Source organism: Canis lupus, chromosome 1 (assembly GCF_003254725.2).
Source record: "Canis lupus dingo isolate Sandy chromosome 1, ASM325472v2, whole genome shotgun sequence".
Taxonomy (NCBI): domain Eukaryota; kingdom Metazoa; phylum Chordata; class Mammalia; order Carnivora; family Canidae; genus Canis; species Canis lupus.
This window is the reverse complement of record NC_064243.1, coordinates 107,486,893-107,610,735: the sequence shown is the minus strand read 5'-3', so window position 1 is coordinate 107,610,735 and position 123,843 is coordinate 107,486,893. Positions and strand designations below refer to the sequence as shown.

The following is a 123,843-nucleotide window of genomic DNA, read 5'->3' as shown; positions in this document are numbered from 1 at the left end:
AATTGCATTGCTGGATGGTAACTTCGTTTTTCATACTTTGAGGAGCTGCCTGTCATGGTTAATTGTATGGGTCAACTTGATTGAGCTAAAGAATACTCAGAGAGGTAGTAAACATTACGTCTCGATGTATCTATGATGGTATTTCTGGAAGAGATTAGCATTTGATTCAGGAAACTAAGATATCCACCCTCATCAAAATGAGCAGATGTCATAGAAAGCTGTATAGATACACATACATCCCTAATCAGATATATGATTTGCAAATATTTTCTCTCATCCCATAGGTTGAGCTGTCAACTGTGATGCACAAAAGTTTTTCATTTGAATTCAGTCCCATTTTTTCTTTTTAAATTTATTTTATTATTTTTTTTAAAGATTTTATTTATTTATTCATGAGAGACACACAGAGAGGCAGAGACACAGGCAGAGGGAGAAGCAGGCTCCATGCAGGGAGCCCGTTGTGGGACTTGATCCTGGGACTCCAGGATCACAACCTGAGCCAGAAGGCAGATGCTTAACTGCTGAGCCACCCAGGCATCCCTCAGTCCCATTTTTTTTCTATTTTTACTCTTGTTGCCTGCGTTTTTGCTGTAATATCCGAGAAATCATTGCCAAAGCCAACATCACAACGTGTCCTCTCCACCCCCCAGCCAACATACACGTGTTTTCTTCTATGAACTTTTTGGTTTTGGTCTTTACGTTTAAGTAGCTGATTTAATCTGAGTTAATTTTAGCATATGGCATTAGGTAAGGGTCCAACTTCATTCTTTGGCATGTGGATATCCAGTTTCCCTGGCATCATTTGTTGAGAACTGTGGTGAGATCTTTTCATGTCAGAAAAGCTTTTATGGGGATCCCTGGGTGGCGCAGCGGTTTGGCGCCTGCCTTTGGCTCAGGGCGTGATCCTGGAGACCCGGGATCGAATCCCACATCGGGCTCCTGGTGCATGAAGCCTGCTTCTCCCTCTGCCTGTGTCTCTGCCTCTTTTTCTCTCTCTGTGACTGTCATAAATAAATAAAAATTTAAAAAAAAAAAAGGGTCAAGAAAAGCTTTTATGGATGGACACAAATATTCACAACTATTTGTTCTTTGGTAATGATTAATAAATTTTTAAGCAATCCACTTTCCTCTAAACATTAACTGACTACTTTCACAGCTAAAAATAGCAAGCTATGCATTTCACAATTTTAGATTTTTCCAAACATTTGAACATTGCAAACATAAATCAGTGAACTTCACAAGCCTGGTATTTCAGATTCCCTTAAATGAGTGAAGTGCCTTGAAGAGGAGACAAACAATAACACAACCTTTTTTTTTTTTAAATCTCATAACCTCGGGATCCCTGGGTGGCGCAGCGGTTTGGCGCCTGCCTTTGGCCCAGGGCGCGATCCTGGAGACCCGGGATCGAATCCCACATCGGGCTCCCGGTGCATGGAGCCTGCTTCTCCCTCTGCCTGTGTCTCTGCCTCTCTCTCTCTCTGTGACTATCATGAATAAATAAATAAAATCTTAAAAAAAAAAAATCTCATAACCTCTTTTTTTTTTAATTTTATTTATTTATTCATGAGAGACACAGAGAGAGAGAGGGGCAGAGACACAGGCAGAGGGAGAAGCAGGCTCCATGCAGGGAGCCAGATGTGGGACTCGATCCCTGGACTCCAGGATCACGCCCTGAGCCAAAGGCAGCCGCTAAACCACTGAGTCATCCAGGCGTCCCCAATAACACAATCTTGATCATATTTTTTGCAAGTCAAATATACCAGATTCTTCCAAATGCCTTAAATATCTCAAGGACAGACAGATAGGAGTGTAGTGATTAGCAAAGCAGTCAGTTTCTTTACATTAAACTGGTTACAAAAGTGCCCATGTTATGGATATTCTATTCTGATCAAGATTTTGATTTTGCAGTCTTTTTTTTTTTAAATATTTTTTTTAATTTTTATTTATTTATGATAGTCACAGAGAGAGAAAGAGAGGCAGAGACACAGGCAGAGAGAAGCAGGCTCCATGTACCAGGAGCCCGACGTGGGAATCGATCCTGGGTCTCCAGGATCGTGCCCTAGGCCAAAGGCAGACTCCAAACCGCTGCGCCACCCAGGGATCCCTGATTTTGCAGTCTTGATACTTCCTCTTACTTGTGATTTTTGTTACCTTATAGGTAGGCTTCACTCATCCATAAGCTGAGGTTAACAGTTTGAAGGTTGAAGATTCAGTCCTAGGACATGAGCACCGCTATCTTCCAAATTAATTCCCACCAAGCCCAAATTCCATGACAGTTAGACTTTGTCACAATCACACGGATGAAAAAATCGATTTTGGGGGCGCCTGGGTGACTCAGTCATTTAAGTGGCTAACTCTTGATTTCAGCTCAGGTTGTGATCTCAGGATGATGAGATAGAGTCCCAAGTTGAGTTCCACCTTAGCCAGAGTTGGCTTGGGATTCTCTCTCCCCCTCTGTCCCTCTTTCTCTCTTTCCCTAAAATAAATAAATCTTAAAAAAAAAAAAAAAAAAAGAGAGAGAGAGAAGGAGGGGGCACCAGGTGGCTCAGTCAGTTAAGCATCTGCCGTGGGCTCAGGTCATGATCTCGGGGTCCTGGGATCCAGCCCCTCATCAGGCTCCCTACTCCGTGGGGGAGTCTGCTTCTCCCTCTCCCCTTGCTTGTCTTCTCTCTCTCTCTTTCAAACAAATAAATAAAATCTTTAAAAAAATAAAAATAAAAAAAGACCAAGCAGGTTTGAAAAGAACCAAACAGAACTTCTAGCGAGAATGAAACACACACAAAAATGAAATAGTCATTGAAACAAAACTCTCACAGGAAGAGTCAAACAGCAGATTAGAAAGAGCAAAAGGGGAGAAACTGGAAGGTGAAAGTCAGTATGTTACTGAGAGAGAGAAATGGATGGAAAATTGAAGAAGAGACATGGAAGGTAGAATAAAAAGTTCCAATGGGCTTCTGGAAGAACATACAGTGATGAAGGGGGGAGGTGAAGATCAAGAAGAAAACAGCTGAGCACTTCCAGAATTGATGAAAGACATGGATTCATGGATGCAGGAAACACATGTCCTGGGCAGGGTGAGAAGTGATGCATACCTAGACATAGTCGAGTGAGTCCGCAGAATACTGAAAGCAAAGAGAAGACAGCTTCTAAAAATATTTTTAAAGATTTTCTTTTTTATTTGAGAGAGAGAGAAAGGGAAAGAGAGAGAGCACAAGCCAGGAGAGGCAGAGGGAGAGGGAGAAGCAGACTCCCACCAGCAGAGAGCCCAATGCTGAGCTTGATCCCAGGACCCTGAGATCATGACCTGAGCTGAAGGCAGATGCTTAACTGATTGAGCCACCCAGGCGCCCCTCTTTCTATTTTTTTTAAAAGATTTTATTTATTTATTCATAGAGACACACAGAGAGAGAGAGAGAGAGAGAGAGAGTGGCAGAGACATAGGCAGAGGGAGAAGCAGGCTCCATGCAGGGAGCCCAACGTGGGACTTGATCCTGGGTCTCCAGGATCACACCTCAGGCTGCAGGCGGCGCTAAACCGCTGCGCCAGGGGGGCTGCCCTCTATTTTGTTTTTAATTAAGTAAGCACTATACCCAATGTGGGGCTTGAACTCATGACCCTGGGATCATGAGTCACATGCTCCACCGACTGAGCCAGCCAGGCACCCCAAAAGTTTTTTTCTAAATAGTTACTGACGATAACATGTAAGACAGGTGGCAGATGATCAGAGTTAAAATGTTCCGGAATCTTTTTAGTGTTCAGAAGTATGATGGAGATATTAATTATATTTAGATTTTATTACCTTAAAGGTGTATGTTTAACTTTGAAGGGTTGACCCCTAAGAGAATTTCCACCAGTAGAGGAAAGGGAATAAAGAATACTCAACCAATCCAATAGAAAGAAAAAAAGTAGAAAGATTAAAAAAAAAAAGAAAAAAAAAAAAAAGCACAGGGCGCCTGAGTGGCTAAGCCGCTAAGCATCTGCCTTCAGCTCAGGTCATGATCCCAGGATCCTGGGATTGAGTCCCACATGGTTCTCCTGCTTCTCCCTCTGCCTCGCTCTCTTTCTCATGAATAAATAAATAAAATCTTAAAAAAAAAAAAATAAATAAAATCTTAAAAAGAAAAAAAAAACATAAATAAAACAGGACAGAGATTACAAAAGGAAATGGTAGGGGTGCCTTACTGACTTAGTAGTAGAGCAGGCGCCTCTTGATCTTGGGGTCATAAGTTCAAACCCCATGTTGTGTGTAGAGATTACTTAAAAAGGAAAAAGAAGGGATGCCTGGGTAACTCAGCAGTTAAGCATCCGCCTTCAGCCCAGGGTGTAATCCTGGAGACCGGGGATCCAGTCCCGCACTGGGTTCCCTGCATGGAGCCTGCTTCTCCCTCTGCCTGTGTCTCTGCCTCTCTTTGTGTGTCTCTCATGAAAAAATAAATAAAATATTTTTTAAAAAACTTAAAAAAAAAATAAAGAAAAAGGTGTAAATCAATACAGCTTTTCAGGTAACGAAAGATTTCAATCTCCAGATGAAAAGGGTATACTCTAAGGGGAGTCTGCTGACACCAACTCTTTTAGGGTTGATATTCCCAATTCCAGTGAAATGGGGGACCCCACACACACACACAAAAATCAAGCAATTCTTGGACATCAGCAGGGTGTCCAACTCAATTCTGACAGCTACCTACCCAGAGGCAGCATCAGATTCCACAGGTTCGGGAAGGCCCTCCACCCTCCATAAGCCTCAGGCTATGCTTCTGACCCTCCTGCAAACCCACTACAGGTTGGATGTTCAGGCAACCTCTTCTGCGATGCTTTTAATTTCCTAGAGTGGCTCAGGGAAACACTTACATTAATCAGTTTATTAAAGGATATAAAGGATATGGAGCAACAGCCAGATGAAGAGATACTTAGGGTGAGGTCTGGGGGAAAAGTGTGGAGCTTCCATGCCTGCTTCCAGGTGTGCCACTCTCTCCCAGACCTCTATTGTACTCACCAGCCCAGAACTCTCCAGACCCAGTCCTTTTGGTTCCTCTGGAGGTTTGACTGCAAAGTCATGATTGACTAAGTCATTGGCCATTGCCTGACTCAACCGCCTTTCCCCAACCACTGGGGGAGCAGGGTGAGAATGAGAGTTCTATTCCTTCATTCACATGTTTTGTTTTTTAATTTATTCATTTATTTATGAGAGATGCAGAGAGAGAGAGAGAGAGAGAGAGGCAGAGACACAGGCAGAGGGAGAAGCAGGCTCCATGCATGGAGCCCGATGTGGGACTCGATCCCAAGTCTCCAGGATAACATCCTGGGGCGAAGGCAGGCGCTAAACCTCTGAGCCACCCAGGGATCCCCAACTTATCTCCATTTGGTGGCTACTTGAGCTGTTTCCAATCTCTTGCCACATCAAAGCATGTTACAATGAATGACCTTGCAAATACTTCACTTGGTATGTATATAGATCACTTATAAGCTAAATCCCCCAAAATAAAGGGCTGGACCAAAGCATACATTTGCAACCTTATATCTACTTTTTGGCCAGTCGCCCTCTATAAATGTAGCACAGTTTCTGTTCTCACCTATAATCTCTGTATTCCTTTTTCTTACAGTGTTATCAGGCTTCAGGATTTCTGTCAATCTGCTATAGGGAAAGAAATAGTATAGAGGCGTGGCCTTAATTCACAATTCTCCTTTTGTCAATGGAGCTTACCATCTTTTCATAGATTTACAAGCCATTTGAAATTACTCCTCACGGAAATATATGTATCTGTATAAATATTGTGAGTCAAGAAAGGAAAACCTCACCAGGATGGAATCGATAGGTCAGCAGGGGGGAGTGCTCAGGCCTTACCACTTGTCCTCCATTGCAGACCCAAATGGAACAGATGCACCTTGCAAGTCCACACTACTTTTTTTTTTTTTTAAGATTTTATTTATTTATTTATTTATTTATTTATTTATTTATTTATTAAGATTTTATTTATTTATTCATGAGAGACACAAAGAGAGAGAGGCAGAGACAGGCATAGGGAGAAGCAGGCTCCATGCAGGAAGCCTGACATCGGGACTCGATCCTGGGTCTCCAGGATCACACCCTGGGCCGAAGGCAGCATTAAACCGCTGAGCTACCCAGGCTGCCCAAGTCCACACTACTTTAGCTACTACTTTACTACCCAGGGGGAGGAAGATTTTCTCCTCCCACCAACTCCCACTCCCCCACTCCACCCCCAATCCCCACCATAGACTAGCCAATGAGCAACAGTCACAACTCAGCCAACAAGATGCCAGTATACTTCAGACTTTAAATTTACTCTAATGGGGACCCCTGGGTGGCTCAGAGCCTGATTCCAGGGTCCTGGGATGGAGTCCCTCTGCCTCTCTCTCTGTGTCTCTCATGAATAAATAAATAAAATCTTTAAAAACAAACAATTCTTAGGTACCCTCAAATAAACCCATTTCTGGTGCTAAAATAATTGGCAATTTTATTTTTAAGGTTATATAGGTATCATATATATTTATATATTACATATATGACTTTTACACATTCTATATAATAATATATGTCTGTTATATATTTTATATATATTATATATATGACTTCCATAGTTTTTTCTGTATTAGAAATTAAGCCAAAAAAAAAAAGAAATTAAGCCTATGATTATGAGTTGCAAATATTTCTACCTATTTGTCATTAATCTTTTGAGTTTGCTTAAGATGTTTTGCTTGCCATGCAAAATCTGTTCTTTTTTTTTAAGTATTTTTTTAAAATTTTTATTTATTTATGATAGTCACAGAGAGAGAGAGGCAGAGACACAGGCAGAGGGAGAAGCAGGCTCCATGCAGGGAGCCCGATGTGGGACTCAATGCGGGACTCCATCCCGGGTCTCCAGGATCGTGCCCTGGGTCAAAGGCAGGCGCTAAATCGCTGCGCCACCCAGGGATCCCCAAAATCTGTTCTTTAAAGAATAATACTTTTTCTTGCGACACCTGGCTGGCTCAGTTGGAAGATCATGCGACTCTTGATCTCAGGACTGTGGGTTTGAGCCCCACGTTGGGTGTAGATACTACTTAAAAATGAAATCTTAAAAAATTTTTTTTCTTAACTTTGAAACAATCACAAACATATAGAAATTGTGGAAGCTCAGTACAAGCAACATTTATTTTCTAGAACTATCTGAGTGTACCCCCTTGAAACTCTGCGAACACACTTAGAACATGTTTGAGCATGTATTTCCTACAGAGTCATTCTCCCACAGGACCACAGCACAGCCATCATGGTATTTCTGGGTGCCTGGGTGGCTCACCAGTTGAGTGTCTGGCTTTGGCTCAGGTCGTGACCATGATCCTGGGGTCCTGGGATCAAGTCTTGCATCGGGTTCCCCACAGGGAGCCTGCTTCTCCCTTTGCCTATGTCTCTGCCTCTCTCTGGGTCTCTCATGAATAAAGAAATAAAATTTTTAAAAGAATAACACAGTTCTTCTAGAAGCTTCATTCAAGCATTGCCAGTTGTTGCAACAATACCTTTACAACAGAAACTGTGAAGTTGAGGATCTGCATTGCTTCAGCTGTCAGGTTTCCCAGGGAAGATTAGTTCCTCAATCTCCCCTGATTTACATGACCTTGACGGTTTTTGGAGACTACAGGCCAATTACTTTGTAATCTGATCTTCAGTGTGTTTCCTGTTTTCTCACGGTCAGATTCTTCAGAACCAAAACTATTGATGTGATGTCTTTTTTCTCATCGTGTTTCATGGGGCTTCCATTTCTCAGTGACTCATAATATTCATTTGGTCACATGATTAAGGTGGCATTGGCCAGTCTTATCCATTGTAAAATTTTTCTTCCTCTGTAATTTTTCTTTTTTATTTATTTAAAAAAATTATTTATTCATGAGAAACAGAGAGAGAGAGGCAGAGACACAGGCAGAGGGAGAAGCAGGCTCCATGCTGGGAGCCGGATGCAGGACTCGATACTGGGTCTCCAGGATCATGCCCTGGGCTGAAAGCAGCACTAAAACGCTGAGTCACCCAGGATGCCCTGTAATTTTTTTTTTTTTTTAAATAATCCCTATGCCCAACAACAGGGCTCAAACTCAAGACCCCGAGATCAGGAGTTGCACACTCCACCATCTGAGCCAGCTAGGTGCCCCTCTTCCTCTGTAATTAATGAGTATCTTAATTAGTGAGATACCTTGGAACTATACAAATATCCCATTCCTTATCAAACTTTCAAGTGCTCAGGGGGCTGTCAGCTTCTCCCTCTCCCTCTGACCTTCCTCTCGGATTGTGTTTTCCCTCTCTCAAATAGATAAAATCTTTAAAAGTATGGGATCCCTGAGTGGCTCAGTGGGTTTAGTGCCTGCCTTCTGCCCCGGGGCATGATCCTGGGGTCCCAGGATTGAGTCCCATGTCGGGCTCCCTGAATGGAGCCTGCTTCTGCCTGTGCCTCTGCCTCTCTTGCTCTCTCTCTGTGTCTCTCGTGAATAAATAAATAAAATCTTTAAAAAAAAAAATCTTTAAAAGTAAATAAACAGATAAATAAATAAATAAATAAATAAATAAATAAGACTTCCAAGTTATTAATTAATTTCTATCTGTGGTTTGCTATTTTTTTTACCATGATTTATAATCAGGAATAAAATTACTATTGTTCTTTATTTCTGGTGGTGGTCATGATCATCTTCCCCCCCAATATTTTATTTATTTATTCGAGAGAGAGAGCGAGCACAGGAGCAGGGGGAGGGACAGAACTGAGAGGGAGATGGTGATTCCACCCTGAGCAGGGAGCCTGATGTTGGGCTTGATCCCAGAACCCTGGGATCATGACCTGAGCTGAAGGCAGACACCCACTGAGCCACCCAGGTGTCCCCCTATAACTCAGCTTTAGAATGAGCCATTACTCCAAGGGACTCTTGGTCCTTTTCTTTTTCTTTTTAAAAATATTTTATTTATTCATGAGAGACACACAGAGAGGCAGAGACACAGGTGGAGGGAGGAGCAGGCTCCATGCAGGGATCCTGATGTGGGACTCGATCCCAGACCCCAGGATTATGACCTGAGCTGAAGGCAGACGCTCAACCACTGTGCTACCCAGAAGCCCCTATTTTTCTTTTTTTAATTTTATTTATTTATTTGAGAGAGAGAGGACGTAGCAGGGGGAGGAGTAGAGGGAGAGGGAGAGGAAGTGGGCAAAGACCTCAAGCGGACTCCACGCTGGGTACAGACATTGCTTGAAAAAAGTAAAACCTTAAAAAAAGAAATAGACTTCTTTGATCAGTTTCCCCATATGTTACCCATCCCCTTCTCTGCCCTCACCCAAACCCTCAGCACCTACCTTGGAGCTCTGCTTCCGAATCACCTGGCCCCCTCTCCCAGCAAAAACCCTTTGGGTGCCCCCCAGTGTTCTGAGCCCTCCCCACCCCACCAAGGTCATGACACCCCATTCTGGGCCACTGTTGTCCCCAAGCTGGCCTGGACTGCTCCACCCAAGGGCCTTGGGACATTTGTTCTAAAAGAAACAAAAAAGAAAGAAGAATGTTTGATCCCGTTCCCCGCATTTAAATGCATCGGTGTTTTCTTTTATGGCTCCTGGATTATGAGTCACAGCTTAAATGCTTTCTCCACACCCAGGTTAGAAAGGAAACTTTCCGATGTTTACTTCTCATTCTTTCATGTTTTCATATTTTACATTGAAATCTTTGAGCCATTTGGAGGCTATTCAGTGTATTATTATTTTTTTCCATTCCTTTCTTCTATTGAGTTGATGGGGTTTTCTTTTATCCCTGGTTTAAAATTATTAATTAATTAATTTATTTTTAAAGACATATTTATTTATTTTAGAGATGAGGGAGGGGGGTGAGGGTTCAGAGGGACAGGGAGACAGAGAATTTTGAGCAGACTGCCCCCTGAGCCTGGATAAATAAAATCGTAAAATAAATAAACAAATAAATAAAAATTTAAAAAAATATATTGAAAATAAACTTCCACACCCTGTCCCATTGGGAATTAATCCCTGTTGAAGCAGTGTTGCCACTGAGGCAGATAAACCCCAAAATATCCATGGATCAAACAGCTGACTTTTATTTCTCATTTAGGGGAAGTGAAATATGCAGACACAGAATGGCTGAGGATTGACCTGGGGCTTGAACCCACAACCCCAAAATCAAGTGTCTCAGGCTGCACCCACTGAGGCAGCCAGGCGTCCTTCTCAGGTGTGAACTAATAGAACCAGTGTAGAATGGCTTACCAGTATATGCTAAAGCTGGACGTATTCACCAGCTTTTTTCATAAAAGCCCCAAATTGGTCTTTCTTTAAAAAAATATTTTTTCATGAGAGACACAGAGAAAGACAGAGATACAGGCAGAGGGAGAAGCAGCCTCCCTGTGGGGGGCCCGATGCAGGACTCAATCCCAGGACCCTGGGATTATGACCTGATCTGAAGGCAGGTGCCAAACCGCTGAGCCACCCAGGCATCCCAATGCTTTGCTTTTCGATGATATTTGCATTTATTGCATTTATATGGTGACTTTTGGAAAGGGCCTAAGGGTGGGGGCTGGTTGCCAAGGGAATCAAACCTGTGGTTAGAGGGTTAAAACTTTCAATCCCACCTCCTGACAGCAGGGAAGGGAAGAGCAAGTGGAGGTTGAATTCATCACCAATGGCCAGTGATTTAATCCGTCGTGCTGTGTAATGAAGCTGCCATAAAACCCCAAAGGATGGGGTTCAGAGAGCTCCCCGGTAGAAGAGCTGCTGGAAATTTCGGGGAAGTGGCTGGAGAGAACATAGGAGCTGCGTGCCCTTTCCCATCCTCATCTGGCTGTTCCTCAACTATAGCCTTTTGTTATAAACCAGTAATCTAGTTAGTAACACATTTCTCTGGGTTCTGTGAGCCACTCTAGCAAGTCAATCCAACCCAGGGAAGGCATTGTGGGAACCTCTGATCTGTAGCTTGTAGGAGCACAGGTGACAACCTGGAATTGAAACTGGTATCTGAAGTGGGGGCGGAGGGGGGTTGTGCAGAGAGCAGGCCTGTAGGGCGCCGGAACCCCTAAACTGCAGGATCTGGGGTTCTCTTCAGATCAGTAGTGTTGGAAATTGAGTTGAACTCTAGGACACCCAGGTGGTGTCCGAGCATTGCTTGGTGGTGTTGCAAAACACATGGGGATTAGTGTCAGAATCACGGACCCAGATGTTCATTATCAGTGGATTGGTACTAAATTGAGGTACATTCGATGGGCAAACTCTAACCCCACCAAGCAGCATGAAAAAAATTTCACAAAGCAGCTTTACGGTAAAGAAGTCCTGTTTCGTTTCTCTTTCTCCTCTCATACTTGGCTGGTAGGGGTGTGATTTCATACAACCTGTCGGACCCGTTGGGTCTGACCTTCAAAATGCACCAGAATCCCATCACTCTTTGCTCCTCTCACAGTTAGCACCCCGCTCCTGCAGCCCCCACCCTCACCCCTCCCTGGACAGCTCAGGAGTCCTCCCAGCTGAAAGCTCCCTGCTGCCCTCCTCTCCTCCGTGTTCCCCACGCGGCCGCCAGGGGGCGCCCGCTCCCCTTTACGGAAGGTCGCCTTCCTTTTCTGCGAGGAACTAACTTCGCTGGCTCCAGGCTCGTTCCTAGAAAGCCTCAGTGCCCACGAGGCTCTTGAGTATCGGTCCCTTCCCCGTGTGTCCTTACACCCCACTTTCTCCCCTTGTCTCGCCCACTCCGTTCCGGCCACACCTGCCTTACAGTTCCTGGAACACTAGGGCACCCTCTAGCCTCAGGTCCGTTGTCCTGGCTGTTCCCTCTGCTAGGAATGCTGTTCTCCCAGACACCCACGTGGCCCATCTCGCACCTGCTTCCCGTGACCAGTTGCCCCCGGGGAATTATTTTTAATTTTAAAAGATTTTATTTACTTATTCATGGGAGACACACAGAGAGAAACATAGGCAGAGGGAGAAGCAGGTTCTCTGTGGGGAGACGGATGTGGGACTCCATCCCGGGACTCCAGGATCACGACCTGAGCCAAAGGCAGATGCTCAACCACTGAGCCACCCAGGTGCCCCTGGAAATCAGGTTTAATGGCTGGAGGACCCAAGGTCTGTGTGTTTGGACTTCAGTGTGTGGGGCAATGACACACCTGGGCGTGAAGTGACTGCAACCTCTCCAAACACTTCCAGATACACACACTTCCAGATAATCACAGCCAAAGGGAGGGAAGAAAAGAAGAGGCTGTCTTTCGGGATTTCTTTTATAAAGGGAAGGAAGCTTTCCCAGAGGCCTCCAGGCAAATTTCCCCATTGTGTCCATGATCTCCTCTTGAGCAATCATTGGCAAAAGGGAATGAGAGGCTATGGCAATGGTTATCAACAAATCAGAATTTTGTCCCAAAGCTGATAACTGCTGGACAGGCCACAGACTGTGTCCTTAATCCACATGGGTTTCCCTCTAGTAATGGAGTCAGAGATAAAGTGACAAGCCCAAGCTTGACACACCGAGCAGGTAACGAGCAGGTAACGGAAGCACATTCGTATCTAGATCTCCAACCAAACAGATATGCCGGCGATGTGGGAAGCAAAGGTAAAAGAAAAATTAAACTTCCTTACTACTTACAGCCCACTGACAAGTCCTTGAAACAGGTAGAGTGATCTTCCTCTAAGAACTGATGCTCAGGGACACCTGGGTGGCTCAGTGGTTGAGCCTCTGCCTTTGGCTCAGGGCATGATCCCAGAGTCCCCCATCGGGCTCCCTGCTTCTCCCTCTGCCTGCTTCCATCGAGCCTGCTTCTCCCTCTGCCTGTGTCTCTGCCTCTCTCTGTCTCTCATGAATAAATAAAAAAAAGTCTTAAAAAAAAAAAAAACACTGATATTCATACTTTGCTAAGGGCAAAAGGCAATCTTAGCTCAACTCCCAGGATCCTGTAAGTCTACTTTTTTTTTTTAATGATTTTTACTTATTTATTCATGAGAGACACACAGAGAGAGACAGAGACACAGGTAGAGGGAGAAGCAGCCTCCATGCAAGGAGCCTGACGTGGGACTTGATCCTGGGTCTCCAGGATCATGCCCTAGACCAAATGCAGCGCTAAACCACTGAACTACCCGGGCTGCCCTGTAAGTCTACTCTAATGTATAAAAATTCCCTCAGAGGGATGCCTGGGTGACTCAGCAGTTGGGTGGCTGCCTTTGGCTCAGAGCATAATCCTGAGATCTGGGATCGAGTCCTGCACCAGGCTCCTGCGAAAAGCCTGCTTCTCCCTCTGCCTATGTCTCTGCCTCTCTGTGTGTGTGTCTCTCATGAATAAATAAATCTTAAAAAAAAAAATCCTTCAGAAGCTTCAAGACACCTGTTGGTGATCATCCCCCAAGCAAATGACCCACCAATGTACATCTGACGGGTCTCATGACTCAGTTTTATTAGACAGTATAAATGACCCTTTCCCAACAATAGCTAGCCCCCAGGAAGTGGTCCTCGAAACCTTGCTTCCAAAATACCTGGGAGGCTATGCTGTCCCTAACCTCCTCCCAGCTTGACAGTATTAATGGGCCACTGCTCATGACCCCAGGGCAGCTCTTTCTGTCCACGGGTCTTGTCCCCATGGTGTAATAAAACATTTCCCCAACATTTTCCTACATCAGGCTGGTCCTAATGTCTGGCTCTCTACACCTACACATAATTATTAAAGTGCATGTGCGAAAGAGCCAAGATTGGGATACAAAAGCATGACATAGTATATGGGGACTATACTTTATAGATTTCTGAGGTTCACCCTCCCAAGGATAGAGTATCCTACCTCAGTCCACACCCGCCAGGGCCTGCTATCTGCACTATTGGCTGTGGGTGCTAGGAAGCCCTTAGAAGACAGTGAGCACAGGCAGCTCTGTGTATACAAGACCCTTTGAGAGCCAAACTGGATGCAGAGAGCGGGTTAGGTGGGGCGGGGATCCAGGTAGGAGAAGACAAGAACTGAGCTGATGGAGGGCCAGAGGATACAGCGGAGGAGACAGCCAGGGCTGGAGACTGGGGCTGTCCCAAGGATGGGGAAGTAGAGGAGGCATGGGTTAGTCACCGCAAGAGGCTAAACTCAGCGTATGATGAGGTGGAAAAAAATCTCCCATGTCAGAGATCGCCAGGTCTCTGGGAGCTTGGATTGCTGGGTCTTAGAAAATGAAAAGAGCCCAGGACAGGGATTCCCTGTTAAGACCCTAGAGTCCCTAAGTTGAATCACTGGAGATCACAGCTCATGGCTTGTTCTTTGGCATTTATTTCAAAATTGCAGCAGGAGAAAAAAAAAAAAATCAAAGCAGCACCGGGAGATCCGGCCTGAGAACGGAGAGATGTGGAGTCGGGGGGGCCAAAGGGCATCCTTGGCCCCCAGACACGGAGCAGCGGGGAGCCCAGATCCCCCACCAAGGTCTGAGAGGCGGGGCGAGGGGCCTAGATGCTCTGGGTCCGGCCCTTATGGCTTTGGGAGTGTAGAGGCCATGTGGGGGCGCCAGAGACCCAGGCGTCCCGGCAGCCCCCGGCCTTTTATATTTCATATTGCACTTCAGGTGAGTCATCGGTAGGGAGGGGAGGGTCCGGCGAGGGCTGGATGCTACGGGAGGGTGGGTCCGAGGAGAGGTAGGGCAGGGCGCTGTCATACCGGGAGCATCCAGTCGTGGGCTCTTGTTCCGTACTGCGGGACAAGGGAGGCGAGGCATGAGAGGAAAGCCAACTGCAAGTCCCAGAAAGCCCTGGGGCGTCTCCGGCGAAATGGTGGCGGAGTTGCGCCCCGGGGCCTCATGGGAAATGTAGTCCACTTCCCGGAAGCTGGCCGAAGCCGGAGGGAGGAGGAACCGTAGCCCGGTTGGCTCAGAGGTTTAAAGGAGACTTGGCGCAGAAGCTTAAGAGAGACGTAGTTCTGCAAAGAGTTACTGTAAAGCCTGGAAGGCTCTGGGGCTAAAAAATAATCCGTTTGCAGCTAAGTCCCAAGTAGTGAGGGGTGGTGGTGTTCAGGGTCCCGATGCACAGGACTTGACAGAAGCACACAGGAAAGGCAGTTCTAGGTTGAGTGCCAAGGAAGGAGCCCAGAGGCTCTCAGCAAAGCCATCTCTGCCGAGATGAATGCAAACCCATCTAGGGGCTTATAAGAGTAAATACCGCTGGGCAGTCTTGTAAACAGCCAAAGCAAAAGCCAGGTGCTCCAGGGGCTCTGTGCCGGGTTTCTGCAGCCAGAACACGGGCCCGAAGCCCCAGGGGTCCCTGGGAAGGGGTCCCCACTGCAAGGGCACACAGGAGCCACAGAGAGGGAGGGAAGGGGAATCCTCAAGTCAGTGTTTTAGACGCTCCCAGGAATGGGTCATGTAGCCCCAAGGAGTATTGAAGGCCACAGAGGCTCATACAAGGGCCCTTATTGCCATTACTGGCTCCTGGGTCTGCAGGGGAGGAGGGCTCCCAGTCCAGAGGCTCATGGGACGTGAACTTCCCTGGGGAACAAACATCCAACCCACTTCTCCGCCAGTGCACCTCACCTGGATCTCCTTCAGCTCCTTCAGGAAGCGGAGGATAAGCTCGGGCCCATTTTCCATGGTGGGAATGCGCAAATGCTGGAAAAGACAGTGCCATGACGACCAGAACCCCCTTCTTCTCCCCCGTCACCAATGGCAGCCCCATCTCACCTTGCCTTGGTACAGGATCTGGTGCACAGGGCAGACCTGGCAAGCTGTGCCTGAGCCAAAGACTTCCCGAACCCGTCCCTCTTCCAGCGCCCGCAACAACTCCTTCATTGTGACCTTACGCTCAACGACTCGGAACTCACCCTGAGGGAGCAATACACATGACCCAGAGGCACCCCTTGCCGCAGAGTCCTGCCTCTCCCTCCCTGAGAACAGTGACAAGGAGACCTGAGGAGACAGATCCCCCAGAGAGAAGGGGCAGAGATCTGCTAGTATGCCACAGCCCCCTCTGGGAGCCTTGAAATGCAGGCCTCCAACACAGCAGCACCCCATCATCCCAGCCACCCAAAGACACAGCGCCCTCACCCAGGTCCTTGCCAGGTCCAGTAGACTCTGTCTGACTACTCCGGGCAGAATGACACCATCCAGTGAGGGGGTCACCAGTTCCAGCACTGGGTCAAGTATGAGGCATTAGTGGCATGACCTCACGCCCTCAGGCGCACCTTCCCATCTCAGGAGCCACCCAAACCCACCCCAACCCCCGAGAGTTCTGATATACCCACTCCCACCAGGGCCCGGGTGAGGGTCATGGGAGGGCTCACCCCCATCCTCATGGGTCCAGTAGATGAAGATGTTCATGGTGCCCACCTCGGTGAGCTGGTGGTCCGGCCCGTACAGCCAGAGGACCTGTTCACAGCCCCTCTTCTTCGCCTCTTGCTGCACAAGTACTGTGGGCCCATAATTCCTGGTGGAGAGCAACACGGTTAACCAGGAAATGGTCTCCTTCCTTGGACTCAGTTGAGGGGGGCACTGCCCTGTCTGGGGAACTTTTACAGTGCCCCAGCATGTGCTGCTCCAGATCCTGGGGCTCCCACCAGTCTGGGAACCCCTGGAAGGCAGGGCCTGGACCCGAATCATCTGTGTCCCCAGCTTCACCCAGCATAGGGCCTGACCCTCAGGAGACCTTACAATATATGTGCATGGAAAGGACCTGAATCCTCACACCCCCTAACCCTTTCCCTGCCTGCTGCCTCGGTCACCTTGTGGGGGACCCACCCGGCCCTGGAGAGCTGAGGTCCCTGGCCACAGATGTACAGAAAAGTCCACATGTAGGATGATGATCACTGGAGGCCCAGGGGGTGATGAGAGCTGCACGTGGGGCTGGGGAGGTGGGGGCGCCTGATGTTTGGGGGAGGTTACCTGGACTAAGTGTAAACATCAATTCTAGTCTCTCCACCAACTTTCAACCAATCAAATTCTGAGCTGATTTGTCCACAGTGCTTAGCACAGACCCTCTCCCCTCAAGCGTTCCACCACAGTGTCAACAACATCCAATCCCAACGGACAAGCAGAGCTGTCCCCAATCGTGTGAGATGAGAGGGAAGGACAACTGATATCCAAAGCCACAAATGGACACCCAGTGTCTGGGACATGCAGTGTACTGGACCTGTAGGGTTGGGGGAGGGACTACTTACCCCCCCAGCTTGTAGTCACCGACCCCACCCACCCAGGCCCGGATAAACGCTGGGTCGGCCAGGAGGGACACGGGGTCCATGGCATCTCCGGGAAAGTATGCACCCACGGGGCAGAGAATGACAAACAGGAGAGCTTGCGTGGATTGGGTGACACCTAGGGAGGGCTGTGGTGGGCAGAGGGGGACATTAGGGACGCAGGAATCCAGGCCCCCAGCCCCTCTCTTCCTCTCCCCTGGAGTTCCCAGCCCTTTGGTTCAGGACCTCCCCTCTCAACCCCACCCTGGAGTCAGGCTCACCTCGTTCCCAATGAGCACAGGCCGCACGTAGAGGCTGGTATCCTTGCCCTCAGGAACCCAGTCTTTGTCCACTTCCACAAGCCGGCGGATACACTCAAGCAGCTCGACCTTGTCAAAACTCTGGGCAGGATTCTCATGAGTCAGGGTGCTGCCCCACCTGCCTGGCCCCCTCCTCCCGGGAGCCAGCCAGGGCACCTACCGGCAGGCAGAGGCGCAAGGCTGAGTGCAGCATCCGGTCCATGTTGAGCCAGGGTCGGAAGAGGCGCACCCGCTGGTCGCTGCCCTTGAACGCCTTCATGCCCTCGAAGAGCTGTGGGGACAGGTGGGAGGGTGACTGAGCTGAGACCACCTCAGGGAGACATGGGACACATAGAGATCCCAGCACGATGCCTGATACACAAGGGTTCAGACACAGATGCAGAGATGGATCCCAGGAGACACTAACCCACGGAGCTCAGAGAGGGAGAAAAGGGGAAGACACACAGGAAGGGAGACCAGAAGCAGCTGGAGACCCAGAGACAGGTGCCAAGAGAGCACCCTGCTCGAACCCCTTCCGTGTTACTGCTACGGTTTCTCAGGAACATCAATGGTGTGCAAGTTCTGTTTTGTAGAGAATCCTTGTGCTCTTGAGAAGCACTGAAACCCCTACAAGGTGCCTGCATGGCTCAGTAGTTGAGCGTCTGCTTTTGGCTCAGGTTGTGATCCCAGGGTTCTGGGATCGAGTCCTGCATTAGGATTCCTGCAAGGAACCTGCTTCTCTCTCTACCTACATCTCTGCCTCTGTGTCTCTCATGAATGAATAAATAAGATAGATTCATGAGAGACGCAGAGAGAAAGAGAGAGTTAGAGCCACAGGCAGAGGGGGAAGCAGGCTCCCCACAGGAGCCCTATGCGGGACTTGATCCTGGATCCGGGGATCAGGACCCAAGCCAAAGGCAACCGCCCAACCACTGAGCCACCCAGGCGTCCCAATAAATAAAATCTTAAAAAAGAAAAACAAACCACTATGGATGAAAGAATGCAAAGTCCCTGGGGCACCTGGGTAGCGCAACGGTTGAGCCTCTGACTTCAGCCCAGGGCATGATCCTAGAGACCCGGATCGAATCCCACATCGGGCTCCCTGCATGGAGCCTGCTTCCCTCTCTGCCTCTGCCTGTGTCTCTCATGAATAAATAAATGAAATCTTTACAAAAAAAAAAGAAAAGAAAAGAATGCAAAGTCCCTGATTTGCTTCAAAATCTTGCAGAAAGGGGCATGATGATGGGAGTCCAGACCAAACAAAAGGGTGACAGGTGCTAGCTGATGAAGCAGGGTGGTAAGGGAGCTTATATATCATTCTTTTTTTATGTTTGAAATTTCCCATCTTAAGGACGCCTCCTGGGCGGCTCAGCAGTTGAGCATCTGCCTTTGTTTGGCTCAGGGCATGATCCCGTGGTCCCCAGATCAAGTCCTACATGGGGCTCCCTGCAGGGAGCCTGCTTCTCCCTCTGTCTGTCTCTGCCTCTCTGTGTCTCTCAGGAATAAATAAATAAATTTTAAAAAAAAATTAAATTTCCCATCTTAGGGGCACCTGGGTGGCTCAGTCGGTTAAACGTCTGCCATTGGCTCAGATCATGAGCCTGGGTCCTGGGACTGAGCCTCATGTCAGGTTCCCTGCTCCACAGGGAGCCTGCTTCTCCCTCTCCCTCTGCCTGCTGCTCCCCTGCTTGTGCTCTTTCTCTCTCTGTCAAATAAATAAATAAAATCTTAAAAAAATATATTTCCCATCATAAAAACTTAAAAAAAATTCTTTTAAGTTATCTCTACACCCCAGATGGGGCTCCAACTCATGACCCCGAGATCAATGACTGAGCCAGGCAGGTGCCCCAAAACATTTTTTAAAGTACAAAACAACTACAGCAGCAACAACAACAATGTTGATCCACATCCCCAGCCTGTTGTTGACCTTGGCCTTCCAGGCCTCACAAGATCTGGCACCTCTTATCTCAGCCTCCTGAGCTGACTTCACAAACTGGCTACTAGGGCTGAAATATGTTCATCCAAATTCTTGTCACCACTAAAGCTTCCTCAGGAAGACTCTGCTTTCAGCCATCGCTTTAAGCCATAAACTGAATGTCTCCTGGATATCTTCCTTAAAGGCAGATAAAGGCACCTTCCTTAAAGGCACCAAGTCCTGCAAAGCCGATCTTCTTCTGCGTCCCCATAGGGGACAGCCCAGTGACCTACCTGATCACCTGGCCAAACCTCTGGGCGCCATGCTCAGCCTTCCCTTCCCAGCTCCTGTCTACCCTGCTAGTCCTTCCTGTCCCTGAATCTCTTGGGTCCTTCTGCCTCCCCCCACTACGCCGGGCCTGGTTCCAACTCAGGTCTCCACCCACCCAAAGGGGTCTTCCTACACTCGGATCGCATCTAGGAAGGGGTCTTCCTACACTCGGATCACATCTGGGAAGGGGTCTTCCTACACTTGGATCACATCTGGCTATAACCAAAACACAGGGTTTTCGAGTGGAAGAACTGGGTCTGCTCTTCACTGGGGACCCTGGCATCACCCAGCACAGGGCCTGGGACGCGAGAGACCTCAGAAAACACAGGCTGAGCAAGAAGAAACACACAGAGAGCAAACCCAGGGTGGTGGACCTGGCACAAGACACGGCAAGAGGGAAGAGATGCAGAGGGACGGGGAGAGAGGTTGGTCACCATGCCTGCATCGAGTAGTGGAGGCCGGAGCAGGCTGGGTGCAGTGTGAGATTCTGGAAAGGCTGGATTCGGGGCTGACCCCAGCCCGTCTCCTCCTTCCACTCCACCACCAGCATGTGGTCGGTGAATGTCTTCCCAAACACCAGGGGCTTGCTGGGGTCAGGCTTCTGATGAGGTTCCTTCGTCATTTCCAGCTGCAGGTCTGCAGCCTGAGGAAAGACAGGGGTCCCAGGTATCCTGAAATTTGGTCTCAATCTCAAACTGAAAAAACTACAACTCCCATGAACCTCTGGGGCAAAGACCTATGGAGAAGACAGACCTGTAGCCCCAGAGGCTTCTGGGATATGCAGTACCAAATCTCTCCCACAGACTTCTGGCTAATAGGACCCCACTGCCAACCGCCATAACCTTTGGACTCTGGCCCCTTTTGGAGATGCCCAAATCTGACTGCCAGCCTCTTCCTCACACCTAAGAGTCCTGGCCTCCAGCCCCCACCTCGAGATCCAAAAGTATATTCTTTTCCATTCACCTTGAAGTTTGATGAGGCATATCTTCTGGGGCCACACAGAAGCCAAGAGACAGGCAGGAGTTTTCGGGCCCAAATCTGGGGGTGGGGACAGAAGTAAGAAAGATGGTGAGAGCAGGGGACCCCGGTGCCTGCCTTGCCACCTCCTGCACTTGGGCTGCTCTGCCCGGGCCCAGTGTGTTCTAGAGAGAGCATGTAGCCCTGGACAAGTCAGCTCCCGTCTGGGTCAGTTCATGATGGGAGGGAATCCTGCAGGAGGCCACGGCTCCTCCCAGGCCTCGTAAGGGCAATCCCCAGAAAGAGCTGAATCAGCTCACATCCCCTCCATGCCAGGGCAAAGTCAAACACAGGCACCTCCCACACCTGGGAACTTTGGCCGAGACCCTGAGATTAGCTCAGACAGAAGATGGCGGGGGGAGAGCACACAGGTAAGTGAAGGCCTCTCTGGGGGCCCCAAATCCTGACAGGAGTTAGATAAGTGACGAACTTATAGGCCATCCTTCCCCAGAAACCAGAAGCTGGGCCCCTAGCCCCCCCTCTTCCCTCAGACCCAGGAGTCCAGGGGGCCCCAGCTCCTCCTCCCTCAGACCCAGGAGTCCAGACCCCCAGCCCCCTCTTCCCTCAGACCCAGAAGTCCAGCCCCCCAGCCCCCTTTTCCCTCAGACCCAGAAGTCCAGCCCCCCAGCCCCCTCCTCCCTCAGACCCAGAAGTCCAGACTCCCAGGCCCTCTTCCCTCAAACCCAGGAGGTCCGGGACCCCAGCCTCTTCTCCCTCAGATCCAGGAGTCCAGACCTCAAGCTCCTCCTCACCCAGGAGTCCAAGTCCTTATTCTTTCAGGATATTAGACCAGCTGGGCTCAGATTATCTAAGCCCTCAACCCTATACCTTGGACACCAGTGATTCCATTTCCCTTCAGATCCCAGGGCTGAGAGGGAGCCACATGGACCTGGGGGGCTGTCCTCGTCATGGACAGAGACACTGCTCAGATAAACATTTGTGGTCCTGCCTGAGACAAATGAGGGAGAGCAGATCTGTGTCCATCAGGGTGGCCTCTCCCCAGCATTCTCTGATCTCACAATGCCTTTTCCCAGCCTGGCAGGAAAGCAATTGGGTCATGAGGTTGGTGCAGACACAACAGCGTAGCGTGCTCCGTCCCTGTGAGCTGGGTGAGCGGACATGGATCGGTGAGAACGAAGGTGAATGGCAGTAGTCACTGGTCAGTAGGTGAGTCATGGGGAGATGGGGTCCGCCGGTCTCAAGGACTGAGGAGTGGTCCTGGCTAGTGTGGGGCCCAAGGGCTTCCGGGCTGATCAGGGTGTGGGTCTGCGGCATGGCCTCTAGGTGGCGCTGTGTAGCCCACACAAGTCGGTGACTATGCTTTGTCCCAGAGAGGAACAGGACAGCCACAGCATGGACAGGATAGACACCCAGGGGGGAGACAGCCAGTCTCTGGGCAGGAGAGAAGCCCTCAGAAGCAGTGAGAGTGGAAAAAAAGTAAAAATAAAAAATAAAATAAAATAAAATAAAATAGGTAAAAAGCAAGAAGGAGAAAAAAAAATAGACCTAGAAATAGAAAACAAAACTGAGGGGGTGCCCGGCTGGCTTAATTGGACAAGCAGGTGACTCTTGGTCTCAGGGTCCTGAGTTAGAGCCCTGCGTTTGGGGAAGAGATTACTTACAAGAAAAAAAAAAAAAAAAAAAGAAATAGAAACAAAACTGAGAACAGAAATCAAGAACACAAGTTGCCTAAATAGATATGATCATAAGGAGAGACAGGGAGACAAACTCACATGAAGTCAAGTCTGAAGAAATCCAGAACAATACCAAGGGTGAGATACAGAGAGGCCAAGGGAGGAAAAAATAAATAGACAAAGACCAGACTTCAGGTGACAGCACAAAGTGAAAGGAAACCTGGAGAAATGAGGAAAGATAAGAGACGCGAACACCTGGAGAGAAACTGTCTCCGTGATGCTTAGAGACAGAATATTTCCAGGAGATAGAGAAGGGAGAGGCAGAAAAACACATCCACAGGGCAGAGAGAAGGAGCCAGTTGCACATCTGCACTGGCCATCAAGACCCCATTGCCCGGAGAGAAGCTGCCTTCATCCTTCCAGGGCACTTCTGTAGGGGCCTACCTCAGCTCAGGGCGAGTGCTCCATCATCTGACACCCCAAGCCATGGGCAGTGGGCCCAAAGGATGGTAGATGGGCTTTTGGGACATAGAGTGTGAAAGACTGGGGCTGAATTAAGAAAGGAGGAAGGGCTAGAGGAGGGGGGGAGGAGCGGCACAGACTGGGGGTGGGGGAGGATGGAGCCTCCCTTCCCCCATGTCTCATTACAGCCTAGGACTGTCTCCAGACCAATCCAGGACTGTCCTCTCAGCACATCCCAGGAATGTCACCATCAAAGCCCAGGGCTGTGTGTCACAGCTCAGTACTGTCCTTCATGCTTCAGGGCTGCCCCATATCACAGCCCAGGAAGGGTCCTCCTCATAATGCAGTGCTTTGTCTCAGCCAGGGGCTGTCCCTATCACAGCCCCAAACTGTCCTGGTCATGGCCCAGGATCGATCCCATCGCATGCAGAGCTGTCCTGGGAGAGCCCATGGCTCTCCCATTACAGACCAAGACTTCCCTAGGGCAGCTGGAGAGGATCTCCACCATCACAACCTCAAGCTGTCCCTGCCCCAGTGCAGGGCTTTCACACCGCAGTCCAGAAGTGTCGCCATCAAAGCCCAGATCGTCCCAGTCAGAGCTCAGCCTCAGTCACCAAGACTCCGAAAAGAAGAAGAAGAAAAAAAATCTGCCCTGTTCTCCATCAGGCTGGGGTAGGTGTCCCAGGACAGGGTGAGGTGAAGAAGTGATTGGGGGAAAGACACTTTTCCCGGAGGTTATGTTGCAACTATCAGGGTTTGCAAAGATCCCTTCTCTGAGTGGTTACTGTTTCTTCTCTCAGGCAGAGACTGTTCCCTAAAATCATAGCCTCCCAAACTCTGCTGGTGGACCTCTTACGGGTAAGAACGGACCCTCCCAACACCTGCCGGGAGCACTTGCCACCTGGGACAGAGGGAAACTGGCTCAAATTGCTTCTCATTCTGATGCACAGCCTCAGATAAGAGGTTCCAGATAAGAGGCAGCATTACACGTATCTTGAGTTTTAGTTCGAAGAAAACTGGGGCCTTGGCTCCAATTCCCAGTCCGACCCTGCGATCTATGCCTTCGTCCCACCCCCGTGCGAGAGGCTCGGGGCGTCTGCTCCCTGCACTCCCACAGACTGGCGATTCCCTTCCCGGCCACCCCCTCCCCACCACCACCACCCAGCCCGGCGTCTGGCCCACGCTGCACCCTCCTCAGGGCTTCCCTCGTTCCTCCCGTAGGCGACCCCTCCCCACCTCCTCCTCCCTTCACCACCCTCGCCCTCGGAGCCTCGTGCTCCTCTCCAAGTGGTCCCTCCTGCTCGGCGCCCTGCAGCGGAACCCGAGCACCGGGGCGCGGCGCCGGACCGGGCCGGGAGCTAGTGGTCCGCCCGGAAGTGGGTCTGTCTCCGCAGCCTCCCCACCCCCTACCTCCCAGCCCCGGGCCGCGAACCCACCTGCCCCAGCGCGGCTGCGGCCATGGTCGGTGCGGCGGGTAACTGTGCCCGCCCGCGGCGCGGCTCGGAAAAAAGAAGTTCCGGCCCCGCCCCGCTCACGCCCCCTCCCGCGGGAGGGCCGCTTGCCTTACACCCCAAGGCGGGTCGGTTCCGTCCTCCCCCTCTTCCCCTCAGTTCTAGGGCGCCTGTCGGGGAGCTGGGCCCGGCTAGAGGGCGCATGCGCTGGAATCCGCGGGGCCAAGGGGAGTGCATGGACATGCACCCTCCTCCCCACCCCCCACCCAGATTCTGTTCCAGCCACACTAGTGCTGTGCCAGACATTGCATCAAGTTTTTTTAAAAATGAAAAAAAAAAAAAAGTTCAAAAATGCATTTTAATGGGTACTGTCACGGAACGCTAACCAGGTAAGAACTGAAAGGCCAGGAACAGGAACCTCCGCATGCCTTCATCCCTTTGGTGATGAGGCAAAGCACTCGCTGTAATGTCAGTGGGTGCACATGTCATGTACATGAAAAGGGAAAGGACTTTGGAAAAAGGCCCCTGAAGAGAGTACCAGCAGGTAGGGCTGGATGAAGGGGTTGCAGTCAATCCCTGTTTGAACACAGTTTTTCTTTCCAAGGAGAAAACGTAGGTATATTCTTTGTAACTTTTCTTAAAGATTTTATTTATTTATTCGTGAGAGAGAGGCAGAGACAGAGGCAGAAGCAGGCTCCATGCAGGGATCCCGATGTGGGTGGGACTCGATCCCCGGACCCCGGGATCACGCCCTGATCTGAAGGCAGATGCTCAACCATCGCTGAGCCACCCAGGCGCCCCATCTTTGTAACTTCTGAAGAGATAAAACACACATGGGGCAGCTGGGTGGTTCAGTCCCTTAGGCGTGGGACTCTTGGTTTCCACTCAGGTAATGATCTCAGGATCCTGACACCCAGCTCCGCACAAGCACGAAGTCAGTTTGGGATTCTCTGCCTCTCCCTCCCCTTCTGCTCCATTACCAGGCTCGCACACGCGCATGCGCTCTCTCTCATAAATAAATATCTAAAACAAATAGGGGCGCCTGGGTGGCTCAGTAGTTTAATTAATCCTCCGTCTCTCGATTTCAGCTCAGGTCGTGAGCTCAGGGTTCTGGGATCAGCCCCGCTGTTTCTGGCTCTGCGCTCAGCACGGAGTTTGCATGTCCCTCCCTCTTCCCCTGCCTGCACTCACTCTCTCTTAACTAAATAAAATCTTAAAAAAAAAATATATATATATATATATATATATATAAATTTTTAAGATACAACAACACGGTTCACCATGCCTCCTTCCAGCTCCATCAGTGAGGCCCGAAAAATTTTAATTCCCCAACCCATCAGTGAGCCTCTAAGAACAGCCCCTAGAACAGGGTTACCTGGTTATGCCCCGTCAGGTGTGTCTCTGCAACTACAGGACCCTGGAGGGGCAGCTAATTACAGTGCATCAAGATCCCTCTAATCCCTAGCAATTCAAACCTGCATCAGTGGCCCCTATGCTGAACTCCTCAGGCACTGTGGCCCCAAAACCTTCTCTGGCCAGAGCTCCCCCAACTCCTGCATCTGGATTACTGTGATACCAAAGTCTTGCTTCTGTTGAGTCCCCCCAACTCCGGTCCCTGGGCCACAGCGCCTCGGCAATTCTACACTGGGATAATTTGCCCCCGAATTCTGTCCCCCGGTTACTGTCCGCCAGCCCTCGCAGGCAGATCCCCAGCCCTCCCCCGCGGTGCCATCCTGTTTGGCTTCCCCGCGCCCCAGTCCTCTCCCACCACGTGGCCTAGGGCCCGAGGGGCGTGGCCGAAGGCCGCGCCCGCCCCGCCTCAGCCAATCAGCGATTGCCGCACACCCCCGCCGCAGCCAATCTGCAGCAGCCATGCAGCCCCACCACCCTCGCTGGGACGTCTCACCCGGGACTGGGCCCCCAGCGCCCCCGGAGGTATGCAGGGTAGGCTCTGCCCAAACTGGGGAGTCCACGCCCCCCTGTGTTTCCTCCTCCCCCAAACCCAGGAATCTGGACCCCAGGCCCTCCTCCCTCTGACTCAGGACTCAACTCCAGCTGCTTCTTCCCTCAGAACTTCTGGAGCGGGCCTGCCACTTTCCTGTCGCTCAGCCTGCGAAATCAAAACTCCTTTCCCTTAAGGACCGATAATAACGAGGAGGCTCTTTTGCTTCACCTCCATTATTATCTCCTAATAGAGTTTAATTTATTTTCCCCTGCGGGCCTTCGTATTAGCTGGGGTGAGCCCGACCGGTGACACTTTTCCCAGAAGCCTGCTGCAAGGCTTGCCGGGGGCTGTAGTCCCTCGGGTCGAGGCTACGCCTGGGAACGCGTGGGGCTGGGTGTGGGGACGCGGTCCCCCCGTGGCAGAACTCCAGGGCACAAAAAAAATGTGATGACCTCCTCCTTCTGGCTGCAAACTACTTTTATGGGAACTTGTGGGGTGGTTAGGCACATTGGTAAGTGGGCTTAATGTCTAGAGTTGGGGTCTGCACCTAAGAGGCAGGATGGGAGAAGCTGAAATCTGGGAGACTGAATTTGTGGGTGAGAATCTTAGGAAGGCCCAAGTGGAAATGTGGGAATCAGGAAGGGATGGTGGGGACCTCCACGAGGGTGCCCTTCATGGCCTTCTGCCCATACCCCAGCTCTGCACCCCCGGTCACAAGCAGCTCAATCCCGGTGCAGAAGGTGGCTTCAGAGGCCAGGAACACGGCAGCAGCCCCCACCTCAGCTGGCTGGCCCAGGCGGCCCAGGGGCTGGGGAGAGACAAGGGGGAGAGGAATGAAGTGAAACACCAGGCCTGACTGCCACACCCTAAGCCACTCCCATGCCACCTGGATCTGGCCCCTACGCCTACCTGGTTCATTGTGCCCTGTAAGACTGTGGCAGCGGGGTCAGGCGTTAAGGCTGCCAGCCCCTCCCACATTGGGGTCCAGATGTTTCCTGGGGAGATGCTGTGGGAAGGGAGGAGAGGGGATCAGAGAAGTGTGCCACAGACACGGCCTCTGAGGCTTACTCTCAGCCTTCCCACCCCACTTGGAGGTGCTCACCAGTTGACCCGGACGCCATATCGACTCTCATCCAGGGCCAAAGCTTTGGTCATGGCTGTTACTGCCCCCTGAGGAAGATGATGTGGAGGGAAAATTCAGTCCAGGGAAGACGAGGTCCTTCCTGTTCTCTCCTCCAACCCCGAGGTCAAGCTGGGACATCAGAATGGGGTAGTCATGCACTCCCTGCCAGCCCCGATGGGATACACCAGGCTCTGCTTCACTGGAGACACTTGGTACATAACATGTCCCAGGTTGTCATGTCTCAGGACTGAGGTCCCCAGAGGGCCTGGTAAGGAGTGAGGGAAGGGGCAGGGTACCTTGGTGGCCACATAGGGAACTGCCTGGACCTGGCCGATGGCCCCCACCAGACTGGAGATGTTGATAATATTCCCCTGGCTCTTCCGCAGGTGGGGGAGGGCAAACTGGGAAGACAGAGGCAAAGTCAGATCCCCCAGACACTGGATTCCCCCAGCCACACTGAAACACATCCTGATGTCTGGAGCAATGGCATTGCCCTGGTATGGTCACTAGTGGATCTTGCTGCCTTGTAGGAACAAGGTTCTACAACTCCAGGAAGCACCTTTACTGGTTTGCCCATGTCTCTAGGTTTAAGGAATCTCTTCATGTCTGGAAGGCATTTTTCTCTATGTCTCCTCTACTACCTCTCTCTCTTCCCCCTTCTGTGTCCTTGTCCCCCTCCCCCAATCCCTGTTCTCTCTCTAGGTCTCTGTCTCTCCGCTCTGGGTCTTAGTATGTTGCTCAAACTCCTGTCCATATCAAGATAGGAAAATGCAAGATGGCTGCATATTTTGCAGAAATGGGAAGAAGCTCTTTTATCCACGAGGGGGTGACAGTATCTCTGAGTTTCAGGGAGAACTTTGTGGTCAGAATGTGATTGATGTGAGAGCCCTTCATGAAATGCACTGCTTTTTACCAGCTTCTCTTCTGCAATTCCCTGGATCCCTGGAGGTCCCTAAACTAATTCTCTTTTCCTTTCTCTCTTCCCTTCCTCTCTGTCTCTCAGCTCTTTCACTACACACGACCTTGAATAAATTCAAATTCTATTCTTCCTCTTATTTTCCTTTGACTGCTGAGCTTGTTGGGCAAGACCTGTTCCTAACGATAAAGATTAATGAGTGCATGCAGCCTCCTCTAAGTGGTTCCCAGGGAATCTAAATTAGGTCCCTCTCGGGGTCACCCTACCAGCTCTTTCAAACCTTCTCCACTCCCTCTAAAACAGCCTCCACTTTTTCTAAGGACTGTATCCTCAAGCAAACCCTAAGTGTGCCAACCCTAGGGCCTTTGCACTTGCTGTTCCCTCAGTCTGGAATACTTTTCCTCTGATAGGCGTGGAACTCTCTACTAGGGTGACTAGCCATTCCAGTTTGCCCAGGACTGAAGCGTTTTTGAGGACATGGGACATTCAGTCCACTCTCAGGGTTAAACTGGGACAGTCCTGGGTAAACCTAATCCCTCAGCAGCTCCAAATCTTGTTCAAATGTCGCCTTCTGGGCAGCCCAGGTAGCTCAGTGGTTTAGCGCCGCCTTCAGCTCAGGGCCTGATCCTGGGAACCCAGGATGGAGTCCCATGTCAGGCTACCTGCATGGAGCCTGCTTCTCCCTCTGTCTGTGTCTCTGCCTCTCTCTCTTTCTGTGTCTCTCATGTATAAATAAAATCTTTTTTAAAAAAAGTCACCCTCACATCTTATTTATTTTTTATTTATTTTTATTTTTATATTTTTATATTTATTTATTTATTTATTTATTTATTTATTTATTTAAATATCTTATTTATTTGAGAGAGAGAGAGAGAGCATGTGCATAAGCAGGAGGAGGGGCAGCGGGAGGGAGGGAGAGGGAGAAAGAGAGAGAGAAGCAGATTCCCCACTGAACTCAGGGCTTCATCCCAGGACCTGACCATGACCTGAGCTGAAGGCAGATGCGTAACCAACTCAGCCACCCATGCACCCCTGAAATTTCTTACTTTGTTTCACCCCTGTATTAAGGTGTCTGTCACATAATAGTGCTCAATAAATATCTTTTGAATAAATAAATGAATTTATTGAATTTATCTATTATGTGCCTGGCCCTACTGTCAGTTCTTCACATGCATTAGCTCATTGAATCCTCAGAACAACCCTAGACAAAGGAACTGTCCACAGCTCCTTTTGCCAGGTGAGGAGACTGAGCAGGTAAGCGACGCTCCCAGGGTCATGTGACAACTGTCAAAGCCAATACTTGTGCCAAGCAGTGAACAGAGAGCAAAACCCATAAGCAAAAGAGAATTTCTGACAACTCTAAGTCTTAAGAACTTTAAGATAACATGGGCACGAGTACCATGATTATGTGGGCACTGGGGGCAGGGATTCTAATCCTCCAGTGGCTCCTCAGGGACCTGACCCCCACTCCCATTCCCCCCTCCATCCTTCCTCTCTCTCTCTCTCTCTCTCTCTCTCTCTCTCTCTCTCTCATTGGCCTTGAAACCCTTACTGCCTCCCTCAGCCCTGGGCTGGCCCAGCCCCCTACCCCGAGGCTCCACCCCTGCCCTTGCCTAATACTTTCAGAAACCTTTTCACTCTCTACCCAGCTGTTTGTTTGTTTTTTAAGATTTTATTTATTTATTCATAGACACAGAGAGAGAGAGGCAGAGACACAGGCAGAGGGAGATGCAGGCTCCATGCAGGGAGCCCGATGTGGGACTGGATTTCGGGTCTCCAGGATCACACCCCAGGCTGCAGGCGGCGCCAAACCGCTGCGCCACTGGGGCTGCCCCCATACCCAGCTGTTTGACTCCCTCCCCACCCCCACCCTGCAAACGTGAGGTCCCTAAGGGCTGCACACCATGAGTCATTCGCTCCCCTTGTCCTGGCACTGGGCACACAGTTAGCACTGAATAAATATTTGTCCCATACTCCTTATGGTCCCTATTCAACCCTCCCACACATTCCTTGGGCCATTTCCCAGTCCTGCCTTCAAGGTCACCTAGCACTTTTGTGCAGCCCACATCAAGATCCCGCTGGAATCTTATTGGCCTGACCTTCCCTCCCTTTGGACACATGACCAGGAGAGCCTGGCTCTCCTGGATGCCATGCAGCCTCCCTCCCACCTTTCATTTCTCCTGGATCTGCTTCTCTCCGAGCTGTGCCAGGGGAGGCCCCGCTTGGCTGTTTTCCCATCAACATATCCTAATTCTCCCCTGGAACCACCTTCCGGAGCTCCTCACCTGCCCTTTGCATCTTCTTTTTTTTTTTTAAAGATTTTATTTATTTATTCATGAGAGACACACGGAGAGAGGCAGAGACACAGGCAGAGGGAGAAGCAGGCTCCCCACAAGGAGTCAGATGTGGAACTCAACCCTGGGACCTGGGATCACACCCCAAGCCAAAGGCAGATGCCCAACCACTGAGCCACCTGTGCGTCCCTGGGCAGCTTCATTTCTATCTGTTCAGTGCAAAACTCACTCTACTGTCTCCTCCTAGAATCTGCCTTTCTCCTTGATTTTCAGCCTCAGGCATGGGGTCCACTTCCACCCAGCTTCTCAAGCCAGAGCTCTGAGAACCTTCTGGAGCTTCCCTCTACTTAAGTCCCTCATCTTTTTTTTAATTAATTAATTAATTAATTAATTATTTTTTTAACTCCCTCATCTGATTCATCACCAAGCCCTGGCCACTGTGCCTTCTAAGGACCTCTTGAATCTATACAATTCTTTCTACCTCATTTATTCATTCGATGAACATTAACGGAGCACCTAGGATGTGCCAGGTGCTGTGGTAAATGCCATAGATGCCACAGGAAACAAGACAGAAACTTCTGCCCTCACAGAGCCAAGTCCTGGAGGAGGCAGCAATAAAGAAATAAAAGTGCATAAAGGAATGTGCTAGAGTGTGAACAGGGATAGGCAACAAAAAGTAGAGCAAGAGGAGGGGAATGGGGGTGTTGGGGTAGGTGCAATTGCAAACAGGGTGTTGTGGTATGAATTGTGGAGATGTCTTGGAGAATCCTGGGCCTGGGCCAGGCAGGAGGAACAGCATTTGCAAAGGCCCTGAGGCAGGACAGAACTGGGGCATTTGGCACAAGACTACTGCAGTAGGAGGGGAAGGTCAGAGGAGGAACAGGGGCCAGACCATGTGAGGCCATGAAGGCTACCTCTTTTTACTTGCACAAATGCTACTGTCTCCTAATACTGGTTTTCCAATGCCCACACTTTGTCTTCTGACCTGTTTTGTATGCAAGAGCCAGAGCGCTTTTTAATTTTTATTTATTTATTGCTTTTAAGTAATCTCTACACCCAATGTGAGGCTCAAATTCACAACACTGAGATCAAGAGTTGGGTGCTCAAGTACAGCATCCTTTCTTGATTAAAACTCTCCACAGTGTAGGGATAGAGGCAACATACCTCCATATCATAACAGCCATACATGAAAAGCCCACAGAGAATATCATTCTCAATGAGGAAAAGTTGAGAGCTTTTCCCCTAAGGTCAGGAACACATCAGGGATGTTCACTCTCAGCACTGTTGTTCAACATAGTGCTGGAAGTCCTAGCCTCAGGAATCAGACAACAAAAAGAAATAAAAGGCAAAGAAGTGAAACTCCCACTCTTCGCAGATGACATGATACTCCATGTGAAAACTCAAAAGACTCCACCCCAAAATTGCTAGAATTTACAAGACTTTAGCAAAGTGGCAGGATATAAAATCAATGCACAGAAGTCAGCTGAATTTCTATACACTAACCATGAGACAGAAGAAAGAGAAATTAAGGAGTTGATCTCATTTACCATTGCACCAAAAACCATAAGATACCTAGGAACAGATCTAACCAAAGAGGCAAAGGATCTGTACTCAGAAAACTATAGAACACTCATGAAAAAAGCTGAGGGATGCCTGGGTGGCTCCAGTGGTTGAGCACCTGCCTTTGGCCCAGGGTGTGATCCTGGAGTCCTGGAATCGAATCCCACATTGGACTCCCTGCACGGAGCCTGCTTCTGTCTCTGCCTCTCTGTGTCTCTCATGAGTATATAAATAAAATCTCAAAAAAAAGAAAAATCGAGGAAGATGCAAAGAAATGGAAGCTATATTACAAAGCTGTGATCATCAAGACAGTATGGTACTGGCACAAAAACAGACACATAGATCAACGTAACAGAATAGAGAACCCAGAAATGGACCCTCAACTCTATGGTCAACTCATCTTCAACAAAGCAAGAAAGAATATCCAATGGAAAAAAGTCTCAAAAATGGTATTGGGAAAAATGGACAGCCACATGCAGAAGAATGAAACTGGGCCATTTCCTCACACCATACACAAAAATAGACTTGAAATGGATGAAAGACCTAAGTATGAAACAGGAATCTATCAAAATCCTAGAGGAAAACATAGGCAGCAATCTTTGTGACCTTGGCCGCAGCAACTTCTTGGTAGACACATCTCCACAGGCAAGGGAAACAAAGGCCAAAATGAACTACGGACTTCATCAAGATAAAAGCCTTTTTAAAAAAATATTTACTTATTCATGAGAGATGCAGAGAGAGAGAGGCAGAGACACAGGCAGAGGGAGAAGCAGGCTCCATGCAGGGAGCCCGACGTGGGACTCTCCAGGATCACACCCTGGGCTGAAGGGGCGCTAAACCGCTGAGCCACCCGGGCTGCCCAAGATAAAAAGCTTCTGCACACCAAAGGTAACAGTTGACAAAACCAAAAGACAACCAATAGAATGGGAGAAAATATTTGCAAGTGTCTTATAAGATAAAGGGCTAGTATCCAAAATCTATAAAGAACTTATCAAACTCAACACCCAAAGAACAAATAATCCAGTCAAGAAATGGGCAGAAGACATGAACAGACATTTCTTAAAAGACCTACAAATGGCCAACAGACACATGAACACATGCTCAACATCACTCAGCATCAGGGAAATACAAATCAAAACCACAGTGAGATACCACCTCACACCAGTCACAATGACTAAAATTAACAAGTCAGAAAACAACAGATGTTGGCAAGGATGTGGAGAAAGGGGATCCCTCATACATTGTTGGTGGGAATGCAAACTGGTGCAGCCACTCTGGAAAACAGTATGGAGACTCCTCAAAAAGTTGAAAATAGAGCTACTCTACAACCTAGCAATTGCACTACTAGGAATTTACCCCAAAGATACAGATGTAGTGATCCAAAGGGGCACTTGTAACCCAATGCTTATAGTGGCAATGTCCACAATAGTCAAACTGTGGAAAGAGCCCCGATGTCCATCAACAGATGAATGGATAAAGAAGATGTGGTCTATATATAAAATGGACTACTACTCAGCCATCAAAAAAAAAAATCTTGCCATTTGCAACAACATGGATGGAACTAGAGGATATTACACTAAGTGAAATAAGTCAATTAGAGAAAGATAATTATCATAGATCTCACTCAAATGTAGAATTTAAGAAACAAAACAGAGGATCATAGGGGAAGAGAGGAACAAAGAAAACAAGGCGAAATCATAGAGGGAGACAAACCCTAAGAGATTAAATCATAGGAAACAAACAGGGTTGCTGGAGGGGAGGGGGCAGGAGGGATGGGGGTCACTGGATGATGGGCACTAAGGAGGACACATTGTGTAATGAGCACTGGGTGTTATATAAGACTGATAATCACTGAACTCTACCTCTGAAACCAATAATACATTATATATTTTTTAAGGTTTTTAATTTATTTATTCATGAGAGACACAGAAAGAGAAGCAGAGACATAGGCAGAGGGAGAAGCAGGCTCCATGCAGAGAGCCCAGTGTGGGATTCCATCCTGAAACTCCAGGATTATGCCCTTAGCCGAAGGCCGATCCTTAACCACTGAACCACCCAGGTGTCCCAATACATTATATGTTAATTAATTGATTTTAAATTAAAAAAAGAGAGTCGGATGCTCTACAAACTGAGCCAGCCAGGCGCCCCTAGAGTGATCTCTTAACATCGAGGATTTTATTTATTTATTTGACAGAGAGAGAGAGAGAGAGAGAGAGAACAAGCAAGGGGAGTGGCAGGCAGAGAGAGAGGGAGAAGCAGATTCCCTGCTGAGCAGTGGGCTGGCTGAGAGACTTGATCTAGGACTCTGGGATCATGACCTGAACCAAAGGCAGACCCTTAACCGACTGAGCCACCCAGGTGCCCCTGATGATTGTTTTAATCATGGTGGTAAAGGCAGCAACTTACTCATGCTGACAGATTTCTTTGCAACGGGCAGAGTTTTGGGTACCGGGACAGAGGCGTGGACAAGCAGACAGTCTCTGCCCTCTGGAAAACCACATGCAATAGGCAGGTGGTGTCTGGAGCCAAGGCAAAGGAACTAATTGTAATAATACAATAGAGACCAACTGGGTGAATTGAAAGAGCTTGGATGGGGCGCCTGGCAGGCTCAGTCAGTGGAGCATCCAACTGTTGATCTCGGGGTTGTAGGTTTGAGCCCCACGTGGGGTGAAGAGATTATTTCAGAAGTAAAATCTTCAAAAATAGATAAATAGAGGGGTGCCTGGGTGGCTCAGTCTGTTAAGTGGCTGCCTTCAGCTCGGGGGTCCTGGGATGGAGCCTCTGCATCATCTTCGTTGAGCTCCCTGCTCAGTGGGGGACCTGCTTCTCCCTCTCCCTCTGCCCTCCCGCCCCCACCCTGGCTCATGACCATGCTGTCGCTCTCAAATAAATAAAGAAAATCTTAAAAAATAATAATAATTGCTAAGCGGAAGGTGGAGATGGAGATGGGTCTCTAGATCTTAAAACGCACATGGGTGGTTTCTACCCCAGTACCTTTGTACACCATTTTTTGGTAAATGAAACACCCTGTGCTCCACTTCCTTCCCTCCCACTCAGGGTTCCAGCATCCAACCTCACCTTTTCCCTTCTGCTTCTGCCAGGCTTCATTTGCCCAACGTATATTTCAGTGACCTCAACCTGAGTTAGGGAGATTGGCCGCAGGAAAAAGAATGGGGCAATGTTTGTGATAGGCAAATAAAAATGCACAGACCAGAAACCCTGTGCCAGGCATGCTCTAAGCTCTTCATGGGTATTTTACTCTCATTCAATTCTCAGGAACAACCCTGCGAATTAGGTACCATTTATTAAGCCTCATTTTTTTCACAGGAGAAACCAAAGTGCTGACAGGCTGAGTAAGTTGCCACATTGCAGGGAGGAAGTGGCAGAGAACTGAGGCAGGCAGGGATTGGATCTGGACCCTTTACTCCTATGTGAGGCTTCTGTTCCAGCCACTGACAGGTAAGAGAGTCAGATAGCCCCACAGGGAGAGGTGGGGACTGGGGTATAATGGCGAGTCCTGCCATATTTAGCAGACTGTCACTCTGCCCTGTGGGTCCACTTTGCCAATCTTTCTTTCCTTTTTTTTTTTTTTTAAAGATTTTATTTATTTATTAATGAGAGACACACAGAGAGAGGCAGAGACATAGTCAGAGGGAGAAGCAGGCTCCCTGCGCAAAGCCCGATGTGGGACTCGATCCCAGAACTCTGGGAACCCGCCCTGAGCCAAAGGCAGATGCTCAACCACTGAGCCACACAGGAGTCCCCACTTTGCCAATCTTTCAAGGAAAACCAGAAATGGGATCCCTGGGTGGCGCAGCGGTTTGGCACCTGCCTTTGGCCCAGGGCGCAATCCTGGAGACCTGGGATCGAATCCCACGTTGGGCTCCCGGTGCATGGAGCCTGCTTCTCCCTCTTCCTATGTCTCTGCCTCTCTCTCTCTCTCTCTCTCTCTCTCTGTGACTATCATAAATAAATTTTAAAAAATTAAAAAAAAAAGAAAAACCAGAAATAGGGCTGTTTAGGAGAAATCTCTCTCTTTTTAAATGCTGGGCACTGAGAGAGATATGTAAAATTACATATATATTATATAATTACATATATACTCCCTTTATGGGATACAGTGGGTATATCTTATTGTATGGAGATGCCAATCTTAGGGGTGACACAAGTTGGGGACAGAGGCAAGAGTTCAGGGGTGCCTGGGTGGCTCAGTTGGTGAAGCGTCTGCTTGGGTCATGATCCCGGGGTCCTAGTATGGAGCCCTGCATTGGGCTCCCTGCCCAACGAGCAGCCAGCTCCTCCCTCTCCCTCTGTCTGCTGCTCTCCCTGCTTGTGCTCTTCTTTCAAATGAATGAACAAAATCTTAAAAAAAAAAAAAAAAAAAAAAAAAAAGGAGCAAGGGTTCACAGGTTGAACAAGGCCACCCAACTGCCCAGAAACATTTCACCTGAATCTCAAGTGAGACACCAAAGAGAGTTTGTGAGTTTCCTCACCAGTGACCACACCCCCACCCCACCCTCCTGGGCCTCCTCCCCTCTTGTGTCTGCACTGGCTTTTATGATCTACTCCAGCTTCAAGCTGGTTGGTGAGCTCCCAGCTGATGACTCCAGGCCTCTCCCCTCACCCCAGATCCAAGAATCCCACGTAAACCTGTGCTGGGCAGCTCCTCTCCCTCTCCACCACACCGCGCCCCTTTCCCCTGCCAGGCCCTGCTAACTCAAAAGGTCTCTGACCCCACCTGCTCCTCCCCAGGCTTCCTCATAGCAATGCATGGCAACTCAGTCCCACTAGTTGCTAGCGGCAGTGGTGGTGGTGTGTGTGTGTGGGGGGAACATAAGCCAAAACCCCCACTCCTTTCTTTCTCAAATCCACCCCCACATCTAGTCTACAAGGAAACCCTGACAATACTACCTTCAAAATGGGTCCAGAATCAGAATACTTCCCACCAAATCCACAGCCACCCAATGGCCTCGTGGGATTCAAATCACCTCCTGCCTGGACCATCCAGTCAGTGCCCTCCCTGGGCACACTGCCAAAGCCCTTGCCCCCTGCCTGTTCCCCATGTGGCCGCTGGTTGCCATTTACAGCAGCTCACTTCCTTGGCTCCAGGCTCAAGTACCAAAGCAAAATCCTCTCCATGGTTGACAAGGCCAGATACGATCTAGGTTCTTTTGTCCCCTTTATACTCTCACCTCCTGTTATTCCTCCTACACTCGGAGCAGTTCCCACCCCAGGGCCTTTGCACAGGCTGTTCTCTGCTGGACCACTCTGCCTCACACACATCCTTGAGGTCTGACTCAAATGTCACCTCTCAGAGAAGCCTTCTGACTACCTCCACCCTGTCTAAAAGAGCAGCACATAAATACTCTTAAACAAACAAACAAAAAAACCTCATCTGGTAAAGACACATACTAAATGACACACATGTAAAATATGTCTGAGATTTGCTTTAAAAAGCTCCAGCAAGGGATTCCTGGGTGGCTCAGTGATTGAGCATCTGCCTTTGGCTCAGGGTGTGATCCCGATCTGGGGATCAAGTCCTGCGTTGGGCTCCCTGTGAGGAGCCTGCTTCTCTCTCTGCCTGTGTCTCTGTCTCTCTGTGTCTCTCATGAATAAATAAATAAAATCTTTAAAAAAAATAAAATAAATAAAAATAAAAAGCTCCAGCAAAAGAGGCACTTGGGTAGCTCAGTTGGTTGAACATCAGACTGTTGATTTTGGCTCAGATCATGATCTCAGGGTCCTGAGATAGAGCCCCACATGAGGCTCTGTGCTCAGTGGGGAGTCTGCTTCTCTCCCTCTCTCTTTGCCCTTCCCCTCCCTAAAACAAATAAACAGATCTTAAAAGAAAAGAAAGAAAAAAATGAAGAGTCCACAGGAGGAATGACAGAATGTTGATAATGCTGGGTGACGGGTGTGAGGAATTCAGTACATCTCTCCACTTTTGTGTATGCTTGCAAAATGTCAAAATAAAAAGTTTCATATGGGCACCCAGGTGGCTCAGTTAGTTCAGCATCTGACTATTGATCTCAACTCAGGTCTCAATCTCAGGGTCATGAGTTCAAGCCCCACATTGGGCTCCACGCTGGGCATGGAGCCTGCTTAAAAAAAAAGTTTTGGGACACCTGGGTGGCTCAGTTGTTGAGCGTCTGCCCTTGGCTCAGGGCATGATCCCGGGGTCCTGGGATTGAGTCCAGCATCAGATTCCCTGCAGGGAGCCTACTTCTCCCTCTGCCTGTGTTTCTGCCTCTCTCTCTGAGTCTCCCATGAATAAATACATAAAATTTTTAAAAAATTTTTATTAAAAAACAGGGATCCCTGGGTGGCTCAGCGGTTTCGCGCCTGCCTTTGGCCCAGGGTGCGATCTTGGAGTGCCGGGATCGAGTCCCGCATCAGGCTCCTGGCATGGGGCCTGCTTCTCCCTCTGCCTGTGTCTCTGCCTCTCTCTCTCTCTCTCTATCATAAATTTTAAAAAACATTTTATAAAAAAACAGCATTTGCACCTGTCCATCACTCTCATGCATGGCACTTATCACTCGCTGACATTAAGATCTATTTACTTGCTCACCTACTGTCTCCCCCGTTAGCATGTCAGCTCCCCAGGGGCAAGGATGTTTGTCTTGTGCTGGATGCACAATGCTCAGCACATGGCTGGTACTAAACAAATATTTGCTGAATGAATTAAAGTGTGCTATGATGAAAATAAATAAGCTGTTGCAGAGAATAAATATGTATGTGTGAGTGCCACAGAAGCATGAACGGTTGGGAAGGAGAGGCCATTCTGAAGAGCTGGCATTTCAACTACAATGGTAAGTAGGAGGCTTTTATGGGAAGATTCAGAGGGTAGGGTGGTAAGGGGAAAAACTCATTGTTCCCCATGGCTATTTGCTGGGTGGCAAAGCTGTAACTGCCTCTCATTGACTCCTCGCCTCAATCCCTCCTCCTGCCCCTCCATCCCACCCTTATTCCTATTACTCCCCAACTCTATATCAGCACACCACTTTAGAAGGTTCTAGAAGGTCCCTAAGAAGACTGGGCCAGGTCACCACACAGCTAGCTTCTGCTGGATGTAGGGATTAGCACCCATATATTGGCTATAAAGTTAGAGTCCTTTTGGAATAAGCAACGCAGCAGAAACATTCTGCTCCAAGAAGAAGTGGGTCTGACAATCTCCCGGTCAGGAGGCCACCTGGCCTGACAGCTTGGGCCATAGTTCTCACCTTGGTCACGGTGTATGTCCCCAGCAGGTTCAGCTCCAACAGCTGCCTGAAGCCCTCGGCAGAGGTCTCCTCGGGCCACTGCGGAGGTGGATCTAAGGGAGGGGGTGGGAGACACAGAAGCAGAAGGAATGAGGGAGTGACACAGGGAAGAAATGAAGATATGGTCCGGTCGGGGGTGGCTGACAAGAGGGGCAGGGATCACAGGGAAGAAAGGAGGTGAATTAAAAAGCGGTCTCAGGCCAGAAGTCCCAGCTTCCAATATGAGCCTCTGCCACTTCTGGCTGTGTGACTTTTTAGTAAGTCACTTTGCCTCTCTGTGTCTCAGTCTCCTTATCTACAGAAGGACAACACTTGGCTCTCGGGCTGAGAAAGTTCCACCCAAAGCTGGGAGCGCCTGAGTGGCTCAGTGGGTAGAGCATCCAACACATGATCTCAGGTCTTGATTTCAGGGTTGTGAGTTCAAGCCCTTTGTTGGGTGTGGACCTTAGTTTAAAAAAAAACAAAACAAGGAAATTTCCCAAGTCAGAGTGTCTGGCTGTCTGGGTCAGAGTTGTAAATTTGAGATTGGATGCAGAGATTACTTGAAAATAAAATCTTTAAAGGGCACCTGGGTAGCTCAGTGGTTGAGCATCTATCTGCCTTTGGCTCAGATCCAGGGATGGAGTCCCATATCGGGCTCCCCACAGGGAGTCTGCTCTTCCCTCTGCCTCTCTTTGTGTCTCTCATGAATAAATAAATAAAAATTAATTAATTAATTAATCTATTTTTTAAAAATAGTAAAAATAAAAATTAAATTAAATCTTTATAAAAGGGCAGCCCAGGGCAGCCCCGGTGGCATAGCGGTTTGGCGCCGCCTGCAGCCTGGGGTGTGATCCTGGAGACCTGGGATTGAGTCCCGCATCAGGCTTCCTGCATGGAGCCTGCTTCTCCCTCTGTCTGTGTCTCTGCCCCTCTATGAATAAAGAAACAAAATTTAAAAAAAGGCGGGGGGGCAGCCTGGGTGGCTCAGCGGTTTGGTGCTGCCTTCTTCTGCCCAGGGTGTGATCCTGGAGACCCAGGATCGAGTCCCCATCGGGCTCCCTGCATGGAGCCTGCTTCTCCCTCTGCCTGTGTTTCTGCCTCTCTTTTTCTCATGAATTTAAAAAAAAAAATCTTAAAAAAGTTTTTCTCTCAGGAGTCAATATTTGGGCCTAATACTTAGCCCCATAACATATTTGTAAAATAAATAGGAGGAATTGGTGGGAGGGGAGGGGGTGTGGGTGGAGGGACAGAAAAATCAATGTTCAGAGGAAAAGGAGGTGGAAAGATAGGGGAATAAGAATTAGGAGAAAACACAGGCAGTGGGGAGAGGCCACCTTGAAGGCTCCAAGGCTTTAGGAGGCCAGGGGAGGAAGGCACAATGAAGGGGGAAAACAAGATGGCAGGCAGGAAGCTGAGGGAATCTTGGATTGTTCCTCCCCAAGGACCCAGGGCTTGTGGCTTGGCTTCCTTCAAGGATCTATTCAAATATCTTCAGGGAACCGACCCTGGATCCTGTTTAAAACAGCCCCTTGGGACACCTGGGTGGCTCAGCGGTTGAGCGCTTGCTGTTCTCTCTCTGTGTCTCTCATGAATAAATAAATTAAATCTTTAAAACAAACAAAAAAAACCCAGCCTCTGGAAAAAAAACCAAACAAACAAAAAGCTCCTGCCATTCTCTAGACCCTAAACAGCTTGTTTTGTTTTAAGTAAGCTCTATGCCTAATGTGGGGCTTAAATTCACGACCCCGAGACCAAGAGTTGCAGCCTCCACCAACTGAGCCAGCCGGGTGCCCCAATTTTATTTCTCTTTATAGCCTTTATCACCACCAAACATGCTAGTATATATAGTCTATTCTCATTATTCAAGGCAGTTATAGTCTATAAAGTTCCAGTGAATACTGAATTAGGGAATATTCACCACTGTTCCTCTGGGAAAGAGGTACATATTATATAATAGTATGTAATATTACAGACTAAATGCGTTTCCCCACCCCCCGAGATTCATATGTTGAAATCCTAACCTTCCATGCAATGGCACTTGGAGGTGAAACCTATGGGAGGAGATTTTATTTTATTATTATTATTATTATTTTAAATATTCTTATTTTATTATTTTTAAAATATTTTATTTATTTATTCATGAGAGACACAGAGAGAGACACAGGCAGAGAGAGAAGCAGGCTCCCATCAGGGACCCTGATGTGGGACTTGATCCCAGGATCCCGGGATCACGACCTGAGCCGAAGGCAGATGCTCCACCACTGAGCCACCCAGGTGTCCCAGAAGGGGATTTTAAGTGGAGAGGATGGACCTCTCATGAATGGGATTAGTGCACTTAGACCCAGCAAGAAGCAGGCCCTCACCAGACACGAATATGCTGGCACTTGGATCTTGGGATTTCCTAGCCTCCAAATCTGTGAGAAGTAAATGTTTGTTGTCTGAGCCCTCCCCTTAGGTGGTATTTCTGTTCCAGGAGCCCAAACTGGCTGACACTATATATATGTATGCACATAGACATGTGTATACACACAGGCATATAGATATTTGCATATCTAACAGATTATAGTCTTAAATCCTAAAAACTCCTAATTCTAAAAAACAATAATCCTAGAACATAGTCTTAAATCCTAAAAACAACTCCTAATCCTAAAAACAATAAAATAGACTCCATTTTATTTATTTTGCAAACAAAGAAACAAGGCTCAGAGATGTTAAGAGATTGGCTAGAAGCCGGCAGTGTTGGAATTTTAACCCATCCAGTGGGCCCCAGGGCAGCTCCTTGCACTTCCATAGTCTCCATCCTCTGAAATCAGAGGGCACAGCTACACCTAGTTTGACCTTAACTGAGAACATGTGCTTCAGGCAAAGGGAATTTTTGTTGCTACTCCATACTTGTCCACAAATACATGGAAAGCATAGTGAGTACTGATGCTGAGATTACAAAAAAAATTTTTTTGCAAGTTGGTGACTTCACAAACACAGGAATCCATGGATGAGGCAGATTAACTATCATTTCTGGCCTATTTTTCTTACTCAAGAACGTGAATCCCAAGAAGACTAGAATGTTCTATCTATTGCGTTCACTGCCAGACACCTGGGTGGCTCAGTGGCTAAGCGTCTGCCTTTGGCTCAGGTCACTATCCCAGGGATCAAGTCCCACATTGGGTTCCCAAAGGGGAGCCTGCTTCTCTGCCTATGTCTCTGCCTCTCTCTGTGCATCTTTCATGAATAAATCTTAAAAAAATTTTTTTTTTCACTGCCAACTCCCCAGCCCCTAGGAAAGAACTTGGGACATGGTAGGCATTCAGTAAATATGTCTCAAATGTACAAAGGATACAGAGAGAAAGGATGAACTGGTATTCGCCATCTCTTTGATCTTTACAACAATATAAGGAGGAAAATGCAGCCCAGAGAGGGTGAGCCACTTGCTTAAAGTTGCCCAGCCAATACGCAGCGGTGGAGGGGGTGGGAGGGTTGTGCAGCCTGGGTGGCTCAGCGGTTTAGTGCTGCCTTCAGCCCAGGGCGTGACCCGGGATGGAGTCCCCCCATCAGGCTCCCTGCATGGAGCCTGCTTCTCCCTCTGCCTGTGTCTCTGCCTCTCCCTCTCTGTGTCTCTCATGAATAAATAAATAAAATCTTAAAAAAAGCCAACAATAAGCAGCGGGGCACGTTGTGCAGCTGAAGAGGATGTCACTCTTATGACAGGCCTTGCTGTGTGACCTCAGTGCAATCAGTTCATCTCTCTGAGCCCTGGCTTACCAACATGAGAGATTCTTATGAAGGGTAAGTCGTTAAACTGACAGCATTTCCCCTTCAAAGGGGACCTTGAAGAGGACCTAAAAAACCACACTCATGAGGATACCTTCATAGTCATCAGCAAAGGGAAGGGTCATTGCCATCACTTCATAGATAAGCAAATTGAGACCACAAGATGGGAGCTGTTTCTTCAAGATATTTGTGATAATTATGAGGCCGAGTAGTTTATCTTATTCAATACCCACAACAACTCTGTTGTTCATGATCATCATTCCCATTCTAGAAACAGAAGAACTGAGGCCAGGATGGAACCAGCCATCCATGTGAGCCCCAGTGCAGGGCCTTCCAGGGCTGTACTGTCCCATCCAAGGAGACAGGGGGATGGGAAAGGGGATGGAGAAGACAGATGGGGAACTGAGGGGGAGGGAAAGGAAGGGATGGAAGCTGGGAGGTGGGTGGACACCAAGGGAGAATGGCCTGTGGGCCACACAACTCACGGTAGCCAGCGTTGTTGACTACACAATCCAGACGGCCAAAACGACGGACGGTCTCAGAAATGAGAGTCTGAGGACAAAGAGGTAAGTGAGCAGGGTTGGCACCCAGTCTTGAGGAGCCTGGACTCCCAAAAGCAAAGGGGAAAAAAAAAAAAAAAAGCAAAGGGGGAAAGAGGGGGAGGTGGATCACAGCCAAGGTGAAGGGAGCTACAGGAAGTGGGGGCTTCCCCTAAATCACCAGAGGGCTGGATATATTCACACTGCAGAGACCTGGTGTCCGGGTGGGGGGCAGAGGGTGGACATCAGAGAGACATTGACCGAAGTGAACGGATAGAATCCCAGAGGCGGGAGAGGAAGACTCTTCCAGAAGGAGATCCACTGTGAGGGATTTTTGTTGTTGTTGTTCCAGTCTATGTGACAGGTGTGACAAGAGCTCCATAGTGAGAGATAAAGGAGAAACTTTGCAGGAGACCCAGAACCTGGCCAGCAGAATCAGGGAAAGTCCGGAGCAGCAGTCTTTGGGGCCAGACAGGGTCAAGAATAGCTCACCTGCACATCTTTCTCCCGGGTCACATCACAGAGGATAAAGACAGTTCCAGTAAGCTCCTGCTCCAGGGCCCGGCCCCCAGACTCTGCAGGGAGAGAAGGGCTGGGGTCCAGACTCCTAGGTCTGAGGGAGGAGGGGCTGGGGTCCTGATTCTTGGGTCTGAGAGAGGAAAGGGCCTGGGGGCCCAGACTCCTGGGTGTGAGGGAGGAGGGGGCTGGGGTGAGGACCAAGGGACGCTCACTCACCATCTTTGTCACAGATAACCACTTGGGCCCCGTTTTGCACTGAGAATGGAAAAACAGGTTACTCCAGCACAGATCTTGGCAAAGGCCTCTGCTGCCCTCCTGTGGCCACCTGGAGTGGGGCCCATCTTTCCAAACGTTCCCCTCATGACCCCAAAGTCCCATGATGTTCCTCTAGAGCAAAGGGCAGAAGACTTGACCCATATTCTCCTTGGCCACTGTAGGTGCCTGCTGGGGTTCCTGAGCCCCCATCCCTGGGTTCCATAATAAACCCGAAACCTGCAAGCCACATTCCCCCAGCCACCCCCACTTTGTAGATAGAATAACTGAGACCCAGAAAAAGAGAGTAACCATTTTTGGAGAACTGCCAAAAGCTCAGGCCCCAGGCTTAGGCTGTCAACCCTTTCATTAACATTGCAAATTGGGTTTTTATAGGCTAAGAATCTTGACTCCAGTACTGAAGTTCCCACACCCACTAGTTCCCAGGGTCCCTCCGCTCCCAATCTCTAATATTCCCCAAGCAGCCAGACCCTGACTCGCCAGACCCCTCCTCACCGAAGGCTCTCGCGATCCCGGCTCCAATGCCGCGCCCGCCTCCTGTCACAACCACCACCTTCCCGGCATAGCGCGTCCCTGTTGCCATCCTGCTTCTGTCTGACTCTCCCTGTCACTCACTCTGCTTCTTTCCACCTCCACAGTCCAGTGAGGCCGTGGAGCAGAACCATAAATAGGGGCTGGATCCTGGAAGGCCGGCCCTGGGGGGGCGTTGCCAGGAAGGCCAGAAGCCTGGAAGTTTGCCCCCGCCCCCTCCTCCCTCAGACCCAGTTGTCTGGGGCCTCAGCTCCTCCTCCCTCAGACTCAGGAGCCCAGGCAACCAGCCCCTCCTCCGTCAGACCTAGGAGCCCAGGCCCCCAGCCCCTCTACTCTCAGACCCTCAGGCCCAGGAGTCCGGGTCCCCAGCCCCTCCACTCTCGGACCCAGGAGTCTGGGCCCCCAATCCCCTCCTTCTTCAAACTCAGGATTTACGGCATCCAACCCCCTCCTCCCTCAGACCCAGGAATCTAGGCCCTGCTTCTCCTCCTTTTCCAGACCTACAGGTTTCAGACCGTCAGGACGCAGGAGGCCACGGCTCCAGCTCCGCCCTGAAGAGACCCCAGTGTCACAACCCCAAACAGACAGAAATTTATTGACTAAAAGTTCAAAGTTTTAATCCGAATTTGGACAAGTGTTGGGAAAACCAAACTTTGGCCCTGGAAACGTCTCCCACCCTAGGCCACCGCGGGGACCAGATCACGCCCCCCGGCGCCGAGAGCGGCTCCCGTCTCGGGGCGGTACCCCCGGGTCACGCCCCTCCCGCTCCGATTGGCTGCGGCGCTGGGGCGGGTCAGAAGCTGGACTGCAGCAGCGTGACTCGCAGAGGCCACGCCCCCTCCTCCTGGGTCAGGGCCGGGGGGGCGGTCCCGGATTCCCACGTGGGCTCCCAGGAGGCGGGGCCTGCGCCGCGCTCCCCACCTCCGCGGGAGAACCCGGCTGAGTGGGAATTAGCCACTGGAGATCTCGGGGGCGAGGTCCCCTGGGGGGTGGGGTCTGACGGAGGCGGCGGCGCAGGGGGAAGAGGGTCTCCTCGGGAGTCCAAGTTTCCACCTAGACAGCACGAGTGGGAAGTGAGAATGGCAAACTTGGGGACCCCTTTCCTCTCAGACCGAGGAGTCGAGCCCCCAGTCCCATCCTCCCTCAGACCCACAGGTCTGGCCCCACTCCCTTCCCCCGCCCCCCTGACCCAGGAGTCTTGAACCCCTGTCCCCTCCTGCCTGGGATCTGGAACTCCCAAGCCCTCTACGGCACTCTTCTCATCCAGACATAGGATTCCCAGCAGCTCTCACACTCCTCCGACCAGCAAGGACTCCAGGCTCTGGCTCCCTCTTCCCTAAAACCCAGGAGTCCAAGGTCCCCCAGCCCCTCACCTGTCATCAATCTGTGCCACTGCGACGCCTCAGTAGCCAGAGCATGAGAGAGGCTGAGGACTCGCTCCCGGTGACCTTCGGCTGTCGGCAAATAAGGGGTGGTGTTCCTGGGGCTAGAAAAAAAGAGAGAGGGATCCCTGGGTGGCTCAGCGGTTTAGCGCCTGCCTTTGCCCCAGGGCGTGATCCTGGAGTCCCGGGATCGAGTCCTGCATCGGGCTCCCTGCGTGGAGCCTGCTTCTCCCTCTGCTTAAGTCTCTGCCCCTCTCTCCCTCTGCTTAAGTCTCTGCCCCTCTATCTCTGTCTATCAAGAATAAATAAATAAATAAAATCTTAAAAAAAGAGATTTGGGGTCTTCTACAGTTAGCTAGTACCGCAGTGCCACGCGCGTCTTTCTGGGAGTTGTAGTCCCAAGCATGTGTCCCTAGAGGACCTTAAACACGGCGTGGCCTTCATAAACGTCCGCGTGCATTGTGGGATTTGTAGTCTATTCCCGACTAAAGTCCACCTGCTTTCCTGACGCAGGAGCAGAGTTTGCTATACCCCCAGTTCTGCAGTTTGGGGAGCTGCAGTTATCATGCGGACCTAGGGCTTTCTGATGCCCCAGGAATTCAAGAATCTCTAAAAGGTTCTTCAGTCTGTACCCGAGTACTCAAAAGACAGCAGTAATACTTTCCCTTTGGCAAACTGATTTCCTGCTTCTCCCCCTCCCAGTCCCAGTTCTATACCTGCTCCAGGATCCAGAGCTTCTGAGCCATTTGGGAGCTCCTGAGTGTCCCTGGACAGGCTGCAAAGGAATTAGGGCATTAAAATGCCTCACCTGGAAATTCCCACATTCTCATTTGGAGGGTGAAATGAATAGGGCTCAGAAAGGGAATGAAATTGCCCCAGGGACAATGTTTAATTTTTCATGCAGTCCTGGAAAACAGCAAGGGTGAAGAATATCCCACCTCATCCCCCCAACACACATCCTTTTGCGTTCTGGGAAATGACTTAGTGCAGAGCCCCTCTTCTTCATATGACCTACACAGGACTTACAGATGTGAGGCTGTGGCTCTGGATTCAAGCAGGGTAGCTTGAATGATCCAGATCACCCTCATCTGCTCGTGACAAAGCCAGGAACAGGCCCTCCCAATTCACAATTTTTGCCTCATAAACAATTATCTGAACTGCTTGTTGCCCTAAAACTAACTAGACACAGAGATAAACATCTGGTGTCAGCTGACTGAGACACCACCTCCTGATTACAAAAATAATTCCAGCTGTTAAACCACCCTGCCGATGACTAGTTTAATTCCTCCCTAGAAGTCTTCGATGAAACCGTCGTGCCGAGAGACTCTTATCTTTGGATCTGGAATTCTCTCCCCATTGTGACAGTATGAGTATAACCATTTCCTTCCTTGCTCATTTATTTTTTCCCTTTGATAACATATAGTCACTAAGAAAGACAGGCTAGGCCCACAGATCTGTGACCCCCATCCTGAAAGAAGAACATTGGTGAAGAGGTCTCTGCCCCTACCCCTACCCCTACCCCACTAGGGGAGGCATCAGCACAGGTACATGTTGGGGTGAATCTGGAAACCCAGCTCTGGGCAAAGAGGTAGGGAAATCCCCTTACAGAGAAACGGATGCTCACACTAGGAACAGAAGATCCATTACCACCCTACTGCCCCACCTTGCACCCTCTGTCCCCCTCACCCTTTGTTCTGCATCAGGCTGGCGTCTGGCTGGGGACAGTGTTCTCCCCAGAGTGAGAAGCCGGGGGGAGGCTGGGCGAGGGAGAGGCCGTCCAAACTCCTGGTTTCTGCGTATTCTCTCCATCTGCTCCCGAGCACTCATGCGAGGCCGGGCGAGGGGGACCTGGGGGGATAAGAAACACCTAGAGGCTCCAACACTGGGCTCCCCCCACCTTTCTCTCTCCCCTGAACCTCTTGGCCTCTAGTCTTGCCCTTTCCAGTAAGTTCACCACTGACTCAGAGGGATCTGGGATCTTTCTGCAGCCAGAGCTGATGCAGTCCTCCCATGCCTCCAAGCACCATCAGGGCAAAGGTGTTTGAGGCCCTACCTGCCTGTCTGGCCTCATTTCCATCAGTTACCCTGCTTGAATCCAGAGCCACAGCCTCACAAACACCCACATGTCCTGGACACACCCAGCTTCTTTGTACTGGTAGTCAGGAGCTGGGTTGTTCACTCTGGATTCCTTGTGGTGAAAAACAACTCTGACTCAGCTTAGACACAGCAAAAGGAGGAATGAGATGTATTAACTAAATTGTCAAGAGAATGGAGCACCTAGGTGGCTCAGTGGTTGAGTGTCTGCCTTTGGCTCAAGTCATGATCCCGGGGTCCTGGGATTGAGTCCTGCATCAGGCTTCCCACAGGGAGCCTGCTTCTTCCTCTATGTCTCTGTCTCTCTCTGTGTGTCTCTCATTAATAAATAAGTAAAATCTTGAAAAAAAAACTGTCAAGAGGATCAGTTTGGGTTGGCCTTTGAAAGGGCTTTGTGAGCTCTCTCTCGTCCTCAAAACCAGATGGACGACACACATAGGGACAATGTCATGTGATAACTGGAGTGGGGCAGCCACGAGCCAAGGATCTGCTAGAAGCTGGGACAGAGGCCTGAAACAGAACCTTCCCTGGTTCCTTCAGAGGGAGCATGGCCCTGATGACACCTCGATCATGGACTTCTAGCCTTAAGAACTTAAAGTTCAGGAGGACAGAGTTAAATGAAGAAGAAGGAGAGAAAAGGGAAGGGAAGGGAAGGAAGGGAAGGGAAGGGAAGGGAAGGGAAGGGAAGGGAAGGGAAGGGAAAGAAGAAAAGAAAGAAAAGAAAAAAAGAAAAGAAAAGAAAAGAAAAGAAAAGAAAAGAAAAGAAAAGAAAAGAAAAGAAAAGAAAAGAAAAGAGCCCTCCATTAAAAAGAAACCAGAATTCTGGAGAGAATCCCAAGGGTGTGGCTGGACCACCGGTTTGCTAAGAGATCAGGCGTAGGACATGTGGATCCAGGAAATCAGCTCAGCAGAAATGCTGCCAGCTTGAATTGAAGGGGGGCAGAGGCGGCACGAAATGCAGGAAGGCTGTCATTCAGGCAGGAAACAGGGGGACAGATCTCTCGGGATAGAGACATGTGTTATCATCCAGGAAGCTGGGGCCATATGGACACAGACACACACAGCAAGAATGCCATGGGAACAGCTGGAGTTCTGCTCCCACTAGTCAAGGGAATATCAGATGCCTGGGAACAGACCCTTCCTTTGTGCCTTTGGAAGGAGCATGCCCTGCTGACACCTTGATTTCAGACTTCTAGCCTACGGCTCTAAGACAAGAAATTTGTTGTTTATTTATTTTTAAATATTTTACTTATTTATTTGACAGAGAGATAGTGAGAGAGTACAAGCAGGGGGAGGGGCAGAGGGAGAGGGAGAAGCAGGCTCCCCCATGAGCAGGGAGCCTGAAGCAGGGCTTGGTCCCAGGACCCTGAGATCATGACTTGAGCCGAAGGCAGACGCTTAAACGACTGAGCCACCCAGGTGCCCCTAAATTTGTTGTTTAAACAAGCAAAATCAGAGACAAGAGAAGTCTTAGCTGCAGCCTCTAGCTAGAAAATTCTAGGGTGCCACCTTGGATCTGCTGCATAGTGTAGGCCGAACACTAGTTTAGTCTGGTTTGCTCTGATATGGCCAATCCTGAGTCATATGTCCACCTGCTGTATAAATGATGGCCCCTGGATATTGACCTGTATTTTTTCTTCGCAGCAGGCCAGACCATTGGCCCAAAGCCTGCCATCACTGAATTCCAAGGTTCACACATCCACTTGTTTTAAACGAAGCCCAAGTAGGCAGATAATTGTAGACATTTACAGCCTGCCCGCTTCAAGCTCGCAGGAAACAGTGCCTCGCATCTGCTAGCTGCAGATAAGATAAACTAGCAGCTGTAAAAGACTCCAAGCGGCTGCTGCCCTTGGGAGCTCTCCGACCCAGAGACACAGGCCATCCAAGCTTTCTGGGCCAGTGACCTGTGGAGTGTCTCACACTGTGAGGGACTTCTCTCACTGGCCAAACTGCCCAGGTGTGGACCGAATAGAGCTCGTGTGTGCCACTACTACCACCTCCCGGTCATATCCTTCCTTGATGGGCTCTGAAATCCTTGGAACCCAGGACAGTCACCACCCCTGAGCTGTGAACAGAAAGAACCACATGGTTGGCTCAGTGCTGTTCAAAGCAGCCCTGAAGGCCCACATCCTGCCCGCACGCCTGGGAAAATCACAAAGTTCCTCTCCTTGGAAAGGACTAATTGATGGCTTTGTATTTATGATAATGATAATAAGTAAGCACCAGAAATGCTTTTAAATGTTTGATCAAAGGCACCTGGGAAAAAAAAAGAAAAAAAAAGGCACCTGGGTGGCTCAGTTGGTTAAGCATCTGCCTTCCGCTTGGGTCATGATCCCGGGGTGCTGGGATCGAGCTCTATGTTGGGCTCCCTGCTCATCAGAGAGTCTGCTTCTCCCTCTACCTCCTCCCCACCGCTCATGCACGTGCACATGCCCGCACTCTCAAATAACTAAATAATATCTTTATTTTTTTAAAAAGGGGTATGTTGATATGCGTGGGTGGCTCAGCGGTTGAGCGTCTGCCTTCGGCTCAGGGCGTGATCCCCGGATCCAGGATCGAGTCCCGCATCGGGCTCCTTGCAAGGAGCCTGCTTCTCCCTCTGCCTGTGTTTCTGCCTCCCTCTGTGTGTCTCTCATGAATAAAAATAAAATCTTAAAAAAAAAAAAAAAGGTGTATGTCCTTGAAAACAGGGACTAAAATGGGACTCAGCCTGGCATTCAAGAAGAGTCAGGAGATGTTTGTTGCTCTGAATTGAACAACCCTGCAGTTTTGGCAGATGGGGTTCTGGAGGCCTCAGTTCTGTGCTCCTGAGACACCTTGTGCAGATGTATGGGTTGTTCACTGTCCAAAGGCTGGGCACCTCCATTGACCAAGCCGTGCACCGCCTTCCCAGAGGAGGCCCCAGTCTCCAAATTCACAAAAAAGACATCCTTATAGGCTAGCAGAGATTTTCGCTTCCTAAGGCCAGGACATTTGCACCAGCTATTTCCCTGGTGAATTCCCCATTTGGCAAATTCTAACTCATTCTTCAAGGTCTCTCTGCCTCCAGGAAACCATCCCTCAACACATCCAGGCTGTCTGGGAGCTGCCCTCCGGAGTCACTTAGTGTCTTGTGCTTTCACCATGACAGCAAGCACACACCTCCCTCTGTTCTGATTGTGTTCATGCCCAGATCTCCTCAATGCCTGGGATGTAGCCTGATTCAGCTCAGCAACTGCAGTGCCCAGCAAAACAGTACACAGGAGGCCCAGGCCCTGGCCCTGATACTCCCTCTCAATAGTGCCAATGAGAATGAATAATCTCAAACAGGAAGTTTAGAATTAATCAGCATAGTCAAACCTGGATTCCTCACCTTCCCACCACCCTACACCTGCCTCATCTCCTGCAGGAGTGACCCGCACTCTCTCGGTTGGGGGGGCGGTGCGGCCAAGGACCTTGTCATTATTCCCGACTCCTCATACCCTACCTCTCCTGTGCCAGGAGATCTTGCTGGCTCCACCTTCAAAGTCAGTTTCCCAAATCTCCTATCTGCCATCCCCCACCAAAAAAAAAAAAAAAAAAAAAAACCCAAATCTAAAAACTGATGTGTTTTCCTAAACTTGGCATCAATATCCACCTGGTGTCATGACATACGACATCACTCTGAGTCAGTGGAACAGCCTCTGTCACCCAGACTCCTGCAGTCCACTGATACTTTCTTGCCTTTTGTTACTGGTGACTTCCGGTTTACTTGATCTCTGAAGATGGGCAAAGGAGCCAAAGACAGCCCCATGGGTTACAGTGAAAAGAAGCAACAGGAGGATTGTTCCCTTCCAAGAGCTCAAAGCAAATGCAACACAGGACTAAGGGCTCTGAGAATGTTTCAAATGACCCGGCAGCAGGGACACCCTGGACAGCTCAGTTGGAAGAGTGGGCAACACTTGATCTTGGGGTTGTTAATTTGAGCCCCACATTGGGTATGGAGATTACTGGGGGAAAAAAAAAACCTAAAAAAATAATAAAATAAAATGACCTCTTTGTCCCAAAGTCTTCAAGCAACCAGATTTAGGGTCAGGGGAGAAGATGATGCCGAACCTTGTTATTTCTGACCACAGTGGCCAGGTGCATGGAGAAGCCCCCACTGGACCCCAGCAGTGACTTGCCCATTGGGCATTCATTACTGTGACATTCAGAGATTCAAGAGAATTACCTAGATGACACTAAGACCATTAGGGGCACAGGGGATGACTCCCCACGGAAGAAAAGGTGAAATGAGTGATCCGTTATCAGGGAGCAAGAATGCCTGTCCCCTTCAAAGGCCCTTCTAGCTGGACCAAGAATCGAATTGACACAAGACAATATTAGGTGGAGAAATTCAGATTTAATGGCAGACGCACGGGGAATCCACACATACGTGGAAATTCCAAAGGCAGACAGGCAAAACAAGCTTTGTGTTTCAATCTGAACCACGAAGAAGGGGGCAGGGGTCTGGGACTTCAGAGGAAAGAAATGCATTTCACAGGGTGATTAGGAGGGCAGATGTTTAGGAATCAGATGTTTGCCCTGCCCTAGAGATGGGCCACTCAGATAAAATTTATCTCAGCTAATAACCCCTATTCTGGGAAAGACTCTCAATTTAGGTTCTTCTATATAGTTAAGGAAGGACAAAGGTTTTTCTTGAGCCCGTAGGGTCTCAGTTGCCTTCAGTTCAGAATAATTTTCATGCCAAAGTGGCCTATGGTGGGGAGGTCCTACCCTCAGCCCCTATACAGTTCATGGCTGATCATCAACACTGTGTGTTTATCAGTGACCAAGAAATTCCAACTGGCTTGCTCAATTAAAATGAGACCTCCAGGGTGGGTGGGTGGCTCAGTTAGAAAAGTGTTGGCTCAGGTCATGATCTCAGGGTTATGAGATCCAGCCCCAAACAAGGCTCTGCACTGCGTGTGGAACCTGCTTAGGATTCTCTCTCTCCTTCTCCCTCTGCCCCTCTCCTCCTCCCTCTCTAAAAAAAAAAAACCCAAACAATCCCTCCCCCTCAAAAAAACCCTGAGGCTTTCCAGACAAGATCCTTTGTTAAGGAGTAGGGGACAAAGCAAGAAACCCTACAAAGGCCAGTTGTCTCATCCCTAGGGAACCTCACTCCTAACCCTGCCTCAGATTTCCAACTACAACTGGATGATGGGGTTGATGGCTTGATCAATGACCCCTGTCTCCAGAGTCCTCACACCAGCAGATGTCATGAGCATTGACTGCATGCGAATACTCAGGTGCCTCGCCACATCTGTACTGGATGTGTGACATAATGTTTTACGAAACCTTCTCCCCAGAGATAAAAAGTTCCTGGGATGCCTGGGTGGCTCAGTCAGTTAAGCGTGGAACTCTTGATTGGGGCTCAAGTCATGATCTCAGGGTCATGACGTCCAGCCCTATATCGGGCTCCATGTTCAGTGAGGGGTCTGCCTCTCCCTCTCCCTCTGTTCCTCCCCACTTGAGTGTGCTCTCTCTCTAATGAAAAATAAATAAAATCTTTTTAAAAAGAGATAAAAAGTGCCTGGTATTTATAATCTATTTTTTTAATCTATTTTTATTACATTCTGACTCGATGGATCATTCCATTATTCACTGCTCTATTTTTAAAAACTTGACATTTAAATTGAGACATTATTTATAAATTGAATCCCATTTAAGTATGAATATTCATACGTACTGCTAGAGGAATGTAATGTGTCTGATTAAGGGCGCTGTGCCAGACGTCACTGGCATATACATAGTATATGCATCCTATTACCAGCCTAGCATCTGCAAAGTTTTGCCTAATCATTTTTTTAAGATTTTATTTATTTGAGACAGCGAGAAAGACCACAAGCAGGGGGAGGGGGAGAGGGAGAGGGAGAAGCAGGCTCCTCAATGAGCAGGGAGCCCGATGTGGGGCTCAATCTCAGGACCCTGAGATCAAGACCTGAGCTGACTGGAGCACTGAAGCATCCCTAGGATCTGCAAATTCTTGCATTTTGAATTACACCTGGTCCCCTGGATAAAATTTGCAGGTCGGTTAACTAGAATTTACCTCCCTCTCGACATCTCCAGTGCTTCTACCCTAGAGGAAATTACGGTTATCTCCTGCCTGGATGGTCCTCACTGGGTCCCCGCCTCCGTGCTCCTGCCACATTTTGTTCCCCAGATGGCCGGCAGAGGGCGCCGGTTCCCGCTTACGGCTCAGAATCCGCTGCGGCTCCCTCCTGGGGCTCACAGGGCAGGCGGGCAGGACCCCAAGACCCAGCACCATCCACCCCCAGAACCCATCTCTCCTCTCCTCTCCACCCCTCTCCCCCTCGCTCGCTCGCTCACTCGGTTCCAGACATACTGCCTTTCTAGCGGCTCCTGCAACACGCCAGGCCCACTCCTGCCCCAGAACCTCTACAAAGGCTGTTCCCTTTGCCTATAATGCTCTTCCACCCAAGGCTCCTTCCCTTATCTCCTCACCCTGTTGGTGTTCTGTTTTTACTTCTTTAGCACTTACAACGTATAAAATAATGTCAAAAAAAATAATAATGTCAAGCAGATGGATTATTATCTGGTTCTTCCCACTAGAAGGTTGGATTCATGAGGGAAGGATTTTTTTTCCCTCTTCTTGTTCATGTTTGTGCTTGAAACAAACATGCTCTATGCAATAGAACTTTTTATGATGGTGGCAATGTTCTGTGTCTGCTCTGTCTGGCAGGATAGCTGCTGGTCACGGGGTATCCCCTAAGCACCTGAAATGCAGTGAGTGACAGTGATTTTTAAATTTTATTTCATTTTAATCCATTTAAAAAAAAGATTTTATTTATTTATTCATGAGAAACACAGAGAGAGAGGCAGAGACACAGGCAAAGGGAGAAGCAGGCTTCATGGAAGGAGCCCGATGTGGGACTTGATCTGGGACCAGGATCACGCCCTAGGCTGAAGGCACTCAACCACTGAGCCACCCAGGTGTCCCTCACTTGAATTCATTTAAACTTAAATAGTTACACATGGCTACTGGTTATCTTATTGGACAGCCATGAGGTTTTTTTGTTTTTTTGTTTTTTTTTTAAGATTTCTTTCTTTCTTTGAGAGAGTGGGAGCAGGAGGGGCAGAGGGAGAGGGAGATAGAATCTCAGGCTGGCTTGGCACTGAGCACAGGGCCTGATGCGGGGCTCGATCCCACAACTCTGAGATCACCACCTGAGCCAAAACTAAGAGTCAGAGGCTCCATCAACTGTGCCACCCAGGGGACCCCAGACATGAGGATATTTAATAAATATTTGTCAAATGAATAAATGAAGTCCTTACTACACCTAAGCACTATTTTCTTTTTCCTTTTTTCAAAGATTTATTTGTTAATTTATGAGACACACAGAGAGAGGCAGAGACAAGCAGAGGGAGAAGCAGGCTCCCTGCAGGGAGCCTGATGTGGGACTCGATCCCAGGACCCCGGGGATCACACCCTAAGCCAAAGGGCGCGATCCCAGGACCCCAGGGATCACGCCCTGAGCCAAAGGCAGACATTCAAACACTGAGCCACCCAGGTGGCCCTCTAAGCACTATTTTCAAACTTAGTTTGCAATCTGGTTTGAATCTTCATATCAGCTCTGGGCAGAAGGAGCTACTAGGAGCTCCATTTTGCAGATGAGCAAATGCAGGCAGAGAGGATTCATATCTGACCCAAAATCACACAGCTTGGAAAGCGCAGAGACAAAATTCAATCTCAGCACTGAACAGATCTCACTCTCTCTGCTCTGGGGTATGACCTCAAAACTTTCTCCTAGGTGTCTGCCCAGAGTCAGGTTAAAGTGTTATGGATGTGGGGCCTGAGGATGCCACATGGACCAACCTACCTTGGTTCTAGGCTGTGGGGAAGCTGGGTGGTGACTCTCAGGACTGGAAGCCCGGGAGACCCTAGGAGATCCAAGACCTGGGAGGGCAGAACGGGACTTAGTGAAGGCAGGGAATGCCACGCAAGTCCCATCCAGCCCAGGACGCTCACCTGAACGAGGCGAGGAGAGGTCTCTGTCGCCCCCGGGGGGCCGCCCCCAGTCAGCCTCAGGGGACCGGGATGAACTCAGTTCCAAGGACTCAGGCAGGCTCTGGAGGGGTCAGGAAAGGAGAATAATGTTTATTATCATCATAACTACTGTCTTTCAGGCACTTAGCAACTGAGACAGCATGAATAGGAGTAAGATTGAAAATTGGTCTCATTTCAAATCTCAGTTCTGCCATTTATAAGCTGTGTGATCTTGGGCAAGTTACTTACCTCTCTAGGCCATATTTCATCGCTTTCTTTCTTTCTTTTTTTTTTTTTAGAGATTTTATTTATTTATTCTTCAGAGACACAGAGAGGCAGAGACAGGCAGAGGGAGAAGCAGGCTCCCCGCGGGGAGCCTGATGCGGGACTCGATCCCAGGACCCCAGGATCACGACTTGAGCCAAAGGCAGACACTCAACCACTGAGCCATCGAGATGTCCCCATATTTCATCTTTGATATGAAGATTGAATCCATACATGTAAAGCACTTAGAACAGCAATTGGCCCACAGGGAGGCATTGTAAGTGCAAGGTTTTGTAACAATTATGCATCTGGAGCTGTGATAAAGCATTTGCATTATCTCATTGAATTCCCTCCATAGGGCAGCCCGGGTGGCTCAGGGGTTTAGCACCGCCTTCAGCCCAGGGGGTGATCCTGAAGACCCGGGATCGAGTCCCACATGGGGCTCCCTGCATGGAGCCTGCTTCTCCCTCTGCCTGTGTCTCTGCCTCTCTTCTCTCTCTCATGAATAAATAAAATCTTAAAAAAAAAAAAGAATTTCCTCCATAAACCCAGAAGGCAGCAATTATATCCCTATTTAACAGATGGGGAACCAAGGCTCAAGAATGAGATTGATGACCAATATCACAAAGATAGCAGAGCTGGGATCTGACCCCCCAGGTCTCTCAGATACAGGAACTGATGGTCAAGACAAACAGCAGCTCTAACCCAGCTATGAGAAACAACAGTGGCTCCTGCTTCCTGAGGGCCTTCTCTGTGCCAGACACTTTCTAATCATCATTTCTCCTTTTTTACAGAACCCTGAAGTTGAGGTTATGATCAGTGGTGTCTCGTAAATGTTTAATAAATGTCTCTCTGGGAGAAAACAGCCCTGGTTTGCAGCGTTGTCAATCTCTGTGGTGTAAGTACGGCCACTGTGGCCAATTTCAAGCTACCAACATGACATCACTGAATATGGAGTTGAGAAGAGATGCACACAATTGGCTCTTGGGAGGTGTTGGGAGCTGGCTCCAGCATACCACTGGGCTATGATCACAGTGTAACAAGCAAAGAAACAAAAGCTTCTGGAGCTTAGGATACTTGCCTGTAGTTGGTTAGCTGAGAGAAAAAAAGGGAGAGAAAAAAAGATGAGTGGGTGACGAGTGGGGTCAGGGCAGATGGGACAGAAAGTTGGGGGTGGGGAGGCAGGCTTGTGAGTCTCACCTCTCTCTCTGATGACTCCTCGCCTTGGAGTGCAGGGGATGGGGAGTCAGGTTCCATGTTGGGAGGTGGTTTCTGGGGGCTCCCCAGACCTGCCAGTGTGTCTTCCACCATCCATAGCTGCTGCTGAGCAGATGCTCTGTCCTGGGAGGAGGAAAGAAATCTGTTACTCAAAGGTGGGAAAATGCAAGGAGGGTTAAAGTTGGGTCTGCAATCAGTGAAGCTTTATTTATGGAGTCATAAATGGATTATGTATGCATGTGGAGGTTATATTTGTGAATATCCCTCTTTGTGACTCTTTACCACTTATCACAAACATTGTCTTTTCTATTCTGCTCTGCAATGTTACCTCTGTTATACATAGATGAGTGTATAAATATGTGAGTCTGTTTCTGAATACCCTATTCTATTCCTTTGGTCCATTTGTCTAAACTTGTGTTGGTACTACATTATGTTATTAACTGTAGCTTTACAGTTAGACTTGACATTTACTTGTCTTATTCCTCCAGCTTAGTTCTTGGAGGTCTCTTTGGCTACTCTTAATCTTTTGCACTTCCAGATATAATTTAGAATCAGTTTGTCAATTTCTATATAGAAATTTCCCAGGGCTGGCTCAGTCCAAGGAACTTGCAACTGTTGATCTCGGGGTCGTGAGTTCAAGGCTTACCTTGGGTGTAGAGAGTACTTAAAGAAAGAAAGAAAAAGAAAGAAAGAAAGAAAGAAAGAAAGAAAGAAAGAAAGAAAGAAAAAAAGAAAGAAAAAAAGAAAGAAAGAAAGGAAGGAAGGAGAAGGAAGAAAGAGCGAGCAGCCTGGGTGGCTCAGTGATTTAGCGCCACCTTCAGCCCAGGGCCTGATCCTGGAGACCCGGGATCGAGTCCCACATCAGGCTCTCTGCATGGAGCCTGCTTCTCCCTCTGCCTGTGTCTCTGCCTCTGTCTCTGTCTCTCTCTGTGTCTCCCATGAATAAATAAATAAAATGTTGAAGAAAGAAAGAAAGAAAGAAAGAAAGAAAGAAAGAAAGAAAGAAAGAAAGAAAGAAAGAAAGAAAGAAAGAAAGAAGAAAGAGAAAGATGTGTACTGGGATCATAAATCAATCTGGAGAGACTATACCTTTACATTATGTATTTTTCCTTCTACAAACATGATATATCTCTCCATTTATGTAGGTTTTCTTTCATTTCTCCCAGTGATGTGTTGTGGCTTTCAGAACAGATGTCTTGTATATCTTTCATTAGATTTCTTTCCTGGATATTTAATTTGTTATTCCAATTACAAACACTAATGCTTATAAATATTTATTCTCTATTCATTTGGTACTAACATAGAAGATAATTGATTTTTGCGTACTACCCGTGCGTTCAGTGACCTTGATGAATTTGTTTATTCTAATAGCATAGCTGGAAATTATTTTGGATTTGCTACATTTATAGAATCACGTATCATCTGTAAATAAAAATAGATTTAATTCTTCTTCTCTGGGAAGAAACTTATACGTTTATTTCCTAGACTTGTACTGTCTAGGACAATGTTAATTAGAACTGGTAATAGCAGACACCCTCGTCTTAGTCCAGCTATTAGGCAGAAAGTTCTCAATATTTCACTGCCAACTATGTTTGCTGTAGGTTGTTTTGGATGTTATCAGATTAAGAAAGTTCCCTTCTATTCCTATTTTGCTAAGAGCTTTTATCATTAATGGATGTTAAATTTAGTCAAATGTTTTTCCTGCATTTATTGAGATGATCATGTGACCTTTCTCCTTTTAAGAAAATGTGAAATACATGGACTGATTTTCAAATGTTAATTAACCTTGCATTCCTATAATAAACCTAATTTGGTTCTTGTCATACATTGCTGGTATTGAGTGATATTTAACACCAGTAGGTGGGGGATTGGAGTTGAGGGATGGATTTTAGGAAGAAGAGGTATGGGTTTAACATGAAGACAGCAGAGCTTAAATCTTTGAGTATACATTTAATACTAGAAGTCAACGGGTTTTTTTGTTTGTTTGTTTCATGTTGTGGGCTTGGACCCACCAACCCAAGATCATAACCTCTTAAGACGTGACATCAAAAAAAAAAAAAAAAAAAAAAGGACAGGACACAGGGGGAGGAGCTTAAATGCCAAAGGGATTCCAGGAGAAAATGGAGGCAAGAGTGAAGTTCAGGGGACATACCTGGGGGGAACCAAGGTGCAGCAGGTACTCCAGGGTCTCCCTCAAAGTGCCCAGCTCCTGTTCCAGGCTGCTGTAGATGTCCCAAACCCGCTCTCGCTCCTTGGGTCCCGAAAATGGGGAGACACAGGGTCAGGATGCCCACCCTCCAGATCTTCACTCACTCCATTTTTTTCCCAGCTGACAAGGAGGAAGAAAAGCCTGATCCCTGGTCCCCTGGGGAGGGTAGAAGGACTACAATTCTCAAGAGCCTTTTGGGACACCTAGGTGGCTCAGCGGTTGAGCGCTTCCCTTCGGCCCGGGGCGTGTTCCTGGAGTCCCAGGATCGAGTCCTGCGTCGGGCTCCCTGTGAGAAGCCTGCTTCTCCCTCTGCCTGTGTCTCTGCCTCTCTCTCTCTCTGTCTTTCATGAATAAATAAATAAAATATTTTGTAAAAAAAAGAGTCTTTTTGCTCAGACTGGGATCCCCAACGTCTATATGGAACCTACTGTTAGAATGAGCTGCTAATGTAGACAAATAACAGATTTCCTTAAATTCCCTGATTACCCCTGAACTCCCCTAGGGAGGCAGAATCTGTAGATTCAAGATCACAACCCCCAAATGCCCCCCGGGGAAGCATCACCATCATCATCATCATCATCATAGCAGCTAACATTTCTTAGGCACTTACCATATACCAGGCAATGTTCTTAGCTCTCATTTAATTTTCTTTCTCTCTCTCTTTTTAAGATTATTTATTTGATAGAGAGGAGAAAGAGAGCGAGAGAGAGACAGAGCAAGCAACCATGAGCAGTGGGAGGAGCAGAGGGAGAGGGAGAAGCAGACTCGCCACCAAGCAGGGAGCTCAATGCTGGCCTCTATCCCAGGACTCTGGGATCATGCCCTGAGCTAAAGGCAGATTCTTAACCTACTAAGCCACCCAGGCACCCCAGCTCTCATTTAATTCTCATGAGGTAAGTATTATTAATGCCTCCATTTTACAGATAATAATATCTGTATATAATTATAGCCAAACATTTAAATATTTCTTACTATATACCAGATACCTGTTAAATATTCATATACATTTATATGGTATATTTATATATTTATGCAATTTGTATACAAATGTATGTATTTATAGGGTATATATATTATATATAAATATATAAAGGATATTATATCTTATTTAATTGTTAAATATTCATTCATTTATGTTATGTATAAATATATATGTACTCATAAAATTCTTACAATGACTCCATGAAATAAATATTACTTTTATCATTTCAAGTTTATGTAAGAGGCATCTAAAGCCCAGAGGAGTGGGGATCCCTGGGTGACTCAGAGGTTTAGTGCCTGCCTTCAGCCGAGGGTGTGATCCTGGAGACCCGGGATTGAGTCCCACATCGGGCTCCCTGCATGGAGCCTGCTCCTCCCTCTGCCTGTGTCTCTGCCTCTCTCTCTGTGTCTCTCATGAATAAATAAAATTAAAAAAAAAAAAAAAAAGCCTAGAGGAGTTAAGTAACTTCTCTAAGGTCACACACAGCTACAATGAGTAGGAATAGAGGCTGAGATCCAAAGATAGGTAGCTCATATCTAATTCCCCCTCTCAAACCACTAAATTAAGTCTGCTGTTTCTTGGCTGCTTCCCCCTCACCCTTTAAGACCATCAAGATGACTGGTTTAAAACTTGGGGAGAAGCAAGGAGCCTGGGTGGTGCATTTGGTTAAGCATCTGACTCTTGATTTCAGCTTAGGTCATGACCTCAGGGCTGTGAGATGGAGCCTCAGCCTCATGTCCTGCTTGGTACTGGGTGTGGAACCTGCTTAAGATTCTCTCTCAAAAAAAAAAAAAAAAAAAAAGATTCTCTCTCTCCCTCTGCCCCTCCTCTCCTAAAAAAAAAAAAAAAAAATTGAGGGATCCCTGGGTGGCGCAGCGGTTTGGCGCCTGCCTTTGGCCCAGGGCGCGATCCTGGAGACCCGGGATCGAATCCCACATCGGGCTCCCGGTACATGGAGCCTGCTTCTCCCTCTGCCTGTGTCTCTGCCTCTCTCTCTCTCTGTAACTATCATAAATAAAAAAAAAAAAAAAAAAAAAAAAATTGGGCACAGGGGAATTCTCAAGAACAACCTTCCCATGAGCCTCTGCCCCCAGGTCCCTTTCTTTTTTTTTTTTTCCCCCCAGGTTCCTTTCACTAACAACCTGTAGAGTCCTCAGGTCTCCTGGGAGGACACGCTCCTTCCCAGATGCTCACCTGAGTCAGGTGACAAAGAGTGGCCCTCACGCTGACCAGTCGGTCCTGCAGGAGGCGTTGGCGCCCCCAGGCCCTCCCTGGAGCTGCAGCCTCCCTGGTTGCTTGGCTCAGCTGCTGCCTAGTTAACTCCAAGGCTGCTTCTAGCTGCTCCTGCACCAAGATGGAAGGTGGTTAGACTTCTGAATCCACATGCAGCCGCAGGAGGAGAGAAAAGGTGTCCTCCTAAATCCTTGGGCATGATGGAGATCAGGAAGGGAGAGGCAGGCGGAGAGGGCAAATATCCTTCCTCAAAGCCTCGTACCTTTTCCTCCTGCCTCTGGTCTATCTCCTCCTGCAGCCTCTTCAGGAGCCGGTCCTGCCCACACAGCTTGGTCAACAGAGTCTGGAGGAAGGAGAACAGGAGCTACTTCTGGACCAGACCTGGCTCTTCCCCCCTGTTATCCCTGCCACCCCCACCCCCATCTAAAGCATTCTCCCCCAACTCTGAGAACTTGGAAAGGCTTAGACTACAGAGAACTTACATCTGTCTCCAGGCTTTGGTGAAAAGTTGAGTCCAGGGGGGGACCCGGCTGAGGAGAAGGAGAAAAGCCAGAGGTCAAGTGGACAGTCAGGTCTTTCTTGTAGCTCATTGCTGAGTTAAGCCTTGTTTCTATTGACAGACTTCCTTCTCCTTATATGCTCCCCCCCTTTTCTTAAATGTGGACTCCATGCCCAGCGTGGAGCCCAATGTGGGGCTTCAACTCACAACCCTGAGATCGGGACCTGAACTGAGATCAAGAGTCGGACGCTTAACTGACTGAGCCACCCAGGAGCCCCCTTATTAGCTTTGTTCCAAGATTTAGCAAAGCACAGTGGACAATCTGTCAGCTTCTTGGCTTTAGGAGAATCCAATGGACTCTATTAACAAAGAGCTGCAGCAATGTAATAATTAGCGGAGAAAATTTAGACACTTCTTTTACTACTAAAAATAAGGACATTCAGTACTATTGTTACAATTTCACACAGTAGGGATCCCTGGGTGGCGCAGAGGTTTAGCGCCTGCCTTTGGCCCAGGGCGCTATCCTGGAGACCTGGGATCAAATCCCACATCGGGCTCCCCGTGCATGGAGCCTGCTTCTCCCTCTGCCTATGTCTCTGCCTCTCTCTCTCTCTGTGTATGACTATCATAAATAAATAAAAATTTTAAAAAAAGGAAGGAGACCTATTTTTTTTTTTAAGATTTTTATTTATGCATGAGAGACACAGAGAGAGACACAGAGGATGCCTGGGTGGCTCAGTGGTTGAGCATCTGCCTTTGGCTCAGGGCACGATTCTGGAATCTAGTCCCACATCAGGCTCCCCAGAGGGAGCCTGCTTCTCCTTCTGCCTATGTCTCTGCCTGTCTGTGTCTCTCATGAATAAATAATTTTTTAAAAATGATATGCTCATCAACCCAGAGAAATCAAGAAAATCAAACAGTAATTAGAATAAGAGAACTCAGGGGTGCCAGGCTGGCTTAGTCAGTGGAGCATGTGACTCTTGTTCTTGGGGTCTTGACTTTGAGCCCCACTTTGGGTATAGGGATTACTTCAAGAAAACTTAAGAAAAAAAAGAAGACGACATTTAGCAAGGGTGCCAGGCGAAAGATGAAGTTCCAGACATCAATCGCATACTTCTACACCATCCATAGCCAGAAAATATGATTTAAAAAAAGGGGGGGAGGGATCCCTGGGTGGCTCAACGGTTTGGCGCCTGCCTTTGGCCCAGGGTGTGATCCTGGAAACCCGAGATCCAGTCCCACATCGGGCTCCCTGCATGGAGCCTGCATCTCCCTCTGCCTGTGTCTCTGCCTCTCTCTGTGTCTTTCATGAATAAATGGATAAAATCTTGAAAAAAAAAAATAAAATAAGAAGAAGATTCCATTCAAATAGCTATAAAAACTATCAGGAATTTAGGAGTTAACTAAGAACATACATGGTCTCTATGGAAAAAAAAATTTAAACTGAAATAAATAACTAGAAGATGATATGAATCAATGGAGAGAGAGTCTATATTTATGCAACCCAGTTTGTGACAGCCCTAGGAAACAAATAGAAGTATGTGTCAAGAGACCTTGAAATATCCAGTCTTCTCTAGGTACACTAGTCCAGGAGATGACATTCTTTATAACAAAGAAAGAAAGGGGGACGCCTGGGTGACTCAGCTGTTGAGTATCTGCCTTTGGCTAGGGTCCTGATCCCATGATCCTGGGATCGAGTCCCACACTGGGCTCCCTGCATGGAGCCTGCTTCTCCCTTTGCCCCTGTCTCTGCCTCTCTCTCTCTGTGTCCCTAATGAATAAATAAATAACATCTTAAAAAACAAAAAAGAAAAGAAAGAAAGACGAAAGAAAGAAAGAAAGAAAGAAAGAAAGAAAGAAGAAAGAAAGAAAGAAAGAAAGAAAGAAAGAAAGAAAGAAAGAAAGAAAGAAAGAAAAGAAAAGAAAGAAAAAGAAAGGAAGGAGGGAGGGAGGGAAGGAAGGAAGGAAGGAAGGAAGGAAGGAAGGAAGGAAGGAAGGAAGGAGAAAGGAAAGAAAGGAAGAAAGAAAGAAAGAAGAAAGAAAGAAAGGAAGGAAGGAAGGAAGGAAGAAAGAAAGAAAGAAAGAAAGAAAGAAAGAAAGAAAGAAAGAAAGAAAGAAAGACAGACAGGCTCCAGCAGATTCAAAGTGCCCCAGGACACCTACCAATAAAACCATGGAAGCCCGTGTCCCAGGAGCTCTCGGGGGTAGCTGGAGATACGTGGAGGAGCCAGAGGGGACCTGGGAGGAATATTAAATAGAAATGTTGAGAAATTTACTTGTTTTAGTAATATATATTAGAGTGGGTGTGTCCAGAATTGATATAACTTAAGAGACTCTTTGAAGTTCAAAACTGGGTCTCTGATCCCTGGGTGGCTCAGCAGTTTAGCACCTGCCTTCGGCTTGGGGCATGATCCTGGGGCCCCGGGATCGAGTCCCACATCGGGCTCCCTTGTGTGAAGCCTGCTTCTCCCTCTGCCTGTGTCTCTACCTCTCTCTGTGCGTCTCTCATGAATAAATAAATAAAACCTTAAAAAAAAAAAAAAACTGGGTCTCTGAACTTCAACTACTTGTTCTCCAGCTATGTACCACTGTGGGAACACATAGGATGATAATAAATGGACAAGCCTGGCAAAATTGCCCCAGGGGCTGATGAAAGTTGCAGTCTACTCTCACATTTGTGGTTAACTGTGGATATTCTGGGCTACAGTTCCATGATGCTCAGAGGAAATAGCAGGTAACCATCTTGGAAAGATAAACTGGAGACACAAAACGGATGCAATCACACCACGTCTCCCAGGATGGTCTTGGAATGACAGTATTCTGGACTACAACTCCCATAATACTTAAGGTGTAATGGTCAGAGACTGGGCTGAAAAGACAGCCCTGAGGGCTGATGGGAGATGAAGTCCACTTGCCCTCCCATCTGAACCCAGCCCTGATTATGTTGTTTTGGTTTTTTTTTTAAGATTTTTTAAATTTTATTTATGAATGAGAGACACAGAGAGAGAGAGAGGCCGAGACACAGGCAGAGGGAGAAGCAGGCTCCATGCAGGGAGCCCGACGTGGGACTCCATCCCCCGTCTCCAGGATCAGGCCCTGGGCCAAAGGCAGGCACTAAACCGCTGAGCCACCGGGGCTGCCCCCAGCCCTGATTATGTTGAACCACAATCCCCATGGTGCCCAGGGGACCATGGCCTGCAGACCAGACCATGGCCATATGGGAAATGCAGTCCCCTTCACCATTACCTCGCTGCTCACCTGTGTTCTGGCCTCCTGACTCCAGTGCTGGGGACTCCTGGGGGGCCTTCCTCCCCCAGCCTCAGAGGAGGGTCCTCGCCGGGGGGTGGGTGGCCTGGACAGTGTTTGGCGCTGGAGAGGCCAATCCAGGGGAGGCCGGACATCGATGCGACTCAGAGGGGTATGGGGTCTGGCGAGAGGTGCTATGTCACCAGAGGATGGAGGGGGTCTGCGTACAGGAGCAGAACGGGGCCGGGGGAGGCTCAGAGGGGAGGGAGGGCGGGAGAGGGGTGTGAACAGGCTGTTGGGAGGAGAGAATAGGGGAACTGGGTGACCTAGAGCCCCCTTCCCCACTACCCACCCAGTCAGCCGCATGGGGACACATCCCCTTTCAGTGTGTCTCACTGTCCCTCTACAGTAGAACCCCACTCTATTACCCAGATACTGAATAATAATTTCTCCCTTTGTGGCATCTCCTCCTTAGGATATTCCCCCTATGGGTTCCGACCCCATGAGAACTCTAGCGACTCACATCCACTAAAGGGAGAAAGCACTAAGCCATATCCCGAAGCAGACCCAGTCCCCACCTCTTAGGCATGCCCTCAACATAGCTTTTCCTCTGACGCTCAGCCCTGTAGAACCTTCTGAACCCAGACTCCCTCAACTCACTCCGGGCTCCTGGTCCTCCGGATCCGAGGTCCAGACTGGAGATCAGCTATGGGGCTGGGAGTGAGCAGTCCGGGTCCTCCACGACCTCTGGAGAGCCGAGCCACCTCTGGTGACTCTAAGCCGTGTCTTTCTTCCCCTCTGGTCACCTCTGGGGGACCACCGGGGCCTCCAGGGCCCTCTCCAGGCTGGGGACGTGCAGGTGACCTGGGTCGTCCACTAATGAGTGAGCACAGAAAAAGACATCACTCCTTTGTACCTCATAACCAGCCCTCATTCCCATTTCGTGGATTAGCACACGGGAACCTACACAGAATAAAAGAAAGGGTAGGTGGTGCACTGTAAATTGTTGTTCCCACTTCGCAGATGGGAAAATCGAGGCCCTTCGTGTGGAAGTGACTAGTGTCAGGGCTACAAGGTCCATCCAGTCCCAGAGTCTCCAGCCTGAAACTTGGGGAAAGTCGGGACTTTCCTCTTATATTTGACATTCCTTAGGTGGCAGCCTCGGGGGTGGAGACTTCTGAGGGAGCCAATCAGAGAGTGTGGAATTTTGATGAAGGGGTGGGGCCTGACGAAACGGTGGGCGGTGTCTAGAAGAGAAAGACTTTTTGCTGATTGGAAGACAGGAAGGTCCCTGGAGGTGGGGCCTGAAGGGCGGCGTCTCCTTAGCCAGAAGTGTGATTGGCGTAAAGGGGAGGGGCTGTGGGATGGTTAGATGGGCTCAGATTGGAGGTGGATGTCTGGGACGTGGCCAGGACCTGGACCCACCCGTCGTCCCCCTCCGCGCGAGAAGCCCGGCCCAGCGCCCTCAGCCAGCCCCGCAGGTCCTCCAGCGTGTCGGCGGCCAGAACATAGGTCCTCATGCCTGGGTGCTCAGCCTGCGGGGAGAGAGAGCTGGGGACCGGACGCCCGGGCCCTCCAAAAAGGATGCCGTGGACCCTGGTCAAGCCTTTTTAGCTCCAATAATGAATGCTCCCCCGGCCGCCCCCACGGCCTAGCGCCTTAGTGCCCGCGGGGGATGGACAGACTCACGGTGAAGGTGAAGCGCCGCCCTCGCGGGGCCCCTGGGCCATCGGGCCTGATACTGTAGCTAGGGAGCAGGACGCTGCCCAGGACGCTCTCCTCGCGGCTGTCTGCAGAAGAGGGCTGGGGTCAGCGACAGCGCAGGATCTGAAGGCCAGGAGGCTAAGGGAAAGGGCGGGGGGGGGGGGGAGGGGGCGTCCATCCCTCCCCAGTCAGGGCACTGACCCTTGTAATAGAAGAGGCAATGGCCGGAGAGGACGAACCAGCGGCGTTTCCAGAGCCGCAGCCCCGAGCTGTCCTGGGGAAACAGAGAGAGAGGAGGCCTGAGTAGAGGGGGAGTGCGGAGAGGAAATGTGGAAAGGCAGACGGTGACACCCAGGGGGGCACCTGGGTGGCTCAGTCGGTTAAGAGTCTATCTTGGGCTCAGGTCATGATCCTGGGGTCCTGGGATCCAGCCCCACATGGGTTCCCTGCTCAGTGGGGAGTCTGCTTCTCCCTCTCTCCGCCACTGCCCCTCCCCACTTGTGCTCTCTGGCTATCTCTCTCTCTCTCAAATAAATAAGAAAGAAAGAAAGAAAGAAAGAAAGAAAGAAAGAAAGAAAGAAAGAAGAAAGAAAGAAAGAAAGAAAAGAGAAAAGAAAAGAAAAGAAAAGAAAAGAAAAGAAAAGAAAAGAAAAGAAAAGAAAAGAAAAAAGAAAGACAATACAAGACAGTGACACCTGGAGACAGAGAAACCCAGAGAGAGGAGAGGAACAGACACATGTCTGATGCAATAGATTGAGCTGGAGAGCTGGAAGCTAGAGTGTGGTGGCTGAGCTCACACAGATTCTGGACACAGTCAGACCTGAGTTGGTCTCCTAGCTCCACCCCTGTCAAACTATGCCATTAGACTAGTCATCTCCTGGCTAGATACTTGAGTTAATAGGGGATTGGGAAGTTACTGGAAGGTTGACATGAGCTACTATACAACACATAGGCAGGAACTTTGCATACTAAGACTTCTGGTCTGATTATTCTGGAGTCTGAGCGCTCCTAGAGCTCGCTTTCAGATTCCCTCTGACCCCAGCATGATAGGCTCCTTCTGGTCAGTTCTTGGCTCAAATGTCATTTTAGAGATGCCTTCCCTGACGGAGAGTCAAACTGTGCCTCTCATCCCACTGAGACTTTTGTGCGTATCCTCCTGTGGTTTGTTTTGTTTTTTAAGATTTTATTTATTTATTCATGAGAGACACAGAGAGGCAGAGACATAGGCAGACGGAGAGGCAGGTTCCCTGCAGGGAACCTGATGCAGGACTCGATTCCAGGACCCAGGGTTCACGACCTAAGCCGAAGGCAGATGCTCAACCACTGAGCCACCCAGGCATCCCATCTGTGTTATTTCTTCATAGCAATCCCTACCATCTGAAATATGCTCATGTATTATCCATCCCTGCCCCACCCCATCTCCAACAGACTATAGATACTTATTTGTCTTATTTGGGCTAGGCACGTTATAAATATTCAGGAAGTGGTCACTAAATGAATGAATGAACAGGTGCGGGGAACAATGGCATAAAAAGGGGAGAAGCACCATTAGAAAACAAAACAAAACAAAACAAATTTGGAGGCTGGGAAGAAGAGAAACAATGGACAGCCAGGGACCCAGCATCCAGCGTCACTCAGCGTCCCTTCCCTTCTCCTGCTCACTCCACCTGCTTATGAAGCCAGCCTCGGATGTGCACTGGGAGGTTGGGATCCCTTCTGAGCGCATTGCCTCTCTTCCCAAAGGCGTGCACCTTGCTTACTGCCCGGGTAGGCTTCTGAGGAGAGATGGAGGACAGAGATGAACAGAGCCTTGGATCGGCCTGGGGAGGCGATGCCACGGGATGCAGGCAACCCAAGGCCTCACTCAGCTGCCCTTAGAAACCAAGCCAAGGAGGGGATTGAATCTTGAGATCAGAATTGGAAGTGCATGGTACCAGTTGACAGACACTTTGAATAGGCGACTGGCCGGGGGGTGTTTGAGGCAAAAGAAAAAGCTACTGACTGATGGGGGAGGGATGGGAGAATCAAGGGTCTGCTGCCAAGGAGAGGATGCCGTTGGCCACCAGAGCCAGAGATGTGCAGTCTTTGGGATCAGAATTGGAAATACTGCCTGGGAGGTCCCCATAACCAGGAAAGACTTCCATGCTGAGTCCCTGGTGATGGGTCAGCTGAATGGGAGGATGCCTCAGTGCCAGGGAGTGACATCTCTTAGCAACCACATCCAGGGCAGAGAGATGGCTCCAAGTCCCTCCTTCCCAATAGAGGGGAGCCCCCTCTCCAGTCCATGCAGGCATCTCAGGCATACACAGCCAGAGTCCCATAGGAAGCCATTCCTTGGGGATGCCGCTGACCAAGGTTGGGACTGAATCTCTAGATTCTGAACTGGGGAAACTGGAAATGAGTAAACAGAGTGGCAGACGACAAAGAAATGAGTGTTGTCATTAGACTTTGGCCTGGGGTGACTATTTGTGACACAAGTGTCTCAGGCCTCTTGGGGCCTCATTGTCAGAGAAAGGTCTTTCCTTATAGGATTTCAGAACTGGGTAGGATGGCTAGAGGTAGGATAGGGAGTTCTCGGTCCCAGTCAAGGGCAGCCACTGCCTGAGTTCCTGGAGGGAGCCTCATGGCTGGGGAGTAGCCCTATCTTAGCAACCAGAGTCCAGCAGGATCGTTACTCTGGTTAAATTAGGAAAATACGAGGGGTGGGGACAGCTGGGAGTGCCTCTGAATTCCTAGCTGGGCCTGATGGGCAATTTGGGACCTTACTAGGTGTAGCAGAGCCCACTGCTATGGATCCTTGCTCTTAGCAACGGGGAATCCCTTGGGTTGGCACGGAACCCTGGGCTGGGAAACAGGAGGATGGGGCAGCCCAGAGCTCAGCCCTCCTCCCCAGCCCCTCCAAGAAGCTCCAACCTTGGTGCTCAGGCTGCCCAGAGAGGAGATGGTGGAGGCGCTGCTGGCCAGGCTGAGGCTGCTCCGGGGTCTGCCCTCCTCCATCCAGGGCTTGGGGAGAGAAAGAAAGGGGCTGTGTGCCTTGTCTCTGCAGCTGACCCAGCTGGGGACAGAGCCGGGGTCAGGGGCTCGCAGGTCGGAGGAGGCCGAGGAGAAAGAGCCCGTTGTCTGGGGACTGGGGGGCTGGGGGAGGCCCTGGCCCGGGACTGCATACCGAGAGCGATGCCAACAGAGGTGGGCGGCACTGGCAGCTGCCGGCAGCCCAAGACAGAGAATAGGGGCTCCTTTATTCTTGCCCCCTTGCACTCTCGCCAGGAATTTGACCCTCTCTGTGCTCAGGGAGCCCCTATTCTCTGGCTCTTCCCAGCAGCCCCCAGCTACCTGTCTCCTGCCCTCCCACACACACCCCCAAGCCATTCCTGCCAAGCCCTGGGACGCCTGGAATGCACGCCCAGGCACTCCCTCCCAGGCCAGCCAGGGAACTTACCAGCTCTGGGGTCCCAAAGACGGAGCGAGAGGACAGTGTGGGTGCTGGGGCTCCCAGCTGCAGTGTCCCTCCTTTTCTGGGGGGGCGGAGGGGGCTACCTCTCAGACCTGTCTCCCTTCTCACCTGCTCACTCACAGGCTTTGTTGCCTTTTTTTTTTTTTTTTTTTTGTCTCTTGCCTCTTCTGATCACTCTTCCCTTTCTTTCCGAGTGTCTCTGTCTCTGGCCTCACCTGGTCTCTCCGGTTCTCAATCTGTCTCCTCCAGTCTCTCTCTCTCACTCATTCTCTTCCCCGCCCCCCACCTCAGCACTTTCCCTTCCAGTCTTTCTGTTTCTGTTCCAGATCTTTTTCGTTCGGGCTGACACAGAGTCTCTTCCTCAGGTCTCCATTTCGTTCTCCCCCCCCACCCCCACCCTCTAGCTCTTCCTCCTTCTCTCTATCTCTGTCCCCACCGACGCTGTTTCCTCCTCTCTCTCAGATTCCCCTTCTGTCTTCCTCCCCTCTCCGTTTCTCTTTCCTCCCTGCTGGTCTGCCAGCCGCCCACGCTGCGGTCTCCCCTTCCAATCCCGGTTGACCCCGCCCCTCCTGGCCTCCCCCCACCCCTTCCAAGCCTGACCCCTGGCTCCGCTGCCCCACAGCTGAGGGGAGGGGCTGGGGCTCCCCTGACTCCTGGGTCCCTGCTGGGCTGGGATTCCTAACTGTTTGGAGAGGAGGAGCTGGGCCTGGACTCCAGGGCCCAGGTCACTGTACCCTAAAAGGAGGTAGCTGAGATCCTGGAATAGAGGGGGCTCACACTTCTGGATACACGAAAAGGTGTAAAGGTGTGAGCCTGGAGTTAGAACTCCTGAGTTGTTAACGGAGTCCGGCATCTGGAAAGGTGTTTCTGGGTGGACAGGTCCAGGTTTTCCAGAGAGGAGGGAGTGACCCCGGATTCCTGGATCATGGCTAGGGCAGGGTCAAGGGGCCATGGCCAAACATCTAGCTCAGATCCAGGTGAGCACTGTGTTCTACACTGAGGATATTTCAAGGAGCAAAATTAGGGACCAGGTAGGAGGGATGGGGCAGGGAATTGGGACTGTGTCCCAGAGTCTGAAACTTGTGGCTGGAGACCCCACTCCCATGAGGTTCAGTGGATGCACTTTGGCCAGAATTTCGGTTTGTGTATGAGCTCTTGTGAGTTTGAAGTGGATGAAATCCAGGTGCGGAGCCTCGGGCTTGAGACCAGTTAATGAGTCTTTTGAGGTTTTGGTTTCGAATCCACTCACCCACATATGTCGAGCACCTACTATGTGTCCAGCACCGAGGGGAAAAAAAAAAAAAAAAAAAACAATGATTATGGGGATCCCTGGGTGGCTCAGTGGTTTAGCGCCTCCTGATCCTGGAGTCCCGGGATCGGGATCGAGTCCCGCATCAGGCTTTCGGAATGGAGCCTGCTTCTCCCTCTGGCTGTGCCTCTGCCTCTCTCTGTGTTTCTCTCATGAATAAATAAAATCTTAAAAAAAAAAAAAAAAGAAAAAGAAAGAAAGAAAGAAAAAAGCAGTGAGCAAAGCCAAGTGCCTGCCTTCAGCGTGCTTGCATTCTTGTTCTCATCTGCAATCAATGTGGATTGCTGTGACCACTTCCGCCAAGGGACTTCATTCCGGAGCCTCAGTTTCTCATCTGTGAAATGGAATCAACCATCTCCCCAACCAGGAAGGAAGCGGGACCGTTGTGAAGGGGGGACTCTGGTCTGAGGCCTGCTGATTACACTGGGGTTTTGGGAAGGCGTTTTCGCACCGGAACGGGAATTGGGAGAAAACCCGCGGCTCCCGAAGCCCCGCACGCATTTGATTGACAGCTCGCCCGTTTCGGGCGTGGTCGCGCTCGGAAACGTCGTTGTGTCGTCATAAAACCCCTGGAATCTCCGCGAGAATTCCAATCCCGAGCCGGGTGGTTTTGGTTTCAAAACCCCGCCCCCGTGACGTCAGCACGTGAGGTTGCGCTGGGCTATAAAGGCCTTTGGAGGCTGCGTCAGTTCCAAGCTCTGCTGTGCAACTTACACGCTCAGGTTCAGGACGCCGCATCCCTTCGCCGCGACAGCGCTTGCAGCAGCCGGTGGTACCCGGAGTCCCCGAGCCCGACACCGGAGGGCGAGATGAACGCGCTGGCCTCCCGAGCCGTCCTGAGCTGCGATCGCTGGTGGCAACCCGAGCCGGCGCTCCTGCCCCCAGGTTGACGCGTAGCCCCCCATCGGTGAGCGAGGGGTCCGAACGCCTGGGCCCCGAGCAGTTGGGGAGCTGGGGATCAGACTCCTGGTCAGTAAGGAAGAAGGGATTACCCATTTCTGGGTACCGAGACAGGAGAATTTGAGGCCGGGACCCCAGGATCCTGAGGAAGGAGGGCCTGGGAACCGGAACTCCTGTATTTGGGGAGAGATGGGACCAGGACAGATTCGAGGGCCCAGACCTACGCAGGAGAAGAAATTGGGAGCCTGGAGGCCTGAGCCTGGCGAGAGGAGGGTTCTGGAAGCCAAACTCCTGGATCCCTGGTGGAAGGGATGGAACTGGGCAGGGGGAGCCGCAGTTCTTGAGTCTCAGAGGGGGGAGGGTGATGAGGGCCTGATTTGTCGATCCTCAAGAAAATGACAGAACCAGGGACTAGGACCTTGTCCCCAAGGGAAGCAAGTCGAGGACCTGTGTTCTCAATTCTGGGGTCTGGGACTGCTGGGTCTGAGAGAAGAGGCTGGAACCTCTGACTCCTGGGTATTGAGAGAAGAGAGGTGGGAAAGCTGTGCCTCTGCTAGAGATGGAAGTGGCAGAAATCAGCAAGAATGTGGGGCAGGGACTCTCTTGTTGCTATTTGTGTTACTGTTTATGGTTGCTATGACTCAGTCCTCGCTTGATACTCTTCCCTAAATGGCTTCTAAACTATTTCCTTTGTTTATTTCCAGCACAGACAGATGGCCCCAGGCCAAGTGCCCCATCAGTCTGCCCCCTGGAGGGATACCTACCCCTTTTTCCTCCTGTCCCCGCTGATGGGCCTTCTCAGCAGGGCCTGGAGCCACCTGAGAGGCCCAGGATCTCCAGAACCCTGGCCGTGGGAAGCAGTAACCAAAACGGATCGGGGAAAACCTGGCCTGGAGAGAGAAGCTAAGACTTTTCTAGTCCCCCACCATCCCCTCTGGGGCAGGCACTTTGAAGAAGAGATTGGAGACAGTGGAGCAAGTGATGAGAATGGAGAAGCATTTTGGGGGGCCCGCCATAATCTAAAAGCCAACAGCTCTTCTCTTAAAGCAGGGGGACTTTCAGATAATGAAGATGAAGAATATGGTGGGGAACAAGCAGCAACCAGTGTCCCTAAAGAGCAGGAAAGTGAATTCCTAGATGGCCAGCCTGCTCCCCTGTCCCCCAGCCTTCTGATAAGAACCCCACAGGACCCTTCTGAGGAGAAATCTGAGGAAGGAGGAGCTGCAGAAGACAAAGTGGTCATGTTCTTCTCTTTTCCTCCATCACACTGGGAGTGTTGTCCAGGGGAGGAAAAGGAGGAAGGAGAAGCTATAAACAAAGAAGCTTCCAGAACACCGATTTTCCCTTTATCTCCAAGATCCAAGCCCAAAACTCGGGTGTACTGTCCCAGGGAGGAAGAAGATAAAGCCATAGAGGAAGAAAGAACAGAGGATAAAGAAGCCACAAAAAGCTCCATTTCCTCCTCATTTTCAGGCTTTTGCCCCGGGGCCTGGGAGTGTTGCTCAGGAGAGGAATGGGAGGAGGAGGAGGATGAATTCAGTGATTCAGGAGCAGCTGAGGAGGAAGGAGAAGCTGAGGTTCTCTCTTCCATCCCATCCACAAGTGCCCTCATGAGGGCCTGGGTGTATTGGCCAGGAGAGGAGTCAGAGGAAGAAGATGAGGACAGTGATTCAGGAGCAGCTGAAGAGGAGAGAGAACCTGAGGGTCCTTCCTCCATCCCATCCACAAGTGCCCTCATGAGGCCCTGGGTGTATCGGCCAGGAGAGGACTCCGAGGAAGAAGGTGAGGACAGTGATTCAGGAGCAGCTGAAGAGGAGGGAGAACCTGAGGGTCCCTCCTCCATCCCATCAACAAGTGCCCTTGTGAGGGCCTGGGTGTATCGGCCAGGAGAGGACTCAGAGGAAGAAGATGAGGACAGTGATTCAGGAGCAGCTGAAGAGGAGGGAGAAGCTGAGGGTCCCTCCTCCATCCCATCCACAAGTGCCCTCGTGAGGGCCTGGGTGTATCGTCCAGGAGAGGACTCAGAGGAAGAAGATGAGGACAGTGATTCAGGAGCAGCTGAAGAGGAGGGAGAAGCTGAGGGTCCCTCCTCCATCCCATCCACAAGTGCCCTCGTGAGGGCCTGGGTGTATTGTCCAGGAGAGGACTCAGAGGAAGAAGATGACGGTGACTCAGGAGCAGCTGAAGAGGAGGGAGAAGCATATGATCCCTCCTCCATCCCATCCACAAGTGCCCTCGTGAGGGCCTGGGTGTATAGGCCAGGAGAGGACACAGAGGAAGATGATGATTCAGAAGCAGTTAACTCAGAGCCAAGTCCCTCACTTCAGGCTCAGGGCACCCTCCTCAGGGGCTGGACATACCAGCCTGGAGAGGACACAGAGAGAGGGGGAGAAGCTGAGCCCTGCCCCTTCCGAGTGGCCATCTATTTACCTGGAGAAAAGCCACCACCTCCCTGGGCTCCTCCTCGGCTGCCCCTCCGACTGCAGAGGCGACTCAAGCCCCCAGAAACCCCCACCCGGCATCCAGACCCTGAGACTCCCCTAACGGCCAGAAAGGTGGGTACTGAGGGCTCAAATTCTCAAGTCTTAGGGGAAGAGCTGGAAGTCCTAGGCCTGGGGGCAGAAGGCCTGAGTGCCCCAATTTCTGGACCCCCTGTGTGTTGCAGGGGATTGCATGCAAACCCTGTTGGGAGGGTTGTGTTCACTGTAATGCAATCCTTTGCAAGAGGCTGGGGCCCCATGGGAAGAGGCCCTGTGGGAAGAGGGAAGCTGTTGTGGTTCATGTCAGCACCAGGAAACAGCCTCCACCTGCAGTGAGTCACATGGAGAATCCCGTGGGTGAGTGACTAGCAGGTGACTAAGATAACAAGCATTTTTGTGCAACTAATTTTTGTTTTGGCTCTCTCTCTCCCCCCTGCCCCCCCTGTGGACACGTGTGTCTTGTGTCTGTGCTGGTCCGTCTCCAGGTCCGTTTCTCCGAGAAAGTCTCTGTCCATCTCCTGGCTGTCTGGGCAGGACCGGCTCAGGCAGCCCGCCGCGGACCCTGGGAGCAGCTCGCCCGAGATCGTAGTCGCTTCGCCCGGCGGATCGCCCAGGCCCAGGAGCAGCTGGGCCCCTGTCTCACCCCTGCTGCCCGGGCCAGGGCCTGGGCACGCTGCGGGAACCCTACCCCTCCTCTGGCCACCACACCTGCTCCTGCCCAGACTTTACCAGTCTCCTCCATCCAGACCACACCCTTGAGCCATGTTGGGGCATCTCCCTCCATTCCTGTGTCCCTATCCCCTGGCCTGGACCTCAGTGGGAGGCGTGGCTAAGATCATGTAGTTTCCTATTTATATGAACTATTTATTTTGTGTGTGTGGTTTCATACAAGAAATAAAACCTTCTGATTTGTAGCAAGCAATGTCCCCTGTGTGTATGTTACTGTCTGTATCTGAACCAACAATTATCCACCACCCGTGGGATAAAGGTGAGTACCTCAATACAGGACAAACTTTCTATTTCCCATCATCCTCAAATTTGCCTCTTCTTGTCCTGAAGCCGCTTTTGAACTAAGGGCTGGTGGGTTTTGTCACTTTTCTTTGGCATCGGCCTAAATTTTATTAAACTTGGGAGTTATCTCTCCTAGGGGGCCTGGAGCTGGGCTCACTGATCTCTAAAAAAAGGATCAATTCCAGCTTTCTGGACCTCCCTGGAATCAACTTATCTTCCTACTGGCCTTTTTTTTTTTTTTTTTTTTTTTTTTTAGATTTTTATTAATTTATTCATGGAGACACAGAGAGAGGCAGAGAAAGGCAGAGAGAGAAGCAGGCTCCATTCAGGGAGCCCAATGTGGGACTCTTATCTGGGACCACGGGATCACACCTTGAGCTGAAGGCAGATGCTCCACTGAGCCACCCAGGTGTCCCCCTACTGGCCTTTAAATGGTGATTTGCAATCCTGGGGTCCTGGGATTGAGTCCTGCATCAGGCTCCCTGCAAGGAGCCTGCCTCTCCTTCTGTGTCTCTCATGAATAAATAAAATCTTTTAAAAGTACATAAATATATGGTGATTTGCTCAAGGCTTTCGGCTGTCCAATTTCACCTTTGTAAACCGTTCCATAAGCTGTTTTCTTACCCATAAAATGTGGCTAAAAATAGCACATGCCTTACAGGACTCTAAGGCCCCAAAAGAGCTCAGATTTATTTGCATTTTTTAATTTTTTTTTAAGATTTTATTTTTAATTCCTACATCCAACATGGGGGTTGAACTCACAACCTCGAGATCAAGATCCCACTGTTCACCCACTGAGCCAGCCAGGTATCCCAAGTTTATATTTAAAACAATCCTTATAAAAATAAATAAAAATAAAACAATCCTCACCAAATAACCAATGTTATGTAAGTGTGCTAGTATGGTAATTATTTTCACTCTCACCCATGCACATCTTAAATTACCCATCCAAGTTTACAACTTCAACTTAGAAGTCTTTTCTGACCTCCTAAGATCTGTCCAGTAGTTCGAAGAAGAGTGGTGCAAATATCCTGCCCCCTGGCCTGCCTCTGACCCTGCCCTGCTCTATTGGCTCCCCAAGCTCCTGCCACACTATCCTTTCATTTTCCCAAACCCATCAAGCCCCTTTTCACCATAAGACCTTCGTATGAGCTCTGCCTACTGCCTGATGTGCTGATCCCTCTGGCTCTAGTTCCTTATGATTTTTCAGATGTGGCATGAAAATCACTTTTTTAGAGACACCTTAATCTGACCCAGCTGACCTGTGCTCCAGCGTGCTTTTCTCTTTTGCAGCAGAGGAGCATTTTGACTTTTTTTTTTTCTTTTTTTTGATTGTTTAAGACCCATCCATCTTCCATGACTCTGAGTTTGGCAAAAGCGGGTGCTGCCAAGAAGCCCACCCACTCCCTGGAGCAGAGGGAGGACTGGGCCCCCAGGCAGTGTATGATGTGTTGGTTGTGTTGTGTTGGTTATGACAAACCATAACCGTGGTGCAAACGAAGGCACGCGGGGGCCCTTTCTCCAAATGAGCAGGCACATCAGCTGGTAAGGGTACAACATTTCATTGGATTACGCACAGGCCAGCTTTCCATCGAAACTGGACAAGCAGATGGCAAAGGCTTGGAGTGGGCAAAGCGGGAAGCGGAAGTCCATGGTGAACGTGTCCGGGGCCACGCGGCCGAACTGGAGCACGAGGTAGTCCACTGAGGAGGAAGTCAGGAACTAAGCCTAGCCCCACCTCTCAACTCCCTTCCAACGTCCTCTGAACTCAGAGAACTCTTACTTCTCCGAGGCTGTGCTGAGCTCCCACTACGTCCAGAAACCCTGAGGGCCATTTAAACTACAGCTCCCAGCAGGCTTTGCAACTGCGTGGAATCGGCCCTGCCTAGAAAAATGCTCAAGGGCTGCTGGGAGAAGTAGTTCTCGTCCTCTCATTACCCTTTGCCCAAGTGTATAAACTGATTCCTAGGAGCTCACGGTCATCCGGATACACGATCTGGAAGTTCTTGACCGAGGCCTGAGTGACTCGACCGTGAAAATTGAGTACGTAGGTGCCGTTCTCCTGGCTCCACAAGGGGGTTTTGTTTTGCAGCAGGATGAGCCTCTGGGTGGCCCCCCGTTGGAAGCGACTCAGTAGTGACTCCAGCCCCTAGAAGATAAAGTAGGGGGCATGGTTAACTGCCACCAATGAACTTTTTTTTTCCTCCGGACTCAGAATTTTGAGTCCCTAATCTCTCCTCTTTGACAAACATAAAAGTCTGACAAAGCCCTTCTGGCTTCACATATGACTACCTGCAAGCCGTAGGCCCTCTTCGCCCTTAGGACCTAGAGCAGATCCCCCAGACCTTCCTCCCGGCCCTGACCCAGAGTCTCAACCCAACTTTAGCCAACTCACGTTTTGTGGCTGGACACTGATTCTCTGGTTCTGGGCATCGATTTCTGGAATGATCACATTCATTTTCCGTGGTCCTCGGAATCCCAAGATGTTGGGCTCCTGGGGGTAGTATGCTGCAGTTAGCCTGGCTCTTTTCTCCCTCCCTACCCTCCTGCTTCATTCGCTCTTGTCTCCCAGACACTCACATAACACACAGCCCCCAGCTCCTCTCTGATGCGAGCGGTCTCCGGGACGAAATTCTTCCTTTCAGGATTCACCCCATTGTCAAAGATGGTGAACTTAGTGCCCAAGACATTAGATCTGCTCCAAGAGGGCAGTGGTCAGAGTAAAGGTAATTACTGTTTTGCTGTGCATTAAGTGCTTTCCTATGTCATCAATTCTTCCCATTAACCCTCTACTTGGGACTTAAGTTCCATACTCCATGTATCCATAGTGCCAGCCCCCTCTGTTTCTTTGATGAGCCATGATTTTAGCCCCCTGCCTTTTAGGAACTTTCCTGCCCCTAAGATGCAAGAATGCACTAATCACAGCCCTCTCCCATGGGGGGAACTTGGGAGTTCCACCACCTTGCCTCCCAAGAAGTCAAATGTCTCAAATGTCAGCCTCTGCTCCAAAGCCCTTACGTCCTCTTATTCCCACTCACTGTGGGGCTACCACCTGAAGAAATACACAGCCTGTCAGTCTGGCTCTTAAGATAAAAGGTCCTAGAGCCCGTGGAACTTAGCTATGTGGCCGGCTTGTCCTTTCCTCCCCTGCCCCTTCCACCACCCTGAGGCTTCTTGCTACCTGTTTCTCACACATATCATGGCTCTGCCCACCTGACTTTGCCCACAAAGTTGTTCCCATCCCGAGACAGGTCTGTGGGGTCCAGAGAGATGAGGTAATTGGAGGTTTTGCTTTTTTTTCTCTTGCGCCCAGCCAGAAGGAAGTGCTGTGGATAGGAAGAAGAGCCCATCAGAATCAATTTCTGACATCTGGTTAGGGTTAGAGGTCCAAGACAAGGAGACACCGTGTCCCCAGGACAAAGAAGAGGGTAATGGAGCAATAAGCATCCCAAGCCTTGCTGGGAGATGTGGTTCTCACAGAAGGAAATCATCAGCTGGGTCCTGAAGGGGAGCTTCACATCTTAATATCAACCCTCCCCCCCCCATCACCATGCCTTTCACCATTGGGTCCTGAGTTAGGGCTCAGTCCAGGCAGGAGTGAGCCTAATTTGTGGCAGGCTGGGCGGCTTTGGAGAACAGGGAAAAGCCTTACTTGGAACATTGCAGCGGGACTTTGGTAGGCATTTCACCTCTGGCACTACTGAGTAAAGGGTAAGCCTCTTTTGGGGTAGAGTCCCTTGGAGAGGGCTGCCACACCACACCTAGGGGGAGCTGGCCAGATTGAGAGGGGCGTGGCTTGGTTCTAGAGAAAAATCCACGAGGGGTGGGGCTTGGCTCCTATGGGCGGGGCTTATCCCAGGAATGAGTGAGGGCCTGATAGATAAGGCGGCTCAGTGAGAGGCCGGACTTGGACAAACACAACGGAGCCAATACCTCCAGGGTGTATGTAAGTGGTGGGGTTTTGGACACAGATTGGCGTGGCCTTGACTTTGAGAAAGTGGGCCCATCTCCAGACAGGAGGAGACTTAGTTACGGGCTTGGTTAGGGCCTATGCTACTGCGAGAGCAGCCTAGTTCCGTAAAGGGCAGCGCTTGGCCCTGGAGTTCACAAGTCCTAGCTCAATGATGGGCGAGACCTGGATTCGTGAAAGTCTTGACCTCTCTCAGGAAGGGGCGGGACTTGCTCCTGGGAGGTGGGGCTTGCTCGAAAGTCCGCCAGCCCGCACCTTCAGGCCGTCGGCCGCCTCCAGGTAGAGATAGTAGAAAGGGAACATGCCCTTGTCTACGCCGCGCTTGTCGCGGCTGATGCGGCACTGCACGGTGAGGCCGGGCAGAGCCGGCCGCAGCACATACGCCTCGGTGTCCTGTCCCAGCCGAGGGCCCGGCGCGCGGAGGGGCGATTGGGGCGAGAGCCCCACATCGCTGCTGCCTGCGCCGACCTCGCCTTCCGGGGCCTCGGACACCGCCGCTTCGGCCGCCGCTGGGGACTTCCTCACGGGAGACTCCGACTTCTGTTTCTTCTCTTTCAAGTCTTCGCCCTAGCCCACGCGCCAAATTCAAGGTGAGGGACGGCTGAGACCCGCCCCCGCCCCAGCCTTCCCAACTCCTGATTGGCCACGCCCGCTTGGGGCTACGCCCCTTCTCGGCCACGCTCTCTGCCCATTAGTCAAACATCTCGGCCACCTGCTGGTCGGCCACTACCTTCAGGGTCCACGCAGCCAAGCCCCCTCCTTATCTGTTCCTTGGTCACCACTAACAGCTTCCCTCTGAAACGACGCCCACTCCATCTACCGATCGAAGAATCCCTTCCAAAGCACTGTCCATTCATCTAAAACCAGGGTCAGTAAGGTCTAGGTAACATATAATATGGCCCAGAGCTACCCAACTGAAACTATCTTATTTTCAACAATACCTGAGTGTCAACTAGCCCAAACACCGTTTCGCCCCCTCCAAAGCTCGCTGCCTTTCGGTGGGTTGGATTTTAATATATGTCCTTACATCGATTTAAATCCTCCAGATTGACTTCATAAATGGCACACACACAGAGACACCGCTAGCCTAATCATAACAGGTTCCACTCACCAGGAAAAAGGCCCTCTGATTGGGCTGCAGAATTTTAGACCAACCCTCTCTAGAGTCCGAGGCTAGCCCTCTTCCTATATCCTGATTGGCAGTGCCACCTCCCACCTTGTTGGAAGCCAAGTCTCCACGTCCTAGGTCATCACCATCCATTCCAGGGTCTGGTCCTGGACTGGGTGACTCATATTCATCTCCAACATCCTGGGATTCACTCTCTTCCTCCGCACTGGCCCCTAAGGAGTGGAAGAAGCCGGAGGAAGACTCACACAGGACACTGGGGTCCCAGGGGCTTGGGACAAGGTCACCAGTACTAGCTGGAAAAGGCCAGATATCCTAGGTTCCTGACCTCTGCTTATTACTCATCACACTTATTTGCCAGATCCTCCTCCTCCCCCATGTGCATGGGTGTCCATGCTGGCTGAGTAGGTTCTGACTGCCTTGGGTATAAGGACAGGGTGGGGGATCCCTGGGTGGCGCAGCGGTTTGGCGCCTGCCTTTGGCCCAGGGCACGATCCTGGAGACCCAGGATCGAATCCCACATCGGGCTCCCGGTGCATGGAGTCTGCTTCTCCCTCTGCCTATGTCTCTGCCTCTCTCTCTCTCTCTCTCTGTGACTATCATAAATAAATAAAAAAAATTTAAAAAAAAGGACAGGGTGGGGTTCGAGCCCTCCTTTTCCCTTGTCTCAAAAAGTAAGTGCATCATATATCAGAGAGTGGAACTAAAATGGGAGCAAGGGGTGAGGTTTGGGGTGATAATTAAGAGTCCTGTTATTGAATAGTTGGTCATGTCATGATAATAGAAGGTCTGTCATACAATATTAGGAAATAACAAGAAAAAAAGAAATAACAAAATACTGATGATGCTACAACATAGAATAGCATTAAAAACATACTAAGCAAAATAAGTCAATCACGAAAATCATATACTATATTATTCTATTTAAGTGAAATGTCCAGAATAGGCAAATCTAAAGAGACAATCCATTAGTGGTTGCCTAGGGCTGGGCAAAATGAGGTGTGTGTGTGGGTCACTGCTAAAAAGTACAGTTTCCTTTGGGATAATAATGTTCTAAAATTGTGGTGCTAGTTGCCCATCTCTGTAAATACACTAAAAACCACGGGATTGTAAACTTTAAATGAGTAAATTGCATGGAATGTGAAATATATTTCAATAAAGCTGTTATAAGGGACACCTGAGTGGCTCAATGATTGAGCATCTGCCTTCGGCTCAGGGCATGATCCTGAGGTCCTGGGATCGAGTCCCTCATCGGGCTCCCTGCATGGAGCCTGCTTCTCCCTCTGCCTCTGTCTCTGCCCCTCTCTCTCTCTCTCTCTCTGTGTCTCTCATGAATAAATAAATAAAATCTTAAAAAAAAAAGCTGTTATAAAAAAGGGGTGGGGGAGGATTTGCCACATGGACCAGAGGACCAGATTTCAATCAATGTCCCTGAAATTACCAGGTTGTTGGTGGGCTGGCCAACCCCTGCGTCGAGTCCCTGGAGGCTCTTTATAAGGAGGTGGAAAAGTGGGAACATCCTCCACTGGGACTTCTTCCAACTCTGGAACGGAACTGTCTGGTAGCCAGAATAGGGAGAGGGACTAGAGACTGGGATTTCTGGGGTGGGGAATTGGGGAGGGGGTAGGGAAGGGGCGTGGAGATTCAGATTCCTGAGTTTTGGAGAAGGAGTTTCAGGACCTGGACTCCTGAGTGTGAGAGATGACAGGGAACATGGGGGCCTGGACACCTGGATCCTTTGGAGAGCAAGGACTGAGTTTCCAGACTGCTGGATTCCGGTGGGAGTGTAGTTCTAGGGTATAGGGGGTCCAAGGACTCGAGATTACCTGCTTCTGTCGGTGACGCCAGTGGGCCACGCTCACCGCTGCCATCTCCACTGCAGCTCACGATGCCCAGGGCACAGTGGGCACCAGAGCTCAGATGTGCCTCTGGCACACTCTCCTGGAGGAAAGGATTCCCAAGGCCTGCCCCAAGGAGAAGGTGCATCGAGGCCCATTAACACAAGGAACAAACTCCAGTCCCCTGAAAAGATCCGCTTCCTCGCTGACTCCCCGACTCTCTCCGCGATCGACCGCCCAAACGCCTGAGACCCATTCAGAACGTAAACTCCATCCTAAGGCTCAAACAGGCACACCGTGTGGCTAAATTGTTTCGAACTCCGTGCATACACAATCCCACACCGGGCTCTCCGTCCCTCCAGGACCGGTCTCTAGTGGATTATCCATGCCCCGTCCCCCGGACTTTGTTAATTCCATCCGTCCCTCTCTCCTGAATTGAGTCCCTGCCTCTTCCAGGACCAGACCCCCCCGCCCACCCGCTACCCCAGGCTCCGCCCCAGAGCTCCAGGGAGCCCAATCACGGGCTTCTCTCGGGCCCCACCCTCTAATGGGACCAGGCTCCGCCCCCTCGCTGTCCCTGCCCCGCCCCCGGGCTCCCGCAGGAGTCGCTCCCCCGCCCCTAAGGGCTCTGCACTGGGCTCTGCTGGCCTCCGCTCGCGCCCTCCCCTCTGAACCCTTTGGGCCGCGTCCCAAACACCCTCAGACCCTTCCGTCTAGGCCCCTGCCCGACACTAGGAACTTTTCCTCACTGCTGTCACCTGCGAGGCGCTCCTCCCGCCTCCGCCGTCGCCGGGGCCGCAGGGAAGCGTCGGGATTGGCTAGAACCATGAGGGGTTCTTGGCGCTTCCGTCGCTGCCTCTTTTCAAAGAGCAGCCGCTAAAAAAAAAAAAAAAAAAAAAAAGCAGCCGCTGAGGGAGTGGGAAAGGGGGGTTTGGGAGCCAGGAACCGGACGGGAAGACGGGGATGAAGGAGGGCCTGGGGCAAGGGGACACATGCTCGGGAGGGAGTCCGGGAGTCCAGGCTCTCAGTCCTTAGACCCCTCCTTCCTCGGATCCAGGAGTCCTGGCACCCCGTCCTCTCTTACCCCCAGGACCTAGCAGTCCTGCCCTCCAGAACCCTTGTTCCTTAGAAACTTTAAACTCCCATCACCAAGGTTTGCTTCTTTAGGGTCCCAGATTCCTATTTTCTCATTTCCTAATTGCAAACTTGAGGCTTGGAGAGAGCCAACGAGGGTCAGGAGTCCCAGTGCCACTCCTGGGGTTGGTGCTCCTGGAAGCTTATGGAGGATGGAAGGGGGCAGTGGTGGCATAGTACCTGCTGTTCCAGCTTCTGCAGCCTCATGGCAGCGAACTCATCCCCCATTGCCCTGAGAGAGGTGCAGGCCATGGTGACAGGAAGCAGGGCACCCCGGCTGCCCAAGAGTCCCTCCTTCCCTTCCTTCTTCTTGCTCAACTTAGGGTTCTGAGGACTTTTGAGGTCACAGAAGGTGCAGAACCTGAGCCGGCCCCACCAGTTCTGAAGCTCTTTTTTCCCAGCATTGGCCTGTCTAGAATCCAGGAGTCAGAGACCCCAGGCCCCTCCTGTCTCAAGATTCAGGAGTCCAGGCCCCCAGCCCCTCCTTCTTCAGACCCACCAGTCTTCATTTGTAGACCCCTCCCTTCAGGACCAGGAAGTCCAGGCCCCCAGCCCCTTACCACTAGGCTAATAGCGCTGAACCTGAAAACATGGTCATGAAGCCAGAGTTGAGTGTGGGCACAATCCAACTTTAAGTTCCTCCTACCCTCATCCCCCCCCCCCCCCATCTTGTTTCCCCACTCACTCTTTCCTCCATATAACATTCTCCTGGGACATTCTAGAGAAGCAAGAACAAGGAGGAGTCAGGACACAGACCCAGCATCCCAGTGGACTCTGCCCTCCAAAACTTGATCTTAAGCTTTAAATTTTCTCAGGAAGCCCAAATTCCAGTACCTACTTTTGTCAGGGACCCAGAAGCCTGGTTCCAGTTTTCATTGTTATTTTTTGGGGGGGGTGCCCAGGAATCCAGTTCTCTCTCCCCCTTCTATACTCAGGCCTGGGAACTTAGGACTCTAGGCCCCAGACACTCGACCCCCATTGACCCTAGACCTCCAGCACCCACCTGCCTGGGTTCCTGGAAACTCCTTTCCTACTGCTTGCAGAGGCTTTTCACATTCATGTCTCGGCACCTTGCCTCTCTGGCCAATTTCTAAACATACCTAACCTTCTCTTTAGCTGAGGACCTAATCTCTGGGTCTCTGAGAAGTAAGCAGGCAAAGAAAGAGGGCTCAGAGGGATTCCCCGGGACCTGCCCTAATCCCCTCCCTCCTGGCCCTCTACACTCCACTTCCAACAAAGCAATGACCCCTGGCCTCCACTGTAGCCAGGCAACCCTGCTCCAGGGGTTCTGACTTGGAAGGGCATGCAGGTATTTCTTAAAGGGACCCAAGAGGGGCAGCTGGGTGGCTCCGTGGTTGAGCATCTGCCTTTGGCTCAGGTTGTATCCCAGGGTCCTAGGATCAAGTCCCACATCAGGCTCCTCTCAGGGGGCCTGCTTCTCCCTCTGTGTATGTCTCTGATTCTCTTTCTGTGTCTCTCATGAATAAATGAAACCTTTTTTTAAAAAAATTAAAGAACCCAAGAGAGCCAGCATCGCTGGGTGGCATATGTACACTACATATGCAAGGCTTATATATTAGAAATTTATAAGATGACATGTGCCGACTGCCACCGATCTGTAACTTGTAGTCACTTCTTGTGGCAAAATAAACGGGGAAAATCTTACAACTGCCAGGCGAAGGCAGGGGCCTCGTTGCCCGCGGAAGTTGCTTCATTTCCCCCTGCCTGCAGGGAATTGTAGTTCTCTTCCAATGCCCCCGCTTTCCCTTTAGCCCAAGAGGCAGGCAATGTGGCGTCAAGAGGTAGAGCTTCCGAGAAAGGAGGCGAGATTTTCCAGAACAGCCGAGCGACTTCGTCAAGGGGCGGGCCGCCGGACCGGGCCTGAGCTAACGCGGACCAATTAGGCTGCTCGAGGGCGGGTCCTCTGCGGGCAGGTGGGCGTGGCCTAGGGGGGAAATCACCGGAACGCACCGGAGGTCCTAGCCCCGGAGACGCCCTCTGCGGGGAAGGAAAGGTGAGGTTCTGGGGTGAGGGGGAGTCCTAGATTGGGTCCCGGGGAGGAGCGAGCGGGAGGAGGGGACCAGAGGGCTGGAAAACTGGGTCTCGGGGAGGTTGGACCGGGCACCAGTACTTCTAGATCCTGGCTAAGGAGGAGGCTGGGGGCCTGGATCTTTGGTTCTGGGGGGAAAGGGGTTGAGATCCGGGATCCCTGAGTCTGAGCGAAGAGTCTGGGTGCAGGGAGCCAGGATTCCTGGGGTCTAAGGACCGAAGAGCTGGAGGTGTGGAATCATGTGTCCCGGGAAACGAGACGCTTTGAGTCTTGACTCTCAGAAGGAGGGGGGTGGGTAGGGGCGGCACCGGGGTCCGGGGGAGTAGGCGACCTGGGACAGACCTCATCCACCTCTCTGCCCCCCTCCCCCACAGGTCACGCCGCCATGCCTTCCTCTGGGCCCCGCGCAGCCCTGCTCCTCCTGCCACCGCTACTGCTGCTGCGCGCTGTGCTGGCGGTGCCCCTGGAGCGGGGGGCGCCCAAGCAGGAGAGCCCTGCGACCGAGAGCCCTGTGAGTGGCCCTGCCCTGTTCTCCAGCCAGGTGTTTGCAAGTGGTACTACAATTCCCGCCGATTCCCGTCGTCCGTGGGTGGATACTTCCCCCACGGACGCGCCTCGGAGTTGGCCTGCCAGTCTTTGCAGTCCCCGGGGCTTTGACGTGTTGAAAAACTCGGGCCCCGGGGGGAATATGTGTGTGCATAGTTCTAAGTCCTTGGCTCTGGGATGTGGGGAATCAGGTCAGATTTTAAGTGACAAATCTGCTTTATCCCCTACCTGATTCTGTATTCTGTTAAGCCCCTGCCCCCCTCCTCAAGAAGGAATCCAAAAAGAAAAGAACTACATTTCCCAGTAGCACCTTGGGCAGGTGGTGGTAGTTAACCAGGTGCTCTCTCCCTTCATAGAGCTCGTGGCAGTTGTTAAAATTATGAAGGTAATTCCAACATGGGGTTAGCAAAGGTTCTGAATCCTTTGGTCTTAGGAATTTGGAACTTTAAAGATCCTCAAGGCCAGTGCCCTGATCTGTGGCCTGAATCCTCCTACAGCTCCCCCATCAGTAATGGACACATTATTATATCTGGAAAGGATCATTCCTTGCTCCTGTGTGGCGGTCCAGACCTTGTGAATTAGGCCTCTGCTTGGTGAAATCTTTGCAGACACAGAAGGGCACCCCCCCTTTTTTTAAAGATTTTATTAGAGAGAGAGAGAGAGACAGTGAGTGAGCATGGGGGGGGGTGGTAGATAGAGGGAGAGGGAGAAGCAGACTTCATGAGCAGGGAGCCTGAGGTGGGGCTTGATCCCAGGACTCAGAGATCATGACCTGAGCCAAAGGCAAACGCTTAACCCAGGTGCCCAAAATTGAATTTCAGATAGGAGTGAATAATTTTTAATCTGAGGACACTCCAGCAGTATATTAAACTATAAGTTATTTGTTGTTTATCTGAAATTTAAATTGAACTAGGCATTCTAGCTGTCCTGACAAGGTCACCTAGCTGGTGATTGGAAGATTTGGGATTCTAGCCCATTGGCCCATTGGCTAAATAATCAAAGATGCCCATACCTTGGGCCACATGGCTGGTTGAGTCAGTAGGGCATGCGACTCTTGATCTCAAGGTTCTGAATTTGAGCCCCATATTGGGTGTAAAGATTTCTCAATAAATAAATAAACTTAAAAAAATAAAAGATGTCAACACCTTAGTTTCCAGAACCTTATCAGGTGAAAGAGTATTTGCAGGTGTGATTGAAACAAGGCTCTTGAGATGCAAAAGTTATCCTGTATTATCCAGATGGGCCCAACACAATCACAAGTGTTCTCTACAGGGGAGGCAGGAGGATCAGAGGCAGAGGTGATGTACTGACGTGAGCAGAGGTCACAGTGATTCAGGGTCATGTGCCAAGGAACACAGGCAGCCTCTAGCAGCTGGAAAAGGCAAGGAAACAGATTATCTCGTAGAGCTTCCAGAATAAGCTCAGCCTTACCCACCCATTTTGGACTTCTGGCCTCTACAACTCTAAGAGAATACGTATTATCTGTGTTGCTCTAAGCCACTTAGTCTGTGACACCATGTTACGGAAGCAATACAAAATTAGTACACCACAGTGGCATGGCTGAGTGATCAGCTACTGATTATCAAACACGTACTGTGTGCTCCTCTACATACAAAATGATAGCGTTAGTAGATTGAGTGTCTCCCGTGTCCTTAGGATCGTACCAGGCCATTTATCTCCTGTACTTTTCACCATGGAGCTGAGAAATAGGGAATTTATTGCCTATTTTATTCATTTTTTAAAAGACTTTATTTATTTATTTGAGAGAGAGAGAGAATATGAACAGGGGAGGGGGAGAAGGAGAAGCAGCTCCCCACTGAGCAGGGAGCCCCACATGGGGCTGGATCCCAGGCCTCTGGGATCATGAACGGAGCTGGAGGCAGATGCTTTACTGACTGAGCCACCCAGGTGCCCCTTATTGCCTATTTTATTTATTTATTTATTATTAATTAATTAATTAATTAATTAATTTTAAGATTTTATTTATTTGTTCATGAGAGACATAGAGAGAGACACAGGCAGAGGGAGAAGCAGGCTCCAAGCAGGGAGCCCAATGTGGGACTCGATCCCGGGACTCCAGGATCACACCCTGGGCTGAAGGCAGGCGCTAAACCTCTGAGCCATCCAGGGATCCCCATTATTGCCTATTTTAAAATGGAAGAGGGAGACCCAGGAAGAAGAGCGTGCCACCCATCTACACATGGAAGGTCTGGGTCCAGGAGCCTAGGGATTTTTTCTGTCTGGTTCACTAGCTGTGTCCCCTATCACAGTACCTGGCACACCAGAGGAGCTCGGTGAAAGCCTAATGAATGATGAATGAGCGTATGCTTCGCCGCTTGCCATCAAATACTGGGGTGTCCACTCTGAGTACGCACTCTGTGCAGTGTCCGGCTGGGTGTCTCCCATGTGATTTTTCCCTCATCTCCACTAATGGCCTGGGAAGAGACGAAGGCTGTGGCCCAGAGCATTAGGCAGTTTGCCTGGGGTTACAGGGCAGATGGGGATTCAAACTAGGGTTACCCCATGGGACAGACCTCTCGCTTGCTCCAAGCAGGGGGTCTCTGAGTCCTTCAGCTGGCACCCAAGGGAGCAGGGCCCAGGTCCTACACGCAGGGAGGAACTGGAGAGGGGTGGGGGCCGGGCCGCTATGTTCATTCCTGTCGCCTCAGGACACGGGTCTGTACTACCACCGGTACCTCCAGGAAGTCATCAACGTGCTGGAGACAGATGGGCATTTCCGAGAGAAGCTGCAGGCTGCCAATGCCGAGGACATCAAGGTGCGGCTGGGTGCAAGCCAGGTGGGAGGGCACGAGGGGTGCTCGCTCGGAGGACAGAGTCCAGGGAAGGAGCAGTTTCCCTAAATGGGCCATGGGGCTCTGGTGTTCACAAAACGGAGGAAGAGAAAGGGCTTCTTTTCGGTGCCACGCAGCTGGGAAGGGATTTGAGGAACGCAGAATTAAGCATGGATGCAGATGGCACAGGCTCCCAGTGTCAACTCTACCCTTATGCGCTATGTGACCACCGTGTGCTGTGCCTCAGTTTCCCCATCTGTAAAATGGGGGTAACAGCAGAACCTGCTTCGCGGGGTTCAAGTTAGGATCATCCAAGGTAAGACATGTAAAGGGCTGACACACACAAGGTAGCATTTCTTGTGCCTGCCATGTGCATGTGGTTCAAATGAGTGCTTGGTGTAGTGTGCTCTGCTCAGGAAAAATTCAAAACATAGGAGGTGCTCTTATGTCTCGCGTCACCTCCAGCTCATGTGAGGCCTCCAGGGGGATAAGACTGCCCTCGTTTTACAAAGGTGGACACAGAAACCTTGGTGGCAGTGTTTGTCCTCCCGATAGGCCCAGTCTCACTGCAGGGCTGGAGATGTGGGCCCTCCCCCATGAGGAGATGGGGTTGATTGCACACCCCCACACAGACACAGATAACCCCCTTTGGGTTCAGGTGCATGTGGGAATGCCCCACCTGGAGGAGCCTCCTTGAATCTCTACACCTCTGTCCAGGAGAGGGCCTGATGGGAATGTGGCCCTGCTCCCCCCACACCTCCCAGCCCTCCTAGGAGTCTTCATCTGTCCCCATCCACCTGGCCACCAGTGAAGGACTGGCAGCACCAGAGACCATAGAGCCCAGCGCCTCCTGCTGTCCAGCTGGGAAAGGTGAGGTACAGACCCCTCACTCCACTACAGCAGGCCCAAGGTCATACCACTGGGAAGTGACCTTGTAAACAGAGTGGCCATTCAGGCAGGTAGGTTGTGGCATGGGACGGTGCCCACTTACAATCCCAGCTCCTCTTCATGTGCTCCAGGAGAAGCAGCTGTATCCTCTGTGCCTTGGTTTCTTTCTCAGGAACCCCAAGCCCTAATACATTTTCTCTGATGTGAGAGGTGGTTGCATGGGTCAGCGGAAATCCCTACTTCAGGTGCTCATTCCCTCAAATCCTAAGGCCGTGGTGAATGTCAGTCATCATTCTTGGTGGTGGTAATAATGGCAGCTCCAGTTTGGAGGCCCAGAGCAGGAAAAGGATGTAGGGAGACCTGATAGCTGGCATACTCACTATTTGAGGGACCTCGGGCAAGTGGGTTCTCCTGCTGGGCCTCAGTAGATCCATCTGTAAAATGAGGTTGGGGACAGGATCAGAAGATTGGCCCAGGGAGTCCAGCCCAGGGCTTGACCCAGAGGAGATGTTTGACTGGTTGAGGTTGTTAGGACTATCACTGTGGTCACTGTGTCCTGTGGCCTCTCAGGGGCCACAGCCACTGCGGGCTGGGGAGACCCAATGTGAGTCTCAAGTGACTGAAAAAGTAGCCTGAGGAATGACAGCCGAGGGCGCTGGGGATCCCCAGGGAGGGCATAGTCCAATCTGACAAGTGAAAGGACTTCTAGGGCAAGGATGCCCTTTGCCCAAGTGAGGTTTGAAACCTGAGTGGAAATGTCCATGGTATAGAAGTTAACACTGGGGCACGGGGTGTGTGTGTGTGTGTGTGCGAAGGAGTGGCATGCCAGACAGGAACTGTGTCTACAAATGAAGCATTCTGGTACCTTCAGCTGTCTGCCAGCCCTGATCACTGATGCACGGAGAGGGGGAAATGGGGCTGGAGAGGTGGGCGTGTGGTCTTGAGTGCCAGGCCCAGGAATTCTGTCCTGGGGACATCAGGGAGCCATGGGGCCTATGAGCAGGAGAGGGATGAGGGCAACTCTGAGAAACACACAAAATCTTTTTTTTTTTTTTAAAGATTTTATTTATTTATTCATGAGAGTCAGAGAGAGAGAGAGAGAGAGAGAGAGAGGCAGAGACACAGGCAGAGGGAGAAGCAGACTCCATGCAGGGAGCCCAACATGGGACTCGATCCTGGGTCTCTAGGATCGTGCCCCGGGCTGAAGGTGGCGCTAAACCACTGAGCCACCCAGGCTGCCCTTTTTTTTTTTTTTTTTTTTTAAAGATTGTATTTATTTATTCATGAGAGACACACAGAGAGAGACAGAGACATAGGCAGAGGGAGAAGCACGCTCCTTATGGGGAGCCAGATATAGGACTTGATCCCAGGGTCCTGGGATCACGACCTGAGCCAAAGGCAGACATTCAACCACTGAGCCACCCAGAGACCTAATTTAAAGTGACAGGAGGGCAGCTCGGGGAAAGCACCTGGCGGCAGGGAGGGGGGCCAGGGAGTTGCTGGGAGGTTCTTTCCAAGGGAGATGCCATGTGCTTTGAGTTTTGAAGGACAGTAAGGATCTGCTTAGGCTTGAAAAGTGATGGTGAGAGAGAATCCTAGGCAGAGGAACCAACCAATCCTAGGCAAAGGCCGGGAGGTGGGAAAGAGCCTTGAGCATAGGGGCTGATGCCCTGTGAGCGTTGCTAGAACCAAGTGTGATTTGATGGATGATGGAAAATGGGGCTCAAATGCCAGGCTGAAAGGCTGGACCTTATCTCAGAGGCTGGGGGAGGGGGTAGGGCAAGGGTCAAGCCTTCCAGGCATCAGACAGCTGGTAGAAGGTTCCAGAGAAGGTAGAAAAAGGATGAGGCTGCCCAGTGTGCCCCCTTCCGGGCTCCCAGCCTGATCAGTCCCCTCTCTCCACTTGGGCAGAGTGGAAAGCTGAGCCGGGAGCTGGACTTTGTCAGCCACCATGTCCGCACCAAGCTGGATGAGCTCAAGCGACAGGAGGTGTCTCGGCTGCGGATGCTGCTCAAGGCTAAGATGGATGCGGAGCAGGAGCCTAGTAAGCAGGGGCAAGTGGAGTGGGTGGGGTGGGTGAGGTGGGATGGCCTCCTTCCAGGGGACTCACTAACTCCCCCCATAAGATGTGCACAGAACATTGATCGAGTTTTCTTTCTAGAACAATCTACTGCTAACATAAGGTTGGTAGGTTGTTTTTTGTTTCTTAGTTTCAGTTTTTTAATTTTAATTTTTTTATTTATTTAATTTTAATTTTTTTTTTAAGATTTTATTTATTTATTCATGAGAGACACACAGAGAGAGAGACACACACACAGGCAAAGGGAGAAGCAGGCTCCCTGTGGGGAGCCCTATGCGGAACTCGATCCCACGACCCCAGGATCACGCCCTGCGCCAAAGGTAGATGCTCATTGACTGAGCCACCCAGGTGCCCTGAGAGGCAGGTTTAGATTCCAAGATCCCACCCTTTTTCTGACATTCCTAGTTAGGGTTGTTGGAGCATGTGTCTGGACCATACTCTTTTTAAAATAGCTTTATTGAAAAAATAAAAAAATAAAAAAATAAAAATAAAAAAAATAAAATAGCTTTATTGAAATATAATTCATATGCCATTTAACGGGTACAATTAAACAGTTTTTAGTATATGCACAGGTGTGTACAACCATGACCAAAGTTGAATTTGGAGCATTTTAATCATCCCAAAAACAAATCTTGAACTCTTCTGCCCTCTTCCCCCAATCCCCCCACCCAGCCCCTGTAATCAGTAACCTACTTCCTATCTTTCTGGATTTGCCTATTCCTGGATATTTCATATAAATGGAATCCTACCACCTTTTGTGTCTGACTTTCACTTCACGTAATGTTTTCAAGGTTCATCCGAAATGTAGCATGTGTCAGCACTTTCTTCCTCTTTAGGGCCAAGTAATATTCCATTGTATGAACAGACCATGTTGGCTTTATCCATTCGTCAGTTGATGGGTATCTGGATTGTTTGCACCCTTTGGCTACTGTGGACCGTGGTGTTATACTTACTATATAGCTCTGTGGTATGTTCTGGTACCGTGTGTGACAAAATGTAAGAACGTGCCCCCTCTCTTGAGATTGACCTAGGCCTGTCCTTTCATCTCCTGACACCTTGTGTTATGGATGGGGACACTGAGTGTTGGTGGATGGCTTTGAGGGTTAGTAGGAGAGCTGGGCTTTGTTTTCATTTCTTTTTTTTTTTTTTTTAAGATTATTTATTTGAGAGAGAAAGAGAGAGAGAGAGAACATGAATGGGGTGGGAAGGGCAGAGAGAGAAGGAGAAGCAGACTCCCCTCTGAGCATGGAGTCCAATGTGGGGCTCGATCCCAGGACCCCAAGATCCAAAGTCAGATGCTTAACCGACTGAGCCACCCAGGCACCCCTGTTTTCAAGTCTACCTGACTCCACCCATCCGTTCGCCAAACATGTCACAAGTCCTGCTGTGTGCTGAGCATCAGGCAGGTGCTGGAGCTCTAAGGTGACCAAGCCAGCCTGAGTACGGACCCACACCTTCTCTGTCCTGCTGTTTTAATTACTAGCTTCAGAGTCTGATTTGATCTCTAATAAATTCAACATCCTTTGTCACTAATGAGAAAAATACTTCCTATGAATTTGCTTCCGATTGTGTCCATCACGATAAAAGCTGTGTGCTTCAGTATTTGTTCCTTCACCAACTCAAAGCATCTCCAGAGTGACCAGTTTGCACATCCATTGCTGCCCATTGGATCCTGCTTGGATCACACAGTCACCTCCTCCTTGGACTCCCTGCTCCCACCCCTGCTTTATGTCCTATTTCCCCACCCACCCCACCCCTTATACCTCATCAGCAGCCAGGGGGATCCTGTTAACACCTGTAGCAGTTTCCTTTGGCCACTGTAGCAAGTTACCATGAATATAGTGGCTTAAAACAGCACATACTGATATCCTTACACTCGGGAGGTCAGAATCTGAAATCAGTTTCACTCAGTGAAAATCAAAGTGTCAGTGGGGCTGCATTCCTCCCAGAGGCTCTAGGGGAGAGTTTGTTGCCTTGTCTTTTCCACCTGCTAGAGCTGCATTCCTTGGCAGGTGGCCCCTTCCTACATTCTCAAGGTTGGCCGAGTAGCCTTTGTATTCAGCCATCTCGTGGCCTTCTACAGTAGTCGGGTCCCCCTGTGCCTCCCTCTTTTTTTTTTTTTTTTTAATTAATTTATTTATTTGAGAGAGAGAGCACGAGAGCTCTGAGGGCATGAATAGGGGGAGGGGCAGAGGAAGAAAGGAAGCAGGCTCTGTGCTGAGCTTGGAACCCAGCTCAGGGGGCTTGATCTCATGACCCTGAGATCATGACCTGAGCTGAAATCAAGAGTTGGACACTTCACTGACTGAGCCACCCAGCCACCCCCACCTCCCTCTTAGAGGGACCCTTGTGATTACATCAGTTCTCCTGGGAAAGCCGGGACAATCTCCCCATCTCAGGATCCTTAACTTAATCACATCTGCAAAGTCCCTTTTGCCACAAGAGATCTCATATTCACAGGTTCCAGGGTTTAGGGCGTGGGCATCTTGGGGGCCATTATGCAGCCCACTATAGCACCCAGTCCACATCCTGTCCCTCCTCCGCTTAGAACCCACCATGGCTCCCCAGTGCTCCCAGGCCCAAATCCACAGCCATCACTGCTGCTCTGCCCCTCCCTTCACAGGTGCCCTCTCTAGACCCTCTCATGTCAGCATTTTTAGTAACACTGGTGTGCAGCGTGGCTCTGTCCCCTCTGGACCTTGGCCCATGTGCTTCCCTCTGCCTGGGACATTCTTTTTTAGGGCTCTTTTCGTGACTGGCTGAGCTTCGATCTCAGCTCAGATGGCACCACTTCAGAGGGTCCTACCCTTGGTGTTGCCTGAAGGAGGCTCCATTCGTTTCAGACTTGTGGTCCTTGTGTTCATCCTGTGATTGTTGTCTCTCTCTTTCCTGAGTGCTGGGGGCGAGGGGAACCGATCCCATTGCTGTCTGCTTCTGGTTGTGTCCACCTTGCTGGGACCATGTGAGGCCCAGTACAGGGGATGGGGGGCTCAGCACATGTCTGTCACATAAATAAATAATGCATCATGAAATCTTTTTTTTTTTTTTTTTTTCATTTATTTATGATAGTCACAGAGAGAGAGAGAGAGAGGCAGAGACATAGGCAGAGGGAGAAGCAGGCTCCATGCACCGGGAGCCTGATGTGGGATTCGATCCCGGGTCTCCAGGATCACGCCCTGGGCCAAAGGCAGGCGCTAAACCGCTGCGCCACCCAGGGATCCCCTTTTTTGTTTTTTTTTTTAAGATTTTATTTATTCATGAGAGACACAGGCAGAGACATAGGCAAAGGGAGAAGCAGGCTCCCTGTGGGGAGCCTGATGCGGGACTCAATCCTAGGACCCTGGGATCACGCCCTGAGCCAAAAGGCAGATGCTCAACCACTGAACCACGCAGGTGTCCCTGCATCGTGAAATCTGATCCATGTCTGTGTCCTGAGTGCATGTCCCTCCTCTGGGCTCAGCCCGGCCAGAGATGTTTCCGGGGTCACCCAGGTGCTCAAGATCCCAGCTGCCTGTGTCTCTTACCCCTCACAAGACCGGTAGCCACTGGAGGCCGGCCTGGTCCTGACTCACATCTGGAGGCCTTGGGGGATGTGTGTCTGGTCAATGCCTGACTGTTGAGTGCATGTTCTCGCCCTTCCGTCTTGGCAACCCCACCCCTTCTTTACTGCTTGGAAACTTCCAGATGCCACAGGTGCTGCGTGAGCAGGGTCCTGTTCCAAGAGGGTCTCATACAGGAAGGTTGCATGACTTTGCTAAGGCTGCTGTAACCAAGTACCGTAGACGGGGGCGGGTGGCTTTAGCAACAGAGATCTATTGCCTCAAGCCCTGGAGGCCAGAAGTCCAAGATCAAGTTATGGCAAGATTGGTGCCTTCTAACAGTGGTCTGTTCTGAGTCTCTCCCTTTGCCTCGTAGATGGCCGACTTCCACCAATTGTCTTTCCTGTGTGTTCAAATTTTCCCTTTTTTTTTTAAAGATTTTATTTATTCATCACACACACACACACACACACACACACACACAGCAGAGACACAGGCAGAGGGAGAAACAGGTTCTCTGCAGGGACTCGATCCCAGAACCCTGGAATCACCACCTGAGCCAAAGGCAGATGCTCAACCACTGAGCCAATTGGCATCCCCAAATATTCCATTTTATAAGGGATTTGGGTCCTATTGGATTTCGGTCCACCCTGTGATCTCATTGTAACTTGATCACTTCTGGGAAGACCCCCTCTGTCAGTGAAGTCGCATTCTGGAGTCCTAGGGGTTAGGATTCCAACAAATGGGTTTCAGGGTGTGTAATTAAACTGGTAACAGGGGGGCAGCCCTGGTGGCTCAGCGGTTTAGCGCCGTCTTCAGCCCAGGGTGTGATCCTGGAGACCCGGATCTTGTGCTTGTGTCTCTGACTCTCTTGTGCTTGTGTCTCTGACTCTCTGCTTGTGTCTCTGACTCTCTCTCTCTCTCTCTGATGAATAAATAGATGAAATCTTAAAAAACAAAACAAAACAAAACAAAAAAAACACAAAAAAATGGTAACAGGGCTTGAGTTTATGTGCCCTGGAGCCCAGCAACTGCTTCTACTACTGCCCCTGCCACTTCCTAGATTAGTGGTGACCAAGACACTTCTCTGGGCCTCAGTTTTCACATACATAAAATAGAGATAATCATAGAATCTCTGTCATAAGATTTTTGTGAAAAGTAAATGCATTACTGTATTGAATGTGTTTCAAGCAGAGCCTGGCATATAGTGGGTGCTCAATACACATTAATCATTATTATGGTTATTGTTATTTTAAGCAGCGGAATCAGTTGTGGCATCACCTCCTAAAAGCCCTCTCTGATTGCCTCTGGCTCGTTCAGGCCATCTTCTGGGTTTTCCCAGGGCACTCTATGACTCCTTTAGAGCACATCTAGCCCACAATAGGGATTTTGAAAGAAAGAACATTCCGTGAGTTTTTGTTTTGTTTTGTTTTAAATACTTCTCCCTCATCCAGATGTACAGTTGGATCACCTGAGCCTCCTGAAGCAGTTTGAACACCTGGACCCTCAGAATCAGCACACCTTTGAGGCCCGGGACCTGGAGCTGCTGATCCAGACGGTAGTGTGAGGGGGGGCCTACAGGCAGAGGATAAAAAGAGGCTTTGTGGAAGGGGAGAAGGGAATGGAGCCTGGGACATGAGCCCACCCAGCCCTGCCTGGTGTTCTCTGAGGCTGGTGGCTGCAGAGGCCCAGGTGGTGCCCAAAAGCCCTCCCCATATTCTCTCTGTGGACTTGAAGGTATAGGCAGGATGGGGCTGAGCTCCATTCAGACCTGGTATCTTTTTTCTTTTTTTTTTTTTTTAAGATTTATTTATTTATTCATGGGAGACACAGAGAGAGAGAGGCAGAGACACAGGCAGAAGGAGAAGCAGGCTCCATGGAGCCCGATGCGGGACTCGAGCCTGGATTCCAGGATCACGCACTGAACCGATGGCAGACGCTCAACCACTAAGCCACCAGGCGTTCCCCAGACCTGGTTTCAGATCCCTTCTCAGGGATCTTGGCTTTGCCCTTCCCATATGATTTGGGGGAAGGGGGAGGCTGTCCCCCCTGTGTCCTCGTGAGCGGCAGAATAATGCCCCCCGACCAAAGATGTCACACCCTACACATCCTAATCTGTGGAACCTGTGGTACCTGACCTCACCTGGCAAAAGAGATTTTAATCATAAGCTGAGAGTCTTGAGCTTGTGGGTTACCCAGGTGGGCCCTACATGTCATCTCAGAGGGAGATTTGACCGCAGTAGGAGGTGGCATTGTGACCACCGAGGCAAGATGCTCCACTGCTGGCTTTGCAGGTGGAGGAAGAAGCTGCAAGGATGGAAGGCAGCTCTAGAAACTAGAAGAGGCAAAGAAAGGGATTGTCCCCTAGTCTCCAGAGGGAGTACAGTTTGGCCACCACTGCAATGTGAGCGACGTGAAACTAATTTCACATCTCTAGCCTCTGTACTATAAAATAATAAATGCATATTATTTCGTTTTATTTTTTCTTTCTTTCTTCCTTTTTTACTAGGCTCCACACCCAGTGTGGGGCTTGAACTCACAACCTTGAGATCAAGAGTTGCATGCCTGGGGTCCCTGGGTGGCGCAGCGGTTTGGCGCCTGCCTTTGGCCCAGGGCGCGATCCTGGAGACCCGGGATCGAATCCCACGTCGGGCTCCCGGTGCATGGAGCCTGCTTCTCCCTCTGCCTGTGTCTCTGCCTCTCTCTGTCTCTGTGTCTCTCATGAATAAATAAATAAAACCTTTAAAAAAAAAAAAAAAAAGAGTTGCATGCCTGGCAGACTAAGCCAGCCAGGTGCCCCCGAGTGTGTGTTATTTTAAGCCACCAAATGTATAATTTGTTATCGAGGCTGTAGGAACTAATAGAGTCCTTCCCTGAGATATGGGATCTCCAGCCCAGCCTCAAGGGGAAGGACAAGGGCGCTGGGGGTGGGGAGTTGAAGGGGATGCCCAGACCTGCCTCTGCTTCTCCCCTGCTCACTTTCATTCCAGGGGTCCCCTGCACCGCCAGGACAAAGCCAGAGCCAGCCACCACTAGGACTGAGCTCTGCTTCTCTGGCCTACTGGAGCTCTATCTAGTGGCCAAAAAGATAATAGCAGCCATTCGAGGCTCTTCCTGGCATTGGGCTCAGTCTGTGAGCCTCAGGTCGGGTTTTTTGGTTTTTTGTTTGTTTGTTTGTTTGTTTTTGTTTTTTGTTTTTTGTTTTTTTTACTAGTCGTTTCCAGAACATTACAGAACATTCTACTTTTTTCCAGCCCCACTGTCATTCTCCTAGTTTCAACTCCCATCATTTCTCATAACCGCTTCCTCACTGGGTTCCCTGCTTCTGCCTTCCAAGCTTATCAGCAGGACTTCTCAACTCATCATTCTTGATGTTTGGGGCCAGATAATTCTTTGTTGTGGGGGTATCTGTGCATTGTATGATGTTTAGCCACATCCCTGCTCTCTAACCAATTGATACCTGTAGAGCCAGCCTCGCTGTGACGACCAAAAATGTCCTCAGACATTGACAACGGTCTCCTGTGGACCAGTCACCTCAGGTTGAGAACCTGTTCCTAATACAACAGCTACGTTAGTTTCCTATGCTTTCCTGTAACAAATTACCACGAATTTAGTAGCTTAAAACAACTTGAAATTATTGTACAGCGTAGATCAGAAGCCAAGAAGGATCTTCCTGGGTGTGTTAATTTGCTATGGCTGCTGTTACAAGTTACCATTGGCTCAGTGGCTTAGCACAGCAGAAATGTGGGGTTCCTGGCTGTAGAATGTGTGACCTGATCTCAGGGTTGTGAGTTTGAGCCCCATGTTGGGTTATAGAGATTACTTTTTAAGAAATAAATAAATAAATAAATAAATAAATAAATAAATAAATAAATAAGACAGAAACATATTCTCTCACAGTTTTGGAGGCCTGAAGTCCAAAATCAGTATCACGGAGCCAAAACCAAGTTTTTGGCAGAGCTGTACTCTCTTTAGAAGCTATAGGGAAGGGGACGCTCAGGTGGCTCAGGGCATGATCCTAGGGTCCTGGGATCAAGTCCCGCATTGGGCTCCCCACAGGGAGCCTGCTTCTCCCTCTGCCTATGTCTCTGCATCTCTCTCTGTGTCTCTCATAAATAAATAAATAAAATCTTAAAAAAAAAAAAAAAGAAGAAGAAGAAGAAGCTATAGGAAAGAACCCACTTCTTACTTCTTCCAGATTCTAGAGGCTGCCAGCATTCTGCATTGTGTAAGCCCATTGCTCCAGCCTCTGCCTCCATGGTGTTCTTGTTGTGTCTCTCTGTATCTTCTCTATAGTCTCCCTTACAAAGACACCACTCACTTGGGTTTTCGGCCTACTCTAATCTGGTAGGACCTCATGGTAACTAGGTAAATCTACAAAGATCCTATTTCCAAATGAGTTCACATTCCGACATTCTGAGTGGACATGAATTGAGGGTGGGGGGGATACTATTCAACTGAGTGCCGTATTGCTATCTCCAGCTTACAGAGGAAGCAACTGAGGCACAGTGAAGCTGAGTAACTTGCCCAAGATCACACAGCCTGGTGGGATTTGTTCACACAGCAGAGTCTGGATTTGAACCCTGGGCAGAGTAATTAGAGACCTAGCATTCTTTATCACCTAGCTGGACTGCTTTCCCTATTAAGTCCATCTCTTAAGTGTGTTTCTTACTGTTTATTTCTCCAAAATATTTATTTTATTTTATGTATTTTAGGTAATCTCTATACTCAGTGTGGGGCTCGAACTCACAACCCCAAGATCAAGAGTCGCATGCTCCACCAACTGAGCCAGCCAGGTGCCCCTATTCCCCCAAGATCCTGAGATTGCAGAGGACTTGAAAGAGATAGGTTGATGTTGTTACCATGTAGGGGTGCTTGGCTGGCTCAGTCACAAGACCATGGGGCCCTTGATATCAGAGGGTTGGGAGTTCGAGCCTCATGTTGGGTATAGAGATTACTTAAATAAATAAACTTAAAAAGAAAAGTTGTTATTGTGTAACCATTCTAATCTCTTCTGAACAAATAGAGGCAGCTGTGTTATGGGGCAAGAGTAGGTCATAGAGATCAAGAAGTGAGCTCAGGACATGGAACCCAGGACTGGGTGGAGGTTGGGGCAGCCCCTGACCAGATTTAAGGCTGAGGGCCGGAATTTGGAGGTTGAAATTAGGGCCTGGGCATGGCAGTGGGATGAGAATGGCGGTCTATCTTTTCCCAGGCCACCCGGGACCTGGCGCAGTATGATGCGGCCCATCATGAAGAGTTCAAACGCTACGAGATGCTCAAGGAACACGAGAGACGCCGTTATCTGGAGTCACTGGGTGAGGAGCAGCGCAAGGAGGCAGAGAGGAAGCTAGAAGAACAACAGCGCCGGCACCGAGAGCACCCCAAAGTCAATGTACCTGTAAGAACCCCTATATGTGCCTACCCCCCATGAAGTCCAACTCTCCAAGCACTGCAAGAGGAGAAAGTAGTTAAACAATTACAATTCCCAGCAGACCCTGAGGTCAAAAGTCCCTTTAAATATGCCCAGCCACCCCTGGGGCTGCTGGGACTTGCAGGGTTTTTTTAATTTTTAATTATTTATTTATTTTAGTTTTCTTGCTTGAGGGAAATGACATTTGAGGGATGGGGGGGACTTAGACTTCTTGCTCATGAGCCCCTGGCTCTCGCCTCCACAGGGCAGCCAAGCCCAGTTGAAGGAGGTGTGGGAGGAGCTGGATGGATTGGACCCCAACAGGTTTAACCCTAAGACCTTCTTCATACTGCATGGTAAGGTGGGGAGGAGCCCCAAGACCTGGGCTGAACCCTGAGGTTCTGTCCTTTCCGGGACCTGAGTACTAAAAAGAGATCTCCCCATCTCAGTGGTGCTTAGGCAGGCCAAAGAGGTCTGATCCCATCCCTCCTGTTGGTCTAGAAGGCTGCACCCCTCCCCATTGCTAGGATCTTCTGTAGAAGAGCTAGGCCTCTATTCTGGAATACACCAGACTTCTCAGTTCTCAGGACTGATATCCGCAAACTGAGCTATCCAGGCTTGGCCAGGCTGGGCCCCTCTCCCACAGTAGCCCAAAATCCCTGGTCCCTGCCAGAAGCCCTATTGCCAAAAGTGAGCTGCTCCCTAATAAGCCAGCCTCCAGGGACTTAGAAGCACCTTTTCTGGTGGTTCAGAGGCACATCTCCCTTCATTCTCCTCCTCTCTAGCAACCTAACCCAGGGTTGCCAACCCCTCCCCTGCCCCCAGCTATGCCTAGGACACTGACCCAGAAGCTGCAAGCACGACAGAGCTAACCAGGCTCTGCTTCATTCATTCAGTGAACATTTACTAAGTTCCCTCTAAAGACCAAGCTTCACAGAAACCCTGTGGATCTACTGTGAACAAAACAAAGATTCCCCCCTCTCACATAGCCAGTGATCATGCAAACAGAGAACTCTGTATTTCAGAGTCTAAAAAACTGGATAGTGTAAGCTATTCTAGAATTTTTCCATAAGGTGCCCATTAAACTAACACACCACCGATGACAAGATGCCCCCTGGTCTTAGGGATAATAAAATGGGGGCGGGGGGTTGTATTCCACAGTCAATGAAGTGGGTTCGATAATAGCATCTCGGGCGTGATAAGTGATAAGTACCATGGAAAAGAGGATAGAGGGGCTTAAGGCCTAGAATGTATCATATACCAGCCCCATGTGGCTACTGAGCTCTTGAAATATAACGAGGAATTGAATTCTTTTTTTAGTTTTGAGACCTGAATTTTTTTTAAATATGTAATTATGGTAAAATACACTTAACATAAAATGTCTCATCTTCAGCCATATTTAAGTGTATAAGTCAGTAATGTTAAGGACACTCATATTGTTGGGCAACCCATCTCAAGAATTCTTTTCATCCTTTTTTTTTTTAATATAAAGATTTTATTTATATATTAGAGAGAGAAAGAGCATGAGGAAGGGGAGGGGCAGAGGGAGAAGGAGAGGCAGACCCCCACTGAGCAGAGAGCCTGACATGGGGCTGGATCCCGAGACCCCGAGATCGTGACCTGAACCAAAGGCAGACTCTTAACTAACTGAGCCACTCAGGTGACCCTTTTTTCATCCTCTCAAAATGAAAACTCTGTTAATCACCAACTCCCTGTTACTCCTCCCCTACCAGCCCCCAGCCACCTCTCTTCTTGGTGCCGTCTCTGTGAACTGGATTATTCTAGCTACTTCATATAAATGGAATCATACAGCGTTTGTCTTGCTTGGGACCAGCTTATTTGATTTAGCATCATGTCAAGGACCCCAAGTTTTCATTGTATTTGGCTGTTATTAATTTAAATTTCATGTGACCCCTGTGGCTAGTGGCTCTACCGGACAGTGCAGTTCTATTTTTTTTTTTTAAGGTTCTATTTATTTATTCATGAGAGGCACTGAGAGAGAGAGGCAGAGACACAGGCAGAGGGAGAAGCAGGCTCCACGCAGGAAGCCTGAGGCGGAACTTGATCCCATGACCCCAGGATCACAATCTCAGCCAAAGGCAGACGCTCAAGCACTGAGCCACCCAGACGTCCCTGAACAGTACAGTTCTAGAGAGATGACGTTTAAACCTAGACTTTAATGAGGTGAGAGTCTGAGCCTTGCAGATATTTGAGAGTAGCACGTTCTAGGCAGAGGGAACAACAAATACCCACAGGGGAAGAGTGAACCTGGGTTTTCAAGGTAACAGCAACCAGATTGCTCAGAGCCATCCAGCTGGGTTAAGGAATTTGGATTTTATTCTCTCTGGGATGTGATACCACCTGCCTTAAGGGCCGACATAATAACCCAGCTGTCTGCTGTGTGGAGGATAGGCTGTATGTGTGAGGGCCAAAGCCAGGAGAAGGCCAGAGAAGCTAGTGACTGCACCATGGGAAGGAGGGAGAAGTGTTTGGATTCTGGATTTATCTTGAAGGTCAAGGTGGTAGGACTCATAGATGGACTGGATGAGAATTATAAGCGAACAGAAGGGTCAAGTGTGACTCCAAGGTATTTCACTTGAGCAACTGGAAGGATGAAGAGGGAAGAGCAAGCCTATGGGAAGATTGGGAACTAGGTCCATTCGTGCTAAATTGGAGGTGTCTGTTGGACACTTACATGGAGAGGAGAGTTGGCAGTTAGATATCAGTGTTGATGGCACTGGAAGCTGAGGGCCTAGAGCAACCCATACAAAGAAGTGCTGGCCAATCACACTCTTTGTAATGATGAAAATGTTCTGTGCCACCAATATGGCAGCCACTGGCTACATGTGGCCACGGAATGCTTGACCTGTAACAAGTGGGACTGATAAACTGAAATTTTTATCTTGATCGTTTTAAAAAATTTTTTTTTAAGATTTTATTTATTCGGGATCCCTGGGTGGCGCAGCGGTTTGGCGCCTGCCTTTGGCCCAGGGCGCGATCCTGGAGACCCAGGATCGAATCCCACGTCGGGCTCCCGGTGCATGGAGCCTGCTTCTCCCTCTGCCTGTGTCTCTGCCTCTCTCTCTCACTGTGTGCCTATCATAAATAAATAATAAAAAAAAAAAAAAAAAAAAAAAAAAAAAAAAGATTTTATTTATTCATGAAAGACACACACACACACATGGGGGGGGGGGGCGGGAGGGCAGGCAGAGATACAGGCAGAGGGAGAAACAGGCTCCATGTATCTGGGTCTCCAGGATCACACCCTGGGCTGAAGGCCGTGCTAAACTGCTGAGCCACCCGGACTGCCCAATCGATTTAAATTTAAATGGCCTATCAGGGCACCTGGGTGGCTCAGTGATTGAGGTCTGCCTTTGGCTCTCAGGTCATGATCCTGGGGTCCACATCAGGCTTCCTGCAGGGAGCCTGCTTCCCCCATTACCGGTATCTCTGCCTCTCTTTGTGTGTCTTATGAATAAACAAATAAAAATCTTTAAAAATAAGTAAAATAAATAGCCTGTGTGTCTAGTGGCTATCATGTTGGATTCAAAGATTAGGTGGACAAGAGGTCCCAGGCCTGAGCCTTGGGGCACAGCAATATGTAGCATTCAGGAGGAGGACAGAGCCAACAAAGGAGAATGAGGAGCACCTGAGAGGAGAGAATGATGTTCTGGAAGCCAAAGGCAGAAAGTCCAATAAAATACAAGTTAAAAATTAACCATTGGCAGGGCGCCTAGCTGGCTCAGTCAGTGGAGCATGTGACTCTTGATTGCAGGGTTGTAAGTTTGAGGCCCACTCTCGGTGTGGAGATTGCTTAAAAATAAAATCTTTAAAAAAAAAAAATTAACCATTGGATTTGCAAGGTCAAGGTTACTGGCCATCTCTGAAGGACCAGTGTGGAAGCTGACCTGAGGCAGCAGGGGAAGGAGGACAGTTAGCATAGCTCACTTGGCTGAGAAGCCTGGAGCACTGGAGCTGTACAAGCTGGGTGGCAGGAAGAGGTTCCTCTGGCTTGTTTCTCTAGGAAGCAGAGGCCTCTGACACCCCTGCATCCAGGGCAGAGGGGTTGATCCTGCACCCAGATTGCCAGGTGTTAGAGATCAAGTTGTCCTGCATGACAACCACCCCTAAGAACAGTCCTGGTAAAGTCCACCTTCATTTATTCCATTCTTGGGACCCTGGTTGGTAGGGACCTGGGCTGTCCTAGCAATGAGCCAATGGGGCACTGAACTCTGAAGGATGTCATTCTATTGTTGGAGACCTAAAGATACCTGTGCTGTAATAACAGAGCCCACATCAGCACCCAGTTCCTTCTCTGCTAGGTCCCTCAGAGACCTGACCCATCCTATACTCAGTCCCCCAAGATACATTGTTGTCTTCCCCTCAGATATCAACAGTGATGGTGTCCTGGATGAACAAGAGCTAGAGGCCCTCTTCACCAAGGAGGTGAGCATTTTGGAAGCCATGGGTGCAGAGGCTGCCCACATCAGCTGTGCATCCCCTCACAGGAGTTCCCTGGGTGTGAACTCAGGGGAAAGTACAACTCCCAGCAGCCTCTGGGGCAAACACAGGCTACCAGGAGAGGCCAGGTGCCCCCAAGGACTTCTGGGAGTTTAAGTTGCCTGGTTGTGTGGATGAGTAGCCTAGGTGAGAGGTTGCTCTGGACCCCTCAATATGTCCTGCCTCTCGCTTGACCCTGGTGCAGCTGGAGAAGGTGTATGACCCAAAGAATGAAGAAGATGACATGCGGGAGATGGAGGAGGAGCGGCTTCGTATGAGGGAGCACGTGATGAAGAATGTGAGATGGGAGTAGAGGGGCTGGTGGTCATGGGGAGGGTGGGGGCAGGGGCGAAGTGAGGATCAACTCTGTCACTTACCCTGGCTCCCCAGGTGGACACCAACCAGGACCGTCTTGTAACCCTGGAGGAGTTCCTCGCATCCACCCAGAGGAAGGAGTTTGGGGACACCGGGGAGGGCTGGGAGGTGAGGCCATGGAGGATTATCTGAGTCCTGAAACCTCTCTCCCCTGGCTCTAACCCTTCTTTCTGGGTTTCTGACCTCTTCTCTGAACTCTCTGGGTCTCTGCCTCCTTCTATCTCTGGGTTCTGTCTCTGTCCCCCTCTACATCTCTGTTCTCCCCTTTCTCTGGGTCTTTATCACCCTCCTCAGCTTCCCCTCAGATCCCTTCCATTGGCATATGTATCCTGGGCCTCCCAGCCTCCCCCAAACCTCTGTTATCTGAAACCCCCTCCAACCCAATGGGGGTGGGCCAAGGCTGACCTGACCCTGCTGATGGCCCCTTCCCCCACCTCCTTGCAGACAGTGGAGATGCACCCTGCCTACACGGAGGAGGAACTAAGGCGTTTTGAGGAGGAGCTGGCTGCCCGGGAGGCAGAGCTGAATGCCAAGGCACAGCGCCTCAGCCAGGAGACGGAGGCCCTAGGGCGCTCTCAGGGCCGCCTGGAGGCCCAGAAGAGAGAGTTGCAGCAGGTGACTGGCCAGGGAGGCTGGGCCCATTCTCTGAGCACTGGTGGCCTTTGTCCTTGTGTGTCCAGAGGCTGGGAAGGCCTGCAGCCACTTTGTTCATCACTAGTAGATGTTCAGGCAGTGGCTGCCATCTTGAGTAAGGGCAGATGTCTCCATCCCTGACAGCTCTGGGTGCCATGTTGGATAAGGGCAGTGCAGCTCTAAGCAGGAGAGTGGTGGTGGAGGTGGTTGGGAGGCCAAGCAGGGAGGAGGAGGTTAGACTCAGCAAGGGTTCAGTGAAGTCTTCTCTGTCCCAAAGTCTGACCCAAGCTATGAAGCCAACTCTTGGTGAGAGAGGAGAAAAAAAAAAAAAAAAAAGCTGGGTTCAGGACCACTTAGCAAGTTGCCATGGAGACCTGGCCTTATCCCCTCTTGCCTGTGCAATCTCCCCTGCCTATTGCAGGCTGTTCTGCAAATGGAACAAAGAAAACAGCAACAACAAAACCAGAACAGCCCAGCCCCTGGCCCAGAGGGACAGCTCCAGTTCCACCCGGACACAGGTGCTGGGGATGGGGGAGCCTGGGCACCCCGGGGGGGAGGGAGCTGTGGCCCATTCTTGGGTCTGAGGGAGGAAGGAGCTGGAGTGCCTAGTGCTACCATCGCCTCCCTCTATTTCCAGATGACGCCCCTGTTCCAGCCCCAGCTGGTGACCAGAAGGATGCAGACACTTCAGAAAAGAAGGCTCCTGATCAGCCCCCTGAGCTGCCCCAGTTGGATACCCAACACCTGTGATCCTCCTGGGATGCCCCCACCCCCCCACACTCTGGGTTCCTACCGAGGCAGCTGATGATGAGAGGGGGATGAGGATCAACGTGAACCTCCCCTGGGGACCGGCAATTCTTGTGGCCACCTGGGGGAGGGGAGGGCCAGGTGGCACTTGACTCATTGCTGCCCGAGCCCTGCACCTGACACCTCAGCTTCCACAGCCTCCCAGTCTGGTCCCTTCCTTCCGATCCCCTCCAGGGGACTACCTTCTCAAGTCTAGTTGGGCCCTCCCCGGGTCATCTGAACTTAGGGAAGTCCTCTCCCTCCCGAGAAGGGTCTCCTGCCTGCCTTCCTACATGGTTTGGCCTCAGCTGCCCAGGTGGTGGCCACTCTGGCATCCCGCATCCCCACAGCTGCTGGAATCCTGCCTGCTGCCCAGCGTCGATGGGCTTATGAGGCCTGAGTGGTCCCTCGAGAGCTTTCCTTGCCTTTTGTGGGACCACCGATACCTCAAGGACAATGTCTTCCCCGTGACAGGGTGTGAGGGGCTGCAGAATCGTCAGCATAGCCACTTAGCGCTGATACTTGGAACCCAGACTCTCCGTGACCCCTGGCTTCCAGCTGCCTCAGCCTCTGCCCCGATGCCTGGCTCCTTGCCCCTGCCCTACACATCCCCAGAAGGGTCCTGGAGCCAACCCTGCCCCAGGATCAGGTTCCAGCCTCTCAGTCTCAGAAGAGGGGGGGAGCACCCCCCATTTCTGGCCTTTTCTCACGTGGCTCCAAGTTCTGCTCTGTACTCCAGTTCCACCCAAATACACTTTCTGGAACAATCCGTGCCTGTGTGTCTTTGTATATACTGTTTGCTCTGAAACTTCATGTCTCATTGCCCTGTTAAAGTCCTCCTCATTCTGTAAAATTCAATTCAAGCATAATATCTAAGAGGCTTCATCCTAGCATCTTACTGTTCTCTCCTGAGGAGTCCACTGTGTGTGCGCGAGTGCACACACACACACACACACACACACCCTTCAGCAGGATCCCAGCCACAAGGATAGAAAGGCTTAGTAAAGAAAAAGAAGTATCTCCCAACACAAGACATCCCAACATAAGGTGACTCCAGGGAACCACTTTCTCCCATGGCCTAGTCCTGCTGTGGTAGATGGGAGGCTACAATTGCCTTATGGCCTCAGAGTGGCTGCAGCTGCTCCAGGCGTCACGCCCTTGCACCAACAACTGAGGAAGGAAATTGGCAGAGGTGACAAGAGCTGCCTCCTACCCCTCCCTGCCACAGCCTGTTTACCAACACACCACCGAGCACGGGGCAGGTGTAGTTTGGAACCCACAGAGAGGAAGAAATGTAAAAGGGGCCCAGATAAGATGATCTGAGGAGACAGAAAGCCAAGGGGCAAAGGGCAGGTGGATCTGTGGGGAGGGATTGGGGTGTGGCCGCTGTAGAGCCAGCTGGTAGACATCCTGGAGGAGGCACCCTGCTGGAGGCTCGCACTTGACCTGGGCCCCACACCTTTCAGGGTGGACAATGTCCCAGGGTCGAGAAGTGGTGGCCTGTGGCTCAGGGCACCGCATCTACTTTCAGAGGCTCCCTGGGGGCTCAGGCAGCGCAGACAATGGCAGCCCAGTAAGGCACAAAGGGAAGGTCACAGTCAAGTATGGCCACAAGAAGCTACCCTCCCGGGCCTGGAAGAGTGGATCCTGGAGCAGCTCCCTTGCAAAAAGGACACCCCGGAGTTGGTGATTGACATGGAGCTGGGTCAAGGAGTTGCTGGTTGACTGTTACAAACCCACTGAGGCCTTTGTCTGTTGGATAAGATCTGGGGCATGAAGAGACTGAACACACCCCAGAAGAAGTAAGGGTCCCCCACCCCAGGTAAGAGACAGCTCCCAGAGGACAATCACTGCCCCCTAACCTCATACCAACAGCAATGGGGGGGATGGGAGGTGTCTGAGGCCTGGCCTGGTGGCCTGAGCAGGGCTTCCAGTGCCCCTGGCCCAAGGGCCTCTTCTCTGCCCCCTTAGTTTTCCATTTGGGGAGTTTTTTTGTTTTAATTGCTATTAAACTGATGGGACTTAAAAATTATCTGAGAGGCTCATTAACAACACACATGTCGGGCAGCCCCGGTGGCGCAGCGGTTTAGCACCACCTGCAGCCCAGGGCCTGATCCTGGAGACTGGGATCGAGTCCCACGTCAGGCTCCTGCATGGAGCCTGCTTCTCCCTCCTTCTGTGTCTCTGCCTCTCTCTCTCTCTATGTCTATCATAAATAAATAAATAAATCTTTAATACACACACACACACACACACACACACACATTTCCAGACCCTGGAATGTCCTAGGGAGAGTTTTGCCCTGCCCCCCCCCAACTTGAACCTCAACAGTGACCACAAACATCGGCCACAGCCACTCAGCTTCTGGAGGACTGTGAGCTGAGCCTCAGTGAGCCAATCTGGAAAATGGACATTAAATGGTAGAGACCTTTGAAGGATCTGATAATAATACACATGAATAGCATGGCTCCTGGCTTGAAATTCGGGATCAGCAAGCACTAGTTTGTTATTATTTGGACACATTTACACAATTGGAATCCCCAAGCACCTGTCCCTGACTTCCATCCCCTTTTTTTTTTTTTAAGATTTTACTTATTTATTCATGAGAGACAGAGAGACAGAGATATAGATAGAGGGAGAAGCAGGCTCCCTTTGGGGAGCCCTATGTGGGACTCGATTCCAGAGCCCAAGAATCATGACCCAAGCCAAAGGCAGATGCTCAACCACTGAGCCGCCCAGGTGCCCCCTGACTTCCATATCTAAGGAGACCCATTCCAGCTGCTCAGGATGCTTTTCACATTTTGTAATTCTTAATTTGCAAGTGTTTGGCTTCCTTCCTCAGTCTCCGCCAGGAGACTCTTAAGTTCCAAAAAAGAGCAAGAGGAGGGTTCACTCACATCTGTCAAGTAAACAGCAGTGTGCCCAGCATACATGGCCAAGAACAAAGTCGCCTCTGTCCTGGAGCCACCTCCACCCCACCACTGCCTCCTGCCTGTCCTTTTGCTCTAGTGTTAAATCAACAGGATTATTTTGACCCTTTATATATATTCAGAAAATGACTTTCTTTCTTTAAAGATTTATGTTTTTGAGAGAGAGAAAGAACATGAGCGAGGGGGGACAGAGGGAGAAGGAAAGGGAGAAGCAGGCTCCCTGCTGAGCGGGGAGCCTGACCTGGGGCTTGATCCCAGGACCTCAGGATCATGACCTGAGCCAAGGGCAGACATTTAACCGACTGAGCCACCCACGCATCCCTGTAAAATGATTTCTTGAATACTACTATCGATGGTGGTCATTTCTTACAGAAGCAACAAGACACTAATACACAGTAGCAAACAGCTCTATAGGACTTGGAATATGGCAGGTGCCATCCCAAGCACGTTATATATTATGAATAACAATTCATTTCAACTTCACATAAATCCTGTGAGGTAATTACCATCATCAATGTAGAATGGGTTCTACAGATGAGGCAAATGAGAGAAGCCAAATCACTCGCCTGAGAGGCCACAGCTAGTAGGTGACAGACTTGGGATCGCAACCCTGGCTGGCTGGATCCCATTCATGCTCTGAAGCATCATGTGAAGTTCTTTCTGGCACTGAATCTGTGCTGAACACATTCTGGTGAATGAACTAATGAGGGGTGGCTGGCTGACTCAGTCGGTAGAGTGTGTGTGACCCTCGATCTCGAGGTGGTGAGTTCAGGCCCCATGCTGGGTGTAGAGCTTACTTTAAAACCAAATTTTATTTTTATTTATTTATTTGTTAAGATTTTATTTATTTATTCACAAGAGACACAGCGAGAGAGAAGTAGAGACATAGGCAGAGAGAGAAGCAGGCACCATGCAGGGAGGCTGGTGGGGGACTCAATCCTGGGACCCCCAGGATCATGCCCTGGGCCAAAGGCAGATGCTCAACCTCTGAGCCACCCAGGCACCCCAAAACAAAAAAAAATTAATGAGTTAATGAGCAGATGCTCTGCTCACTGCCTGGGACACTGTCCCCCCATCCATAATGTGGTTGACAGTTTATGTATGATATTTAATTTCATAGGTGTTTTATGATTTTATTTATTCGTGAGAGACACAGAGAGAAACAGAGACACACACAAAGAGAGAGAAGCAGGCTCTATGCAGAGAGCCCGACATGGGACTCGATCCTGGGATTCCAGGATCACGCCCTGAGTCAAAGGCGGACACTCAACCACTGAGCCATCCAGGCGTCCCTCGTAGGTGTTTTAATAACACTCGAATTTGACCCTGTTCATCACCCTGTTCACCTTCACCTTCACGCTCTGCCACCTGCAGGGTGAGCTCCCTGACCCTTCCCAAATGGTCCAGTTGATCAATCCAGGTTCATCTTTCACCTTCACCCCCACTCCTAACCTGGGTTCCAGACTCCAACTTCTTTTAAGTCAGCTCTATGACCCACCTGGGGCTCAAACTCCACTCTGAGCCAGCCAGGCACCCCCAGGCTCTCATTTCTGAATGGATTCAGCTTTCTCTTACATGGGAGCTGTCTCTTCCAGAATGCCATCTCTCCTTCTATGCCTGAAAACCTCCATCAAAATCTTTCCGAATGGGGGCACCTGGGTGGCTCAGTGGTTGAGCATCTGCCTTTGGCTCAGGTCCTGATCCCAGGGTCCTGGGATCAAGTTCCACATCCACTCCCTGCAGGGAGCCTGATTCTCCCTCTGCCTATGTCTCTGTGTCTCTCTGAATAAATAAATTTATTTTATTCATTTATTTATAAATCAATTAAATAAAATCGACATGTCGGCAGGGCTGCGTTCCTTCTGGAGGTTCTAGGGGAAAATCTGTCTCTGTTTTTTTTTTCCAGCTTCTGGAGGCACCTGCATTCCTTGGCTGATGGCCCTGTCCTCCTGCATGAAAAAGCCAGCAGCATAGCATTTTCAGATCCCTTACTCTCCTTTGTTGTCACATCTGCTCCAATGGAGTCTCCTGCCTTCCTTTCCTAAGGACTTTTGTAATTGCAATGAGCCCACCACAAAATTCAGGATAATCTTGCCATCTCAGGAGCCTTAACAATCATATCTGCAAAGTCCCTTTTACCAGGTAAGGTCACATATGGACAAGGTCTGATGATCAGGAGTTGGGGGCATTACTGTGCCAACCACAGGCTGTGCCTCTTTCCCCCACCAGAGGGCGGCAGGGAGCAGGGTGAGGCTCATCCCTGGGTACCCAACACCACTGGGCACCTGATCAGGTCAAAAGTAAAAAATATTTGCTCAACGAACATGTGAGTCATGCCAATGGGGGTGCTGAAACAAGAAGCTGTCCAAATTGGGTCTTTGTCCCTGCTGCTCCTGCCGAAAACCCTTGGTGCCCTCTCCAAGTCCTTCGTGACTCCTCTCCTGCCTGCCTTCCTAACTCCATCTTCCATCCCACTGGCCCACCATCTCTTTCCTTCAACCATGCTGACCTGTTTTCACTCCTTAGAACATAACTAAGGGCTGATAGTTGATATGAGAGCAAAGAAAGGGGGATTCCTGGGTGGCGCAGCGGTTTAGCGCCTGCCTTTGGCCCAGGGCGCGATCCTGGAGACCCGGGATCGAATCCCACGTCGGGCTCCTGGTGCATGGAGCCTGCTTCTCCCTCTGCCTCTGTCTCTGCCTCTCTCTCTCTCTCTCTCTCTCTCTCTGTATGACTATCATAAATAAATTAAAAAATTAAAAAAAAAAAAGAGCAAAGAAAGTGTCTGTCTCGTTTCTAATGTGTCCTCAGGACCTAAAATGAATTAGATGCTCAGTAAATACTTGTATTTCATCCAGGAAGACTATCTGTAGAATGACCCTGGAGGCTCTTTCTGGAACTCCTGGCTAGGAGCTGGACCCCCTGGCTGGCACAGGGTCTTCCCCTCTTGTCATGATTTCAACTTCCTTCTAGGTCTGCACCTGACGTTTCCCACAAGTACCTGGAAAATGCTGGTACTCAGGCCCAGATTGGACTTGCCTCACTTCCAACACTCCAGGTTCCAGAAATGCTGTCATGTGCTTAACCCTCATGGCCTGCCTCTAGTTCAGTGTTGGACCTTCTGCACACAAGATGCTGGTCCCAGGTCAGTGACTTTCTTAACTTAATTATGAATTAAAGTAAATATAGCTGGGGTGGCTGGGTGGCTTAGTCGGTTAAGTATCTGCCTTTGGCTCAGGGCATGATCCCAGGGTCCTGGAATGGAGTCCTGCATCATCATCGGGCTCCCTGCTCAGCGGGGAGTCTGCTTCTCCCTCCCTCTGCCCCTCCTCTCTGCCCACGCTCATTCTCTCTCTCAAATAAGTAAATAAAACCTTAATAAAATAAACACAGCCAACACAGCTCAGTGCTTGTCCTATATCCCTGTGATGTCACTCAGTGTTTTTCCCCCCACTGATGTTTAAGTTTTTGAGATTCCATGTGTGTACAGTGTGGAGTTAGTTCATCCATTTTTCCTGCTGTGTGGTACCCTGTTAGAACTTGCCACCATTTGGGATCCCTGGGTGCCTCAGCGGCTTGGTGCTTGCCTTTGGCACAGGGTGCAATCCTGGAGTCCCGGGTTCGAGTCCCATGTCGGGCTCCCGGCATGGAGCCTCCTTCTCCCTCCTCCTGTGTCTCTGCCTCTCTCTCTCTCTCTCTCTCTCTCTCTCTCTCTCTCTCTCTATGTCTATCATAAATAAATAAATATTTTATTTTATTTTATTTTTTTTAAATAAATATTTTAAATAAATAAATCTTAAAAAAAAAAAAGAACTTGCCACCATTTGGTCATGGGTTTTTGTACTGATGGCCCTTCCTAATTTTGAACTATCACACCCAATGTTGCAATAAACATTCTTACATATGTCCTCTCAGGCCCACATCTGAGTTTCTCAAGGCTATGGATCTTCCACCCACAATAAAAATCGCTGGACCACGAGACACTCCTTTTCTACTTTACCGGATATTGCAAAATGATTATTTTCTGGGTACACGAACTCCCTGTCAACAATTTTTGAAGTTGGAACATTTCATTCTGAAACTGTTTAAGAAAAAAAAAAGAAAAAAGAAAAGAAAAAAAAAAGAAACTGTTTAAGAATTTATGAAAATAGTACAGAGTGCTCCTTTGTACCCTACAGTGAGCTTCCCCCTAGCCCACCCCCTGATGATATCTTAGGTAAATATACAGTGCTGTTGTCAAAACCAGGAATTTACATTACTATGTTATTTAATCAGGTACAGACCTGCTTTGGATTTCACCAACATTTACTTGGATTTATATGCACTTTAAAAATGTCTGGAGGCACCTGGGTGGCTCAGGGGTTGAGCATCTGCCTTCAGCTCAGGTCGTGATCCCGGGGTCCTAGGATCAAGTCCTGCATCAGGGTCTCCGCAGGGAGTCTGCTTCTCCCTCTGCCTATGTCTCTGCCTCTCTGTGTGTCTCTCATGAATAAATAAATAAAATCTTTTTAAAAAAATTTCTAGTATACAGTTCTATGAAACTTTATCCATTGTGAAGATTCAAGTATCCATTGCCACAAGCAGGATATGGAACTGTTTCATCTCTCCACAGAAACTCTGTGTTACACCTTAATAAAGGCAGCTTTTCCCAAACTTTAACTCCTGGACACCGCTGGTCTGTTCTTTATCACTGCTGTTACCAGGCAGAGAACCCGTTCCAAACTCAGGTTCTGCTGCTCGCTGCTAGAAAATCAATACTGGGTAGGCTAGCGATGGTGGGAAAGGAAAAGTTGCCTTTTTTAAAAAAGATTTTATTTATTCAGGTAGAGGCAGAGGGAGAAGCAGGTTCCCCAAGGAGGAGCAAGGAACCCAATGCGGGACTTGACCCCAGCACCCCAGGATCACAACCCAAGCTGAAGGTAGATGCTTAACTGACTAAGCCACCCAGATGCCCCAATCCATTAATATTTTTATTCATCAGTTTGTGTGAACTTGGAATCTCTCTGTCTGAGTGAAATTTAGATTTTTAAAAAAGATTTTATTTATTTATTTATTTATTTATTTATTTATTTATTTATTTGAGAGCATGAGCAAGGGGCAGAGGGAGAGATACAAGCAGACTCCCCCCTGAGCAGAGAGCCTCACACGGGGCTCGATCTGAAGACCCTGGGATCATGAGCCAAAGGCAGATGCTTAACTGACTGAGCCACCCAGGTGCCCCTGAAACTCAGATCTTAATTGAATGTCTACAAGGGAAGAGAAGTGGACAGGTTTGTTGTGGGTAAATTTGGCCAGCCCTTTGCCAACTGAGTTAGAGAATAATGATTTGCTATATTTTACATCGCAGACTCTAGAGCTCTCTTAATCCTCTTTTTTTTTTTTTTTTTTTTTTTTTTAATTTTTATTTATTTATGATAGTCACACAGAGAGAGAGAGAGAGAGGCAGAGACACAGGCAGAGGGAGAAGCAGGCTCCATGCACCGGGAGCCCGACGTGGGATTCGATCCCGGGTCTCCAGGATCGCGCCCTGGGCCAAAGGCAGGCGCCAAACCGCTGCGCCACCCAGGGATCCCCTCTCTTAATCCTCTTAAACAGTAGATGCCATTGTGATCTCAGTTTTCCAGAATAGGTAGGCAAGGCTCTGACAGGGAAACCATGCGTGCAAAGCAGTAGAGCCAGGCAATGGCAAGGAGGGGCTGGGAACCAGTCAGCTTGGCTTCAGGGTTTTTAAGAAGCAGAACAGTCGGGTTTCTAAAACTATGGTCTTGGGGGATCCCTGGGTGGTTCAGCAGTTTAGTGCCTGCCTTCGGCCTAGAGTGTAATCCTGGAGTCCCAGGATGGAGTTCCGCAACCGGCTCCCTGCGTGGAGCCTGCTTCTCCCTCTGCCTGTGTCTCTGCTTCTCTCTCTGTGTGTCTCTCATAAATAAATAAATAAAATATTTTTAAAAATTAAAAAAATAAAACGATGGTCTTTGGAAGGAGCCAATTTGCAGGTCTTCACATCCTGGCTGAGACTTTGAAAAAATGACCCCAGCTCTCTGGGATTATTTCTCCCTCTGTAAATAGGGAGCAATAGAACCTAGTTCCAGATCTGCGATTAGAAATTAGAAATGAAGAAAGAGGGATCCCTGGGTGGCGCAGCGGTTTGGCGCCTGCCTTTGGCCCAGGGCTCGATCCTGGAGACCCGAGATCGAGTCCCACGTCGGGCTCCTGGAGACCCGGGATCGAGTCCCACGTCGGGCTCCTGGTGCATGGAGCCTGCTTCTCCCTCTGCCTGTGTCTCTGCCTCTCTCTCTCGCTGTGTGCCTATCATAAATAAATAAAAAAAATTAAAAAAAAAAAGAAATGAAGAAAGAAAAGCACAGAGCTGGGGGCCTGGCCACAGCAGGCGTTCTGGAAATATTAGTAATTAATGTTTGCTATTACTATGTTGTCTCTCCCTATGGACAATTCCTAAGGGTGTGCGGCTTTCCGAGCAAAATAAATGGGGGAAGGAGGCAGGGTGACAGCTCCTAAAGGTCGAAGTTGACAAGAAAGCAATCCTCCCCACCCCTCTTGGGGTGCCAGGATGGCTAAGTCGGTAGAGCTTGCAACTGTTGATCTTCGCTGGGGACTTCAACCTTTACGTTGGGCATAGAGTTTCAAAGGAAAAAAAAAACAAAAAACACCCCGCCCCCTACGTCACGTGGTTAGACGTCGCCGTTGGCAACGAGTGAAGGCTGTCTGGTCCCACCCCCTAAGAGGAGGGGCCAATGGTGCGCTCTTCCAATGGGGATGCTGGATTAAATTCCCTCCCTCCTTTGCACGGGGACTGGAGGCGCGCTGGCCTCGTGGCCAATGAGGAGCGGCGTAGGGGCAATGGGGGCGGAGAGGTGACCACGCCCCCTGGTGGGCGGGGCCTCAGGTCTTTAATTTACAGCCCGAGGTGGCGAGGCTTCGGGACCCTAGGTTTTTGGCGATGGCGCTTCGCTGGGGTATTGTGTCAGCCGGCCTTATCTCCAGCGACTTCACGACCGTGCTGGGAACGCTGCCTCGCTCCGAGCACCAGGTCCACCTCCCCCCGGAATCCCGTGGAAGAGCAGGCCGGGGAGCCGGGACTCCTGGGTCTGCGGGAGGAGGGAGGGAGGGACCCCCTACTCCTCTCTCCACTTCAGTCCTGTGAACTCGGGTTTCGTCAAGTTTGGGAGGGTTTTGTTCTAAGCTACTAAGAAGAGAAGAAATGTAGTTATTAGGGGATTTAATAATCGCTTCCCCCCAGATCTCTCTTTTACAGGACCGATGTCCAGCCCCCGTCACCTCCTCCCCCAAGACCCCATCCCCCCCGCCTCCGTCCTGGGGGACGTAACTTTTCTTGACCTGGGGCCTTCTCCATCAACCTCCCTCCCATCCACCTGTCCCGGGCCAGCACCTGCTTCAGCCCCTCAAGTCTGACCCTAGCTCCCTTCCAGGTAGTGGCTGTAGCGGCCCGCGACCTGAGCCGGGCGAAGGAGTTTGCGAGGAAACATGACATCCCCAAAGCCTACGGGTCCTATGAGGAGTTGGCCAAAGACCCGAATGTGGGTGAGTGGCAAGGGCAGCCGAGGCCATGGCGGCACTGTCTCTAAGGCTGCTCCGTAGGATAAGCAAGGCTCCATGGGATGGCCCAACCCTTGTGTGCTTCTAGAAGGCTCTGGGGCTGGGAGGCAGAACTGTAGGATGGGGTTTGGTCTGGGATTAGCAGTCTAGTTTAGGGACAAGGCTTCTGCGGGATGGGAGGGGGAGGGGCCTGAATTTTCGATCCCCTTCAGGCTGTAAGTAAGCTCTGTGGCCAGGGCGTCTGTGTTCTGGGGTGGCCCGGATAGAGAGACAGAACATTACAGGTGGACAACCACCTGACGGGAGTTAGGCTGCCTGAATTGACATTTTTTCTCTTCTGCTTACTCTTCTTAGTTTCCTCATTTGTAAATTGGCAAAATAGTAGTATCTACCTCTCTCTTTTTAAAAGATTTTATTTATTCATTCATGAGAGACACACAGAGAGACGCAGAGACAGCAGGCTCCCTGTGGGGAGCCCAATGTGGGACTTGATCCCAGGACCCCAGGATCACCACCTGAGCCAAAGGCAGATGCTCAACCACTGAGCCACCCAGGCGTCCCAATAATATCTACTACTTGATGTTGTTGTGACAAATGACTTAATGATAATTTGGGAAGGCTGGAAATAACCTGAAGAAAGGGGTGCCTGAGTGGCTCAGTTGGTTAAGCATCTGCCTTTGGCTCCAGTCCCGGTCCCAACGTTCTGGGATCAAGTCCCACATCTTTGGGCTCCCTGCTCAGGTGGGAGCCTGCTTCTCCTTCTCCCTCTGCTGTTCCTTCTGCTTGTGCTCTGGCTCTCTCTGTTAAACAAATGAAATGAAATGATGAAATGAAATGAAATGAAATGAAATCAAATGAAATGAAATAGGGACGCCTGGGTGGCTCAGCGGTTGGGGGTCTGTCTGCCTTTGGCTTAGGGTGTGATCCCAGAGTCCGGGGATCAGGCTCCCTGCATGGAGCCTGCTTCTCCCTCTGCCTATGTCTCTGCCTCTTTCTCTGTGTGTCTCTCATGAATAAATAAATAAAATCTTTAACAAAAAAAATAAATAAATAAAAATAATCTGAAGAAAATAAGAATTATAGTAGAGAATGGTTAGCTCCTTCCTTTTTTTTTTTTTTTTTTTTTTTTGGTTAGCTCCTTCCTAATGGGAGACTGCGGTTTGACCACTGCCCTAGCGGGCGGCCCCCAGTTGGGAGGATGCTGGGGGCGGGGCCTCTACATTGTGGGAGGGTCCCGGAGGCCTGGGGTGGGCGGGGCTTATGATCTCCGGACCTCCTCCCTTCCAATCTAGAGGTGGCCTACATCGGCACCCAGCACCCCCAGCACAAGGCCGCGGTGTTGCTGTGCCTGGCAGCGGGCAAGGCCGTCCTGTGCGAGAAGCCCATGGGTGTGAACGCTGCAGAAGTTCGCGAAATGGTTGCCGAAGCCCGATCCCGAGGCCTCTTTCTTATGGAGGTGAGGGTGGAGGGGAGCTTCCAACCTCCAAGGTAGTGCTTCTTGCCATTACTAAACATGGTTTCCAGGGGCCTTTTTTTTTTTTTTTCTTTTTTGAGGAACACAACGAAAGGGTTTGGCCAGAACCAAGATGGCCACAAAACGAACTGGCGTTGGTGTGTTTTCCAGGATGTAGTTGAGCTATGCCCATGAAATCTCCTAGCAACACTTAGGAGTGAGAGCCATGGCTTTTGGCCCTTAGCAAACGTGGCCCTGAAAGATACTTGGTCCACTTTTCAGAGAAACATGCCAGCAGTAGAGGCGACAGAGAATAGCAATAGGCTGAGTTTGGGTAGATTTCCAAGGAAAGCTGTCAGAAGGACCAGGGCACCCCTACCCTACCAACTCTTAAGATCAGCCTGCCTTTGCTTTTGCCCTTATCAGAAATGGCTACCTATAGGGGACCTTTGACAGTTTGCCCAGTGCCAGTAATTAAGATGGCTGCCAAATGACCTCTAGAAGTTATTTTCACTTTAAGGGGTATGGTGGTTCTGAAATGCTACCTTGTTGTAGGTGCTGCCAGTAGTAGCAACAGCTGCCTCTTACTTCCCCATGTCCTATCTAGCTGTCTTCTGCCCAATATTGCTCCCAGTCTGCAAAGTTCCCTATGCCAAAGGACTAGATAGCCAAGATTTAATACTCAGTGCTTCTGGTTCTCACTGTGCTCAACAGTGCCCACATTCTGAATTTATTGTTTCTTCAGTTCTGTTGGCCCCAATTATGTTCCAGATCCAACCCCAGGAACTGGGGGATTCATAACGTGTAAGACACAGGCTCAGTTTGCAACAAGCCAAGGTCTGCTACGGTCACAGAAATGGGTGATCCCAATGCACAGTTGCACAGACTTTCGTGGATATAGTACTGGGCAGCTGACAGAGCACCAAGGCACCTGCCCAGGGTGGGGGATAATCAAGGAAGTTTCCCTACAGGTAGGGACTAACTCAAGCCTTAAAGGGAAAATAAATTGCACAGGTAAATGGGCCCGAGTGGGGAAAGCAGAGCTAAGATTTAAAGAAAACAAGGGGGATCCCTGGGTGGCGCAGCGTTTTAGCACCTGCCTTTGGCCCAGGGCGCGATCCTGGAGACCCGGGATCGAATCCCACATCGGGCTCCCGGTGCATGGAGCCTGCTTCTCCCTCTGCCTGTGTCTCTGCCTCTCTCTCTCTCTCTCTCTCTCTTTGTGACTATCATAAAAAAAAAAAAAATTTAAAGAAAACAAGAATGGACAGATCTCACATATCTAATGTGAAGCTGACCTTGGACAGGCTTTAGAGTTAGAGGACTCTAGACTCCATCTCACCAGTTCCTAGCTCTGTGACCTTGGGCAAGTAATTTGAGAAAAGGTGCACTCTAAGAGAAGGAAAGATGCCTCTGGAGCCACATGAAGGGTGGCCTAGAGTGGGGAGGCAGCGTGTATTAATTTGTTAGGGTTGCCATAACAAAGTATTACCACAGACTGGGTGACTTAAACAACAGAGATTTATTTTCTCATATTTCTGGAAGCTGGAAGTCTGAGATCAAGATGTCAGCAGCGCTGGTTTCTCCTAAGGCCTCCCCCTCCTTGGCTGGTAGATGGTGGTCTTCTCCTTCTGTCCTCACATGGTTTTTCTCTGTGTATGTCATTGTCCTCATCTCTTCCTGTTGGATTAGGGCCCACCATAATGACTTCGTTTTAACCTAATTACCTCTTTAAAAAACCCCATCTCCACACTGGGAGGTACTGGGGGAGGGGGGCAGTTACAACCTCAACATGAATTTGGTGGAGACAAAATTGAGCCCATAACATTGAGAGACTGGGAGAATGGTCTAGATAAGAAAGGACAAGGTCAGAGTTGGGGCCATGGGAATGGAGAGGAGAGGAGAGGGCAGAGACTTAGGAGCAAGACACAACTTGGGGCCCTAGCCTGGCTATGGAAGGGAGGAGAAGGTCCTTGTTTGGAGAGTCTGGAACAGTGGAGACTCCCTCAAGACTGGGTTCCCAGAAGGGAGAGGAATTGGTTGGTTAACTCCTGGGTCCTGACATCTTTCCTTCTTTTTCCATCGTCCTGCTTTCTCCCCTCTGTGGTGTGCAGGCCATCTGGACCCGCTTCTTTCCTGCTATAGAGGCTCTGAGGGCTGCTCTGTCACAGGGAACTCTGGGGGAACTCCGGGTGGCTCGGGCAGAATTTGGGAAGAACTTCACCCACATTCCCCGGTCCGTAGACTGGGCCCAGGCTGGCGGTGGCCTGCTCGACCTTGGCATCTACTGCATCCAGTTCATCTCTATGGTCTTTGGTGGGCAGAAGCCGGAGAAGATTTCAGCCGTGGGAAGGCGCTATGAAACAGGTACAATCTATCCTGGACTATTTGATGATGACAAGAGTGATCCTCCCTTACTGGGAGCCCTGAGCTGGGGCTAAGTCTCCTAGCCCTTCAAGAATCAGGTAGGGGGATCCCTGGGTGGCGCAGCGGTTTGGCGCCTGCCTTTGGCCCAGGGCGCGATCCTGAAGACCCGGGATCGAATCCCACATCGGGCTCCCTGCATGGAGCCCCTTTCTCCCTCTGCCTGTGTCTCTGCCTCTCTCTCTCTCTCTCTCTCTGTGACTATCATGAATAAATAAATAAAATCTTAAAAAAAAAAAAAAGAATCAGGTAAGAACTTCCTGCCTGAAGCCAAAGAGGATCAGAGTTGAGAGTGTGGGCAGGCTCTGTACTGGGATTTGCTGTGTGATTTTAGCCAAGGGACTCAAATCTCTGAGTCTTGGTTACTGGTAAGATGTCAATAATGGGGTCATCATAGGGGCGCCCGGCCAGCTCAGTCCATAGAGCATGTGACCCTTTTTTTTTTTTTGGTTTGGTTTAGAGATTTTATTTATTTATTCATGAGAGATATATATAGAGAGGCAGAGACATAGGTAGAGGGAGAAGCAGGCTCTATGTAGGGAGCCCAATGTGGGACTCGATCCAGGCATTCCAGGATCATGCTCTGAGCTGAAGGCAGACACCCAACCGCTGAGCCACCCAGGCATCCTGAGCATGTGATCCTTGATCTCAGGGTTGTGAGTTCAAGCCCCACATTGGGCATAGAAAGAAAGAAAGGGGCAAGGAGGTTGTCCTGAAGGGTTCATGACTCAATTTCTGAAACTAATACTACACTCTATGTTAATGAATTTAATTTAAATTAAAACAAAGTTAATGGAATTAGCCTTTTTTAAAAATTTTTATTTATTTATGATAGTTACAGAGAGAGAGAGAGGCA

General features: G+C 49.8%; 7 protein-coding genes and 1 long non-coding RNA gene across 28 annotated transcripts in view; 4 read left to right on the top strand and 4 right to left on the bottom strand.

Moving 5' to 3' along the window:
* Window positions 1-14,224: 14,224 nt before the first annotated feature.
* On the bottom strand, window positions 14,225-24,428 carry BCAT2 (branched chain amino acid transaminase 2). Of its 5 annotated transcripts, none has more exons than XM_025424358.3 (11): window positions 24,219-24,403; window positions 20,633-20,707; window positions 20,109-20,312; window positions 17,606-17,716; window positions 17,407-17,526; window positions 17,111-17,274; window positions 16,238-16,380; window positions 16,002-16,087; window positions 15,639-15,779; window positions 15,492-15,566; window positions 14,225-14,656 (listed from the first exon to the last, which is right to left on the bottom strand). In XM_025424358.3, the coding sequence occupies exons 1-11, from the start codon at window positions 24,240-24,242 to the stop codon at window positions 14,618-14,620; spliced, it is 1,182 nt and encodes a 393-aa protein (XP_025280143.1). In that variant the 5' UTR covers window positions 24,243-24,403; the 3' UTR covers window positions 14,225-14,617. The 5 variants fall into 5 exon arrangements, with proteins under 5 accessions (XP_025280143.1, XP_048949861.1, XP_048949860.1 ...); XM_049093904.1 differs by lacking the exon at window positions 24,219-24,403 and adding an exon at window positions 21,515-21,681; XM_049093903.1 differs by lacking the exon at window positions 20,109-20,312 and having other exon boundaries at window positions 24,219-24,428.
* LOC112645187 (uncharacterized) lies at window positions 20,705-25,477 on the top strand. Of its 3 annotated transcripts, none has more exons than XR_004813027.2 (5): window positions 20,705-21,057; window positions 21,721-21,853; window positions 22,971-23,454; window positions 23,583-23,640; window positions 25,123-25,266. It is a non-coding gene; the product is annotated as an uncharacterized LOC112645187 (long non-coding RNA). The 3 variants fall into 3 exon arrangements; XR_007402200.1 differs by lacking the exon at window positions 25,123-25,266 and adding an exon at window positions 25,322-25,477 and having other exon boundaries at window positions 20,902-21,057; window positions 23,266-23,454; XR_007402191.1 differs by having other exon boundaries at window positions 20,902-21,057; window positions 23,266-23,454.
* Window positions 25,478-26,637: 1,160 nt separating this feature from the next.
* HSD17B14 (hydroxysteroid 17-beta dehydrogenase 14) lies at window positions 26,638-45,579 on the bottom strand. 2 transcript variants are annotated; one of them, XM_025424365.3, is made up of 10 exons: window positions 45,447-45,579; window positions 44,907-45,106; window positions 44,355-44,393; window positions 44,112-44,194; window positions 43,566-43,632; window positions 39,292-39,383; window positions 27,598-27,702; window positions 27,281-27,348; window positions 27,088-27,184; window positions 26,638-26,986 (listed from the first exon to the last, which is right to left on the bottom strand). In XM_025424365.3, the coding sequence occupies exons 2-10, from the start codon at window positions 44,992-44,994 to the stop codon at window positions 26,813-26,815; spliced, it is 813 nt and encodes a 270-aa protein (XP_025280150.1). In that variant the 5' UTR covers window positions 44,995-45,106; window positions 45,447-45,579; the 3' UTR covers window positions 26,638-26,812. The 2 variants fall into 2 exon arrangements, with proteins under 2 accessions (XP_025280150.1, XP_025280151.1); XM_025424366.3 differs by lacking the exon at window positions 27,598-27,702.
* On the bottom strand, window positions 45,534-71,730 carry PLEKHA4 (pleckstrin homology domain containing A4). Of its 4 annotated transcripts, none has more exons than XM_025424367.3 (20): window positions 71,221-71,730; window positions 70,695-70,784; window positions 69,449-69,556; window positions 67,983-68,055; window positions 67,767-67,867; window positions 67,503-67,612; window positions 66,738-66,953; window positions 66,090-66,369; window positions 64,995-65,069; window positions 62,815-62,862; window positions 62,595-62,675; window positions 62,294-62,443; window positions 60,061-60,159; window positions 57,891-58,031; window positions 56,409-56,508; window positions 56,260-56,336; window positions 48,011-48,172; window positions 47,041-47,099; window positions 46,316-46,428; window positions 45,534-45,995 (listed from the first exon to the last, which is right to left on the bottom strand). In XM_025424367.3, the coding sequence occupies exons 2-20, from the start codon at window positions 70,776-70,778 to the stop codon at window positions 45,736-45,738; spliced, it is 2,337 nt and encodes a 778-aa protein (XP_025280152.2). In that variant the 5' UTR covers window positions 70,779-70,784; window positions 71,221-71,730; the 3' UTR covers window positions 45,534-45,735. The 4 variants fall into 4 exon arrangements, with proteins under 4 accessions (XP_025280152.2, XP_035567799.1, XP_035567802.1 ...); XM_035711906.2 differs by having other exon boundaries at window positions 66,090-66,297; XM_035711909.2 differs by having other exon boundaries at window positions 66,090-66,258.
* A 1,466-nt stretch (window positions 71,731-73,196) lies between these two features.
* Window positions 73,197-76,846, top strand: PPP1R15A (protein phosphatase 1 regulatory subunit 15A). 3 transcript variants are annotated; one of them, XM_049093857.1, is made up of 4 exons: window positions 73,197-73,451; window positions 74,149-75,226; window positions 75,353-75,999; window positions 76,410-76,846. In XM_049093857.1, the coding sequence occupies exons 2-4, from the start codon at window positions 74,158-74,160 to the stop codon at window positions 76,755-76,757; spliced, it is 2,064 nt and encodes a 687-aa protein (XP_048949814.1). In that variant the 5' UTR covers window positions 73,197-73,451; window positions 74,149-74,157; the 3' UTR covers window positions 76,758-76,846. The 3 variants fall into 3 exon arrangements, with proteins under 3 accessions (XP_048949814.1, XP_025280141.3, XP_025280142.3); XM_025424356.3 differs by having other exon boundaries at window positions 74,149-75,999; XM_025424357.3 differs by having other exon boundaries at window positions 73,222-73,513; window positions 74,149-75,999.
* A 1,635-nt stretch (window positions 76,847-78,481) lies between these two features.
* TULP2 (TUB like protein 2) lies at window positions 78,482-86,868 on the bottom strand. Of its 8 annotated transcripts, none has more exons than XM_025424346.3 (13): window positions 86,007-86,254; window positions 85,689-85,721; window positions 85,184-85,235; window positions 84,628-84,745; window positions 83,858-83,995; window positions 83,473-83,589; window positions 82,122-82,246; window positions 81,161-81,472; window positions 80,149-80,261; window positions 79,516-79,630; window positions 79,331-79,429; window positions 78,913-79,084; window positions 78,482-78,638 (listed from the first exon to the last, which is right to left on the bottom strand). In XM_025424346.3, the coding sequence occupies exons 2-13, from the start codon at window positions 85,718-85,720 to the stop codon at window positions 78,505-78,507; spliced, it is 1,527 nt and encodes a 508-aa protein (XP_025280131.1). In that variant the 5' UTR covers window position 85,721; window positions 86,007-86,254; the 3' UTR covers window positions 78,482-78,504. The 8 variants fall into 8 exon arrangements, with proteins under 8 accessions (XP_025280131.1, XP_048949827.1, XP_048949818.1 ...); XM_049093870.1 differs by having other exon boundaries at window positions 83,473-83,574; XM_049093861.1 differs by having other exon boundaries at window positions 86,011-86,254.
* NUCB1 (nucleobindin 1) lies at window positions 86,859-109,374 on the top strand. Of its 2 annotated transcripts, none has more exons than XM_025424355.3 (13): window positions 86,859-87,017; window positions 87,428-87,564; window positions 90,269-90,376; window positions 93,191-93,323; window positions 98,353-98,456; window positions 102,114-102,299; window positions 102,577-102,667; window positions 106,699-106,757; window positions 107,017-107,109; window positions 107,202-107,294; window positions 107,631-107,801; window positions 108,241-108,337; window positions 108,457-109,374. In XM_025424355.3, exons 2-13 carry the CDS (start codon window positions 87,439-87,441, stop codon window positions 108,567-108,569), a joined length of 1,374 nt encoding a protein of 457 aa, XP_025280140.1. In that variant the 5' UTR covers window positions 86,859-87,017; window positions 87,428-87,438; the 3' UTR covers window positions 108,570-109,374. The 2 variants fall into 2 exon arrangements, with proteins under 2 accessions (XP_025280140.1, XP_048949839.1); XM_049093882.1 differs by having other exon boundaries at window positions 87,002-87,282.
* A 9,051-nt stretch (window positions 109,375-118,425) lies between these two features.
* Window positions 118,426-123,843, top strand: part of DHDH (dihydrodiol dehydrogenase) — a 10,812-nt gene continuing 5,394 nt past the window's right edge. The window contains exons 1-4 of the mRNA XM_025424343.3: window positions 118,426-118,583; window positions 118,984-119,095; window positions 120,403-120,566; window positions 122,678-122,930. Of these exons, the coding sequence (XP_025280128.1) occupies window positions 118,494-118,583; window positions 118,984-119,095; window positions 120,403-120,566; window positions 122,678-122,930 (619 nt within the window). The 5' untranslated portion in view covers window positions 118,426-118,493. The remainder of the gene's footprint in view (window positions 118,584-118,983; window positions 119,096-120,402; window positions 120,567-122,677; window positions 122,931-123,843) is intronic.

Coding starts and splice junctions, on each gene's coding strand:
- TULP2 (XM_025424346.3), bottom strand. CDS start 85,720: ATGTCCCAGGAGAATGTTATATGGAGGAAAGA. Junction 85,236..85,688: donor AATGTTATATGGAGGAAAGA/GTGAGTGGGGAA, acceptor CACCTCTCTCAG/GGCAATGGGGGATGAGTTCG. Junction 79,085..79,330: donor TCAGTGTCCAGCCACAAAAC/GTGAGTTGGCTA, acceptor TTTATCTTCTAG/GGGCTGGAGTCACTACTGAG.
- HSD17B14 (XM_025424365.3), bottom strand. CDS start 44,994: ATGGCAACAGGGACGCGCTATGCCGGGAAGGTGGTGGTTGTGACAGGA. Junction 27,703..39,291: donor GGACATACACCGTGACCAAG/GTGAGAACTATG, acceptor CTGTCTTCCCAG/TTTGCCCTCCCCCACCTGCG. Junction 26,987..27,087: donor TACAGGGCACAATGAACCAG/GTAGGCGTAGGG, acceptor GTCTCTCCCCAG/CCCCTGGGCCGCCTGGGCCA.
- NUCB1 (XM_025424355.3), top strand. CDS start 87,439: ATGCCTTCCTCTGGGCCCCGCGCAGCCCTGCTCCTCCTGCCACCGCTA. Junction 102,668..106,698: donor GACCTTCTTCATACTGCATG/GTAAGGTGGGGA, acceptor TCTTCCCCTCAG/ATATCAACAGTGATGGTGTC. Junction 108,338..108,456: donor CCAGTTCCACCCGGACACAG/GTGCTGGGGATG, acceptor CTCTATTTCCAG/ATGACGCCCCTGTTCCAGCC.
- PPP1R15A (XM_025424356.3), top strand. CDS start 74,158: ATGGCCCCAGGCCAAGTGCCCCATCAGTCTGCCCCCTGGAGGGATACC. Junction 76,000..76,409: donor CTCCCCTAACGGCCAGAAAG/GTGGGTACTGAG, acceptor GTCCGTCTCCAG/GTCCGTTTCTCCGAGAAAGT.
- BCAT2 (XM_025424358.3), bottom strand. CDS start 24,242: ATGGCCGCAGCCGCGCTGGGGCAG. Junction 20,313..20,632: donor ATGCCTCATCAAACTTCAAG/GTGAATGGAAAA, acceptor GTCTTTCCTCAG/GCTGCAGACCTGCAGCTGGA. Junction 16,088..16,237: donor CTGGACCCATGAGGATGGGG/GTGAGCCCTCCC, acceptor TACTTGACCCAG/TGCTGGAACTGGTGACCCCC.
- PLEKHA4 (XM_025424367.3), bottom strand. CDS start 70,778: ATGGAGGAGGGCAGACCCCGGAGCAGCCTCAGCCTGGCCAGCAGCGCC. Junction 69,557..70,694: donor TGGGCAGCCTGAGCACCAAG/GTTGGAGCTTCT, acceptor ATCTCTCCTCAG/AAGCCTACCCGGGCAGTAAG. Junction 60,160..62,293: donor CTCTTTGTCACCTGACTCAG/GTGAGCATCTGG, acceptor TCGGGACCCAAG/GAGCGAGAGCGGGTTTGGGA.